The sequence below is a fragment of the Photinus pyralis genome, unplaced genomic scaffold (assembly GCF_008802855.1).
Source record: "Photinus pyralis isolate 1611_PpyrPB1 unplaced genomic scaffold, Ppyr1.3 Ppyr1.4_LG8, whole genome shotgun sequence".
Lineage (NCBI taxonomy): Eukaryota > Metazoa > Arthropoda > Insecta > Coleoptera > Lampyridae > Photinus > Photinus pyralis.
In genome coordinates this window covers 12227374-12371552 of record NW_022170819.1, presented here as the reverse complement: position 1 = coordinate 12371552, position 144179 = coordinate 12227374, and the positions used below count along the sequence as shown (strand labels likewise).

Here is a 144179-nt window from a genome sequence, read left to right as displayed (position 1 = left end):
TCTTACTCTGCTTTGTTTTTCCTTTTGGAGAGTATTCCTTCCTCTCTTTTGAAACTTACTAAAAACTAAGTCGCTTCTGGTTTACTTTAAGCACTTTTCCCGTTTGCTGCGTTTTTGCTGATGTACAAGAACCCCGACCCATCTCAATTTTGCCTGTGCTTACCGTGTGCTTATCCCAAGGTAATTTTATTACATTTGCTCAAAGTGAACGCAACAAATTGTATTGAAAATATCTCACCGGTGTCTTGTAAAGCTCAAAAATTGGCAATGAGAAAGTGTATCTGCTAAAAAATCACCAAAAAAAAAATAAAAATGAAATTGCAAATTTTTTGGTATAGCTTTCGGAAGTAATCGGAATTTTCTTTAATGCACGATAACTCTTTAATTGTCCATCTTTTCTCTAATTTGACCATCGTCGTATCTCGTATGGTTTCGGAAATCCCCATGGTAGACATCCTTATCTTAAACTCAGTGTATGTCACCTTCACACTTCCTTCAGGTTTCATCTTTCACGTCAACGGTCAATGATTACCAACTTCTTTTGACCTGAATTGGATGATATGGACACCAGTAGATGATTTCAACAGGATGGCGCTACGTGCCACAGAGCAGCAATAATGCCACATTGACCATTCTGCACAACGTGGAGTTGATGTGATCATGCGATTTGACTCTGTTAGATTTTTTATTGTGGTGTTTTTTAAAATCGCCTTCAAGACAAAGTAATTTAAATTGACAAATTACGATTTGGAGTGCTGCTAACCGTCGTAGTTTGAGAGCAGCGGCGTTACGAATTCTCTCTCCAATCCAAATCGTGCTTTATATGGCTCCGTGTATAGTAAGATAAGAACGGTAAACACCGGGTGTGACTGGGATTTTGTTGATGCAACATTAGGACAGGAAAAAATATCATAACTTGCATCTCGTTAAAATGTTGAATGAACTTAATTATGATCTTAATACTACCTAAAATACACAAGGTTAACGTAATGAGTAAGAAGAGTATTAAAATAACCATTGACCAAAGAGTGTAAAGTCGTATAAATCAAATGCAGAATTGAAAATAGGGTGGACGCAATTACTTACTACACTCATTGAATAAAAACACTTAGACTCTAGGCCATACTGAAAAAGTCATGATAGTAAACTTTATATTTAATGGATGGGAATATTTTCAAATAAATTTGTTCTTTGATGGATATACATATTCGGAGATCAAAGGCAGCTTTTAGCACCCATACATTATAAAAATCGCTAAACATAACAAGTTCGTAATTTTACGAGAACTAAATACGTAGGTGGAATATAAAACTAAAAAACGAGGTTAATCGCTTGAAATATACCGCCCTACCAGTCTACCTAAAATGTAGGTATATGCACTAAATTGCGTAATAGCATTGGAAATATATATTTCCAATTTTATGAGAGTATATAATGTAACGTAATAGGCATTTCGCTTCCATTTCATATTTTAACATTATTATCCTTTTAAATTTATGCATGTGTTTAGGTCGATTCGTTTTATTTTCTTGATATTGTGCCGTTTTGGTTGCGAGTCTCCAAAATAATCCGCTTAATAGAGATGAAGATGTTCTAAGGATTTAGCATTGATACGGCTTACGCGGGTAGGTACTCATTAAACTGAAAACGTTGTTAGTGGTTTGTCTCGGAGGAAATGTTTTATCACCGGCATAGATTTTTTTTTGCAAGTTTATGCGGTCATTAAGTTCCATTCATGCCCGACTTTTTTTGTGTAATTAATTGTTTATCTTGCCATTAGGCTGGATTGTAAAACTCAGGAGTTCCATGCCGTTATACGGCGTTTTTCCGTTTACGAATTTATTGCCGGCATAAATTTGCAACATTTGCCTCCGGTTTCTGCCCAAGTAGACGAGATTGCTATACGTCAGCGTTTGTATGTTGCCGATTATTACGAAAAAAATGTTCCATTATTGTGCTCCGAAGTAGCTCATCGTTCAAATAACTAAAACCTATAACAGTCTCAGTATATCATTGCGATAAATAGGTTCCTGTTGTAACACAATAGCTATATTTGCTTCTTGTATTTTAGACGCCCAGTAAAAAAAAGCTGTTAATCTCCACCCAAGTCTATATTGCATAAAAGGTGGTGAACTCATTGTCCGTAAAATTGAGGGATGTTATTATATAACATCAACTTATAATTTTGAATATTGACTTGAGAATGCACTTGCACATGTACATAATTGCGCGAAAATCTATGTTAATTAAATGTTAAATTTTTGTAATGAAATAATCAATACCATCACTAGCTTAGTAATGAATAAACTTTTAATGACTTACCTTGTAAGAAAATATACAAGTGGTCACGTCAAAAGCTTATTTGTAAATATTCTGTATTATGTGTTGTAAAATTCCTCCGTTAGATGTCACCTGTTGTAGCCCACATCTATTGAAATTAAATCCTTGTCCTATAAAAGTAGGATTTCGTAATTCAAAAGACACTTCCTGAGACCTTCCCAGATTACCGACCAAAACCGCTTTTCGGAATTCTTATATTCCCGTATAATACTACCTGTACCCCGTGATAAATAATCGATTGAATTGCAGCCAATTAATCCATATGAGCCTACGGGAGAGCCTCTTCGTACGGAATCATCACCAGCAGGAACAGGACAAATAAAACGCGAGGGAGTTTATTTAACAAATCGCAGTTTCCGTTCCGATCTTTGACAGCTACATCGACACCGTGACTCTTGGCAGTGTCTCCGAAAATGCTGCCACGGGAATTAATGCACCACATGTTTCGATGATACACAATAAAATCTCAAACCCATCTCGTGATCACGTTTCCGATCTAATTAATGATCTACATTTTTTTAATTTGTAATTAATCCACACCTTGTACATTTTCCTGTTCCAAAATAAATTTACACCCCTTTGGATGTTAAATAAAAGGCCGAACTTGGACCAGTTTAAGGTTGTTTTCCACCTGGTGCTGACCTTGGAAAGTAGGTTAAGGTAAAGCTCAAGGTCAGTGGCCCCATTGTTGGGGGTGTCAAATTACATGTTCAAGGTCATTCATGGTCAATGATCTCAATTGCTATGGTGTCAAATTACGTTTCTAAGGTTGTCCAAGGCCAATAACCCCAAATTTTGGTGTCTAATTACATTCTCAAGGTCATCCAATTGCAATGAATTGATTTTCTGAGGTGTCATTGAACTTTGATTATCCTGAATATGAAATTTGCACCACAAATATGCTGCTTTTGACCGTGAAAATGAAATAAGATACTTGTATCTTGTACTTGTACTTATATACTTGTATCTTATTTCATTTTCAAGGTCAAAAGCAGCATATTTGTGGTGCAAATTTCATATTCAGGATAATCAAAGTTCAATGACCTACATTTTTTGGTGTGTAATATTCCATTCGCAAAGGCATCAGAGGTTAATAACCATATTTTTTAATGTTGGCCTTAAGAAGACTGAAAATGTAATTTGACACCTCAGAAAAATCTAGATCATTGAACTTTGATGGCCTTAAAATTAAAAGTACCTATATGACAGCACAAAAATAGGGTTATTGCCTTTAAAAATGACCTTGTGTAGAAAATGTGACTGTAAAAAATAGAGTTGTTAGCGTAAGACCACAAGAAAGAGAGAATGTCCATAAGCTTCCCGTGGGTCGACCTCTTCAGGAATGTTAAATTGAGTTAAACTTTTATACAAAATCCCCAAAATCAGTCGGCTCCTAATTTTGTACAATGCAAAAGATTCATTAACTTACACTTATCGATGTGATTTTTGCCGTGCACAAGGTCAGTTGCCCCCGAGGTGACCCCATTGTTAGGGTGTCAAATTACACGTTCAAGGTCATTCATGGTCAATGATCTCAATTGCTATGGTGTCAAATCACGTTTCTAAGGTTGTCCAAGGCCAATAACCCCAAATTTTGGTATCTAATTATATTCTCAAGGTCATCCTATGTCAATGAATTGATTTTCGGAGGTGTCAAATTACATTTTCAAAGTCTTCTTAAGGTCAACATTTAAAAATATGGTCATTGACCTCTGATGCCTTTGCAAATGGAATATTACACAGCAAAAAATGTAGGTCATTGAACTTTGATTACCCTGAATATGAAATTTTCACCACAAATATGGGACTTTTGACCTTGAAAGTAAAATAAGATACAAGTATAAGATCATTGAACTGTGATGGCCTTAAAACTAAAAATAGATGACAGTACAAAAATAGGGTCATTGACCTTTAATGATCTTGTGTATAAAATGTGACTGTAAAAAATAGGGTTGTTAGCGTGAAATATCACCACAAGAAAAAAACAAATGTCCTTAAGCTTCCCGTGGGTCGACCTCTTCAGGAATGTTAAATTGAGTTAAACTTTTATACCAAATCCCATAAACAGTCAGCTCCTAATTTTATACAATGCAAAAGATTCAATTAACTTACACTTATCGATGCGTCCAAAGTTTCTACAATTGAAGGTTGATTCTCTCGTTTTGTAGCGGAAATTCAGAATATTCGATGGTGTTTTTACTTACAATTCGGTAATTAACTTCAACGCTCGATTTACATAGGTTTGCCTTGAAAATTCAGGGAAGAATGCCTCTTTTCCTCTCCATTTTCTCTAATATGCTCGCCGATTTTTAAACTTGTAAAACGAGTTGTAAAAGTATAGTAGATACCAAACAGTGCGTCCATCGTGCTCCGTTAGAACCGGCAACACTGTGGCCTTTTGACTCTTCTCTGGTGAAACACTCGCTTCTTATTGTAACGCATTTCATTCTAACGCGTATTAGTTCCGTTCTCTTTCATAATAGAGCGGTACGCGTATACAATTTCCTATACTTGCAATTTTGTGAAATTCAATCTTCCATCTTTTGGTAACTCTTCATACTACCACTAACAACAACTTTCAGGGCATCACCAGAAGAAAATGATTGGCCTTGTAAGTGCTTTTTTAACTAACGGAAAAATAGTAGTCGGAGGTTGCCAAATCAGGGGCGCATGTGTTAATTCCTAGAAGCCGCATTCATTTGTCAAAGCTTTGAACTTTGTGCACCCTGCAACTGTCGTATAGCAGTATGGTTTTATCAGTGTTTTCTGCCGAATTCGAGCTTTAGGATTTTTAATTAACCGTTTATAAACTTCGCCGTTTATTTTTGTGCCCTTTTTCCTGTACTCAATCGACAGAATCTCCTACGAATCCAAGAAAACCGCTGCCATCAATTTTCAAACTGAACAAACGCTACGTTTTAGCAGGAATCCTTCATGCATCCACTGCATCGATTCTTGTTTTGTTTGAGAATCCCAGGTTTCGTTGCCAGTAATAATTGTTGAAAAAAATATCGATATCTTGTTTTAAATCTATTGCAAACGCCTTGCCTGTCAAGTTTCTGTTCTGGTGTGAGGCCTAGGAATTAATTTTGCGGACACTTTGTTCATCCCCAAGCCAAAGAATTGGTTTCATTAACAGCTGCGCATGAAAATAAAAATCTGACGTGAAAACTCTATCTGGGTCGCACTTTGGGTTCGATTAAACACAGTTTACAAACTTATTCCACAATACATGAAAAATAAAATTAAATAAGGCGGATTGAAAAACAGACAGGCTTTTAGAAACGGTTTTTTATACATACTTCGCTCGCAGACGGTCGACATACAATTGAATAAAGAAATCTTACTTACTTACTGTCCTGACATACACAGGCCGACTGCCAGAAAAATTTAGCGTAAAAAATCCACGCTATCAAACTGTCCAGAAAGAAAAGGCTCGCCTTCTCGTTATCTCCGGTATTTAAGAAAACACCACTACTACCATAAAACAAACTTTCTCTTCATGAATTTTCAAATAAATCGCCAATCAAGACGGAACGCCTGAAACGTTTGCGCTTCTACACATGAAACTCTTTATCGGAACGACCAAATAAAACTTTTTATAACATACAAATTTGACCAGATGCGTCTTACTTCTAACACCTCTAAATTAAACAATTACAAAGCTATAAAATTTAAACAAAAATTATGCATTTACAAACAATTCTAAAAGGAAAAACAAACGTTGAGATATAAATTCAACGAAAATAAATCAACTCTGTGTACAGGGTGCCTCTTTATTACTGATGGTGCTAAGACCAAATTGCCGTCTGCATGATGTAACTTACACAAGAGTATGAACATTTTATATTTCTAAAACCTGAAATCTAAAAAAAACGCTGATTTCTAATTCAGAATTTGTTCCAAATTAAACAGTCACACACATAGCATGGAGAATACATGAAATTTTATTATAGGAAGAATTTTCAACAAAATTTAGTGCACCATCATCTGGATTCCATTTATTTCGAATGAAATTGGTATTTTTGATATTTTGAAATATTTTGGTTAATTTTATTATTTTCATCTATGAACTCATTCTAGTGATATACCTAAGCTATTGATTACCGACGCAGAATTAAAAAAATCTGTCCTTTCCCTAGTTAACGTTATAAAAATCCCGAATAAACAGCCAGAATTTCTAATAACGTAACGGTGCTATAAAAATGACATACTTCAATGCCAATATCGTGATTGAAATTTTTTTGCGATATTACATTCTCTTATTTTCTGTATACGCTCTTTGTATTATACTGCCGTATTGCTCTATACACGCTTACAATCTTGAAGGAAAAGAGGCGACTAAAAAAATTGAAAAATAAACGTTCTTTTATTGGAGCGCTACAGTAAGCTATCTAAAATTCCACTGGGATGATTAAAACTGAACGAAAGTAGATTTGACAAAATGTTAAAACCGTCGCATTCGTGCGAGTGGCTAAAAAATATTTTCTGTGCGTGACTTCGGTTCTAATCTAAGCTATTACTTTTATATAAAGTTGAATTGCGCATGCGTAAAATTTTAGGCACCACACCAAGATTTTTTTTCTATGAATGGGATTCGTAGTACAAAGTTTGGAGCTTAAAACTTGAGAAGTTTGAGGCACAAGCAAAAAGATTGTAATATGACTTTGTTACTAAATTTTTCTGATTCACAGGGTGATGCTTTTGGAATTTTGCGTCTTTAATCTAGTTTGAAGCCTAAAACTCAATGTTCATGGAAAGAGCTGGGACCTGGATGCTGTTGCATGTGCTGTTAAGCTAAGTGTTTGCAAGAAATGAGTTTAAAGAAGAGCTTTCAGGCAAGTGTACAACCATTTCAATTTTAGTACTTCAAGCCCTTAGCACTGCGGCTGTCTAGAACCGACAGTTTAAGATTTGAAAGTACTTTCAGTTATAATAGAAACCTTTCCAGCTTTCTTCCTTATAATCCTTAAAATTATTCTATGTATGTTCTATATCTATCTATGCTTGAAAAGCGCACTCAGATATGCGTATCAACTACCTGTTATAAATAAAATTTTAGATAAATTGAGGAAGACGAGACGGAATGTTGTTAAATAAGTTTAAAATTTGGATCAAGCCCAATTGTCATTTAAAATTTGTTTCCTTACAGAAAAGAATGTTGCTCATATTAAAGACGGCAGTGACTAGAAGGGCTGCACATACGCTACGATTTATTCATGGTATTTCAGATGAGAAACAATGGTGACAAACGGAGTGCACACTGTCCAATTTTAGAATTGAGGAAGAAGGTGTTGATATCAACTAAACCGAATTGATATTTACTGTTTGGAAACGCGCGGTCACTAAATGTTCATTTTCTACAAGAGTATGCCATAGACATTTTTGTACATGATGACAGTATCATTCTGAAAATCCTAGCTTGATTTTTTAAATTATCGGATTCTTTTCGGGGGGTGTGTTTTCAATAATACCATACATACCAAAACAACATATTGAAAACAAAGTTGAAAACAGAAATAAAGTAAGATATCTTCCAAATTCTTCGACTTACTTAGAGCTCTACAGAAGCGAATGTTCCTTCTATAATTCTGAAACACACGTTAACTTGGAAACAGACTAATCTAGCAGTACTCAAATTCGCAATAAAAAGAAACACATCACTGAAACAAAGATAGGAAGGAAGAAATGGAGTTATGTATATGTATGCAAATAGAAAATTAACGTTGAGTGATTCATTTAAGTTATATGAATTCAAAAGAGACACACAAAAGAAATTTCACAATGCAAAGTTACGTTAAATATATACTCTTTGGTTAAATTAAATAAGGTTTAAAAAATGGCATAACTTGTAAACGAAAAATGTTCAAACTGCCTAAGAATAGAATCTTGGTAGATTACTTCCGTATCCTTCAAGCTTGGAACTAAAGCCAATTGAGATGCATAATATGCATTTCGCACAAAAACGACCGATGATGTCGAGACGAAAGCAAAAACATAAATAAACAACTACGCAAAGTTTACAATATTAGACTACAAAGGCCCTTGCGGTTTGGTAAATCTCATCCCTCGCGGAAAAACTGTTCTCGAAAACAGAAGAACTTTTAAATGAATAACGAATTTAAAAAAAAAAGTTTTAAACGCCTATATGCGCGCACGTTGCGTTCTACTTTTCCTGTTTTCCAATGCAAAAAGTTTAAACTAAATGCAAGGAAGGTGCCAACTCGATAAAATACGAGACAAATAACTTAAAAAGTTTTTAGATTAAATACGTTCGCTGACCATCCCGACAAAAACAGAAAGCGTGTTTTTTGTTTAAAATGTTAAGCGGAACTTCCTGAACACATTTTTCCCGTTTGAAATGTTAAAATGGGGGAAGTTTCGCACAAGTGGGGCTTTTATCCTCGAAGATCGGTTAAGGAGAGATTGTTTTTAAGCGAATGACGGATTTGAAATGCGGAGAATAGGAAAAAGCGTTTTTCGTAAATTAATGCTCACTAATGAAAAAAAGAATCTTTTTGGTCACACCTTGTATTAAAAATTATACTGAGTGGTTTATTTCATAATTACAACCAATGAGAGTACATGCCCGTGTAATTTGATAGAATTTCGACACCCTAAAAGTCACAAATTGTTCGTAAAAATAGTGCACGATATTTTGTGCGGGAGGCTGCTCTTAAATAGGCCGGAGGTTCATGTACTGTGAAGGGATAAAGGTTGATTGGAGCAGTAGGACATTGAATTGGCAAAGAGGAAGTCAGTCAGTGTTTGAAATCTTTACATCAATGACATTGCCACAACTCCAAGTTTTCCATAAACAGAGCATATTAGTGAACGTGGATTGTGCTAGCTCCATTAGTTTTTTTAAAGTCCATCTCATTACCAAGTTTGCAGCTAAAATCTGCGCAGATAATAAACCTGTAGCATTAATCACTTAAAACTCCACCGGCGAACACATTTTAGTTTAGCGCATCTCCATTAAATCGGACCAACTAAACCGATCCAAAAGTTTTTATTTCGAATTAAAATACATTTAAGTGGCGGTTACTTTGACCATAAATCGAAAGGCGGCGCGCAGACTGCTATGTTCTCGAGAAATTCAAATTAAAATCTCCCGTTCTCCTTTTTATTTTCTTTCACTTGGATATTTTCATTGCTAGGGTTTATCTAGATTTATATACTCTACGTCTGTACACTTTAAACGAGATTAAATTTTAATTTGCTTTTAGTTCTATTTATTGGTATTTTAGTATACGAAGGTTGTTATCGAGGATTGGAAAAATATAGGCACTTGTAGGTTGATTAAGAAAGGATTATTCTCAAGAACAACAAGGAAATGCATGCTAAAGGAAATATGTACACTATTAGTACGCAAAATCACAGAATATAAATTACTCTATATTCTGTGGTAAACTCACACTGATTTGTAGTCGGACATGTTTGGGATTTCGCGATTGTGCGAAATAAACTCTAACCAAAAATATTCATCCTAAACATGCTGAGCGACTTTTTCAGTAAATATTATGTAATTAATGCGTTATCAATTATTTAAGTAATTGACATAAGTTAAGGACGTACTATCTGTGATATAAATAGCATGTAAACAAAAAAAAATTATCGTATATTTTAAACCCGGTATGTTTGGAGTGATACGATTTTTGGCGATTTCCGTTTCCTTTGGCGGTGACTTCCTTGACCAAGTTTTCCAAAACTTAGTCCAGTCCTGCGGTTGCGGAAAGGTATGCTATATTTACCCGTACTGGTGGCAGTTTTCCCTTTAACTGTTGCGACGTGCTGTGATTGAACCGTAATAAAGAGCGTATGTAGCTTCTGTCTTCCGCTTCCGGGCGGACCAGATTTCTTGTTCGCAGTTTCCAGCATTTTCGTCGCACCAATGGGAATTTGAGTTGGTTTCGTCTATAAAGGGATCTGACATGGGCATCCATTACGATTAGTGTGGCCAAATGCCTTTTTGGAGGAATTATTAGGGGATGTTTTGCTTCTATCGACATGGGGGGATGCATTCGTTAATCTGTCCCCTAGTCATTGCATTCAGGAAGGGACAAACAAACCCTTAACCTCAGACACTCGTTGGCTCGTAGATATACGAAAGTACATCGAAACAGGTATCTTTCTCTCGTGAATCTTTCACTTGCAGACCGCTACTTCGCCCAGAGCTGGGAATAAAATTTCAACATTTATTGGAACGTTTATCATCCAGTTCAGCCCGTGTGTTCTGGATAAGTTTCATGGGCCGATGAAATCTCATTTGCTAGCTACGGAAGTCTGTGTGCCTGTAACCCAGGCTGGGTAAGGAGGGTATTTCCTGGGAACCTGACCCTCTAGGTATCGTGTCTAATGGGCGTGCATTTGTTTCCATCGTTGTTCCGTTAGCCGTTAAAATCGTTGCGCCTTGGCTGGCCTCCATTTGGGATGTTGCCTTGTTCGGACTCACCGGAGCTGCCGTTGACAGGACGACAGGCGCTTGTAGAACTTTGTAACGATTTATTTTTAGCGCATTTTTTAAGAATTAAAAAAAATGTGCTATTTTTTGCGTTTTGTCCGTCCGGACTCACTTTCGATCGTTTCGAACTACTTCTAGGGGAATGGTCCTAGAGTCCTGGAATTTTTTGCAGTTGGTAGCCTATGCCTCGAAGGTGTGCCAGACGGCCATCAAATTTCTCTGTCTAAAAGCCCCCCCCCACGAATTATTTCCTGAGCTGCTGTTTTTGAAAGTAAAACGTGCATAACTTTTACATACGACATTCAATTGGTCTCAGATTTGGCATACGCATGCCTTTAGTGGTGCCAAGTTAAACTTTAGAAAATGGGAGGGGGGGAACACATGTTCTACCCTTCATGGTTTCTAATAAATTGGTTTGTACAAATTATAACTCTCCCGTGCGACTCGAGATCACTGAGCGACGGGACCTGGGGGGCGAGGGGGGGTTAAAAATTAATTAATATTATCTCTTATTGAACCGTTTTCTACCAACTACTGCCCTTCCTTCTATGGGGGGGTGGGGGGGAGTGGAACTAGTTTTATCCTTCATTTCTACCAACCATAGCCCTCCTCCTCGACCTCTTATCGTGATCGGATATATTCCCTTATACCTCAAAAACGGATTGTCGGAAGAGGGTACTCACAAAGGGCGATTGAGAAATATATCTATTGGTGATGTCAAAACAAAAACTATTTCGGTTAAAAAAAATGCGCTTTATCTGCACAAGAGTTGTGCACAATTTATACTTGTTTCCATTGCGAAGCATTATTATTGTCTACAGTTTACTATACTTGTCAAAGAACCCCCGTAACATTTGAAGCGATTTCTTTTTTAGCTTGACGTCGGTGAGGGTGTGTGTGTATGTGGTTCGTTTTTTGTGACTACGATAACTAAAAAACCCCTGAACAGATTTGGACGAAGTTTGGGGTGCATATAGGGTGGTATGGGGAATCGAAAACGTCTTATTTTGGTTTTGATCCGTAACCATCTTCATGGTTGTTGAGGGTGTCAAAAGTTTAAAAGATCCATAACGGCCTGAATTTTTTTTTTCTTTTTTTAACTTTCACTGGCCAAAATGGCTTAAAAAACTATACAAAAAATTCATTACAGTTTTTTTGTGAGTTCCTTTGGTTTTGAGAAGTTTTGAATTGAAAAGTTAACTATGTATTTATTTTATTTTTTTAATTTGCAGTTTCCTCTAAAAGTAAGGATCAAAGTGAAAAGTGTTAATTACAAAAAATAAGGGTCTTGATGAGATCTACAAAAAAATTTCTACACCTTTTGCGTCAGGTTCAAAATAAAGGCGCTAGATGTCATTTTCTAAATGTTATACTATGACCAAAGATAATAATTGACTCTATTAACAGTAGTCGGAAAGTGAAGTCAGGAGTTTACCTGACAACTAGTTTTAAAGAATTTTACGTATTCCACACAAAAATAGACACTTTAGGGCTAACACTTAAAAGAATGAATGAGATTGTCACTCCGCTATTCATCACTGAAAATGACTTCAACAAGTCACAAAAACTAGATTTAATAGCTTGCCCGAATTAAACAAGATCCTAAATTTACTGTGTTCTAAAACACACGCAACAAAATACCTAAACCTCCAATACTACCTCAATTAAATCTAACCAAACAAATTTAATGTTGCGACGGACATCGGTAGTCCTAGTATAGCAAGAAACAGAAATTAAATTAAGATCAATTTTAATTCACACAATAAATTAGTAGCAATTCTGGTAGTCTCCTCGTCGGAACGGTACAGTTTATGTCGAGCGCCGGCAAGAGATTATTTCTTTTCTTGGTTAAGGTCAGCTAGATAGTCGCGGATTTCCGGAAGCCCCAGGCAGTCAGACGGAGAAAAGGAAAACTCCAGGAATCGGGGGTCATTGGTGAAACATTTAAGAGAAAATTGCTGGGCTGAAATCTCCAAATTCGGTAGTTTAGTTAACACCCATTGCTTCTATCATAGTTTTAAATTAGCATTGGGACTCTAAAATGTTCTAAGGAATAAACGGAACGGAAATTATCGTCTATCGTCTTCCAAATGACGGAAGCTTTCGAAGGTTGCAAGAATAATTCAAATATCTCTACGGCTAACAATTAGAAAGCCGAACGATCAACAAAACTACTACACTGCAAATTGAAGCACTGTTGAATTCAGACGGTATCTTGTTCATTGTTAATTGCTGGTTCTGATGATGATCTTCAGTGCACTTAATTAAAATCATCTGCGTATGCGTGTTCTTCCCAAAAGCTTTTCAGCTCTTTCTTTTTTGTCTATGAATATGTTTACCAAATTTGGTTTTATCGAGTCAGCCCAAGGTTCAGCCAAACGGATAAACAGCCGGAATGAGGGTACAAACAGGCAGACCGACATCATTGAGATTTGATTTGATTCGGATTTCTGGTGTTTAAAACGTGTATTTCCGTCAAAAAATTTACACGAAAATAATTCTTAAACAAATAATTTCTAACAATAAGGAACATGTACACAAAGAAAACATCTGCAAACTTTATAAATCTACAATGCTTTTCAATGTAAATTAAAGCAATAATTTCATGTTTTCAGCTAATTACGACCTACGTTCAAGTTAAATCAACAAAGACGAAGCATCTGGGGCGTGATCAATCTTTCTAAAGAAACAAAATAATTCCGCAGTTTAAAATTATGCATGGTATCATAGCACTATGATCAATCTAATTATTACTCATTGCCGTCGCCATCTGTATTTTAAGTAATAGGTCACACGTAAGGCGATAAGTTCATAGCGCTCCTAGCAAGTAAAAAGGCTCAGAATTCGTAATGGAAAGGGACTATAGGTACCTGTTCATTTAGAATTGCAAGATCTACAGGTTCTTGGAAAAGGGGTTAGCAGGCCTCCGATAGCGCTTCGGATGGAAGATTTAGAATCTGTAGCCTCAGACCATTGACCATCGACACCACCACCAGTGCACAAGAAGTCCGAATTAGTATCAGATCAAGAAGCGCAATAAATTCAGTTTAAATTTTGCGTTGTAGTTTTTCGTATATTTAATAACCGCGTAGCTTGACTCAGGGTCTCAGGGCCGAAGTTCATTTAAGCTACAAAAGATTAGCGCAAACGAATTCTGCCGGTTATTATTACCGACCTTGTAGTTCAATGGTAGAGCGCTGGGCTATAAATCCGAAGGTCTGGTGTTTGAACCTGGGCCGAGGTGAATTTTTCCTCTGTGGCAGAGATGGGAATTACCTTAGACCAGTTTCGAGCATTCTGCCGGCTACTCCGAATTAGGTTTTCCTGCAGTTTTCCTAATTCGTAAGGTAAATACCGGAGTAGTTATGGAACATCTTAAGACCTTCTGCACAGACACCTCTAAAAAACATTATGCGGGTTACTCTGTAATTGGGCCCAAGCCTCTTGAGGGCCCAGAACAAGAGAGGGATGATAAATAAAAAAAATAAAGAAAAATACCATGTGTACAAAGGTCAAGGTCGCTCAATTGAAGGAAGAATGATTAAATGTTTATTTCTAAACAATAAACTATATTTATTCGAGGCTGAGAGATTGTATTTTCCATTTACCTGTTTCACCTGGCTCATTCACATTTATACTAGGTAACTTGTATTTTCGTTCAGTGAGGTATTTAATACAATAAGAATCGTATTGTTAATAAATAATTAATATTATTGTTTTATTTACCTATATTCCTGAGGAAGTAGTGTCCCAATACAAGAGAGAACTTAATGAATGTCTAAAATCGTTATAATCAAGTTTCGAGCAAATTACAAACAAATTACGAGTAAATCAAAAACAAATCGCTGATAGAAAGGTAAATAAACCCCTGGAGACGTTTTCTTGAGACGTTGCGGCTGACTTTTCGCTCAATAGCTTGATGCTTAACGATCTTCTGTTTCCGTCAGCCAGGTCCGTAGCCAGATTGATTTATAGGAGCGGGCCAATAAATCTACAGAGCGGGCGCGCGAATTAATGATTTGATGTGTCCCGTGGAAATATCACCCCCTGTACAAATTCGTTTTTGTTGGAAAATACAGTTCGCAAAATTTGGTAGCATAACGCAAATAAAAAAATATGCACATTTTCAAAAGCTCTTCATCAGTTCATTTTTTGCCTAACAAGACGTGTGTCAACTTTAGTTACTTGCGGTTCAGTGATGAAATGAGTGCACAGACAGATGGACTGACGATCATTTAGATCTGGGTTTCTAGAGATCCCAACCGCACATATCCTTCTTAAAAGTGAGAGGTCATTTGCAGGCCTCTCTTATACTACGGGTTGCAAGTGGTAAAAATGATAATAATCTATGTATTTATATATATCATTTATGCACCTACAACCTGGGTTAACACATAATAGACCTTACTCATTCAACAATGGAAATCAAACTATTAAACTCCATCTTTCAACACTTTCTTAAATTTCGTTAAGTTATCGGAAAAGTGGTTCTTATAAAAGTTTCTTGGAATGATTGTTGCATAATCTGCTATTTTCAAAATAAGTATACCGGATCCGGTAAAAAAAAACTTATCATAACCTCATTTTTTAAATGGATACAATTCGAAAAGAGTAAAAAGGAGTGTTTAAAAAAATTTAAAAAAATTATTTTTATTTTTATTTTACTATAAGTACCTTTTTAATATTTTTTGAATTTCTTTGAATCGCTTGAATCTTTTTTTTAATATCATCGCTGGTGTGCTATAGTTTTGAAAAAAGAATTTAGTATTCTGTCTGTTTGGATTAAAATATACAGGGTGTTGCATTTAACAAAATGAAGTTAGGTTCGATAACTTTTTTTCTTGACCTCGTAAACTTACTTTGAAAATGGCAGATTATCAAATATCATTTGTAATAAACACATTTCCGATAACTTAATAAACAAAGGAATTATAGTCTTTTATCTAAAAATAAAAAATGCAACTTTTTCAACAAAAGACTGTAGGCCAGTTTGGATTTCAACATCGAGTTTATCTCAGAAAAATACATCGAGACTGTGAGGTCAATTTATTTTTATCACTTTTATTTTTAGAGGTAGGTACTCCATACTAACGACCAAATTTGGCCACCCTATACAGAGCAAATAATCTATACACAAACGTTAAATTGTTCACTTTAATAGGTGACATAATTCCGCATACCAAGCACCTTAGTTTATATTTGATCAAGCTATATTGCAATTTTCAAGAGCGGGCAAAGTGTGTTCTAAGACGGGCTAACTCCGCTCTTGCCCCCCTCTGACTACTACGGCCCTGCATCAGTTCTCTAAGAAGAATGATCTCTCAGGAATGGAGGCGTGCGAATCTTAAAGTTAAAATGAGGCTGATCCGCGGTTTTTGCCTGGCAATGACGTTCTTGCCCAAAAATGTACCGCTGAAAATGGAAACTTGTTTTTTCAACTTGTGATCTTCTAAGTGAATAGTCAAACGTTCTATTGTCACGTCTGTTATCTCTTTGCAAAGGAGGAAACCCCCAATTGTCACGTCTGTCGTCAATTGAAATGCATTTGACGCTGCATAAGTTAAAATTGCGAATGCTGCCCGTTGCACATTCAACCAGTTGACCCAAGTACGTGCAGCATACCTATACCCAACTTCGTTATTTATCTTATTAAAAGGTGATTGTACGAATTGACGACAGATGGCATGGGAAGTATCCAAATTAGGCGACTAAATGCAACATTTACAAAATTCTGACACGGAGTAGGTACATCGAATAAAATGATCGGCTAATTGTCGTCGCCAATTCCCGAGATTTATCGTTTCTCCCTACAGATTCGGCTCACAATTTCTACGCCAGCTATACAGAAAAAGGGAAAATGTAGCATAAACTTCGATGAAGCGTTTTAATGTGCTGATTCCCAACTTTGTGAGTTAATTTAAAATAAAAAAAAATGTTCGCAAAAGTGCTAATTGCTCCCTTAATATCATTTAACTTTCGCGCACATATACACTTCGGCGTAAATTATTAAACTTAAACGCGGAGGAAAAAATATTTAACGCAACCGGAACAAGGCAAGTGGCAGCCCTTAACCCAAGCTCCCCCGACTACTCGGGCAATTTGCATTGTCTAGTGCCAAGATGAACGTTACATCGCCCTCTGTTGTAGTACATTAATTACTAAAATTCACAAATTTAGCCTAGCGTGAGTTTTGGGTACACGTGTAGAACTACTATTAGAAAGTTTTGTGGGGTTCGTGCGAGAGGGGTCGTTTTGAAAATAATCGCTATCGTTACTATTCAGCACATTCTCAACTAGTTTCCCGGTGTGCATTGGGCGAATGCGAAAGGTTTAATTGTTTTCGGGAATTATTACGATAGCGTTGTGGGGTGTGATCATTTTTTCTACCCTTGTTTGAAGAGCATTTTTTTGAAGCTGCGTCTGCAACAGCAGTATTTTCGGATAGATGTCAATTTACAAATCGTCTTACTGGTAAACAATAAGGGTGGGATAACGCAATTGTCCTTATTCACAAGTGCAAAACAACATTGAAAACGTTTGATACGCTTGATTAAACTCTAGAAGACTTCCACATGAGTTGGTTGTCATTGTTGTAGATCTGAAAACCTTCCCTGAGCATAAACTGTTATAAAGTTGATATATAGCGTGCCTTTTTGGGAGAAAAAATGGTATTGTGTTCAAATTGGTTACGAAAGTTTCGTTTTACTGTTTTGGTATATTATACGGCGTAATGTGATGAAGCCAGTCTGCGGCGATGACTGATCGAGGATGTTATAAAAGAACAAACTTTGTATTTATCTGTCAATTATGCATGTATACCTTGGATAAAGAACTAAAAGATAAAGTGCGCCCCTTCGGTTTTGAAGGTAAAGGAAATTCTGGCGTTTCAAATATTCGTTTCCCTAAGAAATTGATGCGACCGACCTCTCGGGCTCAAATTGTAGAAAACGATATGCAAAGGTGTCTTAGCGTTTAAAACTTTCGTCGAGTAAAGGTATAGTAAAAAATGTACATAGTCAATATAGTTTCCATGTAGAGCGAACTTAGCGTAGAAATGAGCAATTTAGTCACTAGAAGGTAATTTCTTTTCATTTAACATTGATTAATTGGATAAAATGCACAATAATTTTCAAGTAACTTTTATAATTACACTTTTACTATGCGATCAAAAAAAGAGTTGCTGTAGAGCCACAAATATGGGAGCAGCTAAACTTATATTAAATTTAGCTCAAAGAATTAATTATTTCGTTTTGCTTGCTTCTCTGGTAATTTATTCTAATTTTAGCATTTCATGAGTATAAAGTGGAGTGAAATTTGAAGAAATGTGTGCTGGTTTGGGGTGGTTGCAAAAAGTTTAGTGCAGCGGACGGTAAGGCAAGACCGAACCTTAAATTTTGGTTCTGTATGAAGCAGATCATGTCACTGCACTAGTCAGTCATTGAGCCTCAAGCTGTGGTTCTGTAAACCACAGGCCATTTCAACCCCCAATACCAGTTTCAGTTTCCGTGGCTAATCGGTCCTGAGTACTGCCACATAGAATTTTCAACTTGGGGACCCTACACCGCTTTTGAGTCACCCTGTATAAATAATACTACCAATTTTGAAAAATTATGCTTAGACCAAACAGCTTTATTTGTATTGGTGAAGAAACTTAAATTTGTTCTTACGAACCCGAAACATCCACCATTGGGATATGTTAGAATTAACCGAGTCAAAAAAAGGTGTTGATCTACGCAGTGTTGTGAAGCAAATGAACCCTTGGTTCTTCGATGTTTTTTAATATTAAATTTAGAGAATCGTAAAATCGTGTAAGAAAAAATCGGTAAGGAAGTCATTTGTAAATCTATGTAAGGAGTGTTGTAAAATTCCTACGTTAGATGTCATCTTCTGCCGTCCAATCTGACTTCCTATCCATTGAACTTAAAAATCCTAATCGTCTCATATGAAATAATGAATTTGTCCTGACCAGAAACGTCTTCTTGTGGGTATTCCAGACCAGAAACTTATTTCTGTGTATTCCAGATCAGAGATCAGAAATTACTTTACGATTAAAGTCCGTCTCTCCTATTTAAAGCAATTTCCTTTTATTTGCAATTGCGTCTTCAAATACGCCTGTGTTCACTACGGTGATAACGCGTGCTTATCTTGAAATTTAATTAGTATACGCATCGATAACAAAACTTCTTATCGCAACAACCGGGGACAACATGAGATAAACCTCACAAAACGTTTCATGCAATTCTATCTGAACAATAAATAAAGCAGACACAACAAAATTGATAGAGTCTGATTTACGGCGAAATCAATTAGGTTTATTTACAGTATATACGTATCTTCGACAGAAAATAACGTATGATAGACTTATTCCACGTTAATATCAATTTAATTTTTAATGTAATTTGCCGTTAGAAATGACAAAATTTGAAGTAAGAGAAATGTTTACACAATACAGTAACAATTAGATAAAGTAACGAGAAAACCTATAACGGCCAAGGAAATGTATTTTGTTGAAGGAAATAATGATGATTTTTATAACTGGCGGCATAAACGAGTCATGAAATATTCTACTTATATTGGCTTTTATTCACATTTCCGACACACTACTGTCAGGCGCACGGCACTTTAGAAATCTGTTTTATTCGCACTTATAACTTTTATGTCAAACTCACCGTGCAACACTTTATGTCCTCCCTCGTCGATACCGTCCATTTCATACGAAAAATAAGTAAAATGTCTATCTCAATAATAGATTCTGCTTCGCTTCTTTGTACTGCATTATTGATCACTTTTATAGTTTCTGTTTGCAACAGTGCCATTGCTTTGTACTTGTGGTCCGTGTGTCAATTGAATAGCTTGGAAAAATCTTGAGAAGGGTAGAAAATTGAATGATGGGAACACGGAATTACTCTACTTTATTAAAATCGAAGTAACGAGAGACTTCTGATGGGTTGAAAGATTCATAAGTACCAAAATTATTTATGAAGGAGTATTGTAGGTTTATGTTCGTAGTATGTGGTAACTCTATTATTTAAAACGCAAACGTTAAGGGAAGATGTACCTTTGATTATTTGCACAGAGCAGTTGAGTAGCAATAAAATTAGAAGTATGCACTAAAGTCTTTCAGGCTGAACGAAAAATGATTAATGAGTGAACAATTACTATAGATAAAGCGAAGTAATATAAATTAACCAATGAAAATCAGTTAAATTGGTGCCTACTTCACAGTCTAAAAAGGTCGAAAGTTTCAATCAAATAAGCTTACGTTAATTAAATACCTATATAAAAGGGAAGGAATTCTAGTAAAGCAAAAGAAAAGCGAATTCGTAATTAAATTTTGTAAGATAATTAATACTTTGATTAGTTTGGATGATGGACGTAAACTGGTTTCAGGAAAACTCGCATTAAAGTTATGGTTACAAAATTTCTGTAGAGATCTACTCGAAAAGAATGTATTGACCACGAATACAATTATCTAGGTACTTACTATAATTCTCATCACTGAATCTATTATATAAACACGTATCAATTGTGCACAACTCTTGGGCAGATAAAGCGCATTTTTTAAAACCGAAATAGCTTTTGTTTTGACATGACCAAAGGATCGAGCAAAGGATATATTTCTTGCAGTCAATCGCTCTTTGTGAGTACCCTGTTCCGACAATCCGTTCTTGAGGTATAAGGGAATATACCCGATAACGATAAGGGGTCGACGAGGAGGGCTATGGCTGGTAGAAATTAATTCCTTCCGTTAAGACCTTTCATTGGAGTACCATGAAGGAGAAAACTAGGTCCACTCCCCCCCCCCTCCCCCCATACTTTGATAAGAGGACGGAAATAAGGGCAGTAGCTGGTAGAAAACGGTTTCTTTCGTTGAGACCTTTAACCCTTAACCTTTAACCCTTAACCCCTCAGGCCCTGTTACCCCCCCCCCCCCCCCCATTTATGTTTAAGTTGGAACGCAAACAATAGCACATTTTTTTTCATAAAAAATGCGTTAAAATCGTCTTCCTAGTAACATTACTAGTACAAGAAAATAGTGTGTAATGGAAAGCTTTAGGTATGTGGGATCTTAGACTATACGCAATTTTTAATTTGCGGTTACAACTTAATGCTATAAACGGGAGTTTCGTATCATTTTGTACTGACTTCTACGTTTGGTAGTTGAATAGTACCGGGATACAGATTTTTTTGCCTCAGGTTACGATTTCATGCTGACACAGGTCTTTGATGGCGATGAATCTTCTCTCACAAATTGTGTTTCTTTTGTGCTTTTATGTGCGCACTGCAAAAAAAATGGTTTAATCCCTTCTATGTGGGTTCAAATTAAGACATTTCGACAATATGAAGGTGTCGTTTCTTTAAGGGTTTCTGTTTACTATTTCCATGACAAAAATTTAATTTTATAACACCCTTAAAGGCACAGTAATGAGTTGAACGTACAAATACATCTAAAATTTAATTACTTAATTTTACGGTATAACCGATACCGAAATTCCTATCTAAGTAAGTGACACGATCACGGCCTATTTTGGTAGGGTATTTCCAAAAGGTCGTCGAACAAGAAAAAAAAATCAATGGGGGAAAGTCCTGTACTTTTTAGAGAAAAGTAGCTCGACGAAACTGTTACGAAGAAGGCGAAGACTCTCCCACCGTGCGATTCACAAGGCGTGATCTACCTGAAGAAGAGCAAAACGATCACAGAGCTCTACTAGACCGATTCGAGACCAAAGCAGAGAAAACCGCCCCATTTGGGGAAGAAAAAGTACTCTTTCAGCATGACAACGCACCGGCTCACACCTTCGCCGTCACCAGGGCCAAGTTGGTAGAATTGGGCTGCCCTATCCACCATATTCTACAGATTTGGCCCTCTGCGACTATTTAAAAAATTACTCGCCGGGCGGCGGGTTAAAGAAGGAGCTTCTCTGGTTCAAGTGTATCGACCTAAAAGGAGACTATGTTGAAAGATAAATCGCAAATCTTCCAACATTTTCTTTTTCTCTTGTAGTTTAAGTACTTATCGAACCGCTCTCGTATTTCTGCGATAACGTCCACTTCGTGCTTTTCCTTACTATAAATTTTCACGCTTATGTAATTAGAAACGTATGCACTTGTGCGATATGATTTCCGTTTATCTGCATGTATATCTAATGTTATTGGCATTACTTTTGTCTTTTTCGTGTTCACCTTAGTTTCCCGCATCTCTTTAGCTCTTCGTGCCATAACGATATACTGTGTTATGTCCCGCCTGAATTCTGTTTCATTGTAATTTGCTGTCACCTATGGTTGATCGTGACGTTTGTAATTGGAGCTCTTTAATTAGGTTGAGTTCATTTAAATTTTTTTAAAATTTTATAGCGGGTGTAAGCGCCAGTCCGACTGGCGGAAACACAATATTAATGTCTTTTAGGTGACCAAAAACTAGATCAGAATTACTAGTGATATCATGGAGCATCGTGAGAAGCTATTTTAGAATGTGGTGGGTTTTAATGGATGCCCTTTATACGCACTTTATTGAGGTGAAGAGACGAAGCCAATCGGTTAATGATTAAAGATGATCGCTTGCTTCGGCTCGCGTGCGCTCAGCTATTTATACAAAATTGAAAAAGGAACCACCGAAACTTTTGAGTTTGGCGTAATCCTTCAGCCAATAAAGAAGCAGCATGTTCTGTATCTATAAACATTTCTGGTTCAGCAAAGGGGAACCAATGAGTAAATGAGATCCCTGCTACGCAGACAACCCACGTGATTTAGATACTTACGTTTAAAGTTAACAAACGCCTACTATGCGTATAAAAAAAAGGTATAAATGCAATTTTATTCATATGTGAAATTTGATTCTTCCATTACAACCACACACAAACTAGTGTACAAAGTCGGTTTTTTCACGTAGATTTAAAATGCGTCACGTATAACACTTCCGTACTGAACGTAGCAATAACTTTAATGCCGCTTTCTTTTACTTGAGCTCCAACATCGCTCAAACGCTAATACAATTAACGTGTTTTACCCTCTGACAGCTTCCCCCCTAATGCCCCAAAAAGCTATTGTTTCGAACTACCCACTCTGGTGGTCCAAAACCGAATGCCCTACCGATATCTCTCCTGGAAGCACCCCTATTCTTTTTTAGTTCGCTATCACGCCTCCAGAATGGTGTTAATATCTTGATAGTAGCGTCTTTGAGTATGTGTGAATTAAATAATTGGGGAAAGGCTTATTATTTGCCAAAGTATACAATTTGCGCAAAATTACTTAATGGTTGCAGCCAAATATGTAATGCCTTTGTAACTATTATTTTTCCCACGGATTACATATACAATCGGGTAAATGATCTTATTTGTATAACGCGTAGATTTCTTCTCATTCATTGTGCATATTAATTCTAATACGTTTCAAAGAACAAATTAAATCAGTTTCGGTTTGGCCTTGCAGTGAACAATTAATACTAGTATATTATGCAATTACTATTTAATGATTAAGACACAACTATGAGAATTACGAAACGAGTTTCATACACTATTTTTTCTACGACTATGCTGCCACGGTGGCTTGAAAAGCGGTCCAAAATGTGTGATTTTTATTGTGTACAGACAAGGCATGCGCAGTATGGAGTACCACTGTCAAATTTATTCAAGATGACTACCGATTGGAATCTTATGAATACGCTTGTATGGGAGAAAACAATAATTATTTATTTAATTAGACTAATTTATTGTAATTAATTCAAGTAGGTAGTGTGTGGTACTAAAGATTAGTCACTTCATGTCGTCATTCATAGTGTGTGCAAAACATTAAATCATACAATTACTGTCGAAAGGGATTTGAGTGCTTTGAAGAAGTGTAGGCAAAGGACACTGATGGTTACGGTGTACCGACATAATTCCTTTTGACTATAAATCAGCAGACGCCTGCATTATCCAACTTACGGTAAGATACGAAACCAACAATCACGATCATGCCAAGACCACAAACGAGAACACCAATTCGCTATGTCCAGCAGCTGTCAAAAGTAATAAATTTTGCCCAAAATCGTCCTGAAACCTTTATTTTCATGCCTACTTTCTGCCGAGAAACTTTAGTTTCCATGACAGAGGCAGGGCAGACTACGTTTGCTGCCGCTTGTCACTTTACTGGCCGCACCTGCCACTTTATCGGCCGCACCGTTACTTTACCGGCCGCATTTGTGACATTTCCAAATATGTCATGTAAAAATGGAAAATTTATATTAAAATACGATTTCGGGTAAAATTTAATACAAAACTCGGAAATTAAAGTACTCGGACCAAAAGGGGCCTCGAAGTGCAATATTTCCTCGCCAGTAATGTATCATTTTCCTGACTTTTATGTAAATAACTATTATATCTGTCATTGTTATGGAAATTTTGATTTTTATAAAATACGCGTCGTCACCTTGTAATGCTGCATTTCTATTGGTCGTAAACTTGTATCTTAATGAAAATCTGTATCGAAACGGCTATCATTTAAGCACAGGTCGCTAATGTGTAATCAGTGTAATATATCAGTATAGGAGTAGAAACATTATATTGCGAAAGCGGCAGGTAGGTTGAAAGCAGACGATTTAATGCTAGATCAACTGCACAAGAACATGTAATCGTACAAAAAATTCAAGAAAACTTCAGCAGTTTCTGGAGATCCAGGTTTCATTATATATTGTCCAGCTTTAAAGCACAATCTCTTCGAGAAGGGTCGTAATGATTTGTATTATGGGAAAACCATCGATTTCCGGAAACACTATGATTAAGGTATCGTAATATTTTTTTGATTTGTTTAAAAAGGAACGATCGGTTCTGTTTGAGAAATTGCGTTTATTGAAAGTAATTGAAGCGAGAACACATTCGTGGGATGATAAATGTCAATTACAATAGGCTTCATTGAAACACTCATCTAGTCTTTACCATTAAATAAAACAACAATCAAAGCAAAAGATTAAACATCTTTATATTTGTAAACACTGGAGACTTAAGTCTTAGTGCCTTACAAAAAAAAAAACTCAATATGCACTGACAGTTGGCCATACTGAATTTGAAAGTTCTATAGAGCCTTTACTTTTCGTTGTAAACGGTTTAACGATTTTGGTTTCAGTAGTTTAAACAGCAATTTAATCCGTAAACTGAAAATGTCAAACGTAAACAATGTAAACATCTGTAATAGGTATAACAGTACAAAAGGAGCACGTTATGTTACGAGAACGATTTAGAAACGAATGGATATAAAATTCCACTTTTGGATATCATAAAAATCTGGACACCCATTTTCGAACCGTGCCCAGTTTTTCAGCCGTCTGCGAGTAAATCAGATTTTCATGAAGGAAATGGCCTTTGACATTAATCTCCGATTTATATGCGACCCAGAAATAAGGAAGTGCAAACGCGCTTCACCACTCTGTATAATTTAAAACAATCCTCTTGTACTGGCTAAGCACTTTACGTTGTCGTAACCGAACGGACACGTTGCCTCCGGGTCGATGCGAAAATAATTACAGTTCCCGATTTTTAATTAAAATTGGTAATTATTCAGGTCAGGTTAGCGGCTAATCTTTGTAATTTATTTACAAGGGGCGATGTATAGTATGGTTGTCTTATGCTTATTAGATTATATGGTTGCTTTTTCCCTAGCATGAGCAATGACATTATCACGTTAGCGTCACACAAGGATCTCTCTACCGGAATTATTCCACTAAATCTCAAGCAACACGACGTTTGCCTCTAATGGATAAAAATGTTACTATAAAATTCCAGCCATAAAATTTGTAGTTGTCTGCAGTCACATCGTCGGTTCCATATATTGCGACGTATCCAATAAAGCTAAATATTATTATTCGACCCAGTTCACGTATCAACCGAGATTTAACTTTAACACTCAAGGATAGCCAAATCCAGCTTTCAGGATATTTATATTTAACACGTAGACACTATTTGTAACTGGACTCCTAAATTACGAACAAACAGAAAAAAAAGCGAAACGAAGTAAATGCGGCGAATTATTCCCATTTTATTGTATTTCTTGGTGCAATCTTGCTTTTATTAAACTGTAAAGTACGCTCGTTTCTTTCCTTTTCGGTTATTTCATGTGGCTAATGTCGTACATGGTCAGATCGTTTTAATAAAATTTTAAGGGCATAATGGAACGAATTCTTTTGTCAAGCCTTCCACTTTGTAGATATTTTTCAAGAACCTTTCTTGGAGGTTTTACATTGTCGTTATTTTTCGTACAAATTCGGATGGAGGGTGAATAGAATGTTTGATTAATTAAATTAGATTTCTCCATCTTCACATTCAATTTTAAAGATATCGATATGCAGGTTTTTTCATTACGTTCGATATTTGGTGTATTGGCTGACTTTTGGAAGCAAGTTACACTACTGCCCTTAAGGTGTAGTTAAGGATGGCCTTAACTCACTCCAATCCCCACCACCACGCCGCACTTCAATTTCACTTATCACCTCTACAACGTACGTCTTTTAACTTTATACAATCTCATGATAAAAATAACGTTAAATTTTATATCTACAAATTTCCTTTAATTGCAATTCAGAGAGCAAAAATGAATTAATTCTAAATTGAATCATCGTCAACGCCCGTTACAAGATGACTCAAAGATTTCCATCATCTTCAAAACATTCGCTTCTAAAATTAAAACCTCAAAATTTGATTTAAAAGACAGAACAATTTTATTATTCTTATTTATCGTAAAAACAATTTGAGCCCAAATTACGATTTTGGATTTTAAGAGTTTCAGGTTTATTGTTTTTGTGAGTGATCTTACTTAATTGATCTAGCTGGACAGCTGTTGATGTGGGTGGTTTCGTGACCGTCAGCCGTTAGACACAGCATACGTGGGGCCCAGCGTGCGGCAAGTAACATTAATCTTTGGCGCCCAAGGGCACACAGTAATATCTTGAAATAGTCTGAAATGTATAAAATTAAACTCGAAAATTTTTACCAAAACCATTACAGGTAAGATCCCTAATTAGTTACGTCACTGGGGCATCATCAGGCGCGACCTTGCACCACAAACAAGGTCACTCATATACCCTACATATACCAAATTTGATTCCAAGTGGTTCAATACGTGTATTTCCGTAAAAAAAAGTAGGGGGCCATTTTTTACCCCAATGCAATACCTCCCTTACTAAAGTGCGGGTGGTAAAAATTGAATAACTTAAAGATATGAGATTTTAAAAATTTGAATAACAAGGTACTCGAAAAAACATTTATATAAGGCGAAAGATAGTACAGTATGATCTGAAAATTAATGCTCAGCGCCAAATTAGATATTCAGTACTCCAACCTTACAGACCGATTTTACTTGGGAATGCGTCATTTAGAGGTAAGAACAATCTAAAATGTGTTTGATCACATTGCCATATCTACAAATTTTGATACACAACATTAGTGAGTAGTAATATTAAGTTTAGGCAGTGTTCATTTAGAACAGACCTACTTTCCTGTTGGCTGCCCAAGATGTTCATTTATAACAGATATGTACCAAGGAAATGCAGAATTATTAGGAAATCTACATACTACTCTACTACTAGGAAATAAAGACCCCCGACCCATCATACAAGCCGATCACAAATATCGTAATTGAACTTTGAAGTCACTTTCCTGCGAATTGTTAAAATATAAAATACATGTGAAAAGTTACCTTTATTACGTACACAAAATCTTGCACATATCCTAAATTATACACATTCTGTATATTAATCTCTAATGAAAGCCACCCACGCCTATGCAAAGTTCCACGTTAACTACCTACGTATCAAACACTATAATATGCCTGAACCTGTATTAATGGCCGGTACTAATCTTCAACCCTCCCCTAACAAATGATAAAGCTAACCCTGACGTCCAAAAAGGATTCCAAAAACTAAATAACTAACTGTCAGATATGTTACATCACAATTAGTAAGTATGTAAACGAAAATAGAGCTGTTTTTTTGCATCCGAGTTTATCCAACAATGGATGGGGCTTCAACGAAAATTAAAAGAAACGTTAAGGAAAAATTAAAAAGGAACTTAAAAGAAAATTATATCAGAACTGATGTCAACGCAAGAGATTTAGTAAAAACGGGAACACGATGTAGCGAGGGAATTGAGAGGAATTTGAAAACATGGAGTAACTCTAAGAGAATTTCGGACAAACTAAAGAGGCGTTTGAACTTCATGGAAGAACTTGAGAGAAACTAGATGAAGACCTAAGAGAGATTTGAGAATAACTTCATAAGCAAGAAATAAAGGCATGAACGTAAAAGCAATTTTAGGTTTGTTTCTAAAGCTTTTTCATTTGATTAGGTTTCATGATGTAAGAAGACGTTACATTACTACAAATAACGAATTGCAGTCTCTACTTATAACTTTAATGCTTGTACTAGTTTAGATAAGGTTGGTTGTGTTTTAAAATTTCCACGATCTCCTTTTGGATCAGTTGAAGGATACGGCATTTTTCCGTTAGGTTTTCGTTTGAGTTCAATTACAAATTTATCTGCTACCAAAAATGATCCAGTAAAATGACAGTGAATCATCACCATCATTTTTTAATATGAGGAATATCGTGAGGATTTATATCGAATCAAAAATCGAGTATTTTGTGAAGAGGTACTAAATTGAAAGCCCATTCGGCTATTAAAATACACTGTGTAACGATGCACTCAGTCTTCATACCGGAATTTATGACCACACCTTCGTTACGGACTGTCGCTCCGAAAATATTTATTTCTGTTTTATGAGCTAGAAATAGAATGTAGCAAGTAGTGATGTAGTTGCTTCCATGGCAAAAATTGAATTAGTTTTGTGTTGAACACAAAGGGCGGATTAATATTTTAGAATTTCAGCTCTGTTCAGTCATTATTAGCAGGTTTTAGTTTCCAATGATATACGAAAACGAGGAGGCCGTGCAAGTGTACTCCGTTATCAGTTTGATAAGAGACCTTTTACCTGACCTTAGAAATTGCAAGAGACAATTGGTTTAATTAGAAGTATGAATGTATAAATTTCATCTCGCCCATTTAAGTGATTAGTTAAAGTTACTAATTAAATGAGTTGTAGAAAAGGCATCCGATTAAGTCGCAAATGGTCTCAAAGGAAGCGTTCGTAATTAATTTAAATTTCAAGACCTACAGATATTTAGGACCACAGACCTGGACCAGGAGTAAGGCCCCATCCCTTGGTTGCGCTCGAGTTTACTATTTCGTTCCGTTGGTATCTGCAGCTGTCGTCGGTTTAAGTTAAATTTAGTTTATTAACTTTTGTTTTGTTTTATTTAAATTTTTACTCTTGATTTCGCTAATTGTATTGTTTAATTTTCATGTCATTTGTGCGAGTACTTCTTCCATAAGTTGGTCGCAATAGTTCATATGGAACAATGACTATTTTGTAAACAAATACAAAAACTATTCGCGTCTTCAACCAAAAGAGAGCCACGATTAACACGCTCTGCAAGATATTATTGTAAAAATTGTTTCATATTATAGCACAATTTTCCTAAATTTTATTGGGTAACGATGTAATACAAGAACAATGCGAGCAAAAAAATTTAATATGATATAAGTGACTTTCCTTTCGTATACTTACTTCCAATTTTAAGTTTATATTGCACCCGCTCTTCTCATTTATGTCCGTCCTCTCGAGGCAAGGGCTTCGGGATGGCATTAATCTTAATATTCACTTCCGTGACACGACACTGCTTTTGAAGTTCTCGCGCTATGTAATTTTTAATTTTCGTTGGTTAGCGACCTAAAACTGGGGAAAAATTGTAATTAAACGAAAACATTTCCAATTCCACCGTTCCCATTTTTAATCTCCATTGACGTTTGATCAAAATGGCAAACAAAAATAATTCATATAGCGGGCACCTAATGAGGATGTTATTGCAACTTTCAACAAGTGAAGTGTGATAATGAACGATTGCCTCGTTTTGCCGTTCGATTTTCCCCTATTCAATAAGGGATAATTGTTTTCTTTTGACTAATCGAACTAAAAGCGAAAAAAGCTGCAATTTTCGAGCGGCTGCTTCGCAGCGCTATCTGCACGAAAAAAGTTGTATTTTTTTCAACCCGGCAAACTCGATTAGCAGCTGCCGGATAAAGCAATACAGTAATTATCAATATAGTTATGCTACGATGGGGCAAACATCTAACTAAATGAATCATTCTTGGGAATATCGATGAGTATTTTAATTTCAAAATGTTGAGGTTAATTAAGCCGCGCGCCCCGTTAAAGTTATCTATGGAATTTAAACAAGTCGGCCCCCAACCTTTCAGTAATTTAAAACCTCATTATCGGTATAATATGAGCATCTCGGAGCCATTATTTCTCTTCAGTAAAACGTCTGCTTCAGACAGAATCTGTATGGAATAAAAAAGGGGTTTTAAAGTGCAGAGTTAATTACCCACTCGAAGTTAGTATTGATTTCTCTTAGGCGAATTCTTACATCACACCCGATACAACCTTATATTGCTACTAAATTAACTGTTTAAGTTGCTCAATTCTATTGAGAACAGTTGGTTAAAACGCCCCCGACATCGGCATGGAAACTTTGGAAGAGGGAATTCTTTTTCGATTTTATAGCCTTTAGATAAAGTGAGGAGCGTCGTCTGTGCGTCCCTCCATTTGTCCATGCCTAGGGCTACATCGTACTGCAAAGCGTTATTCTGCCGCTTGCTTTTATGTCCTTCCATGCCTTCCGATAATTTTTAATTGAAACAAAATGTTTGGCGTAGCTTAATTTTAGATACTAGGATTTCTAGAGTTTACTAATAGAAAATTTAGAAACTTCCGTGATACCTTTTTTATTTAATTGAAAATTAAACTATTTTTACGATACCTCCTATTAAAATTGTTTGGATTCTGGGTCGAAGGTCGAAGTTCATGGAATATAAAGTTGAAAGCGTTGGACAATTGCCCGAAATGTAGATGAATTTGCCTTAACTTTCGCCTTAAAGAGACCCCCTACAGATTGAAACTGCTCCAGGTTTGCTTAAGTCAAGGTGCGTCTTTGTTGATAATATCACCTTTCTTGCCGTGTAGAAAAATCGAAACTGGCCCAACGCAAAAACCCCGCGACCAGCGTCCCTTCTTAGACAATCCACTATTTGTATGAAGCGGTACATATGATATTTTACTCATATATAAATTTCAAAATTTAACTGGTCTAGAGGGTTCCCGTTACAACACGTGCGCGAATTATTAAATTGTTCTTTTACTAATACAGTGGTTGTACGAAGACAGTGCGGTCATTAATGCTCCGTGTCTGTGATTTTTGCCCCCCCCCCCCCCCCCCGTTGTTATGTTCACTATGGGCAAAAGTAACAAAATTTCCTTGAGATAAGCGCACGGTAAGCTAAGGAAAAGTAGAGGTGGGTCGGATAGGCATAGGCGTCTTTAGTCATTTCCAAAAGAGAGGGGAGAATTCACACCAAAATGAGAAACAAGGCAAACTAAGAGATCTTTGTTCTGCTTTTGAAAATCAAAAAGAATAAATTACTTGATAAGGATAGAAATAGTCAGAGAATATATTAATATCAAAACAGCCTCCCGCAGAAAACAACGGGGCTATAATCGTTAACTGAATATCAAGCATACTTAATAATTACAATTCGATTGTATCGAAAACCAGTATGTAACCAAACGTTACTCAAGGAGCAGGACGAAATTAAAAAAATACATTCGAATTTTGGTCGTAGCGGTTCTCTGAATTCAGAAGGGCGCGTTCGGCCTTTTCTGTAACAGAAAACAACACACCAAAAAAAAAGGGGAGTGAATAGCACGGTACGTAAAATGTTGCGAAATAGCAAGGCTAGCATCTGACACGAAGGCAATCGGATATTAAACCGTAATTAATATTCAGAAATAATCAATAATTCGAATGACTTTATACTAGCACAAGTAAAATTTTGATCGACCACGGATTATCCTTACAATCGGGTATAAAAGCATAAAGGTGACGTTAACTTCCAGAAAAATACTTTACGATGCGCAAATAACTAAATTTTTATTGGTGCAATCAATTCAAAACAACTTCAAAAATTAGTTAACAAAGCAACGGTTCAGTAATGTTTTCCAAGCCTTCGTAATACTTGCGGTTACAATTCAAGAACAAATATCGGAATTTCTAAATATAAAAATTTAGAAGTAGGTACTAATGTTGTTAGAATGAAGTAGATTCACATGGTCAATGTGGGTAGAATTTCACAAGTAGGTATGTAGAAACTCCATCTATCGCATGACGTGCCAAAACCAATCCTCAATCAAATGGCTGATCCAAATAAAAATGCTATATCATCCACGTACTACGTGGGTAGTAAGTAAAATTCAGGCATATCAAAACATAAAAGGTAATCTAAACGAAAGAACAATGAGAGCTCAAAAGAAAATTGTGTGAAAACTTGTGGGTTGAGTGAACGTGAAACTTGAGAGAAGGTAAAACTCTCGCATTGTTCATATGCAAATACAGATCCGTAAAAACGATTCAATGGAGCCATCACAGACATTAGAAGAAAGAGAGAAACCACTCCACAGATAAATATAAATAGCCAAAACAAAATCCCTTGTTCAGGTAGACGCAAAGTCAGAAAAGTAATGGCGTACTAAGAGAAAACCTGCATATAATCAATTTGAAAGTAGAATCTTCACTGAGGGGTAAGCAATACAACTCGTGGACAACTTTAAGAAAAAGGGATGGCCTTAAATGCAGGAAGATACAAAGCTTGTACTTTAGCAATAAGACAAAGAAGTAAGTAAAAAAAAAACCTCTACCACTAGGATAGCGTCTGACGGCAAAACAGAGAACTATAAAACTAGTCGATTACAAACATAATAACTACAAGTTGTGGGAATATAAATAAGAGCATGAATACCAAATTTGAGCGATAGGATATTTAGAATGTTAAATGAATTAAGAAAAATGTGCAAGCAGAAAAAAACACGTTATCCTTTTTTTTGTTATGATGAGACAGGTCATGTCTTAATGTAGGCGCCATGGCTCTTAACCATGAACAAAGGTTATATATTATATGTATTCTTGGTAGTCGTGGTGTGAATGTTGGCCTCCGTTACATACCTAACAGATAATTTCATTTCCGTGAAAGATGGCATATTTTTAATACCGGTTTAAGTCACGATTATGAAGGAAGTCCCCAGGGAAGTCCCCGATCATGTCGTACAGACTAAAAAGTAATACAAAGGAATTGTAAAATGGAAGGTTCCCAATACCCCTTTCTCTTTCCTTGTAATCAATGAAGTCCCTAGAGCTATTCTTGTGTGATTAAGTTTAGGCAGCCCTGATTTCAATGTCAATTGTTTTTGTTACTAATGTTTACTTAAATTTCACTCTTCCCACGTCTTACGTTTTACATTTATGATCTTTATGGCCGTCTGCACCGACAAATTTAAGCGGAGCTTAGCTTAAGCGTAGCTTAAAATCCATGGCAACCATTGCCTCAATAATCGTTGCCATGGATTTTAAGCTACGCTTAAGCTAAGCTCCGCTTAAATTTGTCGGTGCAGACGATCATTAGAGTGAGACACACGCACCCTCGATCAAATCGTTTTCTTTACAGAACTTAGGCACTAGACAGGTTTGTAACTTGACGATTATGTGCCATGAATTGCAGTTAGTTTTGGCGGGAGTTTTAATTTTTGGTTGTGAGTTGCACAGCCGCTTTTCGGCTGGACTTGGGTTATTACAATATCGGCGGTCGCCGAATGATTTCTAGGGGAATTTTTCGAAAGAAAAATATCCCTTTTGTCCATCTGTCCGTCTGTTCTTCGCTTAATTCGACTACAGCGATGCCGAACCTTCGCCAATCGATTTCTACGAGTTCAAGGACCAGTAATTGAATATGAGCCGGATTAAAAGTCTGGCGTCGGAATACGAGTCGAGTGGCACAAAATTCTTCTACTGAAAATCGTATGCGACTCTTTGTATCGTGTTTGTATTAACCCAATTTTAAAAAGCAAATTGTTGGAATTGTAAATTTAATTGATGAAGTTTCTAACTGAGTTGAAGAATTACGTATTTTTACTTAATTAAACCATTATCTAAATATTTTGAAAATTCATATTTATTTGCAACCAGGCAATCAGAGAAGCGAGTAAGTGAAACTCAAAATTCCAATAATTGGAGGAGAGGAGGGGATTCCTATGTCCGACAATGGATGGAAGAAGGCCAAGAATGAAATGTGGAATCATTGCTTGATTCATCGAGAAGTATTAGCATCCCGATCTAATTAAGAACTTCGGCAAGTTAAATTAAGTATTATTGTTGCGCTCTGTATTGATATGGTAACATAACATCAAGTTTTGCAGGGTTCACAGAAATTATGAATAAATAATGATTGTTTATGGAGCTACATTTTTTTTAAAGGATTATATTATACAATATACCTACATACATTACAGGTTTGCTTGTAATGCCAGGATTGCCAGGGGATCGTATAGTGAACAGGACTAAAGCAGCGTCGATTATGCAAGTGTTAATTCAAATCCCCTGGACTTATTATGACAGTGTAGCTCATTAAATTTAACTGCTTTTGTATGAGAGGGTTGGCGAAAACAAGTCAACGTCCGTATTTCGTCCAACCCTCGGTTGCTCTTCATCAAATTTAACCCGGAGCAATTTCAATGCGTGAAATGGTAATGACGAAGGAAATGAAGTGAGTAGACACTTTTATTTCACACGAAAATATAATTAATTTGCCGCTCTAACTTCTCCCACTTCATTAATCGGATAACAACGTTGCGGAGCTTTAAAAAAAGGAGCTTTCGGGCTGTTCCACTTTTTTTTATCTGGCACATGTGGCCCCTTTGTAAGTGATATTAAAGTAGTTCGGTTGAATGATTCTTAAATTATCTAAAATTAAAGAGGATTTCGACAATAATGGTATTTTCGCCAAACTCAATAGAAAAGAGTAGCATCTGAGAACGAAATGCGAAATCCAATCGTATATAGAATATAAATAAGTTTAGAAAGTTTTCTTGATACTTTACGCAGTGAAGTTGCCAAACGGGGAGGTACACTTTATATACACCGGAAGGATATCAAACTTTGCACACTGAGAAATTCAATTAAATTATAGGGAAAGTAGGGCGAAGAGTTAATCTCCACCTAATAAGCAAGGAACAATACCAAAATCGCATTTTCGATTGAATTTGGCGTGGTAGGCGTAAAAGGAATACGTTCGGGTGGCAAATCGCCTTGTTTCACGTAAAAAAAGGGCTAATGCAAATTAATCTTCGAGGAGGAACGACGATCCTCCTATGTTACTATTAAGGGAAGTTTTCCATTCTGTCGTTAGCGTTCACCAATTCGTCAATGTCACCGCTACCGAAAGGATCGCTACCCATTTGTTACCGAACTTCGCGCCTTTACTGCGTAATACCTAACTTCGGCGGCCATATACAAACTTTAACGAGCATTACGTTTATTGTACCTCCAACCGCTCGCACACTACAAACTCCAAGCGATCGATATTAATATCGAAAAACACAAGTGACCGAGTTATAAAAGGACGAATCTATAGTGAAAAGCTCCGGCGTCGTCAGCACTTTTCCACCGTTGGCCTTCTGTGATTACATCCTGAGTTCTGACATTTCTTACTTTATGAAAAATTCTCACTTTATATAAAATGCTTAGCATGATATAAAAATGACAAATTCGAAATGAAAAACAGATGACGTCAAATATTATTTCATTTCCTTCTCCACGTTGCCCCTCATAATTGATTTACTAACATAAAAGTGTCGCATTTAACTTCTTAAAAAACATTCCATTGAAAGTCAAGAGGGAAACCTTAAATAAACCTGCTCCCTCTTTAATTTCTACACTTTTGCTTTCTACTCCGTTTAAATTTAATTAAGAGAATTAAGAAAAACACGGGACAAGGCAGTTAATCTTTTTCGTGCGGAAACGTGCTTTTCTCATCTATTTAATCAAAGAGAACTAGCCCACATTAAGTAGGCTACCATTTTTCTTTTTTTGCAATAGTTCAATATTCCCCCTTTTCATTGCAGAGACTTTTCGTTTCTAATTAGTAGACTTGTTAGCGTTTTATGGAGGTGCAGTTATTGAGATTGTCAGGCCACTTCCGTTTAATGACGCTTTTAATAAAACTGACTGTCAGATGCACGAGCTTTCAGTAGTAAACCTGTACAGTAAAGGTATGGTGATGGTAGAATTGTCGATTAAGTACGTATTTAATTATTAATTATTTAATTAGAAGTCATAAAATAAACAGTGACCACTCCCAGATGGTTCCCCTTGTATAGGCTCAAGCTCGGGCTCAAGACACAAGAAATTAGAATGTTACAATTGCGACAAACTTTCTCCGGAAGCTTCTGTTCTCATTCACAAAAAACACAAATCTAACGATATAATTACAAAATGAAGTTGAATGACAGAACAAAACATCCAGCGGTAATTTACAGGATAAAGTATGTAGACGGTGACGGCGGCGAGAGTCGGAGGATGAAGGCGGACCGGGAGTGCTTTGGGCGTCACCAGAAGGTTCGGAACCTTGCTTCTGGTCAGGATTAGGAACGTTTCGTTTAACCACTAAAATGCAAAATATCGTTGATTTAAATACGGCACGGTTGCAAAAGTAAATTTACGGCAAATCTCAAAATGGCGACAGCTTGCGAAAATGCAAAAGTGTGTTTTCTATTTATCTAAACGTCCATTTCGAGTAGAGACAAACTGAAACTCCCGCCTCGTACGCTTATACCTTCGATACCTTCAAACAAATTAAAACTCTTTTTAATTAATCACGCCTTTCCTCGACATCGAAAAAATAGGAATTGGTGTCAAACTGCAACTTTTTTAAGAGCGCATGTAATCATGACTTAATCGGAGGATACTATCTGTAATCCAATTACCTAATTACGGGTAATTATACTTATCCAAATAGTAGGAATGAAGTTCCCAAATTCGGCAGGCCGCCAACATCCTTTTGTTTGGAATGTGAGTTCAAGGGGCGCAATCTGTTATCGCGTTTATATTTTTTCCAAACTGCACGACTTTTCTAGTTTAAATCCCGGATTTTCGTATACCATTAGCAAACCAAAATCGATTAATCTCGGTAATTAACTTAATAAAATTGATTCTCTCCCTGGCTGCCTGGCAAGAGGGCGTCCGGCGGCCGTAATAACAATTTTAATTTTCCTACAGGTACGGTAGTAAATTCACTACGAAAGTTACGTGCGTTATTGGCGGTAAGATAAACAATTAGCATTTATGGCAGTTAACCTTCCTCATTTTTTTCTTTCTCTTTTTAACATAATAAATACTATTATTATTAATTAAACAAATTGAAACAACACAAAGCTCACTCCTCGTCACCTAGAACAAATAAGTAAATTCAGAAACTACGGTTTTTAGCGGCCAACTTAAAACGCTTGTATATACCGGGTGTTCAGCAAAGCTGGCTGATTCCACAAATATACGGTGTGGTCAGGTATGAACTTCCAGGCGGAAAACGGGTGCTTCGTTACATAATGTTATGTGGTATTGTTTCGAACTCAAATTTACTTGTCGATCCAATTAGCGCAACAAGCTGCTTAATCCGCAAATCCTACACAAAAATACGAAACACTGAAATGCCATACAGAACCGTAGTATTCGTCACTAAAAGTGCCTTCAAAACTCCACAAAAACTAGATTTGCAAAGAAATACAAACACTTTTCAAATCACACATTGGCTTGCCTAACTTACACCTAATCCTTATTTTATCGGGTTTGTAAACACACATGACAAAATTCAAAAGTAATTACAAATACCTTGAATATACTTTAATAAAGCCTTTCATTCTCCAATAATCCCTAAATTAAATCTAACCAAAAAAAAAGTTAATTGGTTTATTTACTAAATTATCTACCTACCCCTCATCCTATGCCTATGCTGTATATCTATGATACTTCGGTCTTCCCCTGTGAACATGATCGCTTTTGCGCCCTGCAATTAAATTCAATAATTCATCTCGTGTGTTGTAATTGTTCCCATTGCCATTGCCATTTACTACATCCCTATATGAAGTTGTTCCCTGATTTTGTTACCATTCTCCCCAGTATTGTTTCCTAAAATTTTCCTTAAACGTTTCACACGATGTGTGTTGTTTGGTTATGTAACGGGAGCCCTTTAATAAGTTTGTTTTTTTGAGAATTTTTGTAGAATTGATTTTGGTTGAATTTTGTTAGCGTTCCGCGTCCATTTCAATGGCGTATGATGATAGTTAGACAGTGGTTAGATATTAATTTTAGTATTCTCTGTAATTCCGTTTAGTTTAGGTGTAACTAGTTGAGTATTATACGTTTCATTTACAATAGTTCTTTATTTTCCCGCTAGAGGTCGTGCAGATGTTTCCGTGGTTAAAAGTTTGATTACATTCTATCCTTCACATTAGCTTTGTTATACGAAGATATTTAGTTGCCTGTGTTTTGTAAGTTGGTTTTTGGAGTTACCGGGACCTATTTCGGAGTTGATATCTACGTTTCTGTCTTTGTGTCATTATGAAGAAATTCATAGTCTGATCTTGATTACATTTTAAATCCTTCAGATTGTTGTATAGACATTTATTTATTTGTACATCGTAAAGTAGTTTTTTTGGGTTAACTTTACGTTCATGCTTTTATATATCAACGATTTGTATGGACGATTTCTTCTCGATCAAAATTTTGCTTTTGTTTACTTAACCTGAATTGAATTAATGGTTCTGATCGAGTGTTATTTACCGCTTTAATATACAAGTAGTAAAGTGTCAAACGTTAGGCATGGCTATCGCAATATTTGTGTGTCGCGCTATTCACTATCCCCCTTTCCTCTTTTGTGTTTGTTTTTATCTGTCACAGATAAGGCAGAAAAGGGCCCTTATGAGCTCGGAAAGGCCGCTATGACCACAGTTCAAAGGTAAAATTTTTTATTTTCAAAGACGACTTGATATAACTTTCGATTACATACTGGTTTTCGATACAATCGAATTGTAATTACCATATTTGTTTTAATAGTCATTTAACAATTATAGCTCCGTCGTTTTTTGGGTATCTAGCTATTGCAGTGTCCGAGGCAGTGTCTTACTTGTAATATTCTGAGATAATTTATTAAATTAGGTACACTTAATTCTGACAACAATTATTATTGTTTATGTTCTACCCTATCAATTATTTTATTTCGTTAGCTTATCAAGATGAGAACAAGGATCTTTGGTTTACCCTTTCAGTAAGTATTGTCTCTTCTCTTTTGTAATTTACTAAAGACTAAGTGGGCCATATCCAGTTTACTATATTTCCTTTTTAGCGTATTTTCCTCAAGGTGAAAAATCGCTATTGGCTGCACTTTGACGTGCGTCCGTCCGTCTGTCCGTCGCACGCACTCCTTCTAAACCACTGAACCGATTTTGGCGATTAGGACTCATTTGAAAGGGCTTGTTCCAAGGATTCCGTTTATACCCATATTTTTTGGTTTTGCGCATGCGCAGTGTCAAAAATTTGGTTTAACGTATGCGCAATGCCAACTTTCTTATTTATGAAGGCATTTAAATGAAATTTTATACATAGGCATTTGGAATAAAGACCAGTTGCAAAATTTTTGTCCGGTCGAGAATTTTTAAAAGATTTGTTTTCGTTTCGTCTAAAATTAATGAGATTTCTTCTTTCTTCTAAAATGATCGATTAGCAAACTAATTGCTGAATCATAAAACAACTTTCCACACAAATAAATTGATTTTTCGGGCACAAATTCGCACATATAGGGCCAAGTACAAGTAAAAGTTAGATGTTGCAGCCAAGAAGTGAGCTCAGTTCTGCATTCGAAACCTGAAATTCATTAAAAGGAAACCTCCAAAGCCGCAGGGCTCGGTATATATAATTGATTGATTAATGCCTGAAGGGCCTCGCTCTACTCGTAATCCTTCAACGACATACGCGTTTCAAACTCGATCATAACTTAACCGAGATGGCAAAGACAGGGCAAAATAGTGAAGATTGCTTCTTGATATTAGATCTCCTTCATGACCCGGCAACCCATTTCGCAGCAAAATGGCGGCTTGTTATCAGCAGTATGTGGAATTAAGCCAAGGGCGTCGGCACTCGCCTCACCCCTTCGTTATTGACATAAAAACTTAAATAAGAGGACTAATCGTAGATGAAGCAACGATTGTCGATGGAAATTGCAGTAACAAATTACAGCCGAAACGACAGTGAGAAGAAAATGCATATCCTCATTCGGAGCATAGGTGAAATCCTGTTCAAAAATTACTTCAGAATCTCCAAATTATGAATCCAATCGGCAGAGATCAATTATTATACATGGATGATGGAACTTAATGTACAAATTCGTATTTATTTGAAACCAGGTGCTACCCTTCGAAGAAGCGAAAGGTTAACCCTGTCAGGTCCGTTTTTGCTTGAGTAAATTGTAACAAAGTGTTTTAGTCAAGTTGAGTTAGCCGTGGATACATTTTGGGCCAAAATCTAACATTACCGTCAAATGTAAAGAAAACATTCAGGCATTTCCTCACCCTGAAATGTAACCCCCCTGTTACAGTTACTGGGAAAATTAATAATTTCATTGGTGTTTCACACTTCAACTCACATTAACTGAAAAATACCAGTAATTTAATTACACTTTAATTGATTGGTGGATACCTGCTACCTATCAACTGATATTGTGCACCCCATTAGCTTTGTAGCAAAACAATACTAAAAGAGAACGAGGTTAATGTAATAACGGAGGTCAAGTTTTGTGTATCAATTTCGGCATTTCAGCGTTCACTCTCCGAAAAGTTTCGTATTCAAATAAACGTAACAAATGTGAGCATATGCAGTCGTAATTTGCACATATTTCACACTCCGTGCAGAAGCGACTTGTTTCGCCAAGTTTTCCATTGTAAGAGTAAAATAAACGGCATGTAGCGCGATGTCGTAAAAGAAAAATGCCATGTCTGATAAAACTTTCAAGCCTACCTTCCACTTGTTTCTCTTTTGTGGTTACAATAAATAAAATTACCTGGTCGGGTTATGGCGTGAAACAAACATTTGGTTGGTTCGCGACGATAAAGAGACGTTTTACTACACGAACCTCTACATGTGATTTATCGGGTATTAAACAGCAGCGGAGCATTGCATTTTTAAATGTTGTGCTTATATCCATTTCTTGTGCTTGTACATCGCGCTTTCTAGACTGTTAATGCATGTACCTACTTTATTCGTTCATTGTTTCGAAAGCACTTAGCTTTTAACGTTGGAGAACTTCATGTACCTACTAGAAAGAACAAATCGGAGAGGCGGCGTGAATTTTAATTACTTCTCAATTGTCAGACGCCGTTTTCATAAAAACTGCTCTTGAATATCTAGGTCATTCTGTATTTTGCGAAATGGTAGGTACACACTTTTTAAATGATGCAGAATGATTACTATCGTTTCCACTTCCATGCCTTTTTTAATGACGCAGACAATTTATTAACAGCATGAGTACAATTACTGCATCACGTAGCGTTTCAAATAAATTAATTCCCTTTGGTATCGAAACAGCCCTTCAAAAAATCAATTGAATAGGTGTACGGTGCATTTAATAACTCGAAAACCGTATTAGCGCAAAACCTGCATGATGCGGCAAAAATAGCTCGAAGTTCAGTCCTAGGCTATATTTATAATAATTTATTGATATTTGTATCAGTATGGAACGCCGTTTTAACATTGAATGTGCAACAATACTATAATCTTAAAGTAAAGTTTTGCCCGAATTTCTATTATCTTAATGATAAAATTAAATAATTAATTTTATCTTAATGATAATTTTAAATCATTTTTTATATCTTGTTGACAATTTTAATTCCATTCCGCCATTTAAAACTATCTGAGTATAAATGGCTATTTCAGCCATTTAATATTATCTGAGATAAAATTAAATGGCACCGTGCGCTGCCTTTCTCTCTTTTTCCCTATAAAACAGCGTATTTCCATCTCGCTATGACTTGTAAAGGTGGCCATTTAAAATTATCTAAGATAATCGTAAATGGTGGAAGAATTAAATTTATCTTGATAATTTAAATTTTGCTATTTAAAATTATCAACAAGATAAAAAAATGATTTAAAATTATCATTATGATAAAAAAATTACTTTATTTTATCAAATATGAATTATTTTTATCAACAAGATAATAAAAATAAATATTTTTTATCTTTTAGATAATTTTATTTTGCCTATTTAAAATTATTTTAATGATAAAGTTTAAACAAACTATTTAAATTTGTCTTGTAAATAAGTATAAATAGAAGAATTAGAATTATCTACAAGATAAAAAATATTCATTTTTATTATCTTGTTAATAAAAATAATTCATATTTGATAAAACAAAATAATTATTTTTATCATAATGATCATTTTAAATCATTTTTTTATCTTGATAATTTTAAATAGCAAAATTTTAATTATCAACAAGATAAATTTAATTCTTCCGCCATTTACGATTATCTTAGATAATTTCAAATGGCCACCTTTGCAAGTCATAGCGAGATGGATATACCTACGCTGTTTTATAGGGAAAAAGAGAAAGGCAGCACACGGCGGCGCCATTTAATTTTATCTCAGACCATCCAAGGTGTTAAAGTTCTCCCATCATTAAGATAATAGGACATCGTGGGAACAACTGTCAATTAATAAAAAAGTAGGCGGGGACGTGTTAGGGAGAACAAAAATCAAGGGAACTCTATCAATAGCCACCGAGTGAAAAGCTACGGTTTTGTTGGATCGGGAAATTTTCTTTACGCTTTGCGACCCTGTATCAAAGGGCGCATCTGTATTTTCCAAGTTTGAATTTGAAATTAAAAGTAGGAATTAACACGCGTCTTAAGGTCCATGGAACTGTCCGAAGTGAAGCAGTCAGAGTATTTTTGAGTTTTCAGAGAAATAAGATTGGTAACAGTCAGAAACAATTATTAAAGAAAGCTAGCTGTGGATTCAATATTGTGGACCGTAAAGTTTCATCTTATGTAAATATTCAACATTTAAGGAAAACATGCAGGGGTTGCCCATCCCGGAACGTAACCCTTGTTACATATTTGTGACATTACGTACGGCGACCTCGGACAACTTCCATCCTTTGAACTAGCTTTTAAAGGACTTTCTATGCTAAGTTATCCCAATTTGAGAAACCGGACTTCCACATTTTTTGGCCGGCTAATTTCTATCTTACGAAAATGTGAACAACATAATTGGCGGCTCTCGGGGCGTTTGCCTACGGCACTCGAATAGTTTCTGAAGGGGTAAATAGGCCTGCGTCTTATTTTACAGAAGAAAATATAAGACCGAACTTTGGTTTTAATTGAGAATTGTTGAAGCTGTAACCGTTCTAAACTACCCCAATTTATCATCATAAAGAGATAAACTTAAAATACAAAAGTAAAACACAAAGGATGCAACAGAAAAAGAGTAAAGTAATCCTTTCGTCTAAATTTGATAAAATTTGCGTTATCTGCATAACTACAACTCCAAATAATTGGCATTGGCCGGACGCATAAATTCACAAAAGCTTAATTCAGTATAACGGGTCACGTTTTTTCTATTTAGTAATTGCTTTTAGTGCTTGTTTAGAGGAATATGTGTATAAGTAATATTCAAAAATTTTATATTGTATCGTTAACGTGTTAATTTATCACGTGGTATTATGCTAAGGCGACGAACGTACAGCTATTTTTATCATTCGGTAGAATAAGACGGATTGTATAAAGTACGGGTAGATTCATAGCTCGCGTTAACTCGAGTTAAAAGTGATGATAGAGTCATCGGTGTTTTCTATAAATAATACCCATAAGTTAAATCGGAAATAGTGCGTTGCAGAAACGTTTTTTCGTTTCACAGCAAATAAATCGCACGACTTACTGAACTAATTTATAATTACTGACAATTGAGTTTCACCAAAAATTTAAATTTTCCATTTGTTGTCTCCAAAAAAATGCAGCGTTTTGTTCTTTCCTTTGCTTGCGTTTTGTTATGAATGTTTTCGATAATGTTAATTTCCAAAAGAACGTAATTGGAAATAAGAGTTTCTAAATCATATCAGGTCCACAGGACGTGATAACCGGAAATCTGTAATTTGACTCAGCTATATAAGTACATCCGGTGACGGTCCAGGATGACAAGGTAAACTTTTATCTTTATTTTTGCGTTTTGCCTTTTATTAAATAAATAAATAAATAAATATATATTTATTGCTCAACAGCAAAGCCAGTTACAGAGCAACATCACAATTAATCTTACCTAGTGGGCACGTGCTAGTAAACACATGCATACTAAACTTAAAACATGTAAGAACAAAAAAAAAGGTAACATAAAATAGGAGAGCATCCATTCACACTGAAATTTAGCTTCATACTGTTATGTAATGACACAATTATAACAAAAATATTATTTCAAGTACCTAGAAAGAAATTATAATTATTTGAGAAAAACCCATAATAGCTACCAGTTATCTACCATTATTAAAATGACATCTGCAGTGTTTGGGTAACAAAGATATTACACTGCTATATCCATACGTAGCTATCATTGACTGTTCGCGGAATACATTTGATACAGGAATTTTTTTATAACGCTTACTTTATATCATTAAAAATATCAATGTCGCTATTTAGGGAATTGTACAGTCTACATAGTCTGATAAGGGGAGAGTTCATATGATGATTTGTATTACATGTCTTATAAGTAAATGTAATATTACTTCATGAAGCAAGTCTAGGTACATTGAATTGTAACAAAGACAGGAAATATTGGTCATCAATCTGGTAATTCACAAGTTTGCTCAAGTAAACTATAGATACTATATTATGACGATTTTCCACTGAAATAAGATTGAAGGCACTGAGCAGATCCGCATTGCTAACAGTTCTATTCGGATAAACGCCCGATTCTCGAAACAGTAGATATCTTAACCACACTACCGTAGGTTAGTTTACTTATCACATATGCATTAAAAAGAGTCACGAGCGTATTAATTTGTAGTAGATTGCCATTCCTTATCCCATTATTTTCGAACACTCAGACGATAATTGCGATACATGATTATTAAATGACAAAATTTCATCAAACTGTATTCCAAGATCACGCACTACCGAAACCCGGTTTAATGCATTACCATTAATTGAGTAATTAAACATTATTTTGTCCTCAATTATTTAAAAAGAAAGAAAGATTTATGGGAAACCATCCAGACATTAAGGGGCGAAGTTCAGTACTAAAGCTGTACCTGTCCTTCCACTTCATCCCACAAAAAAAAATCGCTTAAAATTTCGTAATTCGTAAAAGAAAATTCGTTTAATGAATTATTTGAATGTGTCTAGTTACATTGTTTACTAAGATAGGTTTAATTATCTGGCCAACAGGGACATTTTTTGTGATTTAATTAGGAACTAAGTTTTTGTTCCTTTGAGAGTGATTGTACAAGTTTGATTTTAATTCTTATTTACATAATAAAAAATCAGGTAAAAAATGTATTAGACCTGAGATAATCTCTTGCAATTTTTTAGAGCTTCTTTACAAGGCGAAGGTAAAAGATTTCACGCAAGCCAATATGGAAGTTGCGTAATCCCTCCACTGTAGTATTTAAGTTTGTGAATATTCTGATATTAAACTTAGTAGTTTTCCAAAAAAATGTAACGTGGGGGAATATGAGAACCTGAGTACAATTTGAGAAATAGAACTTTAGACCAACTTGATACACGTTTAAGAAGAAATTGAGGAAAGCTTGAGGAGAACATGACGGCAATTTAGGAATTTGAGAGTTACTTCAGTAGAATTCTAAGGGAATTATGAGGAAAATTTGAGAAATTTAATGGGAACCTCATGGCGGGGTAAGAGAGACGTGAAAGATACTTTAAAAAATGTTAAGAGAAGCATGTTGAAGAAAATATGGGGGGGAGGGAGAACTAGAATCGTTCCGTTGTCGTTGGGAAGGAGGCGATATACGATTTAATGACGACCCGTATGGATCATGCGGTAAGAAGGTGACTGTAACCGATGTGCGTGGCAATTTTTCGCTTAAAAATGTGCTTTTCTTTGGGAAAAATAGGTAAGGAGATACAAAAAAATTCAACATTGCGCCCAAGTATAAACTCTTGTTTTTCTTTGGAGAAAAATAGGAAATTGCGTTTCGGAATGGCGCGGCGGACATTTGTAATCTCAAACGCACCAGAGAACACGTCGCCCGTAATTTTCTTGAAAACACTTAACTATCCCTTTGGGGCTAGCAAGAGTACTGGAAACTTTTCCGAAAAAAATTCGCTGATGGCGCTCGGTTTTAGCGGGAGATCGATATTTTTGTGGAGGGTGCGCTGCTGATCGATCACGCAACCGTAAATAGGCACCTACGGACGCAGAGGAATTTTTAACCGCCGGGTCACTTAAAAATGGGAAATCTTTAATAATTTTACGTTTGAATTCGTAAGATGACGAATATTCAAAAATTTCGGCGTAATTTTGGCACTGATAATGAAGGCACAATTAGTATCAAATAAAATAATAACAATCTTATTGCCATCGTAGGAAGAGAGAAACTCGAACCTTACACGAAATTTACATGTCAAACTTCCTTCAAACACACAAAACAAAAAGATAATTTCGATAATAGTACTAATACGGCAACGATTTAGAAGTAAATGGTTCAAATGAAAACGAATAGAAAAGTGCTGAACATGTACAATGTGATTAGAAAATGGCATTTTACTCACGTATCTACCTAATTCAATTATATCCTCCACAATGAGAGAGTGCCCAGACTCGATTCAACTAATTCTCACTAACCCACACACCATCCGATTACTCGCCATAATATAATAATACTTAAAGAACTAGAGTGTAAATGTACGCGAGAGAACCAAAATGTTACAGTTCCTACCAGAATCCGCTTTTAGGTTAGGAAAAAGATAAAAATATCAAAAAATCACAAAAATATCACGTCGATGATGTGAGAGTTTAACGACTATATGGTTAGAACTTGCGTTCCCCGTCCGATTTACGATAAAAAATGTTCCAATGAAGGGGATAAGGGTGGAAAACTATGTGTATCTAAAGGTGAAGGTATATTACATGCCGCATAGCTGAAGATATAAAACTGTAATGACACATTTTCGGAAAATTTTGTCCATGGCATTTTTACTGTACCAATGCGATGCGTCTTTTCCACGTAACCTTTGATGTGGTACATTTTCCATAAACCACATATAGACATGCATACATTTATATAAGGTTGTTTTATTTGGCTTCAGCAACTGCAATAACTATAAGACACCCTCTATTTGAAGTTCATTTATTGGTAACGTGAAATATTGGTTGGAATTTGGAATTTAAGCACAGGATCAACATGTTGGTTAAATTCGAGCAGCATGTTGATGTATCAGAATTATTTGATGTTTGATTTTATTTAAATAATTGTTTTGTTTATTTTTTGTAAATTTAAATTACTGGTTAAAAAACTATAGATTTATTCAGTTAGGAATTATTTACCTAGTATTTGTAAACGTTTATCTCATGTTGTTTTCCGGCCATAGATAAGAAGTTTTCCTATCGCTGCGTAAGCCAACTAGTTTCAAGATAAGCACGTGTTATGGCCGAAGTAAGTAGTTGTTCATTATTTCGAAGTCACTGGCGCGATAAAAGTGAACGTACATTGCGTTAAGCGAAGGCGCGTTTTTTCATGTTTCCTACGTTTAGTCGGAGTGCTGTGGATATCGAGCGTTTGTCGCTCAAGGCAATCCTTTCTTTGAGGGCTTCAAGTTTTTCAGTTAAAGGGATTCTTTCTAATCTCACAGGGTCAATACTATAATTGTTAGTTACAGCGAAATTAATGTCGTATGAGTCAGGATTCGAGTGCGGTCAGGGAAGTGAAGTTCCGAAGCGTATGTTTGTTGAAAAGCGTATTATGACCAGATGATAAGGATTAATCAACTTAGGGAACTTTATTTAAATTTTATTTTTTTAATCAATCGTTTGTTGTGTGGTATTTATTTTTCTGGCCCTGAGCACCTATACTTCTTTCAGCTTGATTTATGTCGAATAAATTTGTTTCATTTGTAAATGGTTAATTTTGTGTTTAAGCGAGCCCAATTACGACCCGGGTAAGAGTTTTCATGGTAAATTTCGTACCCAGAATTATATCAGGTCAATATCGAGATTTACGTCATGGGGGAAACTGCACGTGCCCTAGAAAGACTATAATCATTATTTCTTTTAAAGGTTTTGTTAGTACATGTACTTAATTGAGCTAGCTGAACAAGTGCTGGCGGGTGACCGTTTGCCACTGCACATAGCAATATTTATCAAATCTTTGAAGGAAATGTAATGCTGTAAAACCTTCAAGACGAACCTTTTGTGATAGACGAAAATGTGTTTTTCCGGAAATATACTATTACACTACATGTCGCAAATGGTTCGGATTTCCTAAGTATGTATCTATTCAAGCAAAATTGTGTCAAATGGAATAAGCTTCAATTTTCATCTCGCGCTACGACGTAACATTTCCGTTCCGTGTAATGAGCGCAAAACTGAGAAAATGAGATCTTTACCACTTACGCACATCCCGCAATTCTTGAGGTAGTTACCTGGAACTGGAGCTCTTCCTTCGACTAACGGAAATTTATTCACCACGATACAACTTCTGTAAGTATAAAACATGAGTTATAAGTACTAAGTACCTACTAATTGGCCAACAGTAACTGAGTTACATTGCACTGAAAGTAATATCGCAAGTTATCGATGATTTGAAAACGCAGATACAAACGCAGACCACCCGATATTAATTGAAAAGTTCTCAAATTCGATTCCCCACGGCTATTGTGCTTCGACAATGTGCTGTATTCGGAATACCCCAAGTGATGAAATTTATTTCTCCTTTGCTTTAAGTTAGTATTCGAAGGTTGACATAAATCGCGAAATGTTTTCTACCTTTGTACCAGATATTTTTACCAGCCGTAGCTGAAAGTCCAAAAATAAAATAGAGACGTCCGACGAAATAACAGACAGAAATTAATGAAAACCCGCGTGGAAAAATGTTCTAGGAGATTCCAAAGTTGGAATGTCGGAGATTTGAATATTAAGCCAAACAGAACTTTTGATCAAGCTCTCGTTGAACAGCTCAGGAATAATACATTACAAAACATGTAGCTAATTCAGTAACGCGTGCTAACCCCAAAATGAAGCGTTATTAAAATCCCTCGAGAGCTCCGAGGTGATACAAAGCCTTTCATTTCGCATACTGGCACGAAATTAGCCTTGTAACACAGAACTTTTACTGCCAGTTTTGTCCTAATGGAATATATTCAGCAAAACTGTAATCACGGTTGCCTGTAACCAATACGTACGTAAGTTGGAGCGTCGAACGGCAAGTAAAACTAAATAATGCAGAGTGATAAGGGTTTGACACTTCATTCGTGTTATGTAAATTACAAAACGAGTATTAATAGTGTATAATATTAATTTTTTATTGCATTACAATATTGATTCTGTTCCACGAGGGTGGAATGGGCCGCAAAAAAAAGGTGTTAGGCATGACGCATCTTATTCATACTATAGTAATAGATTGGATACGACGCAGGTGGGCAAACAATTTCCTATCATTCGTGTAGGTTATCGATCTTCTCTCAAATCCTTTCCAAATTTATTGTTCGTTTAAAGCTGAAGGCCAAGGCGTTGTTGGCGCTCAAATGGGAATTGTTCTGTTCAAGTGATACCGATGCGGGGTACTCATTACTTAAAATTATTATACGTAAATGTCCCAAACGTCAATTATAGTACGAGGACTGATGGACAAGTTTCTGGAAACTTCAGGTGACAAAAATCTTTCTCCACGTGTTTTACTTGTGCTCACACTCTGATCAATCATGGAAATGCATACTTGAGTAATTTGTCCCAGGATACTTCGGCCCCCCTGACATTTCGATTTCAGCACGGTTCTGTTAAATTTTTTGCTCAACGTTATTTTCTTACCGATTTAAATTCCATTTAAGTAATTTTACTCTCGTGTATATTCAATATTCTTACGCCATCTAGGTATTCCCTTGGTTATCAACTAATTTAAATGTAAATTATTCTTGTAGTAGGGTTCTTATTACAATAGTTTTTTTTTGCCGCCCGAGGTCGTGCAGAGGATTCGTTTTAATTATTTTCGGCGAACGCACTTTTTTGTACAAAATCACATTCAGCCATTATTTGTAAGAAAAACCTACACGCCATATTGGTTACTCGTCATTTTTGTCTACCTTTTAACGGGGTTTGTATGGCTGTATAAGTTTGGTGAAGTTTTTCTCTCGTTATTTTGCTTTCGACACTTCGCTGACGCAGTTTGCGGATATATTTGACAAGTTCTAAGTCAGTTTTCGGTATGTACCAAAAATTGGCTTTGAATAATTATTTTTTAGGCTTCCTACTTCTAGCCTACTCCTGATTGTTACGCGATTCCTGAGTGAACACCGCAGAATTTTGAAGTTTCTCAAGGAAAATTCATTAGGAAGTTCTGTATTGCTGTTGGATAGAAATTTAGTTATTTGTGAAACGTAAAGTAGATTTCCTTTTTTTGTTTGTTTGTGTTGCCCTTTTGAGCTTACAAGATTGCGACCCGAAGTTCAAAGGTAATTTTTTTTTAATTTTCGACGACTCCTCGAAATAACGTTTGATTGCGTACTGGTTTTCGATACAATCGAATTGTAATTGCTACATTTGTTTGATATTCATTTAACAATTATAGTTCTATTTTTTTGCCGAAGTCTATTTTGATATTAAGACTTATGTAAAAGTTATAAAATAATATTAACATTTCTGTCCATATTTCAATTTCCAACTGTATATTTTCTAAATTTTCTCGAGTCCTTGAATGCGACCAATAATTTCTAGTTACTTTTGCATTTCTGTGTTTGCCTCTCCGATTTAACTTGTCTTCTTGTCGTTAGAGGACATTTAATTTGTTTTGCTTTTTTTATGTTAACAATTATATTACCTTATATGGTCATGTATCAAATACTGCTCTACTATTCGTCAGAGGTAAACTATCCGTAGCTTTGGTTTGGGTAAAATTTCGAAACTTGTGGCGTCTTCCAGCAACCTGCAATAGAATCGGTCATGCTAAATTCCCGAATTTGGGTGTTTGATATATTTTCCAATGGTCGAATTGAGTTAATACTTAGCGGAAGCATCTTTAATCAATTGATTACCCGTTGTGCCGACAATTTGTTTTTGGACGTTCGGTTACAATTTTTTCCGAAATGAACTTAATACGGAGAACTCAAGCATTCCAAACCGTAAGTGTTTTTTTGTGCACGAGTTGAGATTACCGATGTTCTTTTTTCTATTGTAGGGGAATAAATACCGACCATATAGTAAATTTTGAAGTCGTTTGGGACGTATCCAGTTCTTTTTTTTTGTGTACTCTCTGAATAAGAGATTAGCATTATTGTGGGTTATAACGTAGTCGTAATTAGGTTACTTTTTGCAAGGGGGTTAATATTCAGTTGAATCCGGGGAAATAATCGGCCTACTGCAGATGAGTGTGCCGTAAAACATCCCGTAGAATCATTAAAATCTTCGGGCAGCCGAACGTAGATCGTGAGAGAAATATACCTGGAGCACAATTTTGTTACCTCCGTAGGAGTTATTTTTGGTTACACCAGGAACATGTGGAATTGCCGACACAATTTATCGTTAGCGGTGACGTACAACACCTCAAGCTACCGATTATAGTACATCAATTCATTTTAATTTCTAGTAATTATACTTGTCGTTGCTTAGCGGTACGAGGTGTCACATAACTTCAGGGGTTCTTGGTGGGTTAATTTTTGTGGGAAGATTTCATTTTTGGAATTAGGTGGCGCCCGAAAGACTTGAATCGAAGCACCATTAGTGGCGGAGATTTACTTGGAACCTTTTATAATAATTTGTGGTCAAATTTTTTAATTCACTTACCTAGTACCCTGAGTAAGAGCATATCTCTCTACGCTGTTAACTACCTGGCTAACGGAGCTAGCTGGCCGATCAGCGGCGTGTGTTGATTTCAAATTGCACATGGTATATTATAGTGCCCTGCATTCTAAGCTTGCGCGTTATACTTAGGGCCGGTTTTACAATTACACTTTTACGGAGAATAAGATATTCTTGGAATAACTGCCATAGCAACATGTATGCCATTGGTTGACAAAATGGTAACGAACGCAACCGTCGACATTTATTCTAGGTATAGCTTATACTCGGTATATACCTTCATTGTAGAATCGGCCCTTACTCTGACTACGTGTTTTATTCCTTTTCTACTAAAAATTAATTTAAATTTAAATGTTGACATTGCAGATCTATATATAACAGTGTCCTATTTGTAATATTTTTGAGATCGTTTATTAAATCACCTTGGATTGTGACATGTATTATCCATGTCAAGTATTTTATTTCTTTAGCGTGTTAAGACCAGGAGAAGGTTCTCTTAATTTGCCTTGTTTCTACCTTTAGGTAAGTATTCTATTTTCTCTTTTGAAATTTACTAAAGACTAAGTGCCGCATATCCGGTTTACTTGTTCCACTATATTCACTCCGATCCGCCTCTACTTTACCTCAATCACCTCAACCTTCATCTACAGTCCTCCAGAAAATAAATATTAACCTCGAGTGTCCAACTATTTTGAAACGGCCACTTTGTCTATTTAATAATTTAACAGTACCTTTTGTCCCCTTTTGTCTTTTACAAGCACATCGTAACCAATATAATTTCAACTCAGTTAGAAGATTTTCACTACCCATTATTGAACTCTTAACTGGGTTGGACCGAAAAATATATACACTGTAAAGTTCACATACAAAAATGACGCCAATGGTCGACAATTGATGCATAAATAAACCACCTTCTAAACATGTTCGCCAATTCCTTAAGTCAAAATTTAAACTGTTTGCAGTTATTTTGAATCACCCGGTGCATTTAATAAGTAACAGCGAACCTTCGCGATCATATTCCACATGCATATTATCGATTTACAAGGATCACGTACGGTTATCGTTATCACTAACCGTCGGGTCTAACTTACAAGATGGAAGTCTGCTAAATATTATGAGTGACTGGCCTAAGGCGGATAATAATGTTATGACTTGACAGTTGCAGTTCGAATGGAAAAACTACGCGACCTACGATGATAAGAGCGTAATCTATAACCCGAGCACATAAATAACTCCTACGTGTGAGTGTGTGTTCTGTGCAGTCGTTGGTAGGTAGGTTGAATGCAATTGCTATACATTTTTCACAAATCACTACTTCCAATTTTTTGCACGGTGGAAATTCAAATATGATTAACATCTAGTTCACATTAGACTCTGGGAAATTGTATGTTTTGATTTAATTTGGAATTTGTCAATTGCAAATTTGCACGTGGACACCAAAAGCCTGAGGACATTAGTAACCTTCACTGGACTTTGGCTGGAAAATGTAGACAACACCTAAAAACCCTTTGCCTTATTCTTTACGGTCGTCGGAGAAAGGTGTGTCAAAGTAATGGTAAGAATTTGTTAAATGGTTATGTTTGTGTTTTTTTGGCATTTTTTTCAAAATCACCTTTCCCATCCTCTTAAATGTAAGTACAGAGGTCGAGGTTTTGTAATAATAATAATAGTAATGTGGGATTTGATGCCATTTTTAAAATACGGGGCCTGTTCAGGGACGTGTTCAGTGTACCGTGTTTGATAGTAAAAACTGACTCGTGAACAAAATTGACAAAGAAGTACGATCATTGTCAGTTATAAAACAGTTCCAACCCTAGGTCTGTATTTTCCTTATTTTGTTTCAAGAGTGTTAATCGGGGGTAAATACACAAGAGCTTGATATTTAATCGGATAATTTTATTTTTACACGAAAGTTTTGTTGCAACGGAAAAAACTAGAGATCAAAAGTGTGATAAAATTTTATCATTTGCTTTTGATCGAGAGTTTTTTCCAGGAGGCAACAAAATTTAAATAAAATTATCCTGATTTAAAACCAAGAGGGTTATTTTTAGGGAGATTAATAAAAGGCAGTAAATATCACAACCGCTATATATTTTACGCATTCTTACACGCATTTTTATCGCTGATAAAAAGCTACCTAGCTTTTAGTCATTTAAAATAACATCTGATTGGTTAGAAGCTGAAACAATCACCAAGCTGATTGGTCGTATACTAATGGAGTGTATTAATCGAGGTTAATACTTTATTTTAAATTCGTTAATTTTCTCGAATAATCAACATGGCCTTGGAATTAATTCCATAAGAGATACATTGTAAGTTTCAAGGCAAAATTCAAGATTAACTTCCAAATGGAATGCTAAGTATTTGGTGTCGCCGATTATATTATAATATGACGTAAAAATCGATGTATAAGAAATAAGAAAGTTAATGTGATTTAGTCGAAACCCACAAGTCACAAATTTTATTTTAGCACCAGTAGGAACCTGAGAAACAAGTACAACGGGTTGGTCAAAATTATTTTTGATATCTTTGAAAATAAATGCCGTTTTTTGGTTTTTAGGTTGTAACTTCGCTATTTGTGGAGTTATAAGAAAACGTTGAAAAGGAAAATTAACCAGCATAAAATTCTGCAAAACTTTGCCCATTATGCGGTTTGGGATCTTTTACGATTTACGAGATCCCCATAGTAAAAGTAAATCAATCAATCAAAATACGTTTATTTACATATGATATAGATGGTACAATAGTTGTGTTAGTAGAAAACGAGTGGTGGACTATTCAGGACACATAAGACAACGGCTTTTATCTGGGTAACTTGGCGGAGCGCACGAACCGCTTACAAAATTTTCTGAAAATAGCGCACGGACTGCTTACAAAATTGAAGACACGCTCTGGGCGAAATTCTCTATTTGTGAAGTGTAAATAATATAGTCGATAAACGTTTGGAACAAAATGCTAGGGAATTAAAAACAAATCGCGACCAATTAAAAAACAACTAGTTTCTGGAACAATAAGTAAATAAACCCCAGAAACTTTCTTCTGTGATATGGCAGTTGATAGTAGTAATGATAGTAAAGCTGTCAACATGAGGGACCGTCATTTGTTTTTTAATGAAATGGAAAATTTCCTAATTCCTATCCTCTTCGACACATCATCATCTAATGTTTCTTATGCCACACAGAACCTACCATTACAAAGTGTTTCAAGTACATCCAAATGCGTTCATGCGTCATTACTCTGAAACTTGAAGGTGTATCAATGCATATAGACAATCAATTCTTCGCTTAATTTAAAACAGTAATGAATAACTTTGTGTGTTCTTCTTAGACTTTTCCAAAAATGTCAACGATCACCGCGGAGATCGAAAACTTGGCTAGAAGTTTAGTAACCGCGGCCTTTCCCAATCGTATCAACTGCCCAATCGAACTATCAGGAAGCATTTTGGAAAATGGCGAAAATTTTCAAGGGATAATCTACCCGTAGACTATCCCCACGCTTCGCTTGTTATGAGGGAAATGGGTAGGTTTCACGCACTCTCGTACGCAATACGTGATCAAAAGCCGAAGATTTTTGACAGTTGGGAGGATCAATGTCATGAGTATTTTTTCTCCAGTAATTTTCAGGGGCCCTTACTAAAGGGCATGACTAGATTGATCAGTGACGTGCTGAACTCGTATTCTCCGCACCAAAATGAAAAGGAGCAGAGGGCTTTAGAGGAATTCGCAAGAGATTCATCAATCATTTACAAGAGCGGCCTTGTTATTAGCAGCGATGATAAAAAATATGCCGTTGAGGCACACGGTGATATGGAATTACGGAACCTTCTCTTAAAGTACGGGGTGAGTGATTGTTACCATCTGACAAAATACAAGTTTTGATGTTTTAGCGTTCTGATGACCCCGAACACCCCACCGAACTGTGCATATTGGATTGGCAATTGATGCGTGTCGCTTCGCCGGCTTTAGATGTACTGTTTTTTCTTTTCCTAAGCAGTGACGGGGAGTTGAGAAAACAGTATTACACAAAACTAATAGACGAATACTATGATAGCCTCTCATCGTTCTTACGAGAACTCGGAAGCGATCCTGAGGTTCTCCTTCCGTTTCCAATCTTATTAGAGCATCTACGGAAGCTTTCGGGGTTTGTGTTGCTCATTGCGATTTGGCTACTAGCGACAAATATGAAAGAGAGCGATGACGTTCCGGATTTTTTGAATATTGACAGTGAAGACGCCCTTGTCACAATGATTTCTGTTGTACCTAAGCGTGGGTATCTCCAGAGGATTCGAGAGCTGGTCTCTGACATGATTGAGTTTGATTACCCATTTTCCAAGCTAGTAGACCAATGACGTACTTTATTGTATATTTCAGTATGGGTTATGGGATTTTTCTGCACTTACACATTGCGGCAGTTATAGCGGTCTATACGGAGCCGTATCATGGATTGAAAAGGAATTTCATTATAAGAAAGGATGAATTGCATCACCACTTGGACTTTAGTTGTTACTTACAGATCATCACCTGTACCATATCCATCTCTACTGTTGATAGAAGGGTGAAACGTTAGCCATCTTCAATATTATTATTATTGGAATATTAACAAATCGAATACCAAACCACAGTATCCAATTGATTATTAATCTGCAAAAAAAGTTATAAGATTAATTACAAATAAGAATGTAATCACACTCTCGTTTCCTATTTAAAAACAATCATTTATACTAGCGCGACTCCGCAGGTTACTCCTACCCGTCTTACAGGGTGTCGTTCTAATTACAGGGTGTAATAGACAATGGAAAAGTACGTGAGATGACAAAGTGCAAAAAAACGTTGCTTTTTGCAATGAAACCAAAAGGTTTCGATGTTTTCCGAAGAGTTAACCGAAGAGAGATGGCATAAAATAATTCCACCTCTTGAAATCAAACTGTTGCCACAGATTTGGATATTAAGGGGGTTGACCATCCCTTTCTTGGCGTACAATATTGACTTTCCAAAAATGAACCTTTTGAAATGTTTTAGCAAATATTGCAGATATGACCCACGGTCAGTCCTTCATATACATACCACGGTGACGCACTTACTAAAAATTCCTCCTTATTCTTTTGGTAATTGACTTCAAACCCTGCTCCTTTAGGGGAATGTTTCGGAAGTAATTCCCCCAATGTGATGGTCCGTTCGACTGTACCTCGCCTAACTCGAAAACGAAAAGGGACAGGGAGACGAGACAACCTTCGCCACTTGATTTCTACAAGTTCATCGATCAATACTATTGAATAGGAGCCGGATTAAAAGTCGTATTTCCGAATGCGCGTTGTCATTCTACTGAAAATTGTGGGCACTTCTTCGTATATCATTTTAAATAAGTAATCACGGAATTACCATGAAATGCGGATATATTGACGACAAAAACAATCATGAAATCGATCCAACTTACAACCCCGTTTTGCAAGTAGGTAAATTTTTGTGCCCACGGTTTTTTGTGAATTACCATTAATTTAAATTCAAAGTTAATAATAACCAACGACCAACTGTTGATACAAAAACCATAGGCTCATTTACTTACTTGGAAATTTCCTTTGTTAAAATTAAAAACAACTTTAAATGGGAAATTGTTTTTAGCAATTTTAGTTTTTATCAACCCACTCGAATACAAACGGCTTCCCAACGATTGCTATCTGTATATGAACGCTCAAATTCGAATTTTTGCTTGAGAATTTTTGAAACTACAATCCAAATTCTAATTTCTTCAAGATAAACAAGTTTTAAATTTACATAATTGGAATAAGGAAAAAATGACCTTCTACACTTTACGAGATTGATACAAAATAGGTAGATTCGGGGTGGTTATGGCTGTACGGACTGATACGGACTGTAAAATGGATCTTTCCGTCGGATACCTCTCCTTCTACGAATTTGTTGGGGAGTTCTTGCCCCTTTTATGAAGTTTTTTCCATAGTTCATAGATCCGTACAAGAAAAACGTAACGCTAACAACTCTTTTTACAGGTTCAAACCTGTTTTGTATTAATTTAATAGGGTTTCCACTACATCCACAAGATCGTACAGTTTACGTTCACTACCCTTTTTTCAAGTACATGTACTGAAAATCAGTTTATTTTCTTTACAGGAAGATCTTGGACCACGTTAAGTAACAATCAATCCCATAGCCCTAGAATGGATACCTGCAAATCTCCTTTATCAATGAATTAACCCCTACAAAATGGATTTTTATTCATGAAAATAAGGCCATCGTTAATCGTTAGTTTCTTTCTTTACTGCACTACGAAGCAAATGGGAGCTAGTGCAATATATCAATTCCACGTACAAATCAAATACGCCACGTTCCCTTTCTCACGCTATCGGACTCTCCTCACGCTCACTCTGTGGTTTGAGCAGAATCATTTTATCACTCGTTACCCCGAAATACTAAACCTATTCAGAGAAAGATGCGCTATAGAAATCAAAAGACACAGACGATTGTTAATTCCACCAATTTCTTATACACATCTTTTCTTATTATTATTCCGCCAACCATACAAATTGCATATATTAGGCAGAAGTATTTGTCAGTTGTTCAGTCACACGATTCTTTGGTGTTAAATACAGTAAACGAGCTCCTGGGTCACTGAAAATTTAATCAGTTCTTCCTTGGGTGATGACAAACATAATAGGTACTGAAAACAGAATTTGAAAATTCGCAACCGTTCGCGAGATATCATGCACACATACAGACGGACGGGTAGAATGTCCAAAATGAACTCGCTTAGGAGCCTGATGCGATCTGCGATGATAAGTGTGTAATCTAATCTAAGTATTATCGTTGAGTGCTTCACTCAGCGGTATTATAAACCTAGCACAGAATCTTCTAATACTCCTATATAGGTGAAAGTGTGGTAACTGTCCTCAATGGTATAGGTAAAATGCAATTGCTATAAATTTTGTACAAATCACTATGTCCAATTTTCTGCACAGTTCCAATAAGATAAACGTTTAATTCAATTTGGATTCTGGAAAATGATATTTTCATTTTATTTGTAGTAGCAACTTGGCAATTGCCAATCGCTGCTTAAATAATTTGTGGCGCCTTTTTAGAATAGACCGCGCCTGAATCACAGATTATATTTTTATTTTGTTACATTTTATCTTCAAGTTGACGGAAAAAGACTGAGGACTTTGATTGGCAAGACAAAAAACCCTTTCCTCTTATTACTACTCGCACGTTAGTAAGGGAGGTATTGCATTGGGGTGAAAAATTACTTTTCTTTTTGAAATACAGGTTTTGAAGCACCTGGATTCCGAACCAAACAAAATATGTCTGTCGGTCTGTCTGTCTGTACTCTCATTTCCGACTAAACGGCTGAACCGATTGGAACCAAATGTTGTACGCATATTCTTAAACACAAAAGGACAGAATCGCGCATGCGTAGGTATGCGGGCGGTATCTGTCCTAGCCACAGAAGTGAAGAAAGGTGTGTCAAAATAACGGTAAAAATTGGTTGAATGGATTTTGAGGCTGTGTCTGATGGGTATAGGTTTTTCAAAATCACTTGCCCCGTCCTTTTAAATGGGAGAAGGTCTAGCAAACATTGTTATACAGTACAATCCCACCAACGTCCAATCCTAAATTCGGATTCGATTAAAACAATGGGAACCAGTGGTCAAATGAACCATTTTTCTGTTTAAATATCTAAATCTTCCACAACTATAAATCTATAAGACAGTGGGTTGATGTCTTCTTATACTGTAAAAATGGAAAATGACATACCCACCTACAGAATAATAGATAACTTATTGGTATAGTATAGATAAAATTCGAGGAACATAGGTGACAGAAACTAATCAACAAAATACATACATGGTATTGAGGATCTCAGTGCAAGAGTAGGAAACAATGGACTAATAATGGAAAGGGACTGATAAAAAATACTGCATATAAAATACTCTTATAATAGCGAATACGATGTACTAGCGCAATGGTAGAACATTGGGCTATAAAGCCAGAGGTCGAATGTTCGAACCTGCGTCGAGGTAAGAATTTTTCATCTGTGACAGAGAATTTCCTTAGACCAGTTTCGAGCATTCTGTCGGATACTCCGTATTAGGTTTTCCTGCAGTTTTCCTAGTTCGTAAGGTAAATACCAGAGTATTATAGCTTCCGCAGAGGCACCCCTAAAAAGCATTATGCGGCTCACTTTCTAATTGGGCGCAAGCCTGTTGAAAGCAGCGCCCAGAACAAGAGAGGGATATAAATAAATAAAAAAGATATCAAAAAACGGGATAGAGAAATCAATTATAGATTCTATTGTGAGAGTTAATAAGAGTTAATATGTACAAGACGTGACAGTAAGAAAAGAAATTGAAATCTACAATGATAAAAAGTTAAATAGTAGACCCTCTGAATCAGAATTGAACGAAAAGTACCGTAGCCACACGCACTGAGTGTGAGTTTGCTGAAATATAACAACAGAAAAAAAAACAGAATTATGGAATTGCCTTAAAGAAAAAAAAAATGGAGAATATATTTTGAGGACAATAAGACAAGAACATTATGAGGAATACAAAAAAGGTGGGAAAATCCGGCCACACAATATGAAAGATGCGATAATTGCACATGGGCAATCCACTTTTTTACGTGACAATCAATTTCAGTTTATGAGAAAATTTCATTTCAAGTTCTAAAAATGAAAGTTACCGATGCGTAACTGCCATCTTGAATTTTAAAAACTTTAAATTTCGCATAATAAACTAAAAATTTGTTTGTTAAAGCGCCAGTATCTACCATTTTCAACAAAAACCTAGTTATTTCGAAAACAAAGATGGCGTGGGGCGCAATTGTTTTTGCAAAACCTGCTTTGACTTCTTAACCGTTTGACCGATTGTAACAAATTTTTACTTCGAGTAAATTACAAATTAACGTACCATTGCAAAGATTCATTGGCATGAAAAAAATAGTTAATTTAGTTGAATTCCTTCTCCGCCAAGGGGCCTATGATCAAATTTGAAATTTTCTTTAATAAAAAAGTTCAATGCCAAAACCAAATTTTGAAATTGGCGTTTGACCTTTATTCAAAAGTGCCTATTAATCAAATTTGTTTAAATTTTCCATAAATAAAAAGTTCTGCGATGCGCAAAGCCAAAGAAATGGCGTTTATTTTCCTTTATAAGTGCCTATGTATCAAATTTTTCAAATATTTTTATAAGTAAAAAAGTCGCAATTTGTTTAAAATGGTGACATTCGAAAGGGCACTGTTTTTGAATCGATTCGATTCCACTTTTGGCATTGCGTATTATATGGCTAAAGCTATGCCCATATTGAATTTCATGCAATTCAGTTCATAACTAACGGAGATGTAAAAGCGATCGAACATTTCTAAACAAAGTTATCGTTCACACGGACAAATAGATGGACAGACAGACCAAGGAACAGACGGAGAGACCAACCGGCAGGCGACAGATAGCAATGCAAAATTATAAACGATCTCTAGGATCGTTAATAAAAATGCTTAAAATTGTAAAATTTATGGAACATGTAAAAGCGGTTTTTTGTTTTTTTTACAATAACTTTTTTTGTAACTTAACCGTTTGACCGATTGTAAAAATTTGGTATCGTTGAAAAGAGCATTCCTTGGGAAATAAGACTCGACACCATAACGAACCAAATAGCGAAAAAGTAGAACAATAGCTCTTAAGATAAAAAACTAGTAGCGTCGCAAAGTTAGCGGACGGACGGACGGACGGACGGACAAAGTGGCCACAATAGCGCATTTTTTTTTTTTTTAAATACCATATAGAGGTATACCTGTTTTTATAAAGTTTATTCTATTTTATTTTACAGTCAAATTATAAAACCCATGGTTTTTTTTACATTTCTTGCTATTTTAGGTGACCCCCCTTCCATATCAACTTACATCAAGCCCTTACTCCTCCGGATTTCGACCGAAGGATAGATTTTTGCCACTGGCTATTAAACATGGTAGCAGAAAATCCTCAGTTTCTTTCAAATGTGTTGTGGACTGACAAGCCACCTTCGGTAGCGATGGGCAATTAAACTTACATAATATGCACTTTTGGTCCCGAAATAATCCACGCTGGCTTGGGGAAGTCCAGCATCAAGGGAGATATAGTGTAAATATTTGGTGTGGGATAATTGGAGGGCGGGTTGTTGGTCCATTTACTTTGGACGGCGCATTAAATGGTCGAACATACCTACATTTCTTAGAAAATGTTCTTCCAATTTTAATGGAAGATATTCCGCTGGACGTCCACCAAAATATGTTTTTCCAGCATGATGGTTATTCCGCCCATTATGCCCTTGCTGTTCGCGATGCCAACTTCCCTGACCGTTGGATCGGAAGAGGAAGCCTATTCCCTTGGCCTCCAAGGCAAGTATTTAACACAAGGATCTTTAGATGTTGCCTTTTGCAATGATTCTGTTCATAATTGCGCACATATTAAAACTTAATGAATATTTCTAGGTCTCCCGATTTAACCTGCCTTGATTTTTATCTCTCTGGGGAAGGATTAAGAATATAGTTTTTGCAACAAGGCCAACTTCCCGCGAGGATATGATTGCAAGAATTAGGAATGCCATCTTGATCATCCCAAGAGCTGAAATTGAGACTGCTGATCTTTCCACTCTTTCCACTATTTCCAATTTTCTGCACAGTGAAAGTTCAAAATGATCAAAATTTTATTCAAATTGGATTCTGGAAATGGCGTTTTCATTTAATTCGGACTAACAACTCAACTCAATTGCAAATAGTTCCTTATCTTTAATAAGTGGGCCGTGGACGGCAAAAGACTGAGAACATTAGCAACTTTCAACTTTGACTGGAAAATGCAGGCCCAACACACTTTCCCTTATTCTTTACAGTCGTCGGAGAAAGGTGTGCCAAAGTAATGGTTTTTTATTGGTTTTTCTGGCAAACATTTTTTTCACTCACCTATCCTATCTTTTTAAATGGTAGAACTGGAGGTCTAACAGTGGTCGAGGTATCGTAATAATTATACTAATACTGTTCAGGGACGTGTTCAGTGTACCGTACTCGGTAGTAAAATTCGCGTGTGAACTTAAAATATGTGTGAGGGAAATTGACAAATAAGTACGACCAGTTTCAGTTACGAAACAGTTCCAGCCGTGCGTAGGTCTGTAATATTATTTTCCTTATTTTGTTTCAAGAGTGTTTATCGAAGCTAATATTGTATTTTAAACCTTGGCTTTACTTGAAGTGTAACGTCTAATGCAGTTCGCTCCCTTATTGCAGAGACTCAGTTGCCTGTTTGAATAGAGTACGAATTTCTTCCCGTGTCCATTCCTTCCGTTTCTAAAACGCTCAATGTACTATCGTGGGAAATTTTCTTCTTTTCTGAATATTGCACTGTAGCCCTTTATCTTTTGTTTTCAATTAGTTTTGAAACCAAATTCATTCGTTCATTCGCTCGCATAATCAACACGGCCACAGAATTATTACCATAAGAAATACATTTTAAATTTCAAGGCAAAATTCCAGATTAATTTCCGAATGTGCTAAGTAATTTTTTTCTCTATCGAGTCACGTAAACATCCAATATCGCGTATATAAGAAATTAACGCGTAACCTTCGAAAAAAGATGAAGTTTTTAGCATACGGTATTAATTGTAGCGGAATTACACTTACTGTAGCTTAAGTAATTCGAAGCGGAGTGTGTCAAAGAATGTCGTATATATTTCCTATTTTAAACGTTTTATTGCCATATACCAGTAAGTGGTTTCAACACGTGGCGACAAACCGTACCAGATTAGGACCCTAGTTGGACAAAACGTACTGCGTTTCGCCGTGGGCCAATCAGAACGGCGGATTTTTGCCGTATAGTTAATACGTGGTACGTTATGCCTAAATGCATCCGGTTTATTTTTTGATAACCTATCGGAGCGCACGAACCGCTTACAAAATTTGGTCAAAATAGCGCACGGACTGCATACAAAACTGAGTATGAATAATATAGTCGATAAACGTTAGGAACAAAATGCTAGCAAATTAAAGACAAATCGCGACCAATTAAAAAATCGCTTCTAGAACAATAAGCAAACAAACCCCCTGAAATCGATCGCCTTTAGAAATAGCAAATGTTTGAGTCTCAATTTTCAATTTAAATTGGATCCATGCATATACACAATCAACTCTTCGCTTATTTTAAGATTATAATTGATAACTTGGTTTTAGACCTTTCCAGAAATGTCCTCCGTCACCGCGGAGATCGAAAACTTGGCTCGAAGTTTAGTGACCGCAGCCTTTCCCGATCGTATCAGCTGTCCAATCGAAATATCAAACAGCGCGTTGGAAAATGGCGACAATTTTCTGGGGTTAATCTACAATGTTTCAGTAAGTGACGACAACGGTACTATTCACCTGGTTGTGAAGTTGGCACCTCAAGAAGACTACTTCAGGATTGTGATGCCAGTGCGTGAAATCTATAAAACGGAAATATTCGCCTACAAGGAAATACTATGCGAGTTTTCTCGAATTCAGGACGAGAAAAAGTTGCCGCGCGATTTTCAAGCGTTTGCCAGGATGTACGCGTCGAGGACTGACAATCTGCGAGAATCTTTACTAATGGAGAACGTAAAAAAGAGGGGGTTTAGACTTATAAACCACCGAATACCCGTAGACTATCCCCACGCTTCGCTTGTTATGAGGGAGATGGGTAGGTTTCACGCACTTTCGTACGCAATACGCGATCAAAAGCCGGAGATTTTTGACAGTTGGGAGGATCAATGCCATGAGTACTTTTTCTCCAGTAGTATTCAGGTGCCCGCATTAAAGGGCATAACTAGACTGGTCAGTGCAGTGGTGAACTCGTATCCTCCGCACCAACGTGAAAAGGAGCGGAGAGCTCTAAAGGAATTCGCAGGTGATTTATCAACCATCTACAAAAGCGGCCTTGTTGTTAGCAGCGATGATAAAAAATATGCCGTTGTGGCTCACGGTGATATGGAATTACGGAACCTTCTCTTCAAGTACGGGGTAAGTGTTTGTTAGGTACCATCGAACAAAGTGCAAGTTCTAATGTTTTAGCATGACCCCGAACATCCTACCGAGCTGTGCATTTTAGATTGGCAAATGATGCATCTAGCCTCACCCGCTTTAGACGTACTATTTTTTCTTTTCCTAAGCAGTGACGGGGAGCTGAGAAAACAGTATTACACAAAATTAATAGACGAATATTATGATAGCCTCTCGTCGTTCTTACGAGAACTCGGAAGCGATCCTGAGGTTCTCCTTCCGTTTCCAATCTTATTAGAGCATCTACGGAAGCTTTCGGGGTTTGTGTTGCTCATTGCGATTTGGCTACTAGCGACAAATATGAAAGAGAGCGATGACGTTCCGGATTTTTCGAATATTGACAGTGAGGACGTCCTTGTCACAATGATTTCTGTTGTACCCAAACGTGGATACCTCCCGAGGATTCGAGAGCTGGTTTCTGACATGATTGAGTTTGACTACCCATTCTCTAAGCTAGTAGACCAATGACGTACTATAGCATATTTGATTATGGGTTATGGGATTATTGTGAACTTACACATTCCGGCAGTTATAGCGGTCTATACAGAGCCGTATCATGGATTGAAAAGGAATTTCATTGTAAGAAAGGAAAAATAGCATCACCACTTGGACTTTAATTGGTACTTACAAATCATCACCTGCACCATATCCATCTCTACTGTTGATAGAAGGTTGAAACGTTAGCCATTTTCAATATTATTATATTATTGGAATATTAATAAATCGTATTTGGGGGTATTTTGGGGAGGTGAAACCAAATGGTTTAGTTGTTTTTCCGACGAAATTTGTAAATATATTGTAGTGTGGTCACTATTCAGCGTTTAGAATAGAATTAAATAACACTAATAATATTTTTATATTTGATTAAATGACATATTCAAATTATCACCATGTAAACTAAAAAACAACTGTTTCAGATCCACCCATGGATCGCCACAATATGAAGATTTTGTTCTGCGAACTTGATCTTGACCTTAACAAAGGGGGATGTGTGCGAAAGACTGCAACTTTCAACCAGATAAAGCGCGAACGAACTTTTTTGTTTCTTGAAACATAATGCGGAAACTATTAATCTGACCACACAGTGACCGCGCGATTAACACACGAAAAACTACTTGCTTTTCATATCCGAATTATTAATCTTGCGGTTTTTTAAATGAATATCTTTGACCACGTAGGTAACCTGATGATTTCGTAGCCCAAGAACGAATACCTGCAAATTACTTAATTAATGCCTACATAATGGCTTCTTATTAATGCAAACAGGACATCTTTAATCATTGAGTCGTTTCTGCGCTACACATCGAACGAGAGCCCACGTACAAATCAAATATGCCACATTACATTTTCCACGCTACCAAAATCGCCTCATGCTTTATAACGGTTGGCAGAGTTGGCGCTGCGTTACCTCAAACCCCCCGCATAAACGGCAAACTAGCTCAGGGTTGGAACACAAAATAAGAGCTTAAAATTTTGTATTTTTGTATTTTTTGTATTTATTTAACATAATATAATTATTTATTGATATAATGAAAAAAATTGGCAACAATCACATAAGCCAAGGCTCGTGCGTGATGGGTAATCGAGCATATTACATGTAAGTACACTAATACAAAAAAAAGAACAAAACAAAAATATAGATCACGTTAGCTTGGAGTAAAAATCCAATTCTACACCTAATAGCCAATCCTTAAACCTTTTCTTAAACGAATGTAGGGTCTCGCAATTTTTTAAATAGATAGGCATTTTATTATAAAGCTTAACACCCAAGTATAATGCATGATGATGGGCATGCGAAGTACTCGCTTTAGGGATTATTAACGTTTTTTGGTTGCTTCTAGTATAATGTTCATGGGCAGGCACTTTATATGTATCTTTGCGCTCAAAAGTAAAAGTAGCAATCTTTTGCAGATACAATTGTCGAATCGTTAATAATCCCGATTCAGCGAACAGAAGATTGGTAGGGTAGCGATAGTCTTTACCCATAAGTATTTTAATAATCCGTTTCTGTAAAATTTCTAATTGATGCAAATAACAATCTGCTACTGCACCCCATCCTAAAATGCCGTACATAATAACCGACTGTACTGTAGCGTAATATACCATATTATATCTTCCACAGAGATACTTCGTTATGGGCATATGATCTTCTTAACATGGTTGCACTTACCAATGGCGTTGAGCGCGACTCAATTTTTATCTATAAACTCTCCCCATATGAAATTGAGAAGATACGAGGGTAGTAATAACAGTACAAATCAAATTAGGTACGAAAAAAATACTGGTTTATTATCAAACATCAACTCAAAGTAAAATTGTCTTCACAATTAGACAGCGTATAATACGAATACAAAATATTCCCCCAAATTTTCAAAATTATTAATTTCATTGCCCAAAACTCTTAGTATACTAAATGTGCAACTGAAATTGCAAAATTATGGTATAAAGATACTGAGTAGAATCGTGTGTAATGTTAGGCGTGTTCGGAGTTTGAAATTAAACTTAAACTGGTCCTTACATTTAAAGTTACGTAAGTAAAGAAACGTAACTCCCCTTCGTTGATGATATAAAATGTACCTACCTCTTAAATAAGATGGCTAACCATCGATGAAGCAGCAATTGTCGATGGAAATTGCAGTAGAAGAAATTATAGGCGAAACCTAAAGAAGGTACTAACACTCTAAATAAACGAAAGCCAAATGGCCGTACTTACAATAAGAAAGGAAGAACGCAAATTTATATCCTTATTAGGAGCATTGATAGGTGTATCCCGTCAAAACTAATTACTTCGGAAAGTTATGAATCCAATCGCCAGAGATCAATACACGGAAGATAGCAATTAAAATTCCATACGTTCTACCTTACGCTTTAACTGTTTTATTAAGCGACGTGCGGCGTATGAAGGAAAAGGAAGGTGGCAATCGACAACCACTGCGCGGTAAAATTGCGTTGTTAAATTCCAATAATAGATGCAGCCATCTATCAAAATCGCTTCAAACGTTACGGAGATCTTTCAACAAGTAATAAACCATAAACAATAATATTGGTTCGTAAGGGTGAAAATAAATCGTTACAGCTTATCTGTGGTTTAAGCAGAGCAACATAGTTAAAATACGAATTTTAGATCTTGTTACCATAACCTTCCTTAATCTACTAAGAGAAGAATGCGCTATAGAAATCAAAAGACGCAGAGAAAACGTTTGTCAATCCCACCAATCGCTTACAGACGTTTTTTTTACAATGGGGTCATCCCGCCTTCATTTTTTATTTCTGATCCACAAAGTACATTAAAAATAAAAAGACCCGTGTGTCCTCAATTTTTATTTGCGAGTAAAATAAAACCCAAAATAAATTATTGAAAAGCTGTGTTTTTAGTCCGAATTTGAAACGCTTCAGTCTAAATACGTCATAAACCTACAACCAATCACGTAGAAGTGAGCTGGCAACCTTACGCGAGGGTCTGACGTTTGTCACATTTGACGTTTTGAGAGGGATGTTTAACTGCATCTAGCACGAAAGTGACAAGTGCCTGTGACAGATGACGCAAGTTATAAATGCCATTCTCCTGCAATATTGCCAAGTCGTTATGTCATCTGAATGGTTCTAGGAGCTGATTGGTCGGGCTTATTACGTCACAGAGCCCGCCACAATCATATCGTTTTGAATAAACCTTTAAAACCGCACATGTTCATTATTTTTTTGCTAATCAGCCTCTATTTTTAAATAAACTTTTACTGTCCAAAAAAATGTTTTATGGTTTCAGGTACACGCTTATTAAATTAGAACTGCGGAATTCAACTATACTGTAAACCCCCATTCCACTAGCCATACAATTTATTGGAAAATTCACCTGTGTAAATTTGACACCCTTTAGACCTTCTATGATTTGTAATGCCTAAACGGTTTGAATTAGAATAAATCTCAAAAATGATAACTTTATCTGTCTGTATAAAATTCGATTATGCTCTACTAACGTAATCTCAGACTAAAGAGAAATGATATAAAATTTAGTTACTTTTCATGAAATCAAGTTCTTCTAATAATTTTTTGTGGGAAGATCTCAAAAATCTCCCTTCAAAAATTAAAAAAAAAACTAAGGTTTTTGAGTGTTCAAGAAAATACGTTGTTCTGTAAGAATCTGCTTTTGTAAGTATTTGAAGGTTTTTAATCAAATTAATCGGTAGATTTACAAAAAGGTCTTTAGAAAGATTAAATTAATTATTGCGTCATTTCAAGGATTTCTAAAAAAGTTGCCAAGATAGTGTCATATGATGTTGGTAAACGGAGAACCGTCATCTGAACATTTTACTTCAACTTTCTCTCCAAAGTTTCCAATCTTCTGCTAATAGTCGAAGTTCATATCATGATCAACCAATTGATTCAAATTGGATTTTGTGAAATGGCATTTTCATTTAATTTGGACTAACAAAGCCCCAAGATTCAAAATAACCCTCCCTTATTTTTTACGAGAGAGGTGTTTCAAAATAATGGTAAGCATTGGCTGAGTGGTTTTTGGGGTTACGTACAGATTCTTCTGGCAAACAATTTTTTTCAAGATCACTTTTCCCATCCTCTTAAATGGAAGAAGGTCTATCAAACATTGTTCTACAATCTCAAAAACGTCCAATACCAAAATTCGGATTGCATTAAGACAATGGGGTACAGAGGTCCAGGTAGAGCAATGGCAATAACAATTTGATATCATTTTTATAATACGGGTCAAGGACCAAATAGACGCGCGTTCGGTGTACCGTGGTAGCTAGTAACGTTGAAAAAAAAACCTTCGTGTGAACCTTACTCATTGCTGGGAACAAAAATTGTGCGTGAGAGTATTTTATTGACAAAGCATTTTTCTTGTCTTCAATATTTAGTATAAGTACGATTAGCATCAGCCACAAAACCAACCTTGTATTAAAATCTGTATCATAGTTTTCCTCATTTTGTTTCAAGGGTGTTCACCGAAGCGAATATTTTGGGAATTTAACCCATGGGCTTACTTAAAGAATAACCTGTTCTTCGCCCCACTGGATTTGCTTTGTTGTTTCAGAAATTTTTCTGTTGGTGCATTGCAGGCGCGACATTTACACGATTATTACGTAATAAAATTATATTTTTCGTAGCTCGCCAAATAAAAGAGATACTGGAGTGACCCTCTTATCTCGAACACACTGTATATTACTCGGGACGGTCGAAAATGTATGTGGGGTAATTTAACAAAATAAAAATGTAGTGCAGTAGTAAAATTAAGGAACTGGTTCAAGAAAAGAAAGAGGAAAAAATACTTTTTAGAACAATAAATAAGGATGACTCTGAAGGAATCCTAAACATGTCGTGGATGAACGGTTGGTATTAACCAAAGGAGTGGGAAGGGATTATTCTACTAATATTTAAAAAAATCGTTAAGCCATTTGAGAGCAGGAGGCGAATTTGTTTTTTCGATTAACGGCCCTTATGGACATTTCATGCCTTTACGGGAATACAAACACGAAATAATTTTTTTATTATACTTAATTGAAATCACCTTATTTACACCTGTATTAGAAATAATGGTATCTGGCCTTTTCCAGGCTAGCGCACGGAAAAACTTTTCCCGGTCCCTTTGATTCTTTCCGTGCATTGAATATAAATACCCAAAATATTGCTTTAAAATACAAATTTACAGGGAAGTAAACTAATTTTCAGAAAATCTATATAGGCGTTGTAAGGTTTAAATGTAAGTATTTTGCGTTTTAATTCGTAGATGTTTGAAATGTTAGATAAAATTTCTTTGAGAATTTGTGACATTTTTTGACGTTTCGTCAACCTTATCTGAAATAAACTAATTAAAGAAATCGCCTTTGAAATGATTTGAGAGTAACCATGAAAACGCATTTTCTATAACTGTTACAAAATAAAAATGTTAGCGAGTTTGTTGTTTTTTATGTTATGGATTTAAAAGAAGTATAATAAAAAATATCGTTCATTACACGTCCAGAAATGCTTTTTCCGTGCTTGCATGACTTCCCGTGTTCGGCTGCGCCTCTCACGGATATACTATTGATTTCTGATCGAATGACACCAGTACCAAGTCTGTATGCAAGTGGTGTAGTTCCGGAGCCTTTGTGAATTAGACGAACATCAAGAACGCAAAAGTGCACTTTTTATTGTTTGAAAGTGAAAGTGCACTAAAAAGGCGACAACAAGAATTGTGAATCACCATATTAACCGTGGCAGTCAAAATACATACAGTGAGTTTTTTTTAAAATGCGAACATAGGAGTTTGCATGCAATGTAATTTCCCTATGTTCGATTTTAAAAAAAACACATCAATCTATGAGGTGTGCGCGGTTCACATTCCCAAATCGCGCAACTTGTGAGACTATGAACAGCAATTCTATAGTCTTTATGATGAAGAGCACTCGGTAAGATTTTTTAAAGAAGCCATGTGAGGCCATAGCAACTTTCAGATACATTTTTCTTAAACTTACGATAACTTGACCTCACAGGCCACGCACTGACACCACAACTCATTGTGAACCAACCTTTAATTATTTGTAGGTCATGTGCACCTGGTATTCTACTAATTTGATCTATTCAATACATAAATTAAGAAAATAAATACCGAAAACAATTACAATAAAATGTTCGAAGTGTCATCCTTGACATTCTAAGCAATAACCTAACCGATTTCGTAATTAAATTGGACGGCGGTATTTTTAAAAATATGACAGCTGTCAATTCTATCTACTCATTTGAACTACTCAATAGATTGATGTGTTTTTTTAAAAATCGAACATAGGGAAATTACATTGCATGCAAACTCCTATGTTCGCATTAAAAAAAATTCACTGTATATGATATATCCTAGGTAACAAAGATACCATGAATCGGATACGGTCTCCATCAGAATATGAATTATAGGCGCAGGCGGTCTTTTTTTCGAAGTTTTGCTGGTGGCTAAAGTAAGTTTGATTGGTGGACAGTGAGAAAGCAATAGAGAAGATGAATTAAAAAAGGCGCAAAAAGGAAAAGTCGTTAAATAAGCGAGGAGGTATTTGGCAGTCAGTATTAGTGAATGATTTTTTTTGGTAAATGACAGTCAGTCTTGGTGGTTTGATTTTCAAATGCAATGGCTATGTTTTTTAAGATTTTTGAAAAAAGCAATCAAATTGCTGTACGACAACGTGAAATATATGGTTGATATACACAAAATTGAGAAATTCGTGAATGAATATTTAGAAAACTTATTACACCTAGTATGCTGTGTGCTGTCAGGAATGTGCGGTGGTTGTGTTACATGGGGAGATCGTAACGCGTAACAGTAAATCTTCAAGGCGGAACATTGAACAAGTTGATGTAGGTCTTTTCTGTGTAATACAACAGACACCACGTATCCTGACAGCACACGGCATGCAACATTTCATAAGTTTTCTAGTTCCCAAATAAGACAAATCATAAAACCACAAACCTCTGTTGCCAAAAATAATGACCAGATCGGGTGGGATTGCATGGGTAACTTTCTTATTATTAAAGATAGAGAATTGGTTAAATTGACAATGTTTTGCAGTTTTAGATGCTTACAAATTTCCTTGTGGAAATTCAAAATGTCGAATAGGTTCGACGTAAATTCAAAAAAACTAAAATTGGTCATTTCCTTTAATGTCTTATATCATCGAAAGTATAAGAGATATTAAAAAAAGTTTTATATTAAAGTTACTGTCTTTGATACGCCTAACTTAGAATTGATGTCAAAACAAAATTCAAGATGGCTACCTTTGAGGAACATTAATTACCAACTTCCTAAAGTTAAATAGGCGCCATATTGGATTTTTAGATTATTTTATAGATTTTTTAATTCTCTTTTCAACGAGCTATCATAGCATAAGATTGAAAATAAGATACCCGTTATATCAACGGTTTTTATATTTTAATCAAGTAGGCTATGGTGAATTAAAAAAAAAACAAAACAAAATCTATTCGAGGCAACAAAACGATGAAAATAATTACATCAGATGTTTAAAATATCAGGAGCGCACTCATGGAAGGGGGGTTTGAGCGTTACAACTCCCTCCAAAATTTTATATAAGTAAGCGTAGAAAAATTTTGACTTTTATGACGTCACTTATTGACTATCATATGTATTATCCATACTTACATACCTACAAAATGCTCGTATAACTACTATAACTATCCCCTCGAAAAAATGCCATGCCATTATTCAGTTTAAACATTTCAAGACACTTCGCTTTACTTTACACAATGTATTACCATTGATGGATTGTTCCAGGTCTCATTTTGTAGGTGGTTTATCCGTAAGAATATCGAAACTAACAGTTTTACCAGTTCGAGTATATGGACAGATGAATCTTATTTTTCTGCAGAGTGTTCAAATCGACATAATGAACACTACTCGTCACAGGAAAACCTAGATGAGTTTCACGCTGAAATCATTTTAATTTAATTTAAGTTTTGAAATTAATGTATTATATGGCATAATGGGAAGTCATGTACTTGGATGGAACTTTAACTGCTCACCATTATTTACAAATTCTCCAATAAACTTCCTTAAAGGATTTTTTAGACAACGTATGGTTCGCAGAAAGGGTAGGTTTATGCCGTTTATGGTACCTACCAACAATTGAGCTGGCTACCCAGGTCACATTTCACGAATTGTGTACATTGTACATTAAAGAATAAAGTACATGGAAGTAAATACTATACTAATAGGTAATAATAACACAACTGCGCGAAGCCGTTCTAAAGGCGTGTTATAGTATCAATGGCAACACGTTGCCTAAAGCAAACTGTCTTGAAGTGTGTTTCACTAACAATGGCCAGTATTTTAAACATGTGATGTAATTGTTTTCATTGTTATGTTGCCTCGAATAGATTTTGTTTTGTTTTTTTTTAATTCATCATAGCCTACTTGATTAAAATACAAAAACCGTTGATATAACTGGTATTTTATTTTCAATCTTATGCTATGAAAAGAGAATTAAAAAATCTATCAAATAATCTAAAAATCCAATATCGCGCCTATTTGACTTTAGGAAGTTGGTAAATATTCCTCAAAGGTAGCCATCTTGAATTTTGTTTTAACATCAATTCTAAATTAGGCGTATGAAAGACAGTAACTTTTATATAAAACTTTTTTGTATATCTCTTGTACTTTCGATGATATAAGACATTAAAGGAAATGACCAATTTTAGTTTTTTTGAATTTACGTCGAACCTATTCGACATTTTGAATTTCCACAAAGAAATTTTAAATAAGGATCTAAAACTGCAAAACATTGTCCATTTAACCAATTTTCTATCTTTAATAATAAGAAAGTTACCCATGCAATCCCACCCGATCTGGGACACACTGTATAAATTTAAATCTTAAATGTGATGGTGATCAAAACGGCGCAGACGATGATTGTTTTCGACGATAGCGATGGTAATAGTAGGCTGGAGAGCTGGTGGTATATTTTTTAAACAGTTTTATTATTGTTGATATTTGGATGTTATGTATAACCCAATAACAAATCCGACCGTCTGGGAGCCATTTTGCGGATGGCGCGGCGGTAGTGGGTGGTGGAAGAGAGAGAAAATTCAAACACGGGCCATCGATAAGACCTGCATCGCGGTGGGTGTCACATGCATTCAGTGAAGGTCAAAAATGGACACGATATACAATATGCTGTGGCCACATCGTCGGCCACCACCAGGAGAAAGGAGACCACATGTTAGAGACAATCGTTGCCATTGATAGATTTTACGCCAGGGCTTTCGAACCAGAGCTCAAAAAAATAGTTACCATGACTTAATCCCCAACACTCGTATAAATAATCCTTTTGTACGTGTGTTGTGGCTGAACTCCTAAACGGCTTTACGGATTTAGATGGAATTTTTGTGTCTCTGTGTATCCTCGGATTGGTTAGATTCACCTATTGGATTATAGGGTTTTTAAAAACGTCTTTTTTGTTGATGTCCCACTCTGCTATTTCGCGTACTGATCGATACATGCGCCAAGTCACTCCAACGTGTTTCGTTTGGGAGTCCCCCTCAAAAAAGTGGTGAAATTTGCATTCCTTCCGTTTATCTCAGCAACCATAAGAGTTACAAGGACTGGTGGCATATCTATGAATAGGTTTTGTGTATGCCCATTCTGATTTTGCAAACATTTTTTAAAATTTTTACTCTCAATGGGGGTGCGAACAAATTTGGTATCTGGGGGTTTTTGAAGATGAAAATAACGAATATGAAACTAGTTTTTGAAAATTGGAAAAAAAATGCACCGCAATTTTTGGCCGAACAACGAAAATGGTTTTTTGTACTCATTGAATGGAAAGATAATGTTTCCAAGCTTCCTCGATGCACGGGAAAACGACTTTCCCGCATCGCGGTGTTTTTTAGTTTCCGCTGGAGAGAAGGAGTTATGCGCGTTCTTCGGTTGGTAGTACTTATTGAAGTCGACGAACGTCCATGTCATGGTTAACTGTCATCTGCTGTAAAATCAATTAAACCGTTGGTTGAGGGTATTTAGTGCGATTAATCGGAAACAGACGTACACTAAGTTTTACGTAAATATATAAACAAGAACTTATAACCCAATCAAATTATTTTTCAGAATTGGAACTCAAGAAAAAGTAAAATTTATTGTTAAAACGTCTTAAAATGTGACCAGTGATATTCTGCAACTATTCGCATATGCAGTTTAAGAAAGCACATATTAACACACACAAAGCTTCCAAGGATTTTAAATGTAACGAGTGTATTTACGCAACTCAAGATATTCAGTGAAAACGATGCAATGCCGTGACCAGTAGTAGCACTCATTGCAAAGGCAAAATATGTATTAACCAAAGATGTGGAAGTTTTAAATGTGACCAGTGCATTATTAAAAGTGGGTAAAAATGTTACCAACCAAACATATGATTGTGTTACCAACTCATGATTAAAAAAAAGCTAATTTACAAAACTTTATTAATTTTGACCTTTTTTACGCAATTCGTTACAAAAAATATTGTACCTAACTCTTTCGGAAAGAATTTTCCTGCATTCGCACTAAATGCAGCACTCCCTACGGTCGTGCTGCAAACAAAGTGCTCATGCGGGAAAATTAACTTACCGAACTTGTTAGGTAAATAACTAATTCGATTATACACATCTACTGTATGAAATCAAAGTGACATGCGACATATTTGGGTCCATTTCCATTCCACAAAGTGTATCGAAAATCTTAAAGGTTTGTCACGTTTACAATTAAAATAACTACACGTGTAAGACCAAGGCTCACGTCTCATGATTATTGAATCGTGATTTTCGTCTCGCCGTCATATCTATACTTCTCATATACCTACAGATCGAGCTCCAAAGCAAAACTCGATAGAGGTGGGTGCTATATTTTAATTTCTACACTTACTGTACTGCACAGTTTTCGGGTCGATATTTGGAGGATGCTTGCGCACTCTAGTGTTTAGTTTTGGCTTACCCACAAGCTGAATATCCCCTCTGTTAATTGGAATACACCACCTGACGTCTAAAGGAAATCCACCTCCTTTCTAATTTTCAAAAATTATTTTTTTTGTTTTTCTTAGAACGTGCTCGGCAATGTCTTCCATCACTTTGGAGATCAAAAAGTTAGCTCGCACCTTAGTTGAGGCGGCGTTTCCCGATGGAACCAACCGCTCAATCGAAATATCAAGCAGTGGTTTGGAAAGTGGCGACAATTTTATTGGATTGATCTACAACGTCACAGTCAATGATACAAACGGAACCCTTCATTTAGTCTTAAAAGTGGCACCGCAAGAAGGAACCTTTAGAGAGACATTCGCGGTCCGCGAGATCTATAAAAGCGAAATATTTACCTACAAGGAAATACTACGGGAGTTTTTTGAGTTGCAGCGCGATAAAAACTTGGAGCGCAATTTTCAAGCGTTCGCCAAGTTGTACGCCTCGTCAACCGAGTACCTGCGGGAGGCGTTGATAATGGAGAACGTGAAAATGAAGGGTTTTAGACCTCTAAATTATCGAATATCCGTCGACTACCCTCACGCTTCGCTTGTCATGAGGGAAATTGGCAAGTTCCATGCGCTGTCGTACGCAATGCGTGACCAAAAGCCAAAAATTTTTGACAGCTGGAAAGATCAGTGCCATAAATGCCTTTTCTTCAGCAATGTGAAGGTGCCTGCCCTGAAAGCCGTACCTATTTTGACCAACGCTATTCTAACCTCCTACCCTTCGCAACAAAATGAAGAGGAGCGGAAAGCTCTGCAGGAATTCGTGAATATTTTACCAGTCATTTACAGAAATTTCTCTTGTATTAGTCGAGATGACATGAAATATGCCGTGATAATTCACGGTGATTTGGAAATACGCAACCTTCTCTTCAAATACGGGGTAAGTGTTAATTACCATCGGGCAGATACTGCAAGCTTCCTTGTTTCAGAATCCACACGACCCCGATTGTCCCACAGAGTTGTGCATAGTAGACTGGCAATTGATGCATCTCGCTCCGCCGGCAATGGAAGTTCTATTTTTTATCTTCCTAAGCACCGACAAAGAGCTGAGAGAGCAACATTACACAAAATTGATAGAGGAGTACTATCAGAGCTTTTGTTTATTCCTGCGAGAACTCGGAAGCGATCCTGACAGTTTGTTTCCGTTTCCAATTCTACTAGAGCATTTGAAGAAATATTCGGGGTGGGCTCTATTACTCGCAATTTTGTTTAATCCCTCAAATTTGAAAGAGGGCGATGACATCCCTGATTTTTCCAACTGTGACGATGAGGATGCTATGGTCGCAATGATGTCCATTATACCTAAACGCCGTTACCTTCAGAGGATGCGAGATGTTGTCAGTGACATGTTGAATTATGGCTACCCATTCTACATGCTGACAGATCAATCACGTACTTGATTGTTAATTTTAATAGGGTTAACCAAAATTCATGTAAAATTATGGATAGGTATCATTATTGAATTGCTTACTAAAGATTTTTGGTCCTCACTTATTACAACAATTACAACGGTCCCATAATGCGTTCACTTTAAGTCGTATTGATGAACGAATTTTGCAAGTCTATGAAAGATTTTCAACTGGGCCCCTTTTATGGATTGAAAATCAATTACGCTACTATTCAACAATTAATAAAAGATTATAGCAATACAAGAACAAATTCAATAAAGATTTTACGTCCTCACATAAAACAAATAGAACCCCCGTCTCATCGCACAAGCCGATCATAAAAATCGTAATTGAATAATTGTAAAAGTCGTACTTGAATTTTGAAGTCCTGCAAATTGTTAAAATATAAAACACATGTGAAAAGGTACATAGCACTCTAACCATATACACAAAATCTCCCAGATACCCTAAATTATCTAAACACCCTGTATATTAATCACAAATGAAAGCCACCCACACTTATGGACGGTAACATTTTAACTACGATACGTATCAAAGATTATAATATGCCCTAAATTGGATTCCCACCCAGTACTAATCTTCAACCTTCCCCTAACACATGATAAAGCTTGCCCTGACTATGACGTAATTAAGCCAAAGGAATATTCCTAACTCGCAATTCCTATAAACGTAATTGAAACTGTTACGTACAAGAAAAAACATTGCGTGTTTTATGTTCTATCTAAGTAAATAAGTCATTTTTATTGTAGTAATTTGAATTGGTCTTTGTAACGGGTAGGTTGGTCCTACGGTTCCTCAAACCCGTCGCATAAACGGCCAATCAGCTCAGGGTAAATACAAAATAATAGCTTGCGAATCTTCCACAGCGGTAGTTAGTTCTGGGCATTTTCGTTGCACTTACCAATGGTTGAGCGCCACTCAATTTCTATCTTAACTCCCCTTGTATGAAATTGAGAAGATATCAGAGTAGTAATGGATACTCCGTATATGGCCAAGTACAAGTAAAACACATAAGGCAACGCTTATTTTGCATAAAATTAAACGTTGACGCCAAGAAGTTAGCTCAATTCTCGGATCCCAGAACCTGCAATTGATTGACCAACGCCCGAAGGGCCTCGCTTTACTCGTATTAGTTTTATTACAAGTAGGAACGGTCCTTAATTGGCCAACTTTTTCATAAGGAAGTGGCAGACTCCAATAGCATTCACGTATCTAACTCGATCATAACTTAACCTAAATCGCAAAGATAATAATAACAAATTACTTGAATGTGATGGCATAAATAACGCAGAAGGGGCAAAAATAGTTAATACCAATACGCTAAAAGTTACGGAAGTTGTCTCTTTGTTGAGAATTGATTCTCGCTATCAATTTCGATCCTGACCTTGTGACCCAACTCCAGAATATGGTCGCTCATTATCAGCAGGTGCCCGATGTTGCTACTCGCAGATAAATGGTGAATTTAACTCAAGGTTACTCGTACGTCGAGAGAATTTTAGGTAAAAAATCTCCGAAACTTAAACTGGTCCTTGCAGCAGAATGAAACTGAATCTGTATTGGTCCGTTAAACTGGAAACAATTAAAATAGGATTTGAACCCTAAAATTAAAACCCTAAAAGAAAATCAAAGGCAACCTTTCTCTCTTGATAAACTAAAATGTACATACTTTTTAAATAAGAGGGCTAATATCAGCCGAAACCTAAAGAAAAGGTACACTTCAACTACGGAAAATTCAAATGGCGGAAAAAACGCAATTATATCCTCCTATTGGAGTTTATAGGTGAATTCGTTTTGAAAATTTATCCCCAATTTCCCCAAATGAATGAATCCAATTGCCAGGGATTAATAAAGTATGGATGATAGTAATTAAAATTCTATGCGTTTTCAACTAACGCCTTAGCTGTTTAATTAAAATGAAGTGCACTCCGTCACGGCTCACAATAGAAAAATGAAAATGAATGTGGACCATCGATATTCCCGAAGAATTCATTATCGGCGAGTTTCCAAATGCATTTCCTTGAAATAAAACACCTGATAACGTTGCGCTGAATTGCCGGGAAGTCCGCACACAAACGGTTGCTTTAAAATTAGACGGTATAATTCAAAAAAAATGTAATGTAGACACAAGAAGATATAATTATATGTACATGTACACTTGATTATACAAAATAAACGGTGGGAACGGCGAGTCAGCGGGAAAGTGTGGTACCTCGAGCGCCACTAGAAGAATTGCAAACCCTGCTTCTGGCCAAGGTTGAGGCGAATAATAATCTATACCACAATTACGACACACGGGAACGGTGTAACAAAGCACTCATTTTCCACCAGTTTTGATGATGACACCCGGTATCTAGAGGTGCTTCGTTAGGAAATGTTTGTGTTAGGAGATGGGTGGAAGTAACTGCGCTAATTTTTAGAGTCGTTTGGGCCGCCGAGGAGATCAGTTCCCGTATATAATTAATCCGGTTCCTAACGGTTCCCGTAGAGATATTTGCATTGTTTTTGTAGGGTTCGAAAGCTCTCCTCGGAGAAGAGAGGGGAAGGGCGAGAGTTAATAGCTTTAGCTGCAGTGTCGTTAATTACTTTTTTAGTGGGTTGTGGTTTCTTAATTTTGGAATTTGATCCCGGCCATGTCCCTAACCATAACTAACCATAATTAAATAACTGGATTGCAGATACCATCTTCCAATTAAGGCGGGGATTGGTGTCATTAGATGCGCGCTGATTTATCAAGACGATTAAACCGGGTCTCACGTTTTAAGGACAGCAGGGAACTGCGAAATTAGTGAAGGAAGGATTTTTGAATGCGTTCTTACCGATTTGTCGTGCGAGCAGGAAAAAACCATGCTCGCTCGATGAAATAGTCGCTTTCTATAAAGGTAGGTACGTATTTATCGGAGGGATTCTTTTCTCTGGAGCCGATTGCTATAATATTCAAATGCGATAGTTAGAGGGGAGTTTTTTTTATATTTTAGTTGGGTAGTTTTTGTAAAGAACCGTTTTGATTTTGAGTCGCCGTCGTGATACTGCAATTTTACCGTAAAATTTAATAGGTAAGCGTTACATACTTCCTTGCTATTAATTGTAAAGGGGCTATTGTATTGCTCTCCTGCATTTTATTTCTCGTAGATACCGATATTTGATTTGTTGCTTTCGATTGCTAATGCATTTGCTTAGAAGCTCTGGAGACGGCTGATTTTCCTAGGGCAACCGTCGTCAAATCGTTCCGAGGCCGTTATACATCAAAGATGTGGGCAGGGACAGGCCGTTCTATTTTGCTTTATGATATTATTTTTTTCTTTTGGTGCTAATGAAATTTCATCTCTACTGTATATACATTTTTTTAAAAGCCATCGTTTGTGCGCGAGCTGCCGAAATTTCGTCGCAACGGTAGCGATTACCCAAAACGGGAACGGAAGCACAACTTAACTAACGGTGTCTAACGCAAAATAACTGAAAGGAAAGCAAGTAATATGAAAAATTGAACTCTTTGGCACGAAAGCTAAAAAGCAAATAGAATCCCCTAAATCATCCTTGTCACCTTATATAGAATTCCCAAAATACGGAAAGGGAACATCGGAATTTCCAATCGGCGACGTACTCGAGTTATAGCGTCCGAAAATTAAAACTTCTTTAATTAATTACTCGATCCCCTGTTATCCTAAAAATCTGGGACCAGCTTAAAAATCCAAGCCAATTGAGCGCGTTTCATTGGACACTAGACACAATATAATGCGACGAGGTTTGTGGTAACATGATTAATTACGGTTAATTATACTCTACTAAATGACCGGGTTGAAATTCCGAAATTGGGTAGCTCAATTAACACCGATCGCGTACCGGAATCCTGAGATCAAGCGGCAGGTCACATTATCAGGTTTAACTATGTGAAAACGAGCAACCTTGCCTGTTTGTATGATAGTTTTAAATTAACAGGGAAACTGAAATCGGCTAATACTTAATTAACGGAGATGAAGTCCTAACACTTTTCCCTGCTTACTCGTGGCGAGGACTGGCGGATGCTACAAAAATATCATATCTCTATGGGAGCAATTAGAAACTTTACAATTATGTTCGGCAGCTGGTTTTCTTTAGTAGCGGTTAAAACGGCGCTACAAATTGAAAAAGTACACACCTAGAAAGGAAATACATAAATCTGAAATTTCTTGTAAGAAAGCGCCCGTTTTAGTTTGCCTAAGTACCGGGTGTTCATTAAAGGTGGAAGCTCCCACCAATGTACAGTGCGTTCATTAATTCTGATATAATTTCTGTACGAAAACGGACATTTCGTTACAACGTCTCGATTGTACTATCCAGCGTACCTAGATGTTAGAACAATTTTGCTTCTACCTTTTTTTTATATGTTTTATGGTAAAGGAACATAATTATGATCCGATCCATTAATGGTGTTCATAGAGATGTGTGTTTAATTCCAGTCCTTCCCATAATTTCCTATCCTATCTCGCTTTAGGACCACTTCTAATGAAGTGTTTCCAGAGACATGACGTGTATATTCTGTGCTGTTACCATACCGAACAAAACATTACCCATACATTTAATATTCAAAAGCAGCTTATCGAACACGTCTTACACACGTGCTGAGAAAATAATGGCGATTATCTCCTTTGCTGCATGTAGGTGTAGTAACACAAGTGCAAACTGCTGCTTTCTCACGATTTTATTGTACTACCGTCTCGAAATCCGATTTTATTTAAATGTAGTAACAAACTGTTCGCTGGATTGCTTTGTCTGGCGATATATTTACACCGTTCTGGTTTTACCCTATTGTTGTACGTCAAGATTTCAGATAAAAGCAAATACGGCTTGCTAGAAGAGTTCAGTATAAAGCCGATTAACATTTTAAGCGGATTAATAATTTAAAATCCTATTTTCCACATCCATGTTATAGGTAAGTAATTAATAGTGTGTGGTCATTAAATGACTTCTCTGGCTTGAAAGTTTAATATATAAAATCCAATTATACAAATATCGATTTTGTGCTATTGGTACGGTTGGAGTTGCAAGAGCTTAAATAAATAATTTGCATTAAAAGCGTTTACTAACCTTCGTGTATCTCTACACATTGGGGTTGGGTTTAAATATATTCTCCATTGCTGAACTAATTTTAACAGTTACATTATTCATAACCAATGGCGAGTGCACATCACCAATTACTTTAATTTTAAAAACAAGCTAGAATAAATGTTTTATAATTGGTCACATAATTGTTGCTGATTCTACTCCTTATAATTTTTACTTTCTTTTTCTCTTTCTTCATGTCCGTTTTTGTTCGCTCTCCTCACCCTAATCCCATTCCTCTATTGACTTACCTTTCTTTGTCTTTTTTTTTGTAATATTGTTCAAGCAATTCTCTCCGACTAAGATTTCTGTTCTCCTTCTCTTTCTACCTCTTCACATTCTCATATCAAATGTTTTATATTATCTTCATTGGCATAACTCCACACCTGAACGTCTTGCAACGATAATTGAATTACGTCATTTATTTATTATCATTATATTATTATAGAGACATTTTATTACTATTATTTATTTACAATTTATTAACAAGATTTAGTCTTAAAATAGAATAATTTATATCAGTAATTACAATTTATCACTCACAAATACACAATTTATAACAGCGCGAACTATTTATCACTTAGGCGTGGAAATTAGAACTGCCCCGAATCATAATTCGATTTGCATATATAGCAAATCCCGAACACTTCCGAGTTTAGATTGTTCGAGAACAAACACGTCATATGTCTCGGACAAAGTTTTTCTTCTGCATGCCCTTATCCTCGTTTAACTCGAACCGATTTTTTTAGGCCTTGTTGTTATAACATTTTTGTGCATTTCAGTGCTTTTATTTCCATTTTATTTATTAAAATTCCAAAAAATTCATACTTGCTAGTTACCCCCCCCCCCCCAATTACAGAACATAATCTTGATGTTCTCTTTTTCTTTTACCTTCTATTTACCATTTCCGCCTCCTACCTGTACTCCTTCCATCCTTCGTCTCCCCTGTTACTTTCCTCTCCAAACCCCACGCCTTATTTTTCCGTTATCTTATTGTCTCGTTTCCCTATTTTACTGTTATCTTTCTTCTTTACCCTTTTTCTGCCATGTTTCTAATCTTTCTCTATACCAACACTCGTTAATCAACTCGTCACCTGTGTCTAACTTGCTCCCTTTCTTCTTTCTCTTCCTCTTTATAATTTTCCTCTTGTTTTCTCATGTTAATTCGGAGACTTATTTTATTGTTGCTTACATCATTTGTTCTCGGCTCTTTTACCGTAGTCTCTACTTGTCACTTTTCCTTTAGCAATTCTTTCTTTTTCTTTTCTCCACTACCTTTATCGTCACAATGTTGAATACCCTATCTCTTTTTTATTCTTCGTTTTCTTCTGCTAGTTTTATGGTCCTTTTTGCCAATTTTTATCTTTTTCCCATTGCTTTTTCTTACGTCTTACATTTACTTAATCTTCTCAACGATGTTTTATATTTTTCCTTTCATCCTGTCTATAATATAAGTTTTTCCCAATCTTTTAAATACTAACAAAATGAACAAGGAAAAAACATTAAAAAGTTTCAATTCCTTCTGATTAACAACAAATGACATAAACTGTAGTAAAATTTGTCTAAAAACTGTATCCAAAAATGGTCAACAATTGCAGTTAAGTACTGAAGTGATCCGTCCTTTATAAAGGAAAATTGGTATAAGGACGCTACTTAAATTTTACCATAAAATGTGTCGATTTATTTAAATTGATATTTCTAAACGAGTTTTGCAAGACTTTTTTCTAAATATTAATGTGTGTCACCTCGTAAATTTATTGGACGCAGTTTCAATGCCATACATTAACATAACTTGATACGCGACCGATTGTATAACCAAAAATGCTTGGGCTCGTTCACGTTTCGTATAGTTTCCAGAAAGTAATAAATAGAAAATGGATATTTAACTTGTAAAGAAAGCACTCGAGAGGTTAGTCAATAAGAGGTCTTTATAGAGTGCCATTTAGTAATTCAATGCGTAGACCGTTACTAAAAATGTACACAAATCGACAAAATTGAATCGTAGAAGTGAATTGTGAAATGTAGTCATGCATTTCTTATTTATATTCAGGTCGAATGCACTATAGGAATCTTGCAAAGGTAATATCTTTTCATTTATTATCGTTTTTGTTTATAATTCACGAAACCTAGTGGTCCAATTGCCCCGAAAAGGGCAGACTTGATTAAACTTGACGTCGAAATTATGCATTGTGCTTAATTATAATTAATTAAAATTCAGCCGCGCGAAACTATTGTTCGGCTGAATTAATTGAATAATTAATTCCTTTTTAATCGCGCCTTACAATTATTGATTTATGTTTTAATTTGATCAGTTCATGAAGTGGAGTCATTGAGTCTCCAACGTTGGTTCTGTAAATCGCAGGTCATTTCAACCCCTAATACCATTTACGCGATTCCGTGGTCAATCGGTACCGAGTACCGCTATTTATGCGTTCGCTCGTAATTGACCGAAAATTAAAGGACTAAGTCAACGAAAAGAGTGGGCATAAGTTCGCCGCCGGTTTGGACATTTATTGCGAAATATAAAATGGCACACAGGGCCAATAAAATCTCTCAAGTAGGTAAAAAACTGCTTCGCAAAAATATTAATTTTGATATTTTGAGTATCAAGCCGCCCGCTAAGCGATGAAAACGTTTGTTTTGTAGTGTCTATAATTTACGCCAATGACAGATTGACTGTCTTCCCATAAACGCAACCCTCTTTCTTTGTGGTTAATTGACGATTTTGCGAAAAACGCTTTTCCAACAAAAAAAGCATCGCTTAATCCATGAATTAACAACGTACGGTAATTCACAAATTATTCATATAATTCATAAATCCCTGAGTATTAACATCGCCCGCGGGCTAAATCTGCATGTTCCGCACAAATATGCTCGATATCAAAACAATTTGCGATGCAAAATCTATTACTGCGAAAAATAAGCGAAAAATCCTCAACTCCCAAAAGAAAACAAGTCGCCGTAATAATAGAATTCGAGTATTCGAGTGAGTAGTTTAACGTATATATAAGCCCAGTCATCCTTATAGGTAATACATCAAGAAAGAAGTAAGAACCCTAAGGAGTATATATTTTCCTGTCAAGATATGACAGGAAGGATAAGAAACAAGAAGCGGCAGCTGAAAGGCTGAACGTAATGACGCGTACCAGAGGTGTATCCCCATTCATATATGCCGTTAGTTTGCACGTAACGCTCAAAATAGAGCCATTAAAAAACAAATCGAACGGAAGGAGGGGGGGAGGCGGGAAATATCGCGACCCTTCAAGATTAACAAGCCTGGATAATCTTGTAAAAAAGTAGGTTGACGTGATTTCGATATAATAAATTTAGCTCATATTGAGTTCAGTTGGGCCCTATAGAATCACTTATAAAGGATTAGCTAATGGTTTTGGCATGTTCCAATACTTTATTTATTTTCTTTGGATTTATAAAGCCAGAAAATCCCTTTGTGTGTATAAAGAAAAGTGTTCCGCGCACTTACTTTGTATTGTGCCCGTAACAAAATGTTTGGCTTTTTATTTCATAACAAATCCTGTCGGGAATGTTATAACATAACGTGATTCTTAATCAAAGAGATTTATTTATTAAACAATTAAACTCGCTATCGCAAATACTACAGTTCTACTTCTGGAATACGATAGTCTACATCCTTTCTCTGAAGGTAGTGAACGAGAAATAGAAATTAAATGATTTAGCGTGTGGAAAGTATCTTTTCATTTGAGGGTACTCTGAAATGGTTCTCTCAAAAATCGAGGTACCTACACCAAACCTTAGTTGGGGAATCGGGGGCCAACTTAACCGTCGCCTCCATTTTAGCTATTGTACCATGGAGTACTATTTTACAAAAATGAAATTCTTTCTCTGATGATTTAGAGTATTAAAAGGATCCAAATAATAACTAAATCAATTTATACAATAAGAAATTGAAAATTGAAAAATACCGTTCTCAAAACGCATACAAAATTAAATCGGTTTCCTATGTGAAATGGATACTTCTTAAAATACCCAGGCTCAAATGGAATGTGGGTCTAATTTGTATAGCCGTTGGATGTCTCAAAATTCTCGCTACCGTCAATATTTTTCTAGAAATGCAAATCAATAATGTTCAATGAGAAAGGCTTGGTTTTTTCATAGATTACTGTGCGAATTTATCCTGCATTAACGAGAAAGCAACAAAAAATTCACGTTTCCCAAAACCTAGATTTCTTTCTTGAAATTAAACACTTTTTTCCCGGCGCGGAACAATTCAAAATCAGATATGAATTTCACCAAACGTTTTAGACACCTTTCTCCCATAGACGGAATTTTATAGCGATCACCGAAATGGTTACATCTTGCGCGTACAATTTTAATCCCACCAAACGAATGGTATCACTGAAATTAACTGGAAATTTTCCAATCGATGAACAAAACTGTTCATGCAAATGATTCTAATGGGTCGATTGCTTTAGGAATATTAAAATTACTTCAACCGAAATTATTTATGCAAATGTCAGAGCGACCCTTCGCCTCTGCCACGACTAGTCATTAAGGTGCACGCGACTTCCGGGATAGGACCATATGAATGTGAACAAAAAGTCAGCGTTTTGCCTACTTTCGTAAGGGGCATCCTTATGAAACTCCTGATGACGCTCCTTCACCGTAAACTGGCGCTCCCTTTAGAAATTTGGAAACATACCGCTTCAGTGGTACGTGATGAACGCAAAACAAAAATGCAATCTGGACATAGTGATCATGAAAAGGAATAAAATGCATATTCCGCTGTGTTGATACTAATTTTGCTCAAGTTATTAATACTTGTTTTTTTACGTTTTAATTACCTGTAAATTGCCTGTCGTATGTCGTTGTATACAAAATGATATTTATCGCATAACGTACTGTCCAATGACGTCATTTAAACAGCCGTCATTGTTAACAATTCGAAAAGAGTTTTTCTTAGTTTATCGCATTGAGTTTTAATATCAGTTTATTTACTCGTTTGATTTTAAAAACGATCCTACTCGAAAATGTTCCTTCGCGTAAAATGTATTACTCGTAAATTAACAGCCTTGTTACTAACTAATCTGGCAGCTAACTCCCACTTTGTCCATTTCTGATTTTTCTTACACGCTGCTCAACGACGCCATTGCAATTTAGCTACAACTCAGCTATAAAAATATTCATGCACAGAACAGTATACGTGATTGCTCGCGAATTTGTCTTAGAATGTAATTTGATACGCATCCAAATAGTACGCACTCAAGCAAGAAGCTGCCATTCTCCCACTTCTTTCGCTATTTGAATCTCGCCCGGTAGAAATACCGAAACGGGTCTTCCTCGACCGACGTACCCCTCTAAACGAATAGTAAATCTGAATTTTGTCACGTGCTCGACTTTAAACATAACGGAATAAAACTATTACGGCCAAAGAGATCGTGGCAACCGCGCTCGCTTTTCGCAATACGTTTCTTGTTACCGCTGGTTATCGCCTGATATACTTTCGTTCACGTTCGCTATGAAGCGGCACACGTCTTTGATTAAATAACGTAGGCCAGATACAAGGGAAGTAACAATGATCCAATGAGGAAATACTGATTTGTTGTTCTTCAACGACAATCAAATCAATTTAATAAGTGCAAATTAAATTCCCTTAATCCAATGATGATCGGCTACAGGATTTGAGAAAAAGATCGATATTGGAGGTACACGTAATAATATAAAACTGATAAAATCTTACCTTTTAAGTAGTCAAAGCTGTCACAACAAAAGAGTTCTTTTCAAAAGGTACCAGGAAATAGGAAACCGACACACTCAAACCCGGGTTACATGCCTCGGCAATGAACGAATTGATTAATGCCCGAAGGGCCTTGGTATACTCGTAATCACCTTCATAATCACCAACACCAACGAAATATTAAAGCGTCCAACGCGATCATGCTTCTATTCTGGCGACATTAACGAATTACGAACAAATAGTGGTTGCAAAAGTTGTTACAATTTCCTTTAATAGGAATTATTCCAAATAAGTATAAATAATTGACTGTAACACGCTCGCCCCATTGACTTCGTTCCTTATCTAGACTCCAAGCGCGACACTTACAGGTGGTTTTTGTTTTCGTGTAATTTCCTAACAAAATGGCGGCTATCTGAGTGAAAAAGATTCTTGATAAAAACCTGATGTTACGCGTAATTACCGTTGATATAAGGGTAAATGAAAACTGGAACGTAAGTTATATTAAACATAAACTTGAGGGGTTACTCATAAACAATGAAATTTTAAAACATTACTGAAAATCAGAACGTAACCCCCGCAAGACACAAAGAAAAATTCAGGAATGTCTTCCAAGTAAATAGAATCCACAAAATATAGATTCAATCGCCAGATACGTACGTGCAATAGAATGTGGGAAAGGAAATTGAAAAAGCAAAGAATGTACCTTGAGGCTTGCGTGGAAAAATCCCAAAATTTAGATATGTCAGCGAATTTCAAACAATTAACTGCAGTGACCGTAAACACAAGAATAACCCCTACAAACTTATAAAATAGTTATTTATTTAGAAGTCAGGAAAATGACATATTACTGGCGAGAAAATATTGAAGTACGAGGACCCTTTGGGGCCGAGTACTTTAATGTACGAGGCAGGTAATGTCATTTTACTGACGAGTTTTGTATTAAATTTTACCCGTATTTTAATATAAAATTTCAATTTTTATATAGAACATTTAATTAATGTTAATATGTCAGTAATGACAGGAGTCATTATAGACATTTAGCAATGTCATGCGCCCAGTAAAGTGAGGGTGCGGCGGGTAAAGTGACAGGTGCTACCAGTAAAGTGACAAGCGACAGGAAACGCAGTCTGGTCTGCCTCTGTCATGGAAACTAACATTTCCTGACAGAAAGTAGGCATGAAAATGAAGATTTTAGGACGATTTTGGGTAAATAAATAAAAATAAACTTTCTTATTTGTGGACCAATTTCCTGAAATTTTAACTGGAGTTGCTTCTGATAAAGGGCGGCGGCCCGTGTGGCGCAGTACAGTTGAAACGTATAGTGAAACCCGCCTGCTCAAAAATAAAAGCAAATAAATAAGGCAAATAAATAAAAAATTTTGAAGTGTCAAAAAATGAATTGCGCATGAGCACATAATTTTTTGATTTGTGACCGAACTGAAAAGCGTCAAAAAAGTACATATACCACCCGCACACCTGAGCATGCCGGATTCTGCCTGTTATGTCTAAGAATATGTGTACCAAATTTGGTTCCAATCGGTTCAGCCGTTTTGCCGGAAATGAGAATACAGACCGACAGACTGACAGATCGATCGATATCATCGACATTTTGTTTGATTTGGATTCCTGGTGTAAAACGTGTATTTCCATCCGATATAATCTAAGCAAAAGTCGTTTTATCGAAAATCCAAAATTCAGTTTTTCCACTCCGAAATATCGATGCTGAAAGCACAATCCGGTAGGTAATAATGAAGTAAATCGTAAATCAAGGGTAAGAAGTAAAAAAGGAAAAGCCGCAAACGGCGTTAAAATTTGTAAGGTAAATCCGCAAATAGCGTCAGCGAAGCTTGAAAGTAGAATAACGAGAGAAAATTCCACTCAATTTAATACAATTCCAATATATCCCAAAAATGGCCGACAAAAGTGTCAATGGCGTGTATCGTCTTGCAAGTAATAATCGAGAATGCATCTTATACAAGGAGTGCGCGCGTCGGAAGAAATTAAAGAGAGTTCTACGCGATCTCGAACGGCAACAGAATAAACGGTTCAGAGAAATCTATCGCAAGAGAATAACAAGCGAAATCCATGTCCATAATATCGATCGTCGCAGGTTTTTATCTATCGCAAGAGAATAACAAGCGAAATCCATGTCCATAATATCGAAAAAAAAAAAAAAAAATCGTCGCAGGTTTTTATTACACCCTCCCACCAGGTTCTTGCGGTTCCTTCTAGGATCATGGTGATCCCTCGGAGCGCGTTTTCCTCACTGACTTGCTCACAGTCTCTTTACATTTGGATGGCGTCTACGAAGGCGTGGACGTTTTCGCTGTTGTGGCTTGCGAAGCGTGATTGGTACTTTGAAAACAACTCATTAATTGGTTCCTCGTAACCGAGATCCAAGTTGTTGCAACTGCTCCTTGGAAATAGTAAGCGGCACGTTCTTGTTACTCTGCGCTATTACCCATCTGGTTTATGCATGTGTCCGACTTTCCAGACCAGTGATCTAATATGGTCGTCAAATATTGGGAAATATTTAGGATTCGTAGGTCAGTAAGGAGTTAAACTAAGAAATAAGTGGCTACACTATTGTAGTATTTTGAGCATGAACTACATATTAATATACAGGGTGCTACTTTGGTGCAATTCAAAGTGAATTTGCAGCACCTAAAGCATAAATTTTAAATTTGATGTTCAAGTGATACTTTCTTCCTCCTTTCTTTTTATGTATATTATGTCCATTAACCTAGCAGAGCAAGGTCAGCAGAACACAATCAAACATATTGCATAATTAGGTGCTAATTAAGTGCCTTATTCCCGAATTAAATGTTCCTTTTTTTTAAATTGTTACATGTTCTGCCAGGTTCATATGAACTCAGACCACTACCTCAAAAAACCAAGAAAATGAAAAGTGAACTAACTATAATTAGGCGCTAATTAAGTGTCCTATTCCCGAATTAAATGCTCTTTTTTTTAAATTATGACATGTTCTGACAGGTTCATATAAACTGAACGTTATGAGGAAATTACTGCCTCCCAAATTCAAAAAGATGTTGTGTACTGTCTCTTTTCGTCCCTCATTGCATTTTAATCCTTGTGGGATAAAAAGTGACACTAGACTTTTCATTTTCTTGGTTTTTTGAAGTAGTGCTCTGATGAGTTCATATGCACCTGCAAGAATTTTGGAATAATTTAAAAAAAAAGGAGCATTTCATTCGGGAATAGGGCACTTAATTAGCACCTAATTAGCATCTAATTATAGTTAGTTCACTTTTCATTTTCTTGGTTTTTTGAGGTAGTGTTCTGCTGAGTTCATATGAACCTGGCAAAACATGTAATAATTAAAAAAAAAGGAGCATTTAATTCGAGAATAGAGCACTTAATTAGCACCTAATTATGCAATATGTTTGATTGTGTTCTGCTGACCTTGCTCTGTTACGTTCATGTACATAAATATATTTCTCCTGCTCTATTTTACTGACATCAGCGCGTGTTTTCGATGTTGCTCTCTGTTCTTTATCTATTACTTACATATCTTTCTGTTTCGTATTTTTTGCTGTTTGCCTTATTTATTTTACGTTTTTCTTTATTTATTTCATTTTTCGTGATTTTTACCTTTTTCTTCTTCTACAAATAAATAACAAAGTCTTTAATTCTTAAACGGGCTTCCGTTACAGTCTCTTTACCCGTCGCCTTCACTTGTTTTATTCGTTTTCTTACTTTTCCATGCGAATCTTTGTTTTATTTTCTGTGTATCGTGAACTTCTTCAGGAATCGTTTCTGAAATTCCATTACAACGCCATTCTCCTTCAATTTCCTCAGCTTTTTTTCTTGAAGATATTCACTATGACTTAATTCGCCTACTCTAGTTCACGTTTTCAAGTTTTCAAGTGAAATGTAATATTGACTGCACTCATGAATTCTTCATGGACAGCAATTTCCTAAACTTGAATTCACTTTTCAAAAATAGATGAATGTTAACCAAGATACATAATATGCAAAGAGTCAAGGTAAACCTCGAGGTAAACACTCTGCATATTCTTCTGTATTCTTCACGTGTATACAATGTTGAGTTTCCGAATAATTTTTCCGGGTGGTTTTTGCTTACAAAAACAAATTATGCATTCCCTTCTCTTTGAAGATGCCTTATGCCATTTACAAAAGGTTCGTAATGAACATGCATTTAAACTAATGATTAGTAGACCGTAAGAGGATGCACTTGGTTGTAAAAGAAGGATACAATAAACAACGCCCGAAAGCACTAATTGCACCAGGAGAAAAGGAATGCATTGTCAGCGGCGTTATACAATTTGCTTCAATCTGCAACTGTCTGCACCAAGCGCGTTATTTATTAAAATGCAACAAAGCCCTACTCTTTCAAATAGAGAAATAGTCATCCAGGTGATTACCTGTCAGTCATCAATATTGACCTAATTGGTTTCATTTGTGTACTCCGCCTTTGTGCCCATGTTCGTTCTAAATTAGGAAAAAAAGAGATTTTCATTTATAATGGAGTTTAATGGAACTTCACAGTCACTAATTTGTTTTAAAAAAATTTACGCTCGCGTACACTCAACGGAATCCTTTTTTGCATTGGTGCATACGAAGTTGGCCATTCGCTTTAGGTTAATGGATAATAGATAATGTAATTTATTTTTAAGTTTCCTTTATGGCTTTCTTATGTATCCCTGAAAGCCGGCTTTTTATACAAAAACGAAACGGTTGCGGCTGGCGACTTAGTTAACGAGAGTTATTGCAATGTATTATTTAGCCTCGGCTTTTAAGCGAACCGGCGTCTTTATATTTTATGATTATGCGAATATTATAAAGTTTATGTTCCATGTAAATACGAGGGGTGATGAAATTTACTGTAAAATTTTATTTATGGGTTTATCCTGAAATTATTATGTTCAAAATGATGGCTATAGAGGCGCAACTCTACTATAACAATTATGGTATAACCGAAGCACGGTGTGCTGGTGGTAGGAAAATGTTTTTCGATTTGGCAAGTCTATATGCCAATTAATACTATTTTCGTTCATCAGTGGCTCTAATTGACAATCGTATTTACCCTTTACTTAAATGAAATGACCAGCGCAATCATTGTAATTACGAGCACGATAATGACAGAGTCCAGCATCCGAAAAATCTCGATAAGACTCCCATTTTATTAAATTTGAGGAAACTTAGCAGCAATGATCTCCTAAAACTCCACAATTCCAAAAATTTATAAGAAGAACATAAGAAAATTAGGCACATAGGGCCAGGCTACACATACCACCCCACAAGCGATCGATTAAAACAATTAACGAAATCTTAATCACCTTAAAGTACAAATTATACAGGTTATGTCTAAGTATACGAGTGTCACTCAGCCAATCTACCATTCCGCAAGGTCTCCAGCAATGGTGGAACACCACACGCCCCCCCCCCTTTTAAAATTTTACAATAAATATCAAAATTGAATGTGTGTTCTAATTTGGTCTAATTATTTATGAAGTCATGGCGGTAGCGATGAGATAACGTAAGGTTCTTTACTTATTTATTTATTTGTTTGTTTGTGTGTTTGTTTGTTTCTTTTATTTATTTATTTTAGAGGTGCCTCTGCAGAAGGTCTTAAATTGTTCTATTCTACTCCGGTATTTACCTTACGAATTAGGAAAACTTCAGGAAAACTTAATTCTAGCCGGCAGAACTGGTCTAAGGAAATTTCGATCTCTGTCGCAGATGAAAAATTCATGGGGCGCCTGTTATTTGCATTGAGTGGTACTCACCCTGTAGCGGATGGTGTGGCTGAAGAAACTCCTGCTGGTCGTTTGGAGCCTGAAGAAGCTCCTGTTGGTGGCCTGGGGCCTTGTTCCCCCATAGTCGGGTCGGGATTACCACGTCCCAGGAAGGATGGAGTGATGGGACCAAGTCCACCGCAACTTCCGCCTCCAGATTGTTGAAACTCGAGCTCGAATCTGATGTGGCGACTAGAGTGTCTGGTACCTGCTTCATGTTCGCGGTGATAAAAGTTGATGAGGCCTGGTAGAGCCTTCAACTCTGATTTCAGGAGTAGTATGAACCAGGGTTGTCTTCATTTCCCGTTGGAAAATGGCGGTCACGGTTTTCAAGTCAAGTCTATGTCTATGGGCTGAAAAAAGGTCCAGGGGCGTATTAATGGTGAGTGTATCCGCTGATTCCTGCTCAACAGGCATGTCCAGATTGGAGCGATACAACGTTCAAGATTCGCAAACGCTTCTTTGGAGGTGGGTAGATGGATACGTTTCATTGAGTAAGGTTGGATTTACCGTGGCGCTCTAGTTCCCGCCAAGTCTTACAGACCCTGCTGCAACGAATAGGGCGTAATATTACAATTCCCTGAAGACGGCGGATTTCGTCTTCTAAGTGCTGACACAAGGTACAGGGAATTTGGCGGCATTTGGAGGAATGTTGGGGTCTTGTGGGAGTGCACAGCTGGACCTCTGCATGTGCTGAGAGTGCTGAAGGCTGGGTGACGCCATATTGCTGGCCGAAGTGAGCAATTGATATGTTTAAGGTTTCAAACCAATTTCTGCCTATGAGTAGTACGTCAGTAGCTGGTGGGTGGCAGTTGATACGTGGACTGTGCGCTACTTGAATGTCGGTGGCATCACCATAACGTTACAGAATGGGTGGAACATGCCGGAGCTGTGGAGCAGAAGTGCATCGTGTGATTGCTGCGACAGTTGCACCACGCCAACTTCCATGATGACTGGCATGCCGAAGGTGTTGAGGGTTAACTTTATGTGTAGCGGCACCTGCTTGGATGTAGACAAAGGGTCCATGTAGTTACCCCGTTCGTCTGGCTACCACCTTGCGCTCCTGCACCTTGGTGAACAGCGGATTGTGGATATGCCAACTGAGAAGAGTGCAGACCTTGGGCATTTCCGAGAGCCGTGGGTGCTGTGGCTGGTCCGCTGTGTGGTCCAGATGTCGTAGTGGTGCGGGGTCCGATGGCGATTGCTGCGGAACAACAACCCGGTGTACAGTTTGGTTCTTGGAACGTGAGGGGTAAAGTTTCCTTTGTGAGCGTGAATCTGAGAACGCTGAGTGTCCTTGTCTTTGTCCCTGGTGACCCCCCTTTTGACAATGTCTACACAGCAAGCTTGCAGAATCAAATGGGCAGGCAAACGGTATGTGTTCTAATCCGCATCGAAAACAATGTAGATGCGGGTTAGAAGAATCAGAAGATTGCTGCCTTTGATCCAAAGCCGTTGAAGTACAATCGGAGAGTTCATTGCGAGGCATAAGTCGCATTTTTAGAACCTCGTCGAACTGATACCGGATTAGAGTATCGAGCATGTTCCCAAACTTACATTTTTTTGCGCGATCCCTTAGTTTTGTTACATACTGTACAACACTTTGGTTGCTCTTCTGCCGAGAGGTGATAAAAGCATCGCCTTAGTGTAACTCACTCACTCAAATTGTTTTTCTATTTCGGTGTCACAATGATGATTTTGTACAACTGTTTTAGGCCGAAAACAGTTGTACAAAGACAGTGATTATAGTCGTTTTTTTTTTGGTAACTCATCTCTTAAGTTGGCAGTTACTAGTTAGTACAAGTAGGTACTTCGTTGGGTACTTCCATGTTTGAACTTCAAAATGTCCGTCTTACTACGCTGCCAACCTAAAACTTAACGGCATAAAAAGTGTTCCCAACATAAAACATGTTAGTTCTAATGTTCCCTATAGTTTCTGATAATGATTTTTTTAATTTAATTAAAGCACCGAAATAGAAAAAATAGTATGAAAAACGCGTGTTACAATGCTTTATTGTAATACTCCTAACTTGCGGACACTCGTGGCTACGCTTCGCGTCGCCACTCGTGCCACAAGATAGTCGTATTACAATAGGTCGCATTGTAACACTTGTTTTTCAATATACTATTCTACATAATAAATAAAGTTATACTACTGAGCCACAATGAGCCCGATGCATCGTATAACCACAACGGGGCAAACTACGTTATGAGGCAATTCAACATTGAAGCGAGCTATAACGCCGATAATTGTTTATAAATACATTGATTGTTTATGCATTAAGAATTCTCGATGCTCTTTCGTGGATGCTTCAATGTGAAGTGGTCTGGACCCGCCCCCAGAACTTAGATGTAGTTAAAGATAGATGGACTGACTAGAATGCCAGATTTCTCCGCTTCTGGTTGGACGGACTGGGTGGTTAGCGGACGTGGCCACACGTCTTCGTTTTTCACAAAAATGCGGTTGGACATTTCATCCGGACGCTGCTACAGCTATATGAAGATGTTCTCTGTATAATTTTCGTTTTTCTAGGTATCGCCTGGAAGACGATTTGTTTGACAACGCACGATTTGACTGCACAAGACAATTGGTATAGATTCAGCGTTTGAGTTGTCCGTAGAATCACTTAACTTACGAGCACGAATTCACTTATATTTATACCCTTTCTCTACCTATCTACTGTAAGTAAATTCCGCCTATCTTACTACGACGAAGCGTTTATATGTTTCACAACCTTTGTCAATTCGACTTCGGACTCTCGAACTCTCAATGAGGTTAATGTATTACAATGACTCATTCCTAATCACCTCAGTCGGAATATACATACGTAAAACAGTACTTATGATCCTATTTATTTACACGTGAAATAAAATTGCATTCCTAGCGGCGATTTTTACTTTATATTTCTAATTCCCTTTTAGCCTCCTCACGGTTAAATAACATTCCACTTGGCTAATCATAGTAAACGAAACAAATTAAACTTCCTTCCAATTCTAACACACTGCCATTCGTACGGTTTTTACTCACCTTTATGGACTCCAGGCATAAGGTTTGATGTGTTCTCAGTATACACTTAATCAAAAATTATGGTTTAACAGAACAGAAATTGCAATTGTAATGATTATGTGTTCTCGACATCGAAGACAAACAGAACTACCACAATGGTGGATAAAGGACAAGATCAATCATCGCTTTTAGCCAATCTCGTACTGTAAAGTTACAAGCAGATTTATTAAATCAATTTGAAACGGGAAGTGAAGGTCTAGAATTCGTTGTGTCATTTTAAGCATCTTCATCTTCGCACTTATATTATATTCATCCCCTATTCTAAATAAACCCCTTCAGTAAGTGTCCCCCTAAAGTTGTAGATCAGTCATCCGAGCTTGTTGCGGATAAAGCGCTTTGCTACTCCTTGTTGCGCGTTGTATATGCGTATTTTAATATCTTCGCTCGCCGTTCGTCGTTTGGATTATTTGTTTAGCGGGATATCGTTTAGGTTTATTGTCCAATTACATATTTTTGTTTCCGTATTACTTTCGTTATGAATTTCTCGAGGAAAATGAAATTATAAATTTACATTTAGAATAGAATTTGAAACGGAAACAAATTTAATCAAATTTGTGGATGCGAAACAATCCTATTTTAAATAAATGGCGGATACGTAAAATATTAAATCAATTTCCCTTTACAAAAATGTTGTTAGACGTTGCGAATTTCTCGAATGCAAAATATCTGAACGGAATGTGATTAATAGACGCAGATGCATTAGGGGGATGCATACGCATTCGGTATTTAGTAACGGGAGTTAAGATCGGCAAACCCCCAGGTCGAAAAGTCAATTACTGGGACAGATTAAATTGATAGTAATCTCGTTATTTGTACGTTCGTATAATATCATACGGAGTATGACAGGACCAATTAGTGAGATATAAAGATGGCAAAATCGATAATATTTCGCTAATTGTGCGCGCCGGTGAAATAGAATTTAATAACGTCGTTAACGGGAATTAGTTCACCATCAAATAACCGGGTAGTGTGCCAGTATTGACGAAAAAGTGATTGAATTAACTGTTTATTTGGAAAGGTGCCTTTCGGGAGGTATATGAAGTATATACGGTGCCCTTTGGGCGTGTAAAACAGATACAACGTAAAACTCGTATATGTTTTCATTAATAATTTCAACGCTGGTGGTTCTTTTGTAAATACCCCTTTTCACCCATTATTCCATTAAAGCGTAATTTAAAAAAATGTTCGTTCGTTTATAGCTAAACGTGGAGGTGTTCTTTTTCCTGAAATTTTGAGAAAAACAGGCTATTCAGTGAATGTTATGGTTTCATATATTACATTTTCAGGAACTCCGTTTGTTGGTTTACACATATTTTTTTACACGTTTTGGATAAATTCTACAAATTAGTATTTCCGCCAAGTTAATTTCAGTCCTTTTTATAATGTGGAACATGAACCATTGAGGAAAAGGAATAGTAACACTAAAAATCTGAATTAGAATAACAAGATTATAATTCGAATAGCAGCCTCAACTTTTCCTTTTTTTTCCTGTAGATCAGTTGGGAATAACTAGTAAAGGGATTTTTGGAAAGCTGTGCCTACATAGTCCTTAATTGGAATGGAATGTTCTGAATTAATTGATTTTTTAAAAAATGTTCCCAAAATTCCTACGCTAAAGTTGCGAAAACGGGAAGTATGGCAAAAACTCCTGGTCTCGACGAAATTTGGCATCTTAGTAAATAAACATGAAAATATCAAAGTATTTCTGGGGGAGAATATCCGGTGATGATTTTTAGGAGGGCGAGTTTATATAGGGTAGATCTATCCGCAAAAGATTTTGGTTTTGCAACAAAAGCATTAATAAAGAAAAACTTAATTGCGAGACTCACTGAACAGAAATGTTTGGTCCCAATTCATTATACTTACTAGGAAATCAAAAGAAAGAACGAAATGCATATTTCACTTGTAAAGAAAGCGGTTGGGAGGTTAACAAGAATGTGCAATTTAGAGGATGACTGAAACAAATTCGTCAAGTAAAGGTATAGTAGAAATGTACAAGACCGGAATACTGAATTGTAAAGCTACAATAGTGCAATATTGATGACATTGCTAATGAACTTGTTTTCAACGTAGGTACTTCATTTACTATTCATTGACTGAATTCAATATATTTTAACTTGCAGGTAGCTATAATTATATATAAACTTGTGTGTGGTTTAATATAGTATAAATGCAAGAGATGTGAGTGTTGTTCAGGGAGTGACTTAATAAATTAAACAAGTGTTACATATTTGTGTAACTGGTTTATTATTAATAAAAATCCAGTGAAACTATGCGCTCGGCTGTCAATTATTTGTAATTGGAATCTAGTTTGCCAAGTGTGCAAGCAGTTACTAAAGTATATTACACTTAGGTTATATGTGTTTTAATTTTTCCATGAATATGCATTGGAGTGTCTCAAAGAAAGTTATATTGGTTTAGGTTGAGTTTTAAATATTTACTGCGGCTGACAGACCGCAGGACATTTCGGTCCTAATACCAGTCCGCGTTTCCGTGGTCAATCGGTGCCGAGTACTGTTATTTATGCGTTCGCTCGTACTAGACCAAAAACTTAAGAGATAGCGAAATTACCCCTCCATATCTGGCCTCACACTCGTTTATCAAGGGTAAAGTAAAATACTTCTAGCAGATAATGCTCTTGTCAAACGTAGAAGATGCATGTCCGGAGATAGTGTCACCTATTGAGCGAGGTGCCGTTTACTTTCTTGCCAGTACACCTTAGTTTTTGTAAAGATTTGCTTCACTTCAGCTTGCCTAATCTTCGTAAAAAAATCTAATAGAAACGCCAAGTAATAAAATTATCTACTTTTGTTTCAGGTAGGATTACAGTTCCATTCCATTTACCATCCAACTAATCGGGTAAGTGTATGTGGGTGAGTGGGTCGATATGTCGAATGAAGCTTAACTAGAAGCATTTTGTTTGCTAGTGTCATCTACATCAAAGGGATAAATAATAAAATTCGCTCTCGTGTTGTGTTGTAAAAGTGTTATAAATTAAGTGTTATAAATGTGACCTGTACCGTTATCAATCAATATAATTAAGGACCATTGTATATTCATCATTAATTAATTTGATCTAAATAAATCACGTACCTTAAATCTACGTTACAGTAACAACACAAGTGTGTTCTTATCGCTTTTATCTAAGGTTTGTGGAAAAAACCCTCTTCGACTTTGTAACACTTTTTCAGAAGTACCACAGCGATTGTATAGAAAAACACGAACCAAAATACATGATATAGCAATTTGGCATCTGAGCGTTTTTCTACATAAATTGGTCTTCTCTCATTGAAACAGTATGAGCCCCCTGATTATAAACCTCGATTATTCCAAGAGACCATGAATTGCATTCTGGATGTAAATGAGCGCTTTGTCAATTATTTCACTTGCATTACTTCTTTATTCACACGTAATGGTCATGTTCCTGAAGACAAATGGGAATGATTCCTCTCAACCTTGCTCCATTCGAGATCTACAATCGCGCAATTTTACGTTTTGCTCTAACTCTAACTGTTTGGCCGGTAGAAGGCCTCAAAGTTGGAAAATGCGAAAAAAACCCTTTTCGAGAGTTGCGCTCCCCGAATCCTACCGCCGCACGAACACGCTCCTCCACGTCCCCCGCGCTCTCCAGAAAACCGCAATCGGATACTGCTTTTCTTTTACGATCTACGAATTTTTTTCTAAAATTTTCGATTTTTTCGTTTCTTATGGCAGCTACCCCGACGGGTGTCTTAGGCATTTTCTTAACCTTACAAAAGTTGCGCCAATTATCGAAATCGACGAATTTTTATCCGCGTCCGCGCACCTCGACGACGATGCTTCCCAGCCGCCCAGCGAATTTTCCCAGGTCTAGCTCCTACAAAATCTGTCGCTGTGTGCACCTTGCTCATCTACAGCAATTTCAGATAATCCAACAATTGGCAGTCGCTCTGCTTTTATCGAAGAAGTAAGCTGTTAGAATTGTAATTATTCTAGACACATAACACTTCAATGTAGGCAACCTAAAAGACTACATTGTTACAAATGTGTAGATCCAAATGTTACTAGTAAACTTATCTAAAATGCAACCTCACTAAGGGAAACGGCAACAGAAGATCTTGAATGGTTGACTAGATTCTTCATCCATTTGAAAATCGACCAACGATCTCGTATTGCATTTTTGGAAAACCGTGGGTGCAATTCCAGATTTTAATTATGCTTGGAACTTTAGTCCACCCACCTAGTTACAAGTTGTAGAGTTTTTGAATACCTCTACGGATCAAATTACTAAGGACAGACTTATTCGTTCATGGGAGGGAGCTGGTACCACACATCTCGTAAAGCATGAAATCATTTTTGATTCAAGACCTTAAGCCGGGCCACACTTGAAACAGGAACCGCGAAACAGAAAACACGCAACGCATCTCCTATAATAACAACTCATGTGCCATACTGCTATCAAATTTTGTTGTCTCAAGACGCCCCCCCCCCCAACCCTCTCATTAATTATTTTCTGAGATGCGACAACCAATTGGTCTCAGATTTTGCATACGCATGCTTAGGTTTTCCTTTTTTAAGGGGTTCAAAGTCTTAGTTCGTCTTCTTCCTATATACTTCCACTTTCTTATCTGAATTTTATCAATAAAATTGAATAAATAATTACCGCCAGCATGAAATGAAATTAGTTTAATTATTGCAAGGAAATTAATGGAGAAACAGGTGGTAATATTGGGTCCACCAATCCCCAAATTTTGTGCGCTTCCCGTATACGAAAAAATCTAAATTTTCCGTTGGAGGTGCTACTTAATACTCCACCATCATTCTCGTATCCACATGACGCGAATACCGTAGTTTTGTGCTCGTTTTGTCCCGATTTGTGCACCAATACTCAGGTTTTGTACGCCCTTCCTTTCCGAGTAATTCAAAATTTCTAAAGGGGGTGGGGAGGGCAACTTACCGTCGTACCCCTCACAAGAGGATCAATTTGAAACCCAAGCGTTGTGCGCCTTCTGCTTCAGAGAAAATTTTCAGTTGGGGGCCGTCAAATTTGCACTTATGTATTAACTTATGACAATGAAAGAAAATTTTCCTCTACAGGTCGGAGCCGCAACTAACTCGGTTCTGATGAACAATGGAAAACTGCTTAGATTACCAGATCTACCAGGTCGGTTGGATAAAGGGTTGAGAACGGGTGTATTTCAGTCCAGTCGCCTTGCAATTGTAGACTCTGGGGAAAAATTCGAAGATAACGACTCGTTGGGGTTGTTATCGTGTTGGAAACTTTCGGTGCCTACTTGGTGCCACTTTTTTAACTAGCACAGAATTTTAGTGAATACAGTCTTTTTTTACTAAACGGAAACGTTTTCGTTTCTACGTTTATGACTTAATTTTAATTCATCTAAAAATGTTCTTTTGCTAAGTACCTCTCATGAGTTCACATTTAGCTTTGCCTTGAAATTTTTTATCGCAACAAAGCGCGCCGAGACGACGGGCGTTGGAAACTAAATAATTGTTTTTTTCTACAACTGTCAAAAAAACCTGTCATTTTCTGACGAATTTCGAAGCGCGAAGTACTAGATTTTTAAACGGTTAATTAATAAGTAAGGTTGCCCTTGACAACGTGCGCGAAATCGTCAACAGTGAAAAAAAGTATTTCGCGCACGGGACAAAGTTGAACTTAAACAGCAACTTAATTAACAATCGGTTCAGTTGTAGAAAAAATATTGTATATAACGCTAGCGCGAAGTTATTTCGCGCATTTGACTTATATTTTAACTCGGCTTCGCCTCGTCAAAATACCTTCAGTCTCAATGCGCGAAATTGAACTTCGCGCTCTTGTTATATAAATAACTATTTATTATACCTGAATCACAATCTCCGTTTAAAACACTCAAATGCGTGCGAAAAAAGGCCTTTAAAACACACGTGCTTTAAAGTTGCTAAGTAACGATACTTCAAGTATGACTTTTGAAACTGTCATCTGGATGAAATAAAAAAATCCTCTTAGGTCGCTTTCTGTAAATGCAGAACATTTCTTTGGCTTTTGTACCTATCCTTTGGTTGAAGCTTTCACAAACGCGCGTAATTTATGGTATGCTTCCAAATCTGTTCCACATTTTAATCGCAGCATTGCTTTAAAGTTTTGAATGAATGCACCAAAATATAGAAGATTTAAATACCTTTGACATTTCCTTCATATATGCCAGCATTATGGATGCATTTAAGACTGTATTCTTAACTTCCTATTCATCCATGGAAACAACTTTTCATATTCTTTATAATAGGCTTTACTGGAGTTGGATTTTACACCTACCAACGTTTGTTTAGATTTTACAACAATCGATTTAATGGACGGTGTATTATCTTTTTCAACGGAAATCGTTTTATTCACAAAGACGACGATTTTTATAAGCAAACGTCAAGTGACATTTCCATGGCAATCGTGAAATTTCGAACACCCAGCCCACTTAATTAAACATGTATTCGAGTATAACGTCAATATGATTTCATTGAATTTCCTATTTTTAAATTATACTGCAGGTATAATAAAAAATACTATAAGATACACGTGTATAATTAGTCTTTAAAGCACTTGCAACGTTAAAGGCACTCCGCTTTGCGTCGTGCCCTTAAACTCGTTGCGCGTGCTTTAAAGACTTGATTATACACTTGTATCTTAATATACTATTTTCTACAACTGTCAAAAAAACCTGTCATTTTCTGACGGATTTCGAAACGCGAAGTACTAGATTTTTAAACGGTTAATTAATAAGTAAGGTTGCTATTGACAACGTGCGCGAAATCGTCAACAGTGAAAAAATGTATTTCGCGCACGTGACAAAGTTGAACTTAAACAGCAAATTTAATTAACAATCGGTTCAGTTGTAGAAAAAATATTGTATATAACGCTAGCGCGAAGTTATTTCGCGCATTTGACTTTTGACCTTCAGTCTCAATGCGCGAAATTGAACTTCGCGCTCTTGTTATATAAATAACTATTTTTTACCGTGCGTTATTTTACAGGATACTACCTTCCGTTAAGTTATTACGATCATCCCTCTCTAACTCTGATTTTATCATTTGAGTTAAAAGAATATGCCATAATTAGGATACGAATTTAACCATCGCCTCTTTGCAAAATTTGAACATCCGGGACCGTAAATATCAGAAGTTCCATTTCACCGTCAAAACTGCTTGAATGTTTGAAAAGGGACCTTTAGACGGTCACTACAACGTTAATAAGCTGCTTTATAGCGGTAAACCCAACGAATTTTTCGAGCCCAGAATTGCGAATGGCAATGCCTAATTGTTTATTGGTTACCGTCTCTTGCTACTACCCAACCCAGATGACTTAAGTCTCACGCAAATATAACTACAGATTCAGCACTTTTCTATACTAAGGTTTCTATCCTCATGCTTCGTCAGAAAGGCAATATGATATCTCTAAAAAGGATGCAATTTGTGCAATATTCGCGTAATCATGACACCAGAAACAATTAAGGTACAAAAGTTCATACAAAAAAAGGATATGTAGAAATGACAAATATTCCGTTGAACCCAATCATCCAAATAAATTCATCATGACCACTAATATTTGTCTGGGAAACTAGAAAAAGTTTACTTTACGTACGTTTTTTTGCGAAAAACAATCGAAATGTGTAATTCCAAAGCTAATGCTCTCGTTACAGGACGTTATCGAAAATTTACATTTTCACATTTAACTTTCTCCTTTATAATTGCATAAAATTAAAAATGGATACTTGGACTGATCCTCGTGTCAAATTTTATTGATTCACTAACCAACTCGTGTACCAGCAGACAACTTATACGCTTACTGCACTACTTTGCGTCAAAGTACCAGTCAGTTCGTAGGAATTGGGTAATTGGAATGTCAGCATCTACATGGAAGACAACTTCCAACAGACGAATCTTTAATTTTTCCATTAGAGTTACTGTTACTTAAGACTTGTTAATGACGGCAAGACAATTGTGAAGATACTATTAATAAATAAAAGCCACACATTTTAAATAAGTTATTGGTGAAAAGAATGGTAGATCAGTGTCACAGGTCGTGCCTTCCTAAATTGCCAACCCCTTTTACAGAGCGCCGTACACAGCTCTAGTGTCTCACTCAATTGTTCCGAAAGGGACACGAAAACTATTCACTGTTAAAAATAAATCGAATGCAATTTATTTAAGCTTTATAACCAGAGATAGATTTTAAACATGGAACATTAACTTAGTAGCTTCACGTTTCATTTACTTCAAACATGAAGTCGCACGTGTTCAAATAAGGACTTATCTGATGATTGGAATGAAAAATGACGTGGATCTTAGATGCAAATACCTAACCCGAGTGCTTCTAAATTACCATTAGGCAACTTCTCATTCATATAAATAAACCTAAAGGTCCAATTTGAGGAAGTGATCGTTTTTTACATCCTCTCGTACGTGATATACGTGGTTAAGCTAAAAGAATTCCGATTTTCCCATTAAATTTATGTGCACACCGAGAGTGCTTTCGTTTTTAAGGGTATTATGCATTCCGTGCTGCTGTGTAGTTTTATTCGCGGAGAAGCGTTTTGAATGCAATTTTTATAGGGTAATTATTACGAGAAGTGCTCCTACTCCTGCATCTGGAGCAGGAAAATCTATTCACTTTATAATTAAAAATTAGAACACTTCAATAGTTCCAACTATACAGCGTAAATTACTAGTTTGGAACTGCGCTTCCGACATTACTTGGGTCTACTGAAGTGTTAAGCGTAAACGCTGATAACAAATGTTACGGATTTCAGTGTCACTTATGCTAAATGGTTTAATCGGAACATGACGCGAAACTTAAGTGTAAGAGACTGTTACGGTTCATTACTTCAAACAATAAAGGCACATTAATTTATCATGTTGTGTTTGTCATCCGCGATGTAGAAAGGCATAAATTTTGCTTCATCACTGTATCTCTTTCTTTCCAAATTTTCCTTTCTTGTATGAAAATATCCACAACCCTGTAACGTGACATTCACCTTTGTGAAAATATACAAGGTGTAGAGAAAATCAAAAAAGCATTTCCGAAAACAATCCGAGTAGTCCAAAATGGTTCGTTTGGGAACTACTCCAGAACTCAAAAAATTTTAGATTTTTCCTCAATAAGTTAATCAGGTTGACTTTTGTAGATGAATGATGGCTCACTTAAGCCGTGTGTCAAACGTTTAGCAGCGGATAGTAACTGCCCGCTTAAATACGCAGTTTGTTTCGCATGCGGCAACCGGAGGCACTAAAGCAAAAGGTGTAGGAGTAAGGAGCGGTCACAGAAATAGCTATCCAAGTAAAAACGGGAACTTTGGCATCCACTACATAGATTCTGGGAATGCGGAAGAAGAACATACAGCAAACGGAGATTGTCTTCATAAGTTTAAATGTTTCCGACTAAGAACCACAAGTGCTCACCATCTGGGCCAGTCAATCAAGAGGACGATGAATCAAAATTAGAGAGTGGTCATAATTACAGGTACAAGCGACACCTTGAGGCGAAAGCCAGTTGAGGGCCCAGAACAAGAGAGGGATAATAAATAAATAAAAAAATAAATAAATAAATAAATACAATGCGCACTTAATTTTTTTATCTACCCATTTTCTTCTATTCCTTGTTGTGCTATTCAGAACCCTCCCCCCTCCAAATATAGCCCCTCTTTCTTTTCATCTACCATATAGTTTCTATTTTATTTTTTATACATGTTTCTGTTCTCCTCTGTTGTATATAGTTGTCACTTTCGTTTTGTTCCTCTCCTTCTCCACTCGTCGGTCCTGTATGCCTTCCTCCCCTTTCATTTATTCCCCCCCCCCCTCCCCCGTGCCCTTGACCCTTTCTTATATCTCTGAAAATACCCTTTGGTCTTCTTGAATATTATTATATTATCACTCCGCAACTTGCTTCTTCCATTTATGTTTTCACGTGGTACTCTGTTCTTTATTCTCTCCCAGTTCTTTTCATCTATCCATGATTCAACGATCCCCACCACATCATATCGTCTTATAACCTCCCAGAATTGATATTCTTTACTTGCTGCCCCCTCAGAACATTGCTTTCATGTTACTCCTCCCCATTTGTATCATTTAATTTTTTGTGACTTTTTGGTTTACTGCACGTTATTTTAGTCTTAATAAAAAATGTCTACGAATTACGTGTTTTACCACTGAATTTGTTTAACAAGCTTTTATCCTACCCCACAATTGTAAAACCCTGTTTATGCAGCAGATATACAAAGAGACATGGGGTTTCTGCTAAGAACTGTGCAATATCGTATCCTACCGACGCCACAGTGGGGTATTTAAGCAATCTGGGCGGCCAAAATGAAATATTTGTTTAATGCATTATTTCAGGTGGAATTAAGCAAATTTATAATGTTGGAAAGGCAAAAATACAAAAAATATACTACTATTACAGGGTGTCCAACGTTATTTCGACGCATGTTTAACTTTTATTACTCGAAAATGAATTAGGTCTAAGTGATGCGGTTTTCACTGATGATTTCCACAGTTTTTCTAACTTTGCTAATATATTATTGAAATTATCGTCATCACCTATATGTACAGGGTGTAGACGTGTGGTGTGTTTTTTAAAAAAAGAAAGAAATAACTACTATAAAAATCAAACAAAAAATTCATAATTTAACAGTTTAATTCGAAAAAAACTTTAGCTTGTGGAATCCGATCCATCCTCGTCTGAATCTACCCACTCCTCCTCTTCCTCATCCGCAAAAACTCGCAAATTTTTTTTGTTAATACTAAAAGAGCATAATTTTAAAATTTTAAAAACACATCTCAATCAACTGGATCGAGGGCGGAACATATACTTAGGGTCTGCACTTTAGAGCCAACAATTCCCTTTTTAAGAAACAATAGGCAACTTTGATTAATGCCATAAGAAAAAAAAATGGAATTTTGATCAATGTAACCGCAGAAATAATGATGACTGACCTGGGACATTATCGCCCATAGCACACAACATAAGAAAACTTGTAATAAAATTAGTAATAAAAAATTGAAATTTTGCAAATGCTCAGCCGAAGGCCAACTTTGGAAGGGCACTGGCAAAAAACGGATCGCGCCCCTAGCGACTAAACTATATGTTATAGTTAATTGACCCTTTGGCTTTGCATCTGAACCAATTTCGCGTAATTTTTTGAACTTTGGTAAATTGACATTTTGGCCAGCTAATTAAATCAAATACCCCACTGTGCGACGGAAGAAGGTTATAAATAAGTCCACAGTGGAATCAAAGAACAGCAAATTTCTAATTTGTCACCACTGACTACTACTACGACTACTATAGTAAAACTTTGAATAGAAACTGCATTTACTCTAAACGCCTAAACACGAAAATAATGACGGAACAATAACCCTGTATATGAGAATATTTCAATTGATAGTAAATCTGATTATTTCCGAAATAAACACAAAGTTGGTTTGTTTCTTCTGAATTTGTATTTCAGTGTTTGCCTTTTCTTTTAGAATTGGTTGTAATTACGCAGTTTTCGTTTTAATTTTTTTGATTTCGATTTCAAATTCTGCAAGTTAGATAAGACGCTTTAACTACTGGTCAAGTTTGCGTACGTTTGCGGTAAGGAGGAATTTATTTTAAGGAAATGAATGGACATCTGGTCCTGATATCGGAGGTGTTACGAAAACGTGCGGGTTTTGGGTGTAAGTGGGGTCGTGAGACGCGTTCTGTCAAAGTGAGTCAAGTCTAACTGTGATTGGAGGTGCTTTGGAACATTCATAAAGACGGAGATATGGTGGTCTTTTAAATACTTAAATAGACAGAAAAACGAAGCTGGTTTCGCTATGGTTTAAGATCGTGTAAATCTTTTAACGCTATTTCGGGCAGTCAGCCCTATTTCTTTGAAGACGCAGTTCGTCTTTTTTATTATAAATTTGTGCACGTGCAGTAGCAAGATAACCAAAGTTTGCGTGATTTTTATGCTAACCCCCGTTTTTTATCATTTGTTGTTATACGAGGGGATTAACGAAAGTGTCATGCTCGCGCCTTGTGTTTAAATTCAAAGATTAAGTTGGATGTAATTACCATTGTACAGTTTCTCAATGACGTGCGAGAATTATCCAGTTGAAGTAACAACCTCACATATTAGAATCTTTAGAATCGTCGGTGGCCTTCCTTTTCTTTACAATAGCAAAATACAAATTACTCTAACAAAGTAAATTAGAAAACATCTTCACAAGATTTTTTTGTTGTTTCTTGCTAGCTCGAGATATATCGCGATCGTTAAGGTATTTGTATTCGGCGCTATCCATGAACCACAGTTATACGAGAAAATCAGTACTATTTTCTTTTTGGTCTCGCCGTATCTGTCGGAACTATTCATCGAACTATTCCCGTAGCTGTACTTGCTTATTAGCTACATTCAAATTCTTGTCGGGATTTACTACTCTATCAATGTGGAAACTTGCTGCTACGTTTCCATTCCAAATGCTTGCGAATTCCTTTCGAAATAGTTGCCTGCTCCTAACGCTTAAGCTGTATCTCATTTTTGCCTTTCCAGAAGTTTCGAATCAATCTGCAATTAACTTGTTGCAGTAATGCATATTGGAAGCGCATTCTGTCGGCGGCTCCTGATTCAGTTGGATGTTACCCTAAATTCAATTTCGCAGCGTGTCGGTGTGACGGTGTCAACCGGCGGCTTTGCTTTGAGCACTGAAACGAAGTGCACTTTGCTTAAACATCGAAAATTTATATTGAAATTCCGTATCAAAATACAAAGCACGTTTATGGCTTTAATAAAAGTTTTGACTATCGGGCATTTGGTAAACTTTTTTAAAGAATGAGTACTTCTACTTTACTTACAAGGGTAATCTTAAAGTTTTAACATTGAGCATTTTTATGCGAAGCTACTGATCAAATTTTGCACGTAAACAACTTCTTTGTGGTAGCTTTGTTGTAACTTTTGGAAGTAGGTATATTAAATTTCTTATAGTTTGTGGTTTACCGTTTAGATCTAATTTGAAACCTAAACAATGCATGCCTATATTAATAACGTAAGCTGCCATAGCGATGGGCCACTTTCATGTTTTAGGCACAAAAAGATCGCTTGTGTCTTTGTGTGCCGTATGATGTAAAGCCAACACCCGGATCTTAGTATCTCCATTTTTGTTTCTTCGATGTCACCATCAGCCCAATACTACGTAAAGTCAAGACGTAATTGCGTATTTTGTAACGTTTCATGGGAAACACATGTTTATATTATTAATAATACTCTCATTTTAGTAGATGACGACCTCGTCATAACTTGAAAGCACTTAATTTACGTTAATCCACCTATAAACGATGTCAATCTAGAGATGAATAGTACACAATATATTGAGACTATCAATACTTAGGACACATGCACAGTGGTAGAATTCTTTAGAAAACCGTAGAAGAACCATGATCACCCCGAAACGCTAATAAATGCATGCCTTTAAAAGTACTATAAAGCGCTTGAAAGTTCATAAACTTTGAAAACTCCGTATAGTCCAGGCTATATTATTATTTTTTATTATACCTGAATCACAATCTCCGTTTAAAACACTCAAATGCGTGCGAAAAAAGGCCTTTAAAACACACGTGCTTTAAAGTTGCTAAGTAACGATACTTCAAGTATGACTTTTGAAACTGTCATCTGGGTGAAATAAAAAATCTTCCTAAGTCGCTTTCTGTAAATGCAGAGCATTTCTTTGGCTTGTACCTATACTTTAGTTGAAGCTTTTACAAACGCGCGTAATGCTTCCAAATCTGTTCCACTTTTTAGTCCCAGCAATAAGTGAAGTTTTGAATGAATGCACCAAAAGATAGAAGATTTAAATACCTTTGACATTTCCTTCATATATGCCAGCATTATCGATGCATTTAATACTTTATTCGTAGGTAACTTCCTATTCATCCATGGAAACAACTTTTCATATGCTTGATAATAGGCTTTACTGGATTGAGATTTTACACCTACCAACGTTTAGATTTTACACCAAGCGATTTAATGGACGGTGTATTATCTTTTTCAACGGAAATCGTTTTATTTACAAAGACGACAATTTTTATAAGCAAACGTCAAGTGACATTTCCATGGCAATCGTGAAATTACGAACACCCAGCCCACTTAATTAGACATGTATTCGAGTATAACGTCAATATGATTTCATTGAATTTCCTATTTTTAAATTATACTGCAGGTATAATAAAAAATACTATAAGATACACGTGTATAATTGGTCTTTAAAGCACTTGCAACGTTAAAGGCACTCCGCTTTGCGTCGTGCCCTTAAACTCGTTGCGCGTGCTTTAAAGACTTGATTATACACTTGTATCTTAATATACTATTTTTACAAAAAAAATTAGTTACCGGACGAAACCAGGTTTTTCAGGCAGGTGAAATGAATAGAAATTGGGAAAAAAATAATTAAAACAGCTGAATTTTACCGTGGGTGAAATCACGGGGGTTGAAAGGGGTGGAAAGTGGTGTTTTGCCAATCGTGGCAAAACTATTAATTTTAGACGAAAATGTTCAATGTAAAGTTAAAAAACTGAGCAACTTTTGTATCTGCACTATTTTCACATAATCTCCAATTTTCATAGAAAAACCGGAAACACTGTTTTTTTCGTTTTTTATTCTTATTTTTGCGAAAAAAAAGTCGCAGGAGTTTGAAATTTGAAGGAAACATAGCTTGTTTTATGATAAAAAAGGGAGATAATTTTTTGAGCCCGTAAAGTTGAACCGTTTCCAAGATCTCGCAATATTTAAGCAAACATTAAAGAGAAGCAAGAAGACAGATTTCGAAAAAACACTTTGATTTATCATATCAAAAACCGTGTATATCTTAAAACAGTTTTTCCGGTTTTTCTAGGAAAATTGGAGGCTATGTGAAAATAGTGCAGGACCTTTTTATAGTCAATTTTTATTGTTGGAATTAATTTAATTTATGTGTTTGTGTGGATTCATGAAAATCGGGTGTTAATTCAAACCCTTTAACGACCCATATAAATGTCTCATGCTCAATTATGATTCATTTTGTTGATCAGTACCCAAAGTTGGTTTCAGATGTTTACACAATTTGGGTAAACAGTCCTTTTGAAGAAATTCGATTGCGGCTATTATTTTCCTTATAATTTCGAATTTGAAGTCGATGTTGAAATTGTTTAATTATGCCGTGATTCGGATGTGTCCTGGGAGAAATTTAATAAATCGATCATGCATCCGTATGGGTTACACCAAATTACGTTAAAATGTCAAAGCTACTTTCTTAATTTCCCAATTCAACAAAAGAGATAGGTAAGGGCAACTCGAATTCGGCCATGCATAGAAGTTACAAAAACAGTCAAGCTTTTACTTTAAACGGTTGCAATTCACCTCACGGGAAGCTTCCTCAACACTTTAATAACTGCTTTATCTAAGCGTGCCGAATGAAAAATTAAGGGAGGAAAAAGAAGTAAAAATGAATGCGTCTCTAGGCTGACGTCAATAACAATTTAGGTATGCCAGCGAATCTCAACCAGTGCAGTAGCCGTAAACCAGAAACAACGAAAATACGTATTTATAAAAATAACTGTTAGATAGAGACCGCACGAATGTGTTGTTTCAATGCCTGTAATAATACAGAGGACTTATGAAGTGTTATCGGCTTTTCATACCAAATATGGATTAACAAGAAAACTGTTATAAATAAAGACACAGTTGCATCATAAAATTTTCGAGACGACCATGGTGTCATATAAAAAAAGCAATTAAATTTCGAAAATAATAAAATTAGTCTTAAATTTTGGACACCCTGTAAGTATTGTATATGTGATAAATCCATTGTCAATGTGAATTTCAAAAAAATCTTTTATGTGCTTCTGTATACCCTAACAAGGACTTACCACCAGTAGGAAATGGGTGAAAGGTGCATTTTTGACAACGGTTTCGAATGCAATGTCGAAAATTCTAAAAATAGCGTTTAAGCAACCCCTCAATTCCTTCGTTTTAACTGTTACAGTCCATCAGGAAAAGAAATTCGAGCTAAATTACGTTACCAAAGCGAAAAATTACATGCGATCATTGCAAACGATATCCACAATTTCGAAACTAAAGACAAAAGGAAGTTTGTAATTATCTCATGATAACGCTTTTGTATTATTTCAGATTAACAAAACGGTTATAGCTAACTTTATAATGGCAGCCTTACATTGTGTTAACATTTTTGGTTCGTTTAATGGAGTAAAATTAAATTGTTCAGTACTTTGTTAATTTCGTATTATGAAGATAAGTTATGAAAACTACTTTTGAGAAAAGTTTTACGGCATCGTAAAAGATAAACGACACAACTTTTAGTAATAACCGGAATACTTTTCCGTATTTTCTTACATATCATAAAATGGAATTTAAGTTTATAGTTGGAATTACATTTTTATGTAAGCTGTATAATGGATGTGTAATTGGGCGGTTTTTGCATCTTTATGACTTTGTACCATGCGTATTTAGTTGTGATTGAGGTTTGAGAGGTAAGAAATTGGAATGCCAAAGGAGGGGTACAGAAGAGAGGGTCCACTCAAATATACAGTAGGTAGAAAGTTCTTCTCGTTCGAAAGAGAACAAAACTTTGTTATCGACGAATATGACGTACGTACCTACAAAAAAACCTGGGAAGAGTGTGGGCAGTCATATATTCGTCTTTGCTCTTTAGCTCAGACAGGAATCCGCACCACGTGTATACACTAAAACGACTCAAGAAGTTGCTCTGCACCGGCGCGGCGATAATCTCTGCATCTATAAAAATTGGCATTCATGCAGCTACGATAAGCTATACCCAACTCCAGGGCTCTGTGGACATAATATCTCCTTCACCTGTATTTTGTAGGGTACTCTACTACATGAATCCAACGCCGGACGCTATCTCTGGTGTTGTGCCGAGGATTCGATACACGGGATTTCCGATAGCTTGTCTCTACGGAAATGTGGTCTTTGATTATTGGGGTTAAAACCGCTTTAAAAGGAAAATTCAATCGTTCTAAAACTTCTTTTTTGAAGTTGAAAAACTCCACTTTCTTCTCTAGTTGTACAAAGAAACATTGCTCTGAATTATTTCAAGAAAATCTAGATCAGCATCAATTAAAAAAAAATACAACCCTCTATCGGCCAAATTTGCCGATAGGTATTCTCACACGATTAGGATTAGGGCGCACTCTCCTGTTGAACCCGCGGTTGATTTTTTTTTCTGCCCTACATCCGTAATAAACAATACAAAAATAAAAACTCAGTACAGTACGTACTTTTCTTAAGGGCCATATAAAAAATAAAGTTGATGATGATTTCCCTGAAACGAAACATTGTATTGAAAATCTCTCAACTCCGTCTTGTAAAGCGCTCAAAAAGTGGCAATGAGAAATTGTTTTTTTTTTATGTTTTTGTATCTGTTCAAACAACATAAAGAAAAATATAAACGAAATCGGGAAATTTCAGTTTTTCTGGCAATCTTCGGAAGTAATCGGAATTTTCTGGTAAGCATGATAGTAGCTATTTAATTGCGCACATTTTCTTAAATTTGATGGTTTTGGAGATCCCCATGATAGACATCCTTACACAGTGTATAGAAACTTGAAGCCTTGGCCCATTTTTAAGGAGGGGTTTTAGTGGGTATACCCGGTATCTGGGGGAGCCCCACACTTAGTGCGTCATTGCATTTCCCTTCCTGAAGGAAAAAAAGAATACTGTAAATTACATACCAACCACCTTCGTTTTGTGTTTTAGTATACAGGGTTTTCATGGTAGCCCTTTTAGTGGATAGGTATCCATTCTACCTTTCTCTTCATTTCGCCGTGCCCTAAGTCGTTTCCAGCCTTCTTACCGTTAACCTACCGGCCTTCCGATCAGTTCCTCTGTGTTCCAGTATGTGGGGAGTACCGAAGGTTAGAGGACAGTGGGGCATCTTTGAGGCGAGTGAGCGTGTGTTTCCTAAGGTAATTTAGAGAAGGTGTTAGATAAGACACGTCATCTGGTCGTTTGAGATCATGCGCACGTGTTTTATCGCTGTTAAGAGATAACGAAGACGCAAGTGTTTCAAGGAATTTCGCTTTTCATAGTGGAGAAGCTGCTGCTGTGGTTGCTTTTATTTTTCGCAACGAGAAAAGAGTGTGTACATTTTTTATGCTAAATTACCTACGGGCAGTCAGCCCTATTTCTTTTGTTGAAAACTGAGTTCGTAATTTTTTTATAATAAATGTATATTAATACACCGAGGATTTTTGTTAAGGTTCTCTTCTTATTAAAAGTTACGTTTCTACCGTCCGAACACGTACCTAAAATTTGTCATCTAATTCATGAAGCCAGTTTCGTTTGTCTTCTAATTCAGTGTTATCAAGAACACGCGAAGTTTCCTGAAGCTCTCAGCGAGTGTTTCTGTGTCAGTTTTAGTGCGCGTAGTATTGAAAACCTTGTACGACCAAATAATTTGGATTATTGAAAAAAAACTGTAAGTAATTATAAAATGTTTTATTTTAATTATCGAACTCGTACCAAGTCTCTGTCAATGTCCCGCTCTCGGATGGGACATAAGCTTGGTTTCACTCATCTCATGCAATTTTACTAAATCGGAAACCTTCGTGGGCATACGTCCAACCCCTCCCCAAAGTTACATCGCAATCGGATTAACGGTTTAGGCATAAGACACATACACCATATATTATTTTCATTTTTATTTAATAAATATAATAATATAATAAATGAATAAAAAATAAAATAAATAATAATAAAAATATAATGTAAATACGAAAGGGGCTAATTTTCTGGCATATCTTGTGATTCAAGGTTTATATAAATATAGGTACGGAAACGGTTTGTTGCCGATCTACAGGATGTTATAGTTTGACCGTATACTTTACAAATTAAACCATTTATAAACATATGCAAACACAAGATAAAATTTCAACTGCAATTGTCAAATCTACTAAAAACAAGAGATTATCAAAATAAAGTCAGGGCCTACTGAACCATTTTAAAAAGTATACCTACTTGATCCTTAGATGATCTAAGCATTGATCTAAATACGGAGAATTGATTTTTATTTTTTTTCTCGATAACGTTCACAGACACGAAAAAATTACAAGATATGAAAAAGTTTCCAACCAAATCAGAAAATTCTTGTCTCAAATTTGAGCAAAATATTTCAAAAACTGCAGGAGATATAAAGCAAGAATATAAAAAATTTTAACACCTGGTAGATCAGTAACGAAGCGTTTGCGGATCTATATTTATATGAACTTATAGTCATAAAATAAGAATTAGCGTATTTACATCATATTTAGAAAGACGTTGTATAGATTGGACTATACTTTGGTGTTATTTGAGCTCTCAATTGTGTTCTTTTTTTTTACCTTTTTGCAAGGAAAAACATTGATTTACCCCACAAACATTTCAAACAAACTGTTTCTTTAAAGTATTTTCCCAGATATATGGGTGAAATGAAGGAATATTCGTGTCTGCGAATTTTCCTGACGAACCTGATTAATGAATTTACTCTTTTTGTACTGTATACTCGTTTGCACAATACTATTGGTAGTATGGTATACGTTTTTCTGCAGACGAATTTTATAGCTATGTTTAAAATACGATTTTTATTCATATATTGCTGTGTGTAGTGCTGTGTGCACTGGTCTGCAGGCCAGAAAGGCCGTACACAAAACATCAAAAAAAAAACCCTGGCTAGCTTTTTACGTTGATTATTTATCACGGTACAAAACTTCTCCCCAGCATAGAGGAGAGATTCGACTCTGCTCTCAGTTAACCTGTTAACTTCTAACAGATAGTGGATCAAACCAAATACCTTAAAGTCCAAACTAAACTGCAAAATTTTGAATAATTAAAATGAATTAGAATTAAACATACGGAAATTAAGTGAAACTTACAAAAGTGCGATTTAATTCTAACACATACACACGTTTTGTGGGTAAGGAACACCAAAGGCAATATCCGATTAAGACTATATTGAATCTAATATCAAGTTAGATTACAGAGTGACCCGCACAATGCTTTTTAGCGGCGCCCCTGCAGAAGGTCTTAAGTTGTACTATGCCACTCCGGCATTTACCTTCCGAATTAGGAAAACTGCAGGAAAACCTAATTCGGAGTATCCCTATAATGAACAAAGCCTACAGCTAACATCTAATGTACAGCACTTTTCAGGCCTCTCGAGAGTAAAACTCTGTAGCACAAACGAGGGTAAACATTACAGACACGCTATGAGTAATCAAAGTGGAATCGAGCCATTCCCCAGGTATTACAATACATGCATCAGACAAAACTAAGAGATATTAAATGTGCCTCGCCGGGCGGTAGGATTACTCACGCCCAGTGGGGTGCCTGTAGACGTGGGTTAGATTCGTTTGGTTTCGAAACGAGTGAAAATGTTAGTGTTTGGTGCACCAAGGCCCGTATAAACTTGAATAACTCGTTCTCCTCTAAACAAGCACACTTCCCTCTTGATTACTCACAGCCCAAATAAACAAATATAATGAAATACAATGAAATAATGAAGAGTGACTAAAAAGCACAACACACAAATATCGGAACATATGCAAATATGTACAAAATGGACACAGCCCTACCGACAATGGAACATAATTGCTATTACCAACAAAGATTACACATTAGAGGTACAAGTGATTGAATCCAGTAAATAGGTACAAGTAAAGGGTTACGATCTGCATTTAAGTTAGACACATTCAGAGATTAATTGAATAAAGCAAATACCTCACCTGATATAAAAACAAAAGCACACAGCAATGATTAAAGTATAACAAAATATTTCAAGAACAGCCGTACTTTACATGTATGCCGGTTACAAGAAAAAGACCATGAACACATTCTCTATATCGTATTTTTTAACCTCCCCAAGCGACGCTGTAACTTGATCTCCTAACACCCCTAAAAATCACCCGAAAACCGCCCATTTCCTGCATTTCACGCATTTCTAGGAAAAAAACTGGACTGCAGGTGTTTGAAATGGTAAACACATGTGGTCTTCCGAGAAATTCCATCCGTCTCATCTTCGCTCTCTTTCCCTTTTCTGTAATCCCACCAGATTTCGGTTGGCAGCTTTTGTAACTAAAATGATGTATAGAGTGCTTCGTATTGACAATCACATTCACAGGATGTTGCTAAGGTTGGGGCATCTCAACCGCTTTCTCGTATGACAATAATAATTTACATGTTGTTACATACACCAACGACAAATAACAAAATTTAATTATGAAGGTTAAGTACATAAGGAGACTGCCCTTGTCCATCTTAATTATGATTTCCATAATTTCATCCTGCCAGACGAAGTAAACACAGCAAATAAATCACAGAGTTCACGTTCTATGTTGATAATACGTATATAAATAACCGTTTTTTGAACATTCGTTTGATAAACGTATATAACACCACTTTAATATACGCATATACGCATATAAATCCTATACCTAACAATGAGAAATAATAAACGCAAATATTCCTACAGGACTATAGCAATATCCGTCGGACATTTATGCGTATTATATACGCAGAGTTTTAGTCTACAATAAACGCTTTTTATACGGAACTGTGGTGCTATAGGGATGGTTACTCGAACACAACAATACCAAAAAATGGTCATAACGTGGTATAATAAATTGAAATATTCTATTGTGAACTTCTTTCAAAAGTGTCTACGGGGAAAGCAACTTCAACTTTGAAGTGAATTAGTTGCGCTAACAACTAAGTTTCTTCACCTACTATTATCAAGTAAGGTAGGTAAACGTGACACACCCACAAGTACCTAATTATAGGAATTTACTCTGCTTTGACAAAACTTCACGCAAATCTAAACGTGAAGCAAACTGAACTTGCAACTTTTGAAAAGAGCGAGAAAGATTTGTGCAACGCGAACGATTTCGCACATTTCGTAGAGAATCACGCAAAATTGAAGGGTTAATTGTTCACAAAAAATACAAGGTTTACTGGCGAAATGGGACTTTCGCAGTTTGACCTATATTGCGTAAATATGGAAACGTACGAGTAATAAATTTGCCAAAACCTCAATACAGAAATAGGAAACGGATGGAGAACAATACAACTTTTTCCACGTTTCCGCTAATTACATAAACAAGCTAACAATTTATATTTTCAGCGTCGAAAAGTGGAAAATCGTGAAAAATATACTTTCGACGAACGAATCTCGTCGCGTTTGGAGGTTTACGATTTTTTGCATTCGTCTCCCAACTGCACAGGTCGCACAATCACGTGCCTTCATATCCCTTGTAATCTACGCTTGCAAAATATTAAATTAATGGAATTTTGCGCGGAGTAGGTACTATAATTTCACGTTTTGACATTAATTTGAAATGCGATGTTTAATTACATTTTGAAATCGTAAACATACGCTCGCCGGACTAATTGCAGGAGTGGAAAACGCGATTGGATAAGTACGCGTCATTATTGACCAATTTATTAGTTTTACTGGGTAGCAATATGAAAATTCTCGACATGTCGCGCTTGTTATTACATTTTTAGTGCCAAACGTGGAAGAGCTGTTTCAATGAATCAGGGGATGAACGGTCGAAAACAAAAAAAATAACAAAACAGTTATACAGGCAGATCGTCATTATTTATCTACGTGTTCAATTAATTAAATTAATCAAAGTTACAGTAACTTAGGTACTCTATAAAAAGGAAATTTGATTTCAAACAGCCTAGTGTGAGTAATTTTTTTCAGACACGAGAGTCTGTTCAAAGAGGGCCAGGTAACGAAGGCAAACATAGTTTTCGAAAAAAACTCGACATTCGATTTACGTATGTGCAATGTAACGGGTGATCGCTTTAGATTTAAAAAAGTATCCTTCAAATTTATATTTTGTTCAGAATAGGAAAATTTACACATGCACCGCTTCATAGCGAACGTGAATGAAAGTACGTCTGGCGATAACAAGAAACGTATTGCGGAAAGCGAGCGCAGTCAGGGAGAAACGGGTCTTCCAGTGAGTTTAATAAAGCCAAAAAGTAAGTAAAAATATAAACTAAAAATAATATAAGAATACAAGCTTATTACTTATTTATTTATTTCTTAATTTTCTTTTTATTTGCTTTTATTTTGGAGTAGGGGGGGGGGGGGTTTCAGCCAAGGCTGCTCTACCAACCCAGCCCACTACACATTTACAAATATCCATGTCCATGTAAGAATGGGATGTCATTCAAGTTCCGCGTAGGTAAAATTACGAGAAAATATCGAGAACTATGAGAGAAGTATGAGGAAACATGAGAGAAGATAAAGCCCTAAAAAATACGTAAAAATGCTTCGTTACACTAACCACTTGCAAATATAAATCCGCAAAGCGCATTCAATGGAGCAGCCACAACACATCAGAAATAGAGAGAAACACTCCAAAGAAATATGATGATATCCAATACCACTGTGAAGGCCAAATATTCTCTGAAAGAAAAAAATACAACTGTACGCAAGACCAAATTAAAGAAGAAGGGATACAGTTACTGAGCGGAAAAAAATTAAACTGCGCGAGCAAGATAAAGTTAAGAAGTGATAGCAAAAAAACTCACGGAAAACATTTTCACGACCTCTGGCGGCAAAACAAAGAATGATTGCAAATGAAACCTATAACATTCGCATGGCCTCTAGCGGCGAAAGAAAGAACTAAGGTAATAACAAATCTACTACAGAACTAACTTACATCTGAATTAAACGGCATTACGAGGGAAATACTTAGATGACGTAAGAATATATTTTAATGACAGTATGTTTAAATTGTGAGGAAAGAAACGTAACAACCAAGGTAAATTGATTCCCACGCTGGATTCGAATAATACATCACGTCTAAAAAAGTGCCATTTTGATCTGATTAGAGAAATAGGGAAACCTTAAAAGATCATTGGTAATTTTGACAGGATAAGGAAAGCATAAGCATAAGCATAAATAACAGAATAGAAGGAAATTGCGAAAGAATTAAAAAAAAACTAAAGTAATACTTTATTAAAATTGAGAAAAGGTATATGCAAATAAAGACATATTAAAAACCACACACAAGGTATCCAAAGGAGAGTGTTTACTCGAAAAAATGGAAGGACGGGGTAATTGTGCCGATCATCAAAAAAGAGAAGAGAGATTGTGCGGGAAATTGTAGGGAAGTTACTGTAGCAACTAAGACGATGTTGGAGAGAAATCGAAAATGGAGGTATTACACAGATTGGTGGAAACGGAGTTGGAAGTATGGAAGATGATAGAAGATGGGAAAATTGGCAAGATGTTAAAGGAATCAGGGAACTACATGGAGAGGCAGGATTGAGGGTAACGATAGAAGGGAACTGAGAAGTGTTTTGGAAATGTGAGGGACTAGGCAGGGATGTCCACTTATCCCCACCGTATTTAATCTCTACTAAGAAGAAAGATATGGTCTTTGGCATACGCACACGACTCAGTGATAATCGCAATACAGGTAGAACAGACGAAGGAAATGGTGCGAAGAATGGGAAGGCAGTTGGGTAAAAGAAATTAAACATTTAGGTTACTAAATGCAAACGACTAATGGGAAAATGCCCAAGTTCGTATGGGGAATTGGAGAGAGGGGGTGCAAGAATGATTTTAGAACAAGAAAGTGCGTTGCAATGGTGAGAGGGGTGTCATGTAGGGAACGGAGATACAGGGATGGAAGGAATGAAAGGAACTGGAAGAAGTATAAAAGAGTTATTATGAATGAGTGTTAGGGTAAACGGAAGGACACCGAATTGTATATTAGAGGAAGAAACAAAAATATAAAAGACAAGGATAGTGTCGGGGTCTAGGGCGGTAAGATTCGAGGAAAGGGAAAATAGAGAAAGCAAATCGTTGAAAAAATGCTTGATAATGAGGATGGACGCAAAAATAATGTCGGAAGAACATTGAAGAAACGAATACGGACGAGCTGAGGAAGAAAGGAGTAGGAGAAAGAGAATGGTTACCAAAATAGTTCTGAGAGGGAAGGAAAAATATTAAAACAATAGCGATATTCAGATGCAGAAATGAAGAGAGAGGGAAAGAGAAATGGAGACAAGAAGAAAACAGAAAGTAGAATATTTGCGGCGAGGAAGAAAAGGACACGGAATATTATGGAACTGTACTAGAGGGAAATAAAAATTTTGAGGGAGAAGAGGCAATCTTGAGGAGACGAAGAAATTCTTAATTTACTACATGTAACGATTTGAGTACATAACATATTCGCGTGTCCTATGTATTTTAATTTAATTCCTTAAGAGGAAAGAAACCGCTGAAGAATTTTGACAAGTGGCACAGAGAGACTGAACTTCATGTTTATGGGAAGGAATTTATCATATTTTATATCAAACCAACATTAATCTTAATGGTGAAGAATATTGTGTTCCTGAGCATGAATACTACTAAAAGCTATTGCAGTTTGTAGTATTTCGATGAGTATCAATTTCCCGTTTGGTTCGTACTAGTCGAATGGATAAGTTAACGTAAAGATTTTCAATAAAATTGTAAGCTATTCAGTGACAATTCATTTATTGAACTTGAACCCCATCTCAAAAGATGAAATTGAGGATAACATCTCTTTCGACTGATGTAAATAAAATGAAAGGATACCTGTCATTTTGTACAACGAGCCATTTATCTACCACATCAAAATGAAGACAAATATCTGGCTTCACCGGAGGCATTTCGTAGGAGCTTTCATTTATATAAAGTGCCAGTCCTGCCTTGACTAATTACATCCTTATTTTTATTATTAGCTTAACTTTGTTGTAGAAAAATACCGGATTGTGCGCAAATTAATCAGGACCTCCGCCTTTAAGCTTATTGATCACGTTTACAATTTCGTCTGAGAGGACATCTGAATCACCACCTTGATCAGTTTACGATTCCCTGCAAACCAATAAAGGCCTTTATTCCGTGCAAAAGTTGCACAATCCCGTAACTTGATTAAAAGAAATTAATCGAAAATTGAGTTCTCTTTTCTCTATCGAACTCATACTTATATTTTCCGGAGAGAGATTCTTCGGTCTATCAATAAAACTTTATTGGAAAAGTATTTTTATATAATGCGCCCTTATTTTATCATTCATAGTTGGAAGTATGACAAATGGCGGTATCTCCTTCCTTCAAGGGTTTCCGATATTTCTTTTTGTTGTTTTGCCGGATCTGTCTTTCGGAAAAATGAACTGTAGGTTTACTACATTATGAATATGTCATTTATCTATGTCTGCTGAGAGGATCGTAAAATGTTTGTTTAAATCTGAAAAATGACGGTCATCACAAAACCGTTATTACTTTCAATATTTAACAACCTGTCACATAATTCATATTCACCCTAATACCAATCTGCCATCATCATCATCATCGAATAATGCTGAGTTCATGGAATTTATTACGATATTCTGATTATTTTACTATGGACCTTGCTGATGATGACAGCTTTGCTGCTGAATCGCGATCAGCATTTTACTATATTATTGTAGTTTATCAAATAAAAAACTTGAGTTTCTGTTCGAAGTAGCACCGAGTTCTTTTTGGTAATCGAGAGCTGTATTCAGTGTTCGCCGCACCGGTCTTTTTTTGGTAAGCTTAAGCAATTAGTTCCAAACAATAAAATCAATTCAATCTAATAAATTATACGGTGTATGTAATATGGGAAAATTTTGTTGCCTGCCGTTGCTAGATTATTAAGTTAAGCGTAATCCACGAAGAAAAATCGTGGCCACGAAAATTGAGCTGGAAATAAAGAAACCTGTAAAATGGATTCGTAAATTGGATCGACTTTATTACTGATTTTCTCGTCGACCTACACCGTAATTAGTTGTTTAATTTTTCTATCAGACAATTTCGAAAAAGAGCTAGCCATGGATCAATTACAAAATTTGCTAAACAAATTTTCGTCATATTTCGATTTGGTTTCAAAAGAGGGAGGGTTAACTCCCCTTAATATGCAACCCCGTTGCCATAGTTTCCCAATTACAATAAAAATGTGTCGCTTCATCTATTTTCGATATTACAATCCGCTCACGCGATACACCGGCCAGTTGGACAACCACCTAATGCCTCCAATATTCTAGAAACACTAGGACCTAAATTGAAACTACCCTGAAACGAAAATTAAAAAAATTCGAAAGTGCCACTTGGCGACTGCCGACAGAGGTGACTACCTCTTTCTCTCTCACGACCCTTCACCCTCTTTTAATACCACGATCTCTATTACAGAAAAAAAATCCCGCGTTCCGGGGTTTGAACCCGCGTTATCATAATAGAAACGCGACGGATTTGCAGTTGCGCTACGCACCATCCTATTAAATATCGCTTATAAAGCAACCAACTAATACCAATGCCTAACAACAGTCTTAAATTCATTTTATGTACTCCGACGCTTTAATAATATGTATGTGTATTAGTCAATTTCAAAGACAAATCGATAATTTTGCCATATTCTCTTTCAATGCAAAAGTGACCTTTAAACAATAATTTGTGAGGAGAGAAAGACTTTACGCCCGTTCAAAACATACGAGGCATGTTTTTTAAGTAAGTTGGTTTTAAAATTTCTCCTCTGCAGAATTACGGATGGTGTCTGCCGCATGTGTAACGGGTTAAGTCGATATTATGATTTAAATTATCACAAAAGATCATGGTATTCAAGTCTGCAACTTCGATTCTAAAAATTCCGTGGCTCCGGATGGTGGCAAAATGCTTTTCAAGTAGAGTTCCATTACAATCAATAAGCATTATTGCAAGTATCGTAATATCGAATTAAATCGGTATGTTTTTATTGTTTACAACATTTTCAATTAACTACATGCGACATTAGATCACTCACTAGTAGGCGGGGGGCACTATCCCAATCTTTAAATGACTTTGTGTGAAAAATTATTTTAAAAAACTGTTCGACAATTTTGTTCCTTAACTCATCAACTATGTACACAACAAATTTCGTGGAATTCTCTCCATTTTCGTTGTCCGGCCAAGAACTTTTTTTTTCGAATAGGTTCGAATTAGTAGGGGTGCGCCCTTTCGTGGTAAGAATTTTGAACCATTTTTTTCAAAATCGGATAGGACATACTCTAAGGGAACATACTGCACCCTTATATAAATAAAACACGTAAATGGGTCAGGAATTTATTAATGATTGGGGTGTAAAACCAGTGGACCATTTGTCTAACAAAACACAACAGAATCTTGCCGTATCTCGTATTTTATATTATAATTAGCTGTAAGTGACAATCCCCATGCTGCATTCGCATTTGCCTAATGCATGTGTACACTGCCGTTAATTTAAGCAAATAATGTAACACAATCATGTAATTACTGCATGGATACCATAAACGAAAGACAATAGAAATACATCACCTGAGTAGGCGAATACTCAAATCGAATTTTAGCGCACAAATTCGGTTCTATTGCAAAGTAGTCACTTTAAAAAATCTGTGTACCGATGTCACCGGGTGTGGTTAACGAAATAATAAAAATGTAGGTTTCATGCCTACTGTAAGTAAGCCATAATTATTAATCTGTGGAGATTCCTGCATAAGTACCTATATAGGTAGGGACGCGAGTTATTTCCTCTCTTTGATTCTCGAATGCAATAAATCCTCTTCGTTGAGTACGATCACATTAAACACAATAAAAGGAGAGTGTTATTTGCACGATTAGCAATCCTAATATCCAATTAAATTAAATCGATGCGCAGTAGGTCCAGCCATGCATAAAATTATACGAAATTGTTAAACTAATGAATCTGAAACTTTTCTTCAAACAAATTGCTCGTCTTTTCGAGCATTTTAGTTAAAGAGTTTAGATATAAAAAGAAGTAACTCGATTAAAAGTACTTTCTGTTAACAGTTAAATCGTCTTTAATCACTTTTGACACTGTTAGCGATAAGACCTTAATTTTCACAGTTAGTAAAACGTATTTTCGTATCTGAATGTTTAAGCCCATGAATTAATTACTACTCCTACTTTTAAGGCAGTCACCCCTTTTTTGGCGGACGCTCGAAAAATTTATGTGTGTACGAATCCTCTTCCTCGCTAAGAAAGTATAAATATACAGAAAGTTTCTTAACTTATTGATTAATCAAAGGAAACACAATCATGTTCTAACTTTTCCAAGTGTACGTACGAATACAGACGTGTTCTACTGCTAATCAGTAAGGTCGGTGGTAACCCATTTACTTCTATAATAAATCGTTATTTAAATATATAAATCTACACCAACCTAACTATATAATATTGTGTGTTGGGGACTATAAAAATGATTTCACAATTACATCAACCCACCAGCTACTCTAATATAGCCAAATCATCCGGATCTTTAAGCACCCAACAAAACAACAAGCAATCGTGCTCAATGCGATAAATACATACAATAAAAATTAAAGACTACATATACAGTATCGGCTCCATAATTAACCCATCAAACATAATAGCTGCATCCAGAATTCCAAATAACCAGATCTGCATATACCTTAAAAATTAGAGATGCGTTGACGATCTAATATCAACAACAAAAAGCATTACTATAGATAATAATGTCATAGCAATCCGACGACTAATTTCAACCTCACAAAACTTACAATCTCCAACGTATCACCGATCATTCCAAATGCGGTTCTGGAAAAGAAACTCGTACATCAGTTAACACTAAAATTAGGTATCATCCGATACTGTATTTCTCAAAATCGGCCTAGAAAATCCGCAGTACTCCCACATAATAAGCTTTAGGCGGTACACCTACGTAGACATTGAAACCGCAAAAAACCTACCACCATCCATGATTATAATACACGACGGAGAGAAGCATCGTATTTTCCTCAACGCTGAAAACCAATCATGTGACAGATGTCAACAGACTGGGCATGCAGAAAGTAACTGTAACAAACGCATAAACACCCCTACTGTAGAAATGTCAAGCACTTACTCCGAACCCTCCGCCAATCGCAATATAAGAACCAACCAAATCACCCAATTACCGATAAACAGACGTCACACTATCTTGGACGTTGAACAAAAATCAACTTACACAAATTTAAATACTCTGGTTAATCAAAAAAAGATAACAACGACCACCACAATGCACCCAAGAGAAGACATTGAAATCGACAACACACCCTCAACCACACCATCTTACAAACGAACGATCTCTATCACTACGGATTCCTCAAGCCACTCTATGGATCCACATGTATTTGATACAACCACCCACATCTTTACCCAACCTAACAGCGAATCCCACAAACAAAAAAAGAAGATTAAAAAACGAGAAACGGACCAAGCGAGCCAAATTAGCCCAGAAGGGTTAGACACAGAGCTGGATAAGATCCAAATCTATGTAACAACCCAACATCCTTTAAGTATTATGGAATTTAAAAAATTCACATTAGAAGCTACAAGTTCTCCTGACCCGCTTAACATCTCAAGGCTCTATTCAGACAACACACAGGCACTCAAACAAATGATAACAGAATTGCGTACAAAATTAACTAATAGTAAATGCAAAGGCAAATTTACTCGACTTCTAACTAAAATAAATAAACAATTAAAACAAGAACAATTGGAAATCAATGGAACCTCACACCTTGACAAAGACCAAGAAATTTCCCACATCGACTCCTCTGAGTCCGAATTTTATTAATTGCTCCGATGTCTACTACGATAATACAATGGAATCTCAACGGTTAGGTACTTCACACGACTAGAACACTACAAACTCTTATTATATGAAACCAAACCGGAAATAATTTGCCTGCAAGAAACCAGGTTTCCCGTGGCATACAAACTTCGCATAAACAATTTTTCATGTTTTCAAAAAAACAGACCCCATCAAAACATAGCTGGAGGAGGAGTTGCGATAATTGTGCAAGATAAAATTCATACGAGAGAAGTCCCACTCCATACGAACTTAGAAGCCTTAGCGGTCACAGTATTCACCCCAAAGAAAATCACAATTTGTAACGTGTACATACCAAAAGATCAAAGCTTTGAAGAAGAAGACCTTAATGACCTAATCTCTCAACTACCCCAGCCTTTTCTACTACTAGGAGATTTCAACAGTTACCACATGCTCTGGGGATCAAATTTTACCGACAGCAGAGGCAGGAAAATTGAAAATTTTATAATTACCAATCCAATAAACCTCCTAAATACTAACGAACCAACCCATTTCAATGCTGGCAGTGGATCCTTCTCCAACATTGACCTAACTTTTTCAACACCAGACGTTTATCCTGACTTGTCATGGGATGTGCTAGACTCACTGTACGATAGCGACCACTTTCCCATCAAAATATGTCTCAATCTCACAGCGCTCCCCAAAACACAACAACCTGCCCCACCACGATGGAAACTTAAGACAGCTAACTGGGAAAAATTCAAGGCACTCACAGAGTCGGAAGTTTCTATCGACCCAAATGGCAGTAACATTGACGAAGCTGTAAGCGAAATAACCAACCTCATACTTACCGCAGCTGATACTTCGATAGGACAAACTAATTGTTTTCAAAACAAATACCGCATACCATGGCTTGATGCCACTTGCAAGGCAGCCATCAGAGAAACTAAAACAGCCTTTAATTACTGGAAAAAACATAAAACCATAGAAAACCTTGTTTTATTCAAACACCTTCGCGCCAAATCACGTAAACTTCTTAAGGACGCAAAAAGAGAATCATGGAAAAGCTTCGTCGCATCCATTAGTACAACTACCTCTGGTAGTGAGGCATGGAATAAAATAAATACACTTCGAGGGAAAAGGTCCCGATTCACAGTCAGTGCTATAACAGATGCAACCAATGAAATCCACACCGACATAACAGAAGTGGTCGACATACTAGCAGACCACTTTCACACCGCCTCGTCTGATGATAATCTAGACCCAGAATTTCGGATTTACAAACGCAAAGTTAAAGAACTACAACACAGTCCTTCTGTTAACCATCCAATCAATTTACCCCTTTCAGAAGAAGAATTCCTTTCAGCGCTACAGACGACAAAAAATTATTCTGCCACAGGACCGGACAATATACCATATATTCTCCTAAAAAACTTACACAAAAATAGTATCAACTACCTTCTAAAAATTTACAACACTATATGGACAGAAAACTGCTTCCCTAAAACCTGGCAAAATGTCATCATAGTGCCAATATTAAAACCTGGAAAAGAACCTACCCAGCCTTCAAGTTACCGGCCGATATCGCTATCCAACACACTATGTAAACTTCTCGAAAAGATGATTAATCGTCGTCTATCTTGGTACTTGGAATCACACAATTTGCTATCCACAGTCCAAGCGGGCTTTAGAAAAAACCACACAACCGTAGATCACCTCATTAATCTGGAATCGGAAATCCACAATACCTTTCTGAATAAAGAGCACATGATAACAGTATTCTTCGATATAGAAAAAGCCTTCGACCTCACTTGGCGCTACCTACCTCTACAAAAATTACAAGAATGGTCTATTACAGGAAATATCTTTAACTTCATAAAAAATTTTCTCAACAACCGCACATTTCAAGTTAAAATCAACGGCACTCTTTCCACCAAAAAAACCCTACAAAATGGAATTCCTCAAGGTTCCCCCATCAGTGTGACAATCTTCTTACTGGCAATTAATGATATAATTACAACGGTGCAGAAACCAGTTAAAGCACTTCTGTACGCCGATGACTTGGCCATCTCTTCTAGAGGCAAAGACCCACATATTGTAAAAACCCATATCCAAAACACTATAAATAAATTAACTGCGTATAATAAAAAGACCGGATTTAAAATAAGTGTAAATAAAACTAAAGTAATTAATTTCACCAAACAAAGAACTAACATACACCCTAACCTATACTTAAACGATATGTCGCTAAATTACTCCAGTGAAGTGAAATTCCTAGGTCTCATATTTGACCACAGACTTACTTGGAAAAGTCATATATCACAACTGAAATCTAAAAGCGTTAAAACGCTGAACCTACTAAAAACCATTGCAAGTCATAAATGGGGGACAACCACGGAAACTCTACTCCAACTCTATCGCAGCCTAATTCGATCCACTATGGACTACGGATCCATAGTGTACTCCTCTGCTAAACGCTCCAATCTTAAACTACTTGATGTGATTCATCATTCAGCTCTCCGAATTTCTCTGGGAGCCCTGAGAACCACTCCTATACAAAGTTTGTATTGCGAAGCATTCGAACCATCCCTGACATTTAGAAGGAAGTTACTATCTCTGAGGTACTACTTTAAAATTGCGAGCACTACACAGCATGTTACTTACCCAAACGTCTGCAACAACCGATACATTGCGCAATATTCACATAAACCATTCACGCCAGCCCCTTTTCATATCAGAATAAGGAAGCTCCTCCACTCGATACAAATACCTTCAACTGGTGTAAACATATATCCTGCACCAAAGATCGTAACACCCTTCTGGATACGAACACCGCCGATAATCAACACTGACCTTACAAGTGTTTCAAAATCCCATATTGTGCCACTAATTACAAATACTTTTAAAGAACTTCTTACTACACTATTCTCAAACTATACACCCTACTACACTGATGCATCACAGACGGGAAACGACAGAACGGGCCTAGCTGTGGTAGGTCCGCACAATACAGTTCGGTACCGACTCCCAGGCGGCGCTTCAGTTTTCACGGGAGAGTTAACAGCTATACTCCTAGCCCTCAAGATGTCCCAAAGTGATGAATCCTCGAAGACTCTCATCATCTCTGATTCTCTCAGCTCTCTCCTGTGCATAGCCAACACCTCTAAAAACAAAAATGTTATTGCACAAGAAATTCAAGAACTGCTTGAAAAAAGAAATCATACAGCAACTCAAACTGCCTTGCTATGGGTTCCATCCCATAGTGGAATACCAGGGAATGAGCGCGCAGACGCCGCTGCCAAGGATGCTACCGTAAACCCAGACATCGAACTCTTGAAACAATTGGAGATGGACCTTAGGAGGACAACGTACCGGGAACTCCTTAGACAGTGGCAAGAGTGCTGGTCTCAGTTAAACCACAAACTCTCCCGAATAAAACCGACCATCCAGAGACCTATTTACCACAATTTCCGACGTCAAGAAGAAGTTAGTCTCTCACGTCTACGAATGGGACACACCCTTCTCACCCATGCACATCTCTTCAGCAAAGAACCACCACCACTATGTCCTCAATGTGCAGTTGACCTCACCGTGGGCCACATTATGTTGGAGTGTCCCACCTACGCTGCTCCTCGTCGGTCATTTGGAGTTGCCAACAACCTCCAGGAAGCCCTAAATTCTAATGACTCCGCCACACTTACTGCCACAGTCCAGTACCTTAAAGTGACCGACCTCATCAATAAACTGTAAAAAAATAATAATGTAATCTTTAAGGTGCTAAAAACAAAGGTTGATGTACCTCCAAATAAATCGTCAATAAAAAAAAAAAAAAAAAAAAATCAAAGGAAATGTTTTGCAATTTATTCGCGAAACTTCTTAAAAAGTCCAATCTTTCTTCATTAAGCAAGTGCGAACGTTTAGCATAAACTTAAAGTATCTCTATTCCTCTTCTTCTACGATAGACGCAGCTAAATTATCAGAAAACTTCTCAAACGTTAATATTTTAGACGAACCTTGGCATACTTGCGAAAAAGTTTGGTAATTGTGTGTACAGGCCGTTCTGCACTTTTAAACGTCGCCCTACTTCGCCTTTATTAGAACGGCAGGAAAAGAAAAACAAAAAGGTAAACAACCCGCGCTCAACTCGTGTGGCGAAATTCCAATTCACGACGTTTTTCGCATCAAACTCATCCAATAATGAAAGTGGAAAACAAACAAAAACAATTTTTGTATGTAAGTAATACAATGAGAATTTCGTTCAAAGGAAAAAGTGCAGCTGTCACGATTTGGTCAGCTTTTTCTTCTGAGTTCAGAAGTGCGCCCTATTTCCTTCGCCTGTTACGATAAATGGAAGCAACGCTGTCGACTCGATGTTTCTATAAACGTACAAAAGGCACATTCCATGTAGTTGTCTGATGCATTTTGATTTATACGGTAAAATTGTTCCGACGAAATGATTCATTTTATTGTATGGGAATAATAAAACTACCAATTTCAATAAATAATGCGGGTGACCGAACTAGACAATAAGACAACTAACATTTACACCAATAGGAGCTATGCTGATATACAGGCTATTTCACGCAAACCGTTGCCTAAAAGTAATCATACTCCCAGAAATAATTTGAAAATGTGCATACCAACATAGTTTTTCATGATCTATCGAAAGAGAATATTATCATAATCGTTTCACTTCCGGTTTTACGGTATATGGATAGCAACTTTCTTATTTTAAATATAACACCCATATTTTATTGTATTTTCGAAATCTACATAAATATCTACGTCGTTTGATACCACATTTCCCTATACCCAGCATCAAAGGTTTTCAAGTTATTCAAGATTTTTCAAAATTTTTCACGCTTACCTGCTTTTCTTTATCGCCCTGTACCTGTTCGTTGTTCATGGTAGTTTATATCAGTAAATCCTATTTACTTTAATGAATACAAAGTTAAATGAAGAGGAAATCAAAAACCATTTCATCAAAAGCTCTTCTCCCCCTAACTTCCAGTTCTTCACAAGAAACAACAGATGTAGCTTTGTTGACTCCACATATAAAAGTCCAATGGCGTTATATGTGGAGACTTAGAAAACCAATAGCGCGGATCCATAGTCCTAATCCACCAGTCTTCAAAAATGTTCAAAAACATATACGCATCATGGGTAGAATGAGCCGGTGCTCCGTCAAGTTGAAACCAGTACTTTTTCCCAGGTAAGGTTTCCAAGGATGGTACAATCTACTAATGCGCTTATTTCAAGTCCTCCTAAGAAAATTTTGCATATAACGGTCACGGTTTTAGAAAATCCTTAATAAAACGAAAGCATAACAGATAGGTATAGGGAATGTAATAATTGATCGATGTAGAATTTTTTCAACATTTGAAAGTGCACAAAAATGAAATAGGTTTCATTTGCAAAAAAACTTTTTAAGGTTTGAAGTTATTAAGCTTGACCATTAATTTTGAAACACCCTGTATAAGGGTGATCAAAATTTAAAATCATTCGCATGTAGCATCACGTCATTAATGTTGACTTTGGCAAACCTTTTGAAATTCAAGTCAACGGAGTAATAGGTGCCATAGGTGACGAAATAATAATAATAATAATTGCACTTTATTGACTGAATATATGTAGAATACAAAAAAAATACGTATTTATAATGTGTAAGTAAACAATCTCAGCCAAAAAGATCAATTCGCCTAAATGCAGAAAGGTCTGCATCAAGCGTTCTACCATTGACCTTGACAAACGAGAAAAAAAAACAAAAAAAAACTCAATACATTCGAAAGTAAAGGAAAAATAAAGAAACAAGAACAAAAAAAAAAAAGAAACTGTTGAAAAAAAGAAACTGTTGTCAGAAAATGAAGTGAATTTTTAATTCAGATTGTGGAAAATTTAGAGCTTCTCGCAAATTTTTTAATTGAAAACGTGTTATTAAGGTGTCCATGTCCTCTATCCATATCTATCACTTTCATGATCGTACCTGGGGGGTTTATTAGCGTCCCGTACCCTGGGTACTTTCCTCCTATAAACCGTTTTCAAGATATTCGCTCTTAAAGTTTTGACATCATCAATAGATATATCTTTTCCAGACCTTCCAATTGCCCTTTGTGAGTACCATCCTCCGACAATCCGTTCTTGAGATGTAAGCAAGGAATTATTTATATCCGATCATGATAAGAAGTCGAGGAGGACCATGGTTGGTAGAAATTACTTAATTCGTTTAGTCCTTTCATTAAAGTACCATAAAGGGTAAAACCCGACCCCCCCCCCCCTCTCTCCCCCATACCCCTTTTGATAAGGAGTCGGCAAGTTTAGGTGGTCGGTAGCAAATAGTTCCTTTTGCTGAGACCTTTAATTAGAATTCCATGAAAGATAAAATTAATTTCTACCCCTCTCTCCTCCCCCCGGCCACCTACTGATCTTGTAATGGAGTCGCGCAGTAAAGTTATAGTATGCATTAGAATTCATTAGAATACCATGAAGGGTATAACGTGTGTTCACCCCCCCCCCCCCCTTCCATTCAATCTGACACCAATTTGGTTGTCGCATGTTAAAGTTATGCACGTTTTACTTTCAAAAACAACATTTCATATATATAATTCATAGGAGGGGGTGGGGATGGGGGGTAATTCTTAAAAAAAGCACTAAAAGTGTTGCATAATGTACGTGGCATCTTAAGGTTTTAATTGTAAGGTTTTCGATTAAGCAAAGTTTCATAACTATCTACTAAGAATTCGAACTCCAACTCGCTATAGGCAAATCATCTATAGTTTGATTATTATTAATTTACAATCAATACCTTATTAGAGAAATCATCGGCGATAAAGAACGAAGGCGGATGTGGCGTAATCTTTCCGAGAAATATGACGTGTTTGTTCGAGAACATTCTAGAAAGAATATATAAGCAAACCGAGTTGTGTTTCGAGTCAGTTCCAACTTCTATGCGCTTGTGTTATGTTATAAATTGTAAGTGATAAATATTATAAATTAATCAATTTTAAGACTGATAAATTTATTGTTCGTTAATTGTAAATCAATAACGCCAAGTAATTGAATTTACGTTACACTGGTTTCAGGTGTGGGGTGTGTAAGTGAACAATTAGTGCAAGTTTATGCCAGTACTGACTAGAAAGATGGAGCAACTTCTTCATTTGGTGCAAGAGTTATAGGGCGACATAGAGCTGAATCATTTATGTAGCGATGCGCAACAGTTTTAAAAGGGGGGTAGTGTAACGAGTACCTCAGACAGAGACGTCATCGAAGGTTAGTAATCGGCTCGACCATAAGAATTGCGGACGCGACGCATTCCTTCCTTTATATTTCCAAACCGTTTTCGAAAACCTCTATTTTTCTGGAATGTTCTATTTCAATCTATAAGCAAATTGTAGCGTATTTGAGTTCAGTTCCTACATCGATTCGTTCTTGTTATGTTATACATTGTAAGTGATAAATTGCAATTACCGAGTGCGCGATTACTAAAAAATCTTATTAGAATCTTAAGACTATTCGTCATGGGCAGGAAATGCAATCCCGCAGCAAAATCTCAATCTCGGGATTTGCGGGATTGTTAGATGTTAATCCCGCGGGATCCCTGTATTAGCAGGATCCCGCAAAACTTTAAATAAATTGGCAAATAAGCAATTCTGTGCGGTTAACTTCTGTATTAAAATAAATCGCGAATTATCACAATATTTAACAAAAAAGTACCTTCAGCCAACTTAGAATTAAAAAAAAACCTCACCTGTAAAGCACAAAAAGGTGAACTTCTTAAGTGCCTCAAAAATCATAGTACATTTTTAATTTTATTAACAAAGTAAACAGAGTCGTCCCCTTGGTCGACAAATTCCTCAATGCCGCAAATCCCGCGGGATCCCTCTCCATATGTGCGGGATTAATTCACCCAGCAAAAACGGACACCCTATACTTTGATTTTTGATTTGATTTGATATTTTTTGAAATACGTGAGTTTACTAAATTTTGTCGTCACGAATTCTAACGACAAGGGTCAATCCGTATTTGTTCCGTTTGCCGCAGAACTTGGCACTGAATGTTAACAATAGTACTTGACAAGGGATACACCGGCACGATTAATTAGTTTGTCCTTGACCTAATCTGGCTGTCTTTATGCAACGGAATGCGTTTATTCTGCGTTAATTTTTGATTTTAATGAAATACTTCAGTGTTGGCGACAAACGTGCCTTTTTCTATTCTAGTTTCTGTATATATCAAGAGCTAATAGACTGATCTGCCATAGAAAGAAATGCCCCGAAGTCTCTTCGATCTCACACGAGGACTTCAATAATTTTTGTCATCTCGGCCATTTATGAACCGAATTGCATGAAATTCAAACTGGGAATAGCCAGTACCATATCAAATGTAACGTCACCGCTTTGTTCACTCATTTACTCATTTCTGTTTTATTGCAAATCACCGTCTTGTACTTCACACTTCCTATCTTACAGTCTTCTGCCATTACTTCTTTTTCGCGACCCATTCACTTCATCTTTCGATTCTTTTTTCCCCATGCTTCTTATTCTTACTTAACGTCTTTCCTTCACACTTACTCTTTCACGTCTTCTTCCACTACGTCTTTCTTTTTCATATATATTCACCACATGTTTTTGTTACCTTTCATCACACCCATTTATGACCTACTTCACGAATAGCTTTCACGTTCCTTTACGATTCGATTCGATATTTTCGGACGATTCGCTACTGCCTGAAGTTTTATTTTACTTTATTTTGTTTCATTCCAGGCCAACAAACGCTGTCAACCCCCACTGTACAAGAAACGGCTCTGATATACAATAGCTTAAATTCGCTTTGGTTTTATACGTTTCTACGGAAACTTTAAACTCTAAGACAGGAAATGTCGTAAGTACATGGGATACATGTCCTTTACCTTTTCATCCTGACGTTTCAAATGGATTATCAAATGTTTCTCAATAACGTTTTCACTTCTTTTAATTTCAGAAATGATTTTACAACGAATTTTGCTACGAGTGGAATAGAAATAAACTAGCAGTCGCTCGCATTTAGCATGAAAATTGCTATCCAAATGCTGAAATTCGATTAAGCTCCTACTTTTTTAAGTATTTGTGTCCCAACTTATCCCAATTTACGAGTATATATTGAAAACGTGACCATACCAAGCTGGGGAAAATCATAAGAATAAACAAAAACCGTTGCTTTTGTCCTAGTATTTCACCGATAGTCATCAAATGTACGACTCGAAACGAAAGCTTTCCACTTCATATATTGCTGGCCGTGACGAAGTGTGCTACTGACAATTTTCAAGAGTATCGGGAACATCTCCGACGTGATAATAAGATTACGGATACAGTTATGAGCGATTGCGAGATAAAGCTGGCGGAGTATATGCGGGCTTTCATCCAATATGTAGATAATAACGCGTACAGGTCACATATAAATTTACTCCAAATTCTTCCCGTCGGATCAGTTATAAAAGGACATTTGCCTGAAAATGGGGTTCCATACAATTTTCAAACTTTCCCAATTTATATACTAAGTTTCAATTTTACTTTTCGTGTGGCATGCTTTACATAAACATTAGAGCATTTTCCGCTCTTGCTTTTCTTTGAAAAGTGTTGCACTTTATATACAATAACTGTATCAATTTAAAGTTGAAAAGCGTTCCATGCTTAAGCCTTATCCTATATTAGAATTACAAGTACACGCAACGGTGCATGTTCAAATAGCATTCTTTGTAAGCGCGGGTAAATCTGATATACTAAATTAATTTGCTTGTCATACTAATGAAGTCATTAACCGTGTCGTATGCCTACGTTTATACTAATTGTGATGCTTATCACTTAGATTAGATAGGCGTGGAAAAATGCGGCAGGGAAAATAAAACAAAAAAATTTGATTCGGCACGAAGGATCAATTGGTGTTTGATCGCATTACGCAGTTGGTACACCAGTACGCTTTCCTAGAGGAACCGATTCGTTGCATAGACCGCATTATGATTACTTTGGAGCCCTGAAACTGCTATCAACAACCAACGGTAACATGACGGAAAGCGACAATATGACACCCCGCTAGAACGAATTAAATACCTTTAATATTTGTGCATTTGGAGTTCCAGATGGGATATGGTCACGGCTTTCAATTCGAAAAAAATTGATCCTTCCACTAGCTATGCTCTGCACGGACCGACTATAGAATCCCCGCTGCCCATTATAGCCATAGAGAGCGGGCTCGTTCCGCAACGACCACGCGCCAAATTCGACTGCAAATCTGTGGACGTGGCACTCAAATACCAAAGAGAGTGTTGTTTCTGTACCTTCACCGAGAAACGGCAAAGTGGATTTGGAAACACTATACCCCAGTGCCCAGTGAAGTGACAAAGACTGAACCAAAATATACGATTTAATGCAAAAGATGATACTCCTCGAGTTTTGCTGAACATCTTTGAAAAATTCCCCTCTCTCGATCAGCACGCTTTTAACCTATTTAGGAGTTCTCGCTACTTGATATGATTTTACCCGAAGATTCGGTTCGGTTCGCTTTACGCAATACGTTTTCTCTTGTTATTGCCAGACATATTTTCGCTCATGTTCGCTATAAAGCCGTAATTTGTATATTTTCTTATGCTAAACAAAATACAAATTCGAAAGAAACTTTTAAAGCAGTTTGGGTTGCTTATTCTTATGTTCGAAGACACCCAGAAATCAAATTTCAGTGTCGGTTTCTTTTGACTCAGATTAAGTATGTCAAAAAAATTGTGTGGTAATATCAAAACAAGCTTGCGAGAGTCTAAACCTTTGGGTTTAGGTACTATGTGCCCTGGACATACGATGATGCCTTACTGGTTTTACTTACGTTATTCCGTTTCAAATTTTGGCACAGATTATTCCAATAACGACGAATGTGCGTCTTCCAATAAGCACAAAGTCCAATTACTAAGTTCCGTTTACTTTTTAATTTCCTATTTATCACAACGCCACTTCTACGAAATTACCATAATCCTACTTCCGCCAATTTCAATTAAACCACCAATAAGGAGCGCTTGAGGAGTCCCGTCTTCCATAACAAAATTACCCACAAACGAAATCATGCACCTGTATCCTTTGTTATCAGCACGTGCGTCTTGAAATCAATCAACTTTCGCGATAACAACGTTTTTATCGCACACGACCAGATGTTCCTTAATTTTAAACAGAGCAATTCTCACATCTTATAATTTAAATAAACAAATTTACACGAATAATAAAGTTTAAACAAGAAATTATGCAATTAAAAACAATTCTCAAATGGAAAAATATACACTAAAATAACAAATTCTGATAAAATAAACCAATTCTGTGGTTACGTAATGGAATATTCCATATTTTAATTGAATTAAAACGTTTTCACATACAGGATGAATATCAATGAGTTGAAATAGCAAAACCAAATTTTGACTCGACATCAATCAATCTATTATATCCCTTTCCAGTAATAGATAAGTCCAGTAAAGTAGGGGCGTATTAAAACTTTACAAATGGAGAATAAGCAACGCATACGAGAAGGATTTCAGGAAAAGGTACATTTAGATGACCTCTAGCGGGAGAATATGAGAACTAAGAAGTGAAAACTTTACTCACAAAACTATCTACAGCGAACTTGCGCAAGAAACATACAGATGGCGTTTCTAAATAAAATATAAAAATTGAAAAGAAACGTTACAAGTTCTCTTTCGATTTCTTTCCTCGATCGCTGCAAACCAATCTCTAATAGGTTGTAATTGATGGCTCACTTTTTAACAGTTTTATCTTAGATGAAATAAATAATAGGGTTTTTATGGGAAGTTTTCTAAAGACAAGCTTCATAAACTCTATAAGCATTTACAAATCATTCTTCTATGCTTATTAGAGCTCCCGATCATCTTACATTAGTATTGCTTACAACCAACTTTTTTAAAACCATATGAAGAGTAGGGGGTTTTTGTCAACAAATTTTGCTCAATGCCAAAGGTCGACTTTATTAGTAAATAGAAAAAGTTAACTTTGATCAGTATAACCACGTTTTCAACACGTAGTCAACCCACCTTACTAATATTACGCGCTTACATATTATTTAGCAGTTGTTCGCACTTCTTCCTTGCGCTGGATCACGACCCGTAAATGCATCAAACAAAGAGAGCAAATTGAACCTGAATACGTTCGGATTAATTTTCAGTTTCATTTGTGCACTTGATTCGTTGAAAAGGTTTTGTAATGTTTTTAAATATTCCATTATTTAGTAATTCCAACTGATACCCGTACATTTAAGCTTAACTGCCAATGTAATAATAGCTAATTGATTACAACAGGGGAATGTTTATTTACCATGTTAATAACGGAGATAATTAAACAGTTCTTTGAATGGCAACATTATTTTATAAACACGCTCGTTGCATGAAAACCAATCAATTTTTGTAAATTGTGTTTTTCTAATCAAATGAAAGCAGTTTTAACACGGGTTACGAAAATAACAAGCTTCGTTTATGTTCGCGTTTAATTTCACAACGTTGTAACACGACCCTCTTTATTAGCAGTTACGAATAGAATTTAGCCTATTGAGATTGATCCTTCAAAACTTTGTAATAATCCTTTATACATTGTCAATTTCTCTCGCCATGCTTCGAAAAGTAACGGAATGAAAATTGTCCCAAACTCGTAACGCACGATTTCTGTACTATCACTTTCCACCCCTGATAATGTTTCGCATGATGGGGTGTGAATAAAGGCACTAGAATGAAAAATTCAAGGGAGGAAATAAATTTCTTACGTAGACAAGTTACAAATTAACGCGAGGGTTGACGATGATTTCTCACTTTGTCGTTGCAAAACTTCGCGTGTAAATAAAACATTGCTTTAATTTCTCAACGCGTACTGGCAGTTTCTCGCGTGAGAATTACAGAAATGAATGCAAATTCTGATCGAAATTGTCCGGCGCGATTATTCTGTACGTAGAAAATGACAGACAGTTAATAGTGTGTCTCTCATAATATACAACCAATTCAACCACAACTAATGTAATGTATGCACATAAACCAGTAAACCCTATTATGTTAATGCCCACAGTTAACTACGTTCAGAACGAAATGAATAATTTTAATTGTGCACCGTCGTTTAATCTGTTCCATCGAAGCATACTTAATGATTTCCAGAATTTGTGTTTAATTAATTTACGGAGTGTATGAATGGTTGATTAGCAATCTAGAATGGAAAGCTGGGCGCTTCTCTGTATTACATTTCATGGAGCATAGTTTGCTTTTTTTCATTTACGCAATGCATGCTCGGGGATCATTAATTATGACAAGGTGTTCAAAACTTAGACTGCATAAAAAACTAACGTATGAATTGATGAGTTACCGTATAAGTTTGTTGCATCTAAGTATCCAAGTACTTTTCTGGCATAAGTTATCAACTCATTTCCTACTGGATTTCTTTAGGAGGGGAGTTAAATCGTATTGTCGCTCGTGACACCACCACTGTCATAAGTTTGGCCCTGAAAGAATTCACATATCCTTGCTCTTGCCTCTTCACATTGTCGAGATGTTTAAAACAACTTTCCTGCGAAACAGGTCCGGTGTTTTTTTGTTGTGTTTGTAGCAGAAGAAATTTTACTACATCTATAAAATTGACTCACTAAATCGAATAATCACGCACGAGCTGTAGGGTACGGTGGATCTCAGAAACGGTTAGAATGTGACTTCATTGAAACCACTTTCACATACAATAATTAGGGGTAAATTGAGGAGTATACTGGGTTAACAGCAGCAAATATTTATTTATGCCCGTATTATCGAGTGGGCGGGGTTTCACCCAACCCCTACCAACTTAACCCACTATAAATTTACAAATATCTAAACCCGAACCCGGATTCGAACCAGGGACCTTTAGTATCGCTGTCCAGCTTCAACCACACGGGCCGGCACAGTACAATTTAAAGAAGCTACCAAACTGCGGTTTTTACAAACCAGAAAGCATCTGGAGGCTTGTCCTTTACGTTACAAGACTTCCAGAAGCGCCCAAAAATAGAAAATTTGATCACGAACACCAGAATGAAACTAAACAATTTCTTTACGTCCCTTAAACCTTTACTGACAAAGAGAATTTGGTAAGAGCGACCGTAAACCACGCGACGTGCCTGATCCAGGGTAACGAAACTAACTGCTAGGATGTTAATGGACAGTGGTCGCTTTGACGTTTTAAACATTTGGTTCTGAATTTTTTGTTTCTTCAACATAGGAGAATTCAAACGTATACTGCTTCATAGCGAACATGAACAAAAGTATGTCTGGAACAAGAGCGATAACAACGTGTACACTTCCGATAAGAGTGTACAGTTTTTTAGAGATAAAAAGGTTGGTGACAAAGTATGAGTTTCTTGCAAGCTTAATTTTATGTTAAAACTGAAGTCTAATTCGTAACAAGACCGCTTATTTTCGAGTGATAAAAACCTACAAGTGATTTTTGTAGGATCGCTAATCGTAATGGTTGCTTAAAAGCAAGATACCATTCCTTTGATTGGATTAAAAGTTGGTTTCAGAGACGCGTGCTTTTTGAAGAGGAGAACGTACCCGTAATTTATTATGGGATAAAGATGAATTTAAAGATGAGGATCAAATTTATCATTGACACGTGTTCACGGGACAGGCATTTCTTTTTTATGAATCAAACTAATATTTTACATACAAGAACGTGTAAAAAAATAGAACTTGATCGCCGTTGTTTTTATTAATATATTAAAGCAAGCAGATTCACATTAGTATTTTAATTTTAATTCAATTAAATCAGAGCATTAGATTTTGAATGCCAGGTTTTAAGAGGAGATAAGAGTAATGTCATGTAATATAATCATGAAAAAGGATCCAAACAAATTGGTGTTATGGTATACAGGGTGTTGCGTTTAAAAAACTATCAACTTTGGGTCCAATCTCAGAAACGGTGGTCCAGAAATTTGTTTGACTACGCTACTGGATTCTTCGGCATAAATTAATTCTTCAACTAATCAAATCGGGCGGACTGCCTGAATAAAAGGAAGTAGCGTAAATAAACGTACTCGCTTTCCAACCGTCGCGAACTAGCCGCGTTCTTTTGTCGTCTCCAATATTTAAAGAACTTCTTCCGGTATTTAGAAATAAAGCGCCAATCACCGTTAGATTAATAATGCCGCTTGCGAAAGAACGCGTCAAACGTCCCCACTTACACCGAAACAAAGCGTACGTCGTTGAACCAATTCTGTGCTTATTGATAAATACCTTCGACATCTTCACTCGATGTTCTTGGCTTCTCTGGTGATTCGTTTGTCTACATTTACTGTGTTTTTAAATTGATTAAACCACCGACAAATGGCTGTAGGGTCAGGTGCACATAACACACCCTGAGCTTTCTGCTGCACAGTCCACATCACACTAGGAAGGTACTAGGTCCATTATCACCACCCAATGACTACTACGATACAAAATTTCCAACTCTCGTCTTTATTTTATAATCATATTCGCCTCAATATGTTCATCCTACTCAAAGTAGGGTATTCTTCTTCAATGAAACTGTATAGATAACACCGAGTCAAGGATATTTCTAACTACTGTCTTAACGCTAAGATTCCAACTGGTCAAGAGTAAAACAATCGGTACTGAATACAAATAGATAGAAAATACAATTTACCTTAATCGAACGTCGTGTAAATCTACCCCTTGAATTTTTCAACGTTAGACAACTCGATTACTATCTATTCCAGGTTTGCGGAATGGAACCGAAAATTGTTGACGTTAACTCCCCGGCTCGTAGCTGGAAGATTCTGCTTGAAAACCCTCAAGGAATCTTCGACGTTGCTCCAGGTGATCCAGTTAACTTGAAACATATTAATTGCATACAAACTGGTTTTTGGTAGATGTTTAACAATACTGCTACCTAATGGCATAAGAAATTGTAATTGGGCATTAAAATTCCGAGTGGGGTGTTTTTGGGATCGCTCGTATTACACGATATTGTTCTTTTAGAAACTATGACAGTTTTTCCTTGAAACTCGAGGAGTTCTCCTTTGAATCGAAATGGTTCCGGGTTTCAACGCTCGAATTTTCCTAGCAAGTTTTTTTCTCCGGTTGATCGATCTAACTCGAACACAAAATTTACTCAATCTCAACGCGTATTCTATTCGCGGGGAATTTCGTTTTAGCAAATTATTTTTGCGGCCCCTCGTATATACCTGTTCGCGCTT

The 144179-nt window shown here is 36.4% G+C and overlaps 3 protein-coding genes across 9 annotated transcripts; all 3 read left to right on the top strand.

The window, feature by feature from the left end:
- The first annotated feature begins 23570 nt into the window (after positions 1–23570).
- On the top strand, positions 23571–57296 carry LOC116178785. 6 transcript variants are annotated; one of them, XM_031498397.1, is made up of 4 exons: positions 53049–53325; positions 55098–55289; positions 55384–55609; positions 55657–57296. In XM_031498397.1, the coding sequence occupies exons 3-4, from the start codon at positions 55412–55414 to the stop codon at positions 56116–56118; spliced, it is 660 nt and encodes a 219-aa protein (XP_031354257.1). In that variant the 5' UTR covers positions 53049–53325; positions 55098–55289; positions 55384–55411; the 3' UTR covers positions 56119–57296. The 6 variants fall into 6 exon arrangements, with proteins under 6 accessions (XP_031354255.1, XP_031354254.1, XP_031354253.1 ...); XM_031498395.1 differs by lacking the exon at positions 53049–53325 and adding an exon at positions 23571–23728 and having other exon boundaries at positions 55098–55609; positions 55657–56588; XM_031498394.1 differs by lacking the exon at positions 53049–53325 and adding an exon at positions 52903–53038 and having other exon boundaries at positions 55098–55609; positions 55657–56588.
- A 5525-nt stretch (positions 57297–62821) lies between these two features.
- On the top strand, positions 62822–65570 carry LOC116177627. Its single transcript, XM_031496636.1, has 3 exons — positions 62822–62913; positions 63972–64772; positions 64824–65570. Exons 2-3 carry the CDS (start codon positions 63984–63986, stop codon positions 65277–65279), a joined length of 1245 nt encoding a protein of 414 aa, XP_031352496.1. The 5' UTR covers positions 62822–62913; positions 63972–63983; the 3' UTR covers positions 65280–65570.
- Positions 65571–76134: 10564 nt separating this feature from the next.
- On the top strand, positions 76135–77774 carry LOC116179377. 2 transcript variants are annotated; one of them, XM_031499163.1, is made up of 3 exons: positions 76135–76169; positions 76376–77177; positions 77227–77774. In XM_031499163.1, exons 2-3 carry the CDS (start codon positions 76389–76391, stop codon positions 77695–77697), a joined length of 1260 nt encoding a protein of 419 aa, XP_031355023.1. In that variant the 5' UTR covers positions 76135–76169; positions 76376–76388; the 3' UTR covers positions 77698–77774. The 2 variants fall into 2 exon arrangements, with proteins under 2 accessions (XP_031355023.1, XP_031355022.1); XM_031499162.1 differs by having other exon boundaries at positions 76153–76169; positions 76213–77177.
- The last annotated feature ends 66405 nt before the right edge of the window (positions 77775–144179 follow it).

What these genes read in the sequence shown, in the direction of transcription:
- LOC116178785 (XM_031498395.1), top strand. Translation starts at nt 55,277, where the DNA reads ATGAGGGAAATGGGTAGGTTTCACGCACTCTCGTACGCAATACGTGAT. An exon ending in ACCTTCTCTTAAAGTACGGG is followed by an intron (nt 55,610 to 55,656) that starts GTGAGTGATTGT and finishes TTGATGTTTTAG; the next exon opens with CGTTCTGATGACCCCGAACA.
- LOC116177627 (XM_031496636.1), top strand. Translation starts at nt 63,984, where the DNA reads ATGTCCTCCGTCACCGCGGAGATCGAAAACTTGGCTCGAAGTTTAGTG. An exon ending in ACCTTCTCTTCAAGTACGGG is followed by an intron (nt 64,773 to 64,823) that starts GTAAGTGTTTGT and finishes CTAATGTTTTAG; the next exon opens with CATGACCCCGAACATCCTAC.
- LOC116179377 (XM_031499163.1), top strand. Translation starts at nt 76,389, where the DNA reads ATGTCTTCCATCACTTTGGAGATCAAAAAGTTAGCTCGCACCTTAGTT. An exon ending in ACCTTCTCTTCAAATACGGG is followed by an intron (nt 77,178 to 77,226) that starts GTAAGTGTTAAT and finishes TCCTTGTTTCAG; the next exon opens with AATCCACACGACCCCGATTG.